Here is a 136,840-nt window from a genome sequence, read left to right as displayed (position 1 = left end):
GTACTTTTTAAAAAATCAATATTAAGAAATTATTGACTTAAAACAAACTCCTTTATCTTGCTGAAGGGTTAATTGTTAGGTAGTTTTGTCTTATTTCAAGTATACTAAGATATTTGCACTAGAAACTATCAATCAAGTTTATATGTATAGGACATTTCAGCAACATGGCAGTTCAAAGTGTTTCACATTGTGAAGACATTAAAAAAACATTAAAAACACAACATATGGTCAACAGTTGTGAAAACCAAGAACAGACATCGAATATGTTGGTTAATTTTCCATTTATTATGGTTCAAAATCAACTCTAACAGGTGGGTATTTAGTCTAGACCAAAAATACTTGGTAAGATTTTGTGTTTTTGCCGTGTGAAAGTATAAAAATGTGCAAAAGATGAATTTTGCATAATAGGTCCCCTTTAAAAATATTCACAGGCGTTCATGTCTGTTTGGAGAACCTAAAGGCAGCAATGTGATCTGATTTAACGAGAAATCCTGCATGTAGTGTGTGTGACATCAGGGAGGGAGTTTTAATTATCCTGCAGTTTGACTTCCAGCCAGCTTTGCTTGCTTTTATTAAATCCTGTCAGTTATTTCCACTAACTCCTGACATTAAATCTTGAAGTCCCTGGCAATAACTTTCTTTTCTTCCCTGATGCTTCCAGAGATTTCCAAGTGGTCTTAATCCTGCCGGACGTTCCCCAGCTATTGATCTGCCTGTCACTGGGCCCAGGCTGATAGGATAATTGGCTCTTTTAATGTCGATGGTTTGTGTGAGTCGTTTGCATGTTTGATGTTGATGGAGTAAGAGAAGAGTTTTATTCTAACTCGCATTTCGACGTCTGTAACAGTTGTTTGATGTGTCAGCTCTGATATTTCTGTCGATGCTTTGTTTTTTATATATGTATAAAAATAAAGCAGATGGTGGCGGTTTAATTAATAAATGACACTATCAGCCTGTTTGTCTAACACAAATCAGTGATGAATTGTTTTAAAAACAACAGTGTTGTGTGGTACCTCTGTATTTTACCAAGCTGCAGGTTTTATCTGTGGTGAATCAGGCTAATGCTAACAATAATAAATAATAATAATAATAATAATAATGGTGTTTATATGTCAATACTTTTGGTGTTTTAACTGTTTTGAATATTTGTTGTTTTGGAAAGTGGGCATGGTTGTTGTTTGTTTCTTTATAAAGCATTTATTTATAAATAACTGGTTGCAAAGTGGCCTCTGTGAATCTCTGCTGTTTATGCGCAGCCCAGTGGCAACTCAATAAAGCTAAATACTGCCACCTAGTGTCCTGGACCTGCAACTGCAGCTTCTTTTCTAACAGGTGAGCAGAACAATGCTTACTTTATAAAAACAAATTAAAAGATTACAAAGAACTACATAGAGAAGCAAGATGCATAATAAGCTCCATGTTTATTGGAAACTGGTAAGGATTTCTAAAAGAAATTAATCTTTTATTTCAAATAGAAAATTCAACCATTTGAATGGGAAACAGTCACTAATTAATAAAGAAATTATTTAAAACAAAAAAAAACATATACCACAATTCCTCCTAAGTAAAAAGTAACAAACTTTATTTTTTTTAAATTTATTACTGCGTTTTATAAAGTTTGGGGTGCAAATGTGTCGCATCACATTTCCAGCATTAGTACATTTAGCAGAAAGTACATGGGTTGATTGACAGCGTTAAGACAAGAAATATATGTAAATATTTGTTACATATTTTAACAAGTATGTAAAAATATTTCATATATTTTTACATCAATTTCTTTATTGAAATTTTGAATATATTACAGAAAAAAACCAAGAAATACATTCCCTTACAATCGTCCTGAACCCATAAGTACAGTGTTGCAGAGGAAGAATACAAAAATAAATTAATTAAAAACATAATTATTAAGGGTGTAAAAAAAAAACTAATAAAAACTAAAATTAAATAAATATAAATTATTTTGTCTATGTTGCGACTGACCAATGATCAGCTATTTCCGCTTAGAAAATATTTTATATTTTTAATAAAAGTTATATACTACATACAACTTTAATGGATCAAGTAAAGGCTGTAAATTCGTATTTTAATGACACTTTGACATTTTTTCAATACTTTATGTCAGTGCCTACTGCACATTTGCAGCTACGTCACTAAATCATTCGAGGCGCCATGATGGACGTCGGAAATGAGGGACGGGAGTTTTGAACAGAGCGACTGAAACTGTTTTCCAAAGTTGTTTTTGCCAGTTTATTCGTGGCTTCTGCTTGTTTAAGTCAAGCTAATTTGTCTGTGAATGTAACACACCTGGTTGGGGCTCATAGACGGCGGTATTTAATTAATTTGGATATAGCTTAGAAACCAACCCATACCTCCTCCCTCCAGACGTGTTAATTACTGACTGTCTGAATTCACACCACATGATTTATATCACTACGTTTCCCTTTACACCGGAGCAGCCTTAAAAACGTACAAAAGACGAGATGCTAACCAGTTTTTCCATACATGCTAGGCTACATGCTAGGCTACATGACGGTGCGGCATTGTCTCTATGGTTACCAATATATTTAGACGCACCTTCTCCGTAATGCAGTGCTTGATTGGTTGTTTTGACGACCCCTCATGGCGGAGTGGGCGGAGTTCTGAAGAGCGTGACGTCATATCCAAACGGTCAATGGAAGAACCAGAGGGGCCGCTTTTCAACGCGGAACAATTTCCGGAACAAATATATTTCATACACAACAAATGGCTTCTACCGCGATAATTATGTGAAATTAAATTAATTATATCCCAACTTCAGAAGATTTGCCTTTACCTTTACAGAGCTCTTTGGTTCCTCCTATCAGTCTGTAGCTTCTCATATTGACGTCATCAAACCAAATGTCAGATCTACCATAACTGACTGACACCTGCTGGCCTCAGGTTTGCAACCAGCTTGTGACTGAGAAACCAGTAACCTCCTCCCAGATGATGACATGAACTTGTTAGTTCCTCTGTCCATTTAGTGGCTGATATATTGTGAAAATCCGGTAGAAATGATGCACTAATCAGTCATGTTTACATAGAAACAAGGCGCCGCGAGGCTTTGTTTGTGAGACTTGCGGTCACGTGGGTCGGTTGTGGGCGGAGCTTGGTAAGGTCCATTCTGTTAAATACATTTACTGTAATAATTTCTAACTCTGACATGAAATCATGTAAAGTTTTACTTTGCGGCTCACCTTCCATGAACTCAGTGCATCACAGTGTTTATGTAAAAATACAGCCGGTCACTAGCAGAGCTGACTGACCGGATCAGGAGCCGAGTCAGGCCGGGGGAGATGCAGCCCCTCTGCAGCTGCACAGTTTGTGATTATTGTGCGTTTTCTTCTTCCCGCTGGGAGGGAAAGATGCTCGATGCGAAATAAGAGAAGGCTGCTGATGTTTCATCACTGTCACCGTTTATTTCCGGACGACTACATCGCAGACGATCTGTCCTTTCCAGATGCTGTCACTCGGAAACACAGTCAATGTTCAAAATGTGGGATTAATTATATTAAAATGCATAATTAGAGAAATACATTAACACTATGCCGGAGAAAAAAAGTGTGGTGCAACTTGATAAAAATGTTTAATGCGAGTTAATTACAGGGTCTGTAAATAATTGCAATTAATCACTATATAATAAAAACTTAGGTTGTAACTACATTTATTTGAGTAACTTTGGAAAGAATTGACTTTTAGGAGTAGTTTTACTACACTGCGCTTTTAACATGATTAATATTTTATAAAGTATCTCAACTTTTACTTGAGTAAAATTTCTGGATAAGTAAGACTTTGTGCACAATGTTTGTTTGTCTTTTTCTGGAAGTACTTCACCCTGTTCTACCATAGAGTCCATCTGCATTACAGAGTTTCATTAGTTTAATAGCAATTAGGGCTGGATGAGAACATTTGAAAATAAGTCATTTTTTATTTTACTTTTTTGAGAATTTATAGATCATGTCACACGTTCGCTTTAAATAAACCGTTAAATAGGTCAAAAAAATGGTTACATTTGGGTTTCATATGAAAATATTAACAATGAATCTGCTTCTTTACCGCATTAATATGAAGTTACACCATGCTGCTGATGTTTTCATCTTCTTCCAGTCTGTGATCTCCATCAGGTACGTGAATCAGCTTTATGACCTCAGTCTCTTTCACTTACAGTAAATAGACGGCGCACACAGAATAAATTAGGTCAGCTCTTCATCAGCATATTGATGTCATCCTCAGTAACTGCGCTGTCTGCGCTTTTACATGCGGAGCAAATGTGACGCTCAACTAAAAACCTGATAAACACATAGCTTGTGCTGCCCCCTGTTGGGCGCCTACAGGTTAGACACTTGTTTTTGAATGAGAAAACTAAATTAGTTTTTAGTTATTGCCTTGTAAAATTAGTTGGAAGCAAAACTAATTTACAAAGTTGTTCCCCTTTGATGTTTTGCAATGATTTCTAATTAGATCTGCAGGGAAATTACAAATTATGCTTGAAAGTATGACAATACATGTCATTTTGTTTTAATTAGCGCAGCATGAAAAGTTATATAATGAGTACGTTTAATTAAGATGGTTCAGTTTTTTGTTATTGTAATCAGTCTTTGCAATGGTTGTGATGTTATTTAGGAAACCCATAATAATGCTGAAAAATACATTATTTTGCACTTTGAGTTTGTTTTTTGTCTTATTTTTATAATAAACAGCAAACTGTCTCTTTGGAAAGCTAATAATAATTAAGTCAAAACGAGTTAATCAGTTACCAGGCTTTTCCTTGGTAATCTCTAATTTCATGAAAAGTACTTTATAGGTTCCTGGAAAATTATTTGGTAATTTCCATAAAAGTTCCAAAGCTGATGAATTAATTTAGCCGATTGTACAAAAATATTGACCTACGTAAATATTACTATTGACGTTAGTATCCAGATATTTCACTAAAATACGAGTAATACTTCATAATAAAATTAACCAAGTAAAAGTAAAAAGTACAATAGTCTTAAAAGTACATAACCCTTCCATAAACAAGCTACAAGCAATAACTCCCAATGAGCAGCTAACAGCAGTTAGCAGGGGCTAACAGTTGTAAAAGTAAACATAGCTAAAATGGACATTAATAATGATAATAGTCAAAACTGCATACAAAGCTTAGAAAATATTTCTCATGAAATACTGTATGTGATTAAATTTGACTAAAGTATATGTTATAATATCATATTTGTAAAGTAAACACAGAGCTGCTCCTGAGCCGCACCACGGTTACCAACGGCAACAGAAAAAGGGGGCGGAGCTGTCAATTACTGGTTGCTAGGGTAACCGCCAGCCGTCAAGAGCAGCGTAACAGAACTTAATACACCAATAAATGTCTGGAGAAACAACTTCTCTAAATGAAATAAATACAAAGGATAAATAAACAAATTTTGACAAACTTCACATCTATAATATTGTTAAAATAAAACCATGTTACACATATTTTCCAAAAAGTTACTTAAGTAAATGTAACTAGTTTACTACACAACTCTGCTGTATTATGCACTAACTAAACAACAAAGTTACTAAACAACTGGTCTAAATGAAGTGATTAATTCTGGCTGGATTACTATTTTTTCTTAATCTAGAATAATTACACCTCCTCTGGATAAATTCACAATAAAAATTCAGATTTGTTCCTCCCTGCAAAGGCAAAGGAAGTAAGTAGCACATAAAGTTTTTTTTTCCTCACCAGACTGACAACGGAGCATCCAAAAAAATGCCAAGCTGAATCAAGCATCTGTGTTTATTTACGACCCAGCTGGATAATCTCTGACCCACTTTCTGCATCTGGATGCAGCCGTGTTGGGTGTACTGATCTCCCTCTGAGCCTCACCCTATTGTAAACAAAATATAAAATTAGCTGAGCACAAAAACAATGACTTTAAGTGTCAAAAAGTTAAAAATGGTTGATGGAGGAATTGTTGTTGTCAGATGTTAGCAGAGCGGTTTTATTTCTGTCAGTCTTGTTCGGATTTTTTGCTATTTGTCAGCTGTTTTTTTCTTGATGTGTGACACAAATTCACTCTGTGTGTTTATTTTTTAACCAATAAAAATGCAAAACATCATTTTATCTCCAGAGGTCACTGGGGCGAGAGAACAGGTCGCAACACAGAAAACAAATGCTTTTTCTGTATATCTTTGGGTTAGCTTTTTTTTTTTTCAATCTATGAATCAGTTTGTGTTTTTTATCTGCAAAAGGTGGTATAAAAATTTCATTTTACTTTCTTACATAGAGAGAACCAGGCATGACAGAGAGAAAATGCAAATTCCATGTAGAAAGAATCCAAATCAGTTTTACGTAGTTTTGATTCATAAATAATTTTTTGCTTTGTTAAGCCACTTCTCCACATGATTGTTTTTATCTTATTATATTATATTATTAATCTTCTTTTAGCTTATATATTGCAAACAAGGAAACTTCAAGTATTATCAGCATCGAATTGGTTAGCTTTATTTTCCCCCTTTAATGCAAACTTGCTATGTATATTTGTGGATGCATATAAAAAAATTTATTGTACATTTACAATTCTCTGTCAGAATCCACAATAAATAGCTTAGTATTTTATGCTAATTAGCAAATGTTACCCTACGTGTTACTTCCAAGTTAGCTTCTTTAATTAGCAAAGCAGTAATACAGACGTCTTAGCAAAGTAACTTTTGTTCCCCTCCCAAAAGGTAAGATCTAAAAGAGAAAACATATTTGTCATTTTCAGTTTTCTATCTATCCTATTTTGGAGATATACTATGATATTTATAGTGACAGTTATTGACACCAGACACTCTTTTTAGGCAAATATTAGCATGCTAATATAAAAGCGATTAACTGCTAGAGCTAGGAAATAAATTCAGAACCAGCATCTTCTTAAAATGAGAACATTTCTTGCCATAAAACAAGTTTTACATCTCATTAAAACCAAAATATATTGTAATTTAAACAAGAAAGGTAATAAAAACTGACAACCCTCGTCTAGAAGAAACTACAACAAAATAATGGTGTTTTAACAAGGTATTTATTTCCCAGCTATGACAGGTTCTGTATGCTAACATGAGTTGTCTTGCATTAGCATGTAACTCAAAGCAGCAACATGTTTGTGTTCGCAAGGTTTTATCATTTTAAGCTTTACTCATAAATATATAATTTTACCAAACGAAAGTGTATTTTTAACTATCTGCTTTGACTATAAATGAGGGAAATTGTGCAATATTTTTGCATTAGCATTGCAATCCAGTTATTTTCTTAAATTATTAGCATCCAGGAGGTTAGCCCTATGTTTCCTCTGTAATGTTAAGATGTTTAAATTCATGGTTGAGAACGAAATATGATAAATACTCACATATTTTACAGAAAACGTCTGTAAAATATAAATTCTAAAAGCTTTCGCTAGAATTTCGTGCTAATTAGCAGTGGCTAGCATGCCATTCCTTCTGTGTTAGCTTCATTTATTAGGATTGACAACAGGGAGCGTTTTCCCTCGGTGGGTTGACAGTCCAGCACAGAACAATTAAGTGCATAATTGGCCTCTTACTCACGCTTAAAGGCACTTTGGAATGACCAGTTAACCAAACAATTATTTTTAGACTGCAGGTGGAAGGTGAGGTACCTGAGAGAATAAGCAAACTCCACGCAGAAAGTTCCACAGCTGAGGATTGAACCAGGACCTTCTGCTCCACTGTGCAGCCCAGTGTTGATTTAGTAAATATTTACCGCAAAAAATACAAATATTACCAAGTAATTTGGTCTAGTTTCTAGTGCAAATATCTTAATACACTTGAAATGAAACAAAAACTAACTTACAAGTTACTTTTCAGTAAATAATTCCTTAATGTTGATTAAAAACAGTTCTAGTTTACTGGGAGATTATTTGACATATAAAAAGACATTTTTCCATCTTATAAGAGAAATAATCTGGCAGTTAAATATGATAAAGAACCGACCAATGTTTTTAAGTAGCTCTAATAACAAAGGCAGGTTTTTGCATTGCATTGAATTCCCAAGACAAAAGATATTTTCAGATAAAATAAATAATAATAATAATAATAATAATAATAATAATAATAATAATAATAATAATAAATGATTTCTTAATATTAATGAAAAGTACTAGTTTCACCGGCAGATTATTTCACTTATAACTAGACATTTTAATAATTTGTCAGTGGAACTGGCACTTTTTCATCAATATTAAGGAGTTATTGACTTAAACAAGCTCCCACATCTTTCTGAAAAGTTACTTGTAAGTTTTATTTCAAGTGAACTAATACATTTAGACCAACAATACTTGGTAATTTCCAAACATGTACGCTCAGCAATAGACTTGTTAAAGTAATGAGAGAGGAATGTTTCAGGTTTCACTTGCAGTGGCTTCGTTAAGGGTTTTAAAACCCTCTGAGAAAATAATGAGAGCTGGTTTAGCTTTGATTTCTGCTGAAGTCATCCGAGAGTCCAGTTCTCATTACAGTCCATCATCTGGCTCTGAGCTGCTCCCTTCAGCGGTTCCTTCTCCCTGCCTGCTGCATCCAGCAGCAGCAGCAGCAGGCGCTTTGCATCACTGCAGCTTAAACACTGTCACAGCACAGAGACAGAGACACTAATACTTCACCCACTTTCCTTAGTCTGGTGTGCATAATTGCAAAAGACAATCTGCTCTTCGCTTGCTAAGCTCTCTGGAAATGTCCCACATTTACTGTGACATTTTTTGTGTTTGTTCAATTTTCTTTTTGCACTGCATGGGCTTTAACAGAATCTAATTTGAACAGGTTGAGTGTCTTTGAAGAACTTTTTCTTGTGTTTTAATGGCTGCGAGGAATCGCTGCGTTTTCATTACAAATGTAAAACTTTGTTTCTATTCTATAAAACAAATAATTTAGCAATTGCGGTGTTTCCATTAAAGAAACACAATTTGAATCACACGTGAATACGTTTGTTCACGCGATAAGTCATTAAAAAAACATGCCATCGTTTTCGTCTTCTTCGTCTCTTTCCGTCGGTTGTTGATCACGTGACTCTTGTGACGTAAAAAAAATTGTTTCCATTGCAGTTTTGTAAAGTACACTAATTTAGACACAGTTGAAAAACCGAAATTTTCGTGTTTCCATTAAGTAAATTTATTTTTTAAATTCAAATTTGCACAGTCAGTGGAAACACAGATGCATAGTGCCGTTGAAATTTAATTCACTGCCAAATAAAAATAAAAGTCAAAATACCAGAATAAAAATTATAATATTCCAGCAATGAAGTCGTAATATTAGCAGGGTACGTGTTTCTTCTTGCAATTTTATGTCATTTTAATTTTTATTAGGATGGCCTCTAACACTCTGTTGTAAAACAAAAAATAATATCAAAAGAGAAATTTTAAAAATTATCTGTGCCAGACTTTAAAAATTGTTTACAGGAGCAGTAACCAGATTCCCAAAGATCTTTTATGTTTTTCTATTAAATGCATGTTTTACAAACACTATACCTTAAAAAACTCAGGTTTATATGATATGTTTTAATACAGTTACAGTGTTATTAATATAAATGATGCTCAAATGTTTGAAAATTCAGACTTTATAGTAAACTTTATTTGAGCCAAATCACATGGGATGCAGACTGTACTTTCTAAAATGTAGGACTAAATTATAAAGTCCTGCGAAGTGTATGAGTTAAATATATATAATTCTTGATAAGGCACCACAATTAAAACTAGCCAGGGAACAACTAACAAGTAAAAATTTTTGAAAATACACATATCCTAAGGATTAAACATATTAATTTCCTTTCTAAAAGAAGATGGAATAAATGGCGATCTTTAAACGAGCATCATTTGATGTGTAAGGGACACAGGTGGAGCACAAAATGAAGAAATCCCCAAGGCTCAAAGCAAAAAATCTCTTCCATCTGCGCTGTTGCTGCTCTTTATCTTGTCAAAACAACACTGAAAAGGCGTCACATGCATTGTGTCTTTATTATGAACGTGTTGCAGAAGTATAATGTTCCAGGTGCCAGCTTTTCTTTGTAGGTTACCATCATCATACATGAATAAAAATCCATAACATGCTAATAGCCACAAAGATTATAGAAGCCAGCTGGGAAGACAATGACTTCCAGCAGCCTGGCTACACAATGCTAACTCATTTAACTAGAGAAATATCACACTATTTAGATTTATATCTACAGAATACATACAGTTGATTACAATTAAACTTACAATATAAGACAGAAAATATTAATAGTACATAAAATTTAGTACACAGCAAAAGAAAAGAAAAAAAGCCTGGTTTTAATAAAACCCGGTTGTTGGAATCACAGTGCGGGATCACAGGTAGATAAAGGTTAGAGGTCAATTAAAAACATACAATATGGCAAAAAAGGTTCTACAGCTAAAGTTCTCACCCACAGAAACATTTCTGAACAAACATTTTACAAATTAGCCTTTAAAAGGGGGGCTATACACGTAAAAGCAACACATCCAGGGTAATAATAAAAAAAAGAAAATCAGCCGTAAGGGAGTTTATTAAAGGACGAAAACGCTACAGTAGGTCTGGTTTTAAAGCACCTGTGGGTAGAAACTGAGGTTACTGCTGCATCTCTGGCGACAAAACTGCAAAAATAATAAATCTTAGAGTATTTTCTGTATAGTTTCTAGTGCAAAGACTTAGTATACTTGAAATAAAACAAAACTAACTCACAAGTAACTTTTCAGCAAGATATAGAAGCTTGTTTTAAGTCAATAATTCCTTAATATTGATTAAAAAAAATTACTAGTTCCACTGGTAGATCATTTCATTCTAACCAAAACATTTTTCCCAAGTTGTAGTGAAATAATCTGCCAGTGGAGCTGATGCTTTTTCAGCAGTATTACAAAATTATTCACTTAAAAACACCTCATGTATCTTGCTGAAAAGTTACCTGGAAGTCAGTTATATCTAATTTCAAATGTTTGCACTATAAACTAGACTGAAAATACTTGGTGAGATTTTGTGTTTTTGCAGCAAATAGCAAGCGATCAGATTGGTAATCAAATGGTTGCTGCATTTCCATTACAAATATGCCCAAAACTTTGTCAATATTCTGCTAACGTTGGAAAAATGACTAAATTTCGCAATTGTGGTGTTTCCATTAAATAAAAAACGCACTTAAAATAACACGTGAATAAGTATAATCCACGATAAGTCATTTAAAAACATGCAGCGCCCGACTCTTCCTGCCACTTCCTGTTGTCTCCTTCCTGGTTGGCAGCAGCGGCAGCGACATCCGGTTGTTGGTCATGTGACTTGTGTGACGCGGAAAAAAGTGTTTTCGTTGCAGTTTTGTAAATTAAACAAATTGTAATTTAAAAATATAATAGCAGCAAAGTGTTTTATCAAAAACATGAGTTCAAATTTCAAAAATAAATGTCCTTACTGGAAACATGCTAATTAAAAAAAACCTCACTTTTCAATAAAGAGGTGTTTTTTTGTTTGTTTGTTTTTTGTCCACATCAAAATGAGTTTATTTCAAAAAACTGAAACGGAAACACTTTTTTCGTCACACGAGTCACATCGACAACCGGATGTTGACACTGGCGCAAACCACGAAGAAGAAGACGACAGGAAGCGGTAGGAGGATGGTATGCAGCATGTTTTTAATAACTTATGCAGGATGTGATTTAAGTTACGTTTCTTATTTAATAGAAACACCACAATTGCGAAATTGTGGTTGTTTTTTTTTACATTAGCAGAATATTGATAAACTTAACGGACATTTGCAGCTCCTAAAACACAGTTCAGAGTTCATTAACGGGTTCACGATTCTGTCTGAAAAGGATTGTTTACAAACTTTATAAAAAGGTGAGTTGATGGACGATGCACTTTAACCAACCGGACTGGATTTTGCTACAGCAGTGTTTCGCTCCCAGCTCACAGTGGTGTAGAGTAAAAACACATTTCATGTTCCTGTCAGGAGAGAAAGCAAGCAGATTCCCCACTGAATTTCTTTTTTATTTGGCACGTATTTTCCTTGCAGCGTGCCTTCTGTGCGAGATTTTCCATAATCCTAGTCCGAGTTAAACCCTTCCCTTCTCTCTTTCATCCGCTTTAACCACTGAAAATGCTGGGGCTCAAACACAAGATGTGGGGCGTTTTGAAGTGCTGAAAGTCACAGAGGACAGTCTGGAACAAAAAGGGCGCAGTGTGGTTCAAAGTGTTTCTTCCACTGCATTGTAAATCCTGCAGCTTCTTCCGCGTTTGAGGGGATTTAGCAGGCAAACTGGTGCAGAGGAGGGCCGACTTGGCAGCCATTTTGTCGCGATTGATGCTGTAGAGCCAGTAAACACTTCCCTGTTATCAGTTGCAGGTAGAGCTTAAAAATACTTTTCTGTCCTCCGACTCGACACGGAAAGCAGCAGCATTTCGGATTATTCTCATTTCTTCCACAACAATTACGGGGGCTGTATAGAGATTACAGGAATCTAAGTAAAGCGCTGTGAATCAGGAGTTGGTCACACATCCGGGTAATGACTAGGCGGTGGTGCAGGTGATGGCCAGACGTTCATTTCCCTTATCCGGTTTCATTCTGGGATGAAACTCAAGTTTTCACATTTACTAAAAAAAAAAAGGAAAAAGGAGGCGTATTAGTCAGAGCTGTAATCTGCAACGTAATCTACAGACTACAGTTACACAATGAGGGGAAAAAGCAAGAGTCTGCCGAGTCCCAGAGGTTCTGAAATGGAGCCAATTAGGATGCAGGTGTAATGAGACCCAAAAGGCTGAGCGAATACGCAGGGAAAGATAAAACTCAGCTTAAACTCAACTAATATAGACGGAAAAAATACATTTTCATTTACTTTCCCTTTCAGGTTCCCCTCACTGTTTCCAAACCTCTGGTATAGATGTGTAAAAACCATTTAAATAAACTTTACATTAACGTTAAAGTAATATAAAATTTGGTGGTGAATTATAAAATTTTATTTTTATAAAATCACTGATGGCATAAATTAACACTTTGCAACCAGAAATATTAATGCAGTCATATTCAGTAAATTAGAATATTCTACGTCTTTGTCAAATTAAAATGAAAATAACCTGTAAGAAGGTGCTAAACATGTTTTTTATTAAAAATATTCATCTAATGTCATAGATAACCGTTATTATTTTATATAATATAATGTAATATAATATAATGGTAAGTGTCATGTTTTCATTGGTTGGAAGCAGAAAATTAACATAATTTATAGAAAAAGGCTTGAAAACATCAGAAATCTACAAAATTGTTACAATTTACTGAAATAAAATACATTTTTAATAATATTCTAATTTATTGCAATATAAGTATGGAGAAGCTTTTAATTAAAAAAAAGAAAAGAAAATCTGTGACTTTTCCTAGTGTCTAAATATTTAGCTACTCTTCAAAATTGAAAACACAAGAGAACATATGATTGAAATACAACATAATATAATTATGTTCCAATCGTACCCGGAAATCTCTTTAGTTTTTGTACATTTATTCAGTAAAATAAATAATTTTATTCAATAAAATCAGTGTTGATGCAATTATTGTCCAAATATTTAAATATTTTTTGTGTATTTTAATATTTTGAAATAAACCAACATCTATGAACTTCTAAATTAGAAATTAAAGAGTTCCTCTTCCCATAACAATATTCAAAATGGGAAAGAAGAACAAACATATTTTTGAAAAAGTATCATAAATCAGAAAATGGAAACAAGAAAATAGATAGTTTGCTAAATCTAAAGCAAAAAAAAAAAAATTGTAGGCGTAACAGAAATATGGCCGGACTTCATAGATAGTAAAACATTTAAATGGTGGGTTCGCTGCTCTTTCCCATTTTGAAGAGTGAATCAGACAAACTGGTTTCTGTCGCATCATATTTACGTCTCAGGCCATCAGGAGCTTCTTCGATTAACTTTAAAAGGCTTGATTTAAAATGCTTTAGTTACAGAATTAGCTTACTTTGTCACTAACAGCTCATTTAAAAAAAAACAAAAAAACATATATTTATTATAGTTTAAGCATTTAATAAATTTCAAACTAAAGGTTGGGATTTTTCGAAACATTTATTTCAATGTTTTTTCCACATCTTTACCAAGAGGTTAAGGTCCAAACACGGATCGCTAATCTGTTCTCAGAATCTTTTTATTTAAAATAAAAAACACAATAAATGAACACAGTCGTTCATGTTGTGAGCCGTTTACATACAGGAACAAGACTTCACAGTTGGTACAAGCAACAGGACGAGGAACAGACGGCGCCGATCGGACCACAGCATGCAGGCGGCCGCAGCTGCAACGCTACAGATTAGGGCCAGATTAAGCTCTATATGGTGGGATGACATGATGGTATATTAAAGTGGAACAAACAGGAGAGTTCAGCTCAGCTGGGCACAGATACACAGAGGGTAAAGAGGTGTAGTTAGGGGTTAAAGGTCAGATTTGGGACACTCACTGGCCAGGTTGACAATGCAGGCGATGATAATGACCGTCCCTCCTACTAGAGACACAACGGAGAGCATCTTGGCCACGCGACCCAGACGCACGGCGCCGTCCAGGTTCCCCTGCTCCAGGCTGTTCTTCGACTGAAAAGACAAAACATGAATAAATAAAAGTTTGTTAGCTGCTGATGGCGCCAGCATTCGTTTATCAACAACTTTTCCCCAGAGACGTGCGGCGAAGAACCGGAGCGGCACAGACGAGTCAAAAATCCAAAATGGAGGATTTTAATTATGCTTTGAAAAGCTAAATATAATTCTGTATAACAGATTGTTAGGGCCACACTGAGAAGATAAAAAAGGAAATTACAAGAATAAAGTCATAAAATTACAAGCTCACAATAATATGAGAGTAAAGTCATAGTATTATGACTTTAACCTTGTATTATTTCAATGTTATTCTCATCTGACTTTATTCTTAAAACAGGACGACTTTATTCAGTTGTAATATTACAACTTCATGCTCAAAATATTATGACTTTATTTACTTGTAATGTTACGACTTTATTCTCATAACACTGCGACTATTTTCAAAATACTATGAATTTATTCATGTGTTATTTCAACTATTCACTTGTAATATTACAACTTCATGCTCAAAATACTACGACTTTATTCAGTCAGAATATTATTACTTTATTCATATATGACTTTACTCTCGCAGCGTTACGACTTTATTTTTGACTTTAAAGAAAAAATATTCGACTTTTGAAACTCAGAAATTGTTCTCTCTGGTGCCCCCTGGTGGCCACACCCCTAACCGCATGCCGCTGCTTTTCTCCACCAGCTTTTACCATGATGGAGTAGACGAAGCCGACGATGTTGATGGGCCAGACGGGGCAGAAGCAGGCCAGCACGGACAGCAGGAGGTAGTCTTTGACCTTGGTTCGGTCCAGTGGAGGGTTAGTGGCGATGCTGGAGTGCCGGGACAGCGACGGCCGGGGCGAGAAGGCGGTGTAGCCGATGGAGCCCGCCCGGCTGCCCTTCCTGGTTTTGGCGTGGTGAGGGTAGGAGATGGAGTGCTGCCTTCTGGGAGGGGAGGAAATCACTGGAGAGGTGCTCTCTGTGGGGCCGGGGTGGATCCCGTTACCTGCACGTGAAACGTGACAAGGACAAAAAGTCAGCATGTTCAGTGTGTGTGTGTGTGTGTGTTCTCTTGGGAGCGACTCCATGCAGAGGGATTTGACTTTCCCGGAGCTTGCTGAGTAAGCAGCTGCATGCGACCCAACCTCCACCCACCCACTGCCTCAGTTCGAGGTCAAACACTGCAAAAACACAAAATCTCACCAAGTATTTTTGGTTTAGTTTTTAGTGAAAACATTTTAGTACACTTAAAATAAGACAAAACTATTTTTTATATATATATTTAAATAAAAATATTTAAATTATTAAATATTGAGAAAGTACTGGGCAGATCTTTTTCAATTTTAATATGAAAAATGTTTTTGTTTTTTACAGTGTGCATCCTGAGTATTCAGCTACTCTGCTGTCAAACAAGATAATCATAATTTAAAAGAAAATCCTGAGTGTACATATTACTGTATGTACATATATAGTTCTTTTAAATCTAATTAAACACTGCAAAAACAAAATGTTACCAAGTATTTTTTTGTGGTTTCTAGTGTAAATATCTCAGTACACTTGAAATAAGATAAAGCTCAGAACTTTTCAGTAAAGTATAAGTGCTTATTTTAAGTAAATAATTATTCATTAATACTGATAAAGCTCTACTTCCATTGGCAGATTATTTCACTTATATGTTGGGAAAAATGTTTTGCTATAAGTGAACTAATTTGCAACTTAAGCTACTTTTTCATCAATAAGAAGGAATTATTGTCTTAAAATAAGCTCCTAATCTTGCTGAAAACTTAAATGTAAGTTAATTTTGTCTTATTTCAAGTGTGCGGAAATATTTGCATTTGAGACTAGACAAAAATACTTGGTGAGGTTTTGTGTTTTTGCAGTGAACTCACCGTTCTTCAGTTTCTCGTTGATGACGATCACCAGTTCTCCTTTGGACTTGCTGCGGGGCGGCCTGGTGTCGGTCGGGCTGCCGCAGCTGTGCAGGAGCTCTTCGCCCCCCGGCGAGCCGCACGGCATGGGGATGACGGCTGCCTGACTGGAAACCGGGTCGTCGTGATCCATGAGCGATGGCTGTTCTTCCCCCGGCCAAACGGCAGGAGATGGATTCATGTTAACGGCCATGACGACGCCAAAGTTAAGCCTCTGATTCCGGTCCAATCCTGTCTGTAGTTAAACCTGAAGAGGCATAACAGTTTAACTTAGTTACAAATCACAACTTTTGAAGCTGATTGGAGTTTTAGACCACGGCTCTTCTAGCTTCCTATGGAGCATAGCTGTGCTACAGTGACAACACCAAAAATAGATCCAGTTTTGCTTAAAAATGGTAGATAAAAAATGTCAAAAATCAGCAAATGGATCAGAAACAACCCCACAATATTTGGAGGCATGGCTGAGTTTAAGTTTTCTAGCTTCCTGGGAGATCTACCTGTACTGCAATGCTACAAATTAAGCTGAAGATGTCTTGTTATTAGAAATGGCTGCCATGTGAATAAAACGGTACTACAGCCTTTGAAGCAATGGGTGCTTGGAGTTCAGGTACAAAGCTTTTCTAGCTTTCTGTAAGACCTAGCTGTGCTGCAGTGCCAACACCAAAGATAGTTTGTTATACTTAAGAATGGTGAGTACATGATAAAAAAAAGTAATACAATTTAATAGAATCCCAAACAATCCCCCAATTATTGAAGTAATGCTAGTTTCAAATTGCAGCTTTTCTAGCTTCCTGTAAAATCTAGCTGTGCTGCAGTGCTAAAAAAATAAACCTGAGGCAGCTGGTAATGTCGGTAAGTTACAGCTAGAAATGGTTGACGTGAATAAACTACAAAAGTTGGAGTTAATTAATGGAGTTATTTTATATCTTCACCGTTTTGAATAATAAATTTGAGATTTCAGTCGGTAATTGATTTTTCACAATTACAAATCTGAAAAAGTTGTCTTGTTTTCTTGTACGTTAGTTGGTATACAACAAAACAAGACAATGTTTTTTGACTTTACACTCCCTACCAACCATCACCACATGAGAAAAATCCATAAACAGACTATAAAGAACCATTTTCTCCCTCCCACTGTTTAAAGATATTTTTGTTATTCGAGCTCAGAACTGGGAATAAATGCCAAACTCTAGTTAATTTACTATTCATTTTGGATAGGAAAACATTTGTATTGTATAACATAATCCTCATCTCTATTTAGTGTTAAAAACACAAAGGATCATGGTAGCAAACAGAGGTCACAGAAATAAAAAATAAAGTAAATTAAAGCTGCAAGCAGCCTCGGGCGGCCCTCGCAGCAAGCGCCGCTCCGGCCTATTGGCCACCGCGGGGGTTCCGGCCACCGCAGAAGCTCTCGCGCGTTTTCCAGAGCCGCAGCCCGCTCCCCACCGCAGAAGCTCTGCCGCAGTTTCCAGCACTGCCGCCCGCTAGCCGCCGCAGAAGCTGTCGCGCATTTTCCCCAAATTACATCTCAAACCCGTTGGGCTCTTTAGAGCAGAACAAAGGTCATACATATCCAGTTTGGCGCCAATCGGATGATCCATGTGTGAATTAGAGCCAAACGTATGTATATGGCGAGGGACTGATATTCGCCATTTGGCCACGCCCACACGGTTCAGCCAGCAGTGAGCATTGACAGAGTTTATCATCCGAATCATCTTGATTAGGTCAAGAGAGCCATAAACAGAGCTTTCCAAGGAAAAAAACGGCACTTCCTGTTCCGAGGGGGCGGGGCTTAGATGACGTCATAATATGATGACGTAGGATCGACGGGCAAGCCTCCAGGATCACTCAGGCCAAGTTTGATGCAGCTCGGTCAAAATATGTGGAATGTAGAGGCAAACGTATACGAACGGCGTTGCCGCCATTGAAAACTCTTGGCACTTTAAAGCAAGCGAGACCAACTTCCTATCTGTCATCCAACACAGAATCACCTTGATTAGGTCAAGAGAGCCATAAACAGAGCTTTCCAAGGAAAAAAAGGCACTTCCGGTTCCGAGGGGGCGGGGCTTAGATGACGTCACAATGTGATGACGTAGGATCGACGGGCAAGCCTCCAGGATCACTCAGGCCAAGTTTGATGCAGCTCGGTCAAAATATGTGGAATGTAGAGGCAAACGTATACGAACGGCGTTGCCGCCATTGAAAACTCTTGGCACTTTAAAGCAAGCGAGACCAACTTCCTATCTGTCATCCAACACAGAATCACCTTGATTAGGTCAAGAGAGCCATAGATGAAAGTTTCCAAGGAAAAAAATAGCACTTCCTGTTCTGAGGGGGCGGGGCTTAGATGACGTCATAATCTGATGACATAGAATTTTCAGACATCACACCAGCATCACTCAAGCCAAGTTTGGTGCAGCTCGGTCGAAACATGTGGAATCTAGAAGCAAAAGTATGGCATCGGCGTTACAGGTCACTTCGCCACGCCGCCACGCCCAGCTGCTATCTCAAAGCCGGTCAGGGTTGGAAACCTCAACACACCAACATGTCTTCTGTCTCTGGACACAGGTTCATGTTGATTAGGTCAAAGGGCTAAGAGAGCGACCGTTCACAGTAAAACATGACACTTCCTGTTCTCAGGGGGCGTGGCCTACGTGATGTCATCATTTGACCATATGGTATTGTAGGCCACCTGATGACGATCAATCACTGAAAGTTTGGAGTCTCTGTGACTTTTTGTGTTAGAAATACCAATTTTTCAATTTTCCTGTGTATTACAAAATCGAAGAATTTCATCTGCAGGGCAATGCTGCCCTCTGGTGTCGAATTACTGAAATAATGAAACTATTTCAGTGGCCAGCAGAGGGCAGCATTGCCCTACAAACGACGAACATGTACTGTTTATTATGTAATTACACAGAAGATCTCTCTAATTCATTCTGAGGGGGCGGGGCTTAGATGACGTCATAATATGATGACATAGCATTGTCAGGCATCACAACAGCATCACTGAGGCCAAGTTTGGTGCAGCTCGGTCGAAACATGTGGAATCTAGAAGCAAACGTATGGCATCGGCGTTACAGGTCACTTCGCCACGCCGCCACACCCAGCTGCTTCATCGCAGCCGGTCAGGGCTTGAATCCACAACACACCAACATGTCTTCTGTCTCTGGACACAGTTTCATGTTGATTAGGTCAAAGGGCTAAGATAGCGACCGTTCACAGTAAAACATGACACTTCCTGTTCTCAGGGGGCGTGGCCTACGTAAAAAAATAATTTCACGACAGGGTATTTTAGGACACCCGATGACGATCAATCCCAGAAAGTTTGGTCCCTCTATGTGTTTTTGTATAGGAAATATAAGAGTTTCGTGTTTCATGGCGAGTAGGTGAACTTTGACCCCTGGTAACCCCCCTTCAGCAAGATCATACAGTCACCAATTTGATAACTTTAAATCAGACATGCCTTATGATCAGACTGACCGAGTTTGAAGCCGATCAATCGAAATCCCTAGGAGGAGTTCGATCAAATGCAAAGGCTGTAAACGTCACACTCGAGGTCCAAAATGGACCTTCAATACAAAATGGCCGACTTCCTGTTGGGTTTAGAGCATGGCTCCAAGAGACTTTTTTGTACGTCCTGACAAGATACACATGTGTACCAAGTTTCGTAATTCTAGGATAAAGCATGGCATGGGGCTGTTCATTTAAAATACTCTAGGGGTCGCTATAGAGAAATTAGGCCACGCCCACCAAATTTTGTTATGAATTCCTGTCGGTGGGTGGATAAGGATCCATCCTAGTGAGTTTGGAGCAGCTGGGCCCGAAATTGTGGAATTCAGAGCCAAACGAAATTCGACGGCGTTCGCAACGCCGCCACGCCCACCTGCTTCATCGCAGCCGGTCGGGGTTGGAATCCACAACACACCAACATGTCTTCTGTCTCTGGACACAGTTTCATGTTGATTAGGTCAAAGGGCTAAGATAGCGACCGTTCACAGTAAAACATGACACTTCCTGTTCTCAGGGGGCGTGGCCTAAGTGATGTCATCATTTGACCATAGGGTATTGTAGGGCACCCGATGACGATCAATCACTGAAAGTTTGGTCCCTCTATGTGTTTTTATATAGGAAATATAAGAGTTTCGTGTTTCATGGCGAGTAGGTGAACTTTGACCCCTGCTAACCCCCCTTCAACATGCTCCAAAACTCACCAATTTGATAACTTTAAATCAAACATGCCTTATGATCAGACTGACCGAGTTTGAAGTCGATCAATCGAAATCCCTAGGAGGAGTTCGATCAAATACGAAGGCTGTAAACGTCAAAATCGAGGAAAAAAATGGACGTTCAAGACAAAATGGCTGACTTCCTGTGATAGTTGGCTAATAACATTAAATGTAAGTTCTGAGTCTTTTGGTGAGCTCTACAAGTGTGCCAAATTTCATGTCTCTACGATGAAGTACGTTCATACCATTGTGTTAACAGAAAATTGCTAGTTGCCGCCGTTGAGCAATTTTTTTTGCGATTTTTGCAACAACCTTAAAATTCAAAATTTTTAATTTTTCTAGTTGCGACCGCCAAGTTTGGTGAGTTTTTGAATATGATAAAGCCCCCAAAAAGGCACACGAAGAGGTGGGAAGAATAATAATAATAAACAGTACAGATACAATAGGCCTTCGCAGCGCTTTGCTGCTCGGGCCTAAAAATGACTTCCTAATAACAGAACCCACACTGAAACTCTTGCTTTTCTGAAATGTAGCTACTAGCTACATGCTGCAATGCTAATGCTAGCTTGTATGTAACAAATGAGGGGAAAAAAGCGGATAGTTTGATTTAACAGAGTTAATTTAATTTCTAATCTCTACTTTAAGACGAAATGAATTGTTTACAGTGTTGTAAATTTACCGAGGAGTTCCTGTTTATTGGTCTTAACGGAGCTTCCAGGCTTCCCGCCTTTAGCTTTCCGCCATGACACACAAACTCAAACTGCAGTACAAACCCAAACTACTGTTACTAAACAAACAAACGCCTATTTGTCACTTAAAACACAATATTGACATATTCTTCCGTTGAAAACAATGGGTCTGCGCTGATAGTTTGAGTGTATTTACAACAACAGGTGGCTTTCAGCTCTGTTTGCACATGGGGATCGTTCAGAAGTGGCGGCCGCTATTTATTTACGTGTCTTTGTTTTGTCCTCTCTGCTCTCTGCTCGGATCAGCATCGATTCCACTCAGCTGCTGCTGTCACGATGTGGGTCAGGAATGACAGGAAAAGGCACAGAACCGCGCGGCTCTGGCCATATTTTAATTAGGATGTGGTGATTTATTATTATTATTTTTTAAATCAGTCAGTTAACTGTATTGGCTGCAGAGTGAAGGATGGCTTATAGGTTTTGTTGTTTCTAACGATTTAGGTTAGTTTTTCTCAAATATGACATTTATTTGCTTTAAACAAATCGCCCTTAAATAAAATCTGTAAAAAGTTAAATTAAAAATTCCAGTGGTATTCAATACACAGAAGGATCCGTGTCAAGCTTTCTGTTGCATTTAATAATTTAGATGTGCATTTCTGAAATGTCATGTTTAATCTGCTTTTAGATGTTTTATTTTTTACATATCTATCCAAAAGAATAATTTAGTCAAAATAAGTACAGTGCGCTTATTTTACAAGCTTTACGTCTATTTACAGTCTGATTAAATGCAACCCCATCAAAGCAGATCTTACAGTCAAGGGGAAAAACAAAAGAAATCCCATTTAGATTTTTTCCACTATTTAAATCCATCCTCCGTCAGCATATTTACAGTTTTAAAAGGCAGACTCAGAATTACGAGGATCCTGTTTGACATTCATCCTCCTTTATAATCACTTCCTGTATCGCTGATGCTTTGTAAACATTAAAAATGCACCAGATTCATTATAAATGGGGCCTGAAATGTGACTTCAGTGAAGCAAGAGGAGAAAGAAAAGCGGGTCACGGTGACATGAGGTGGGGATACAAAGGCAGGTTTCTTTGATTTCGCCCTGGCAGCCATTAGTCTCTGTGCAGGTGTGCACACAACACACCATATGGTTGCTTCTACAAAAGCGACTTGCAAAAAAAATGAAACAAAAAGGACAAAAGGAAAATAGTGATGGACGAGGGAGGAAGGAATCGAGGCTGCGCGTTAATTAGCTCCGCTGCTGCTCATTTGTATTCAGCTGATGGTTATAGTGCTAAAAAAAAAAAAAAAAAGCCGACGTATTAACATATTAATTTAATGTAAGCAAAGTTTCCTCTTTCAACAGAAAAATCCAACGTACCGTTTTATTGCAACGCCTTGTTACAGCCGGGTTGTCCCTGGATTTGGCATCGTGGGGAGCGAAATTCTCCCCCCAAAAATAAAACAAGTAAAAATCACACGCAGTCAAACATGATGTTGAACGAACAGAAAAATAAATAAATCTAGTAGTAAATGTTGCACTGAAAGCTTGTTGGTGAATCCTGGCGATGCAGTGAGCAGCGGTGGATGGAGACTCCTGGATGGGAGGGCAGATCCGGGAGGAGGGGTGTGTGTGTGTGTGTGTGTGAGAAATGAGAAGTGAAATCCACCAGGCTACGTGCAGAAGGAGAAAGATGAGGAAGGTGGGGGTTGGATGATAGCATCATGCTACCAGATAAAAATAACTAAAAAATCTAAATGTTTGACATTTATCCACTGATAAAGAAACAAGGCAGAAATAATAAACATGTGATCACATTTCTGAAATAAGACACGAAATGCGTTCAGGTGAGGTTTATTCAAAAATGCACGCGAGTGCCACCACCAGGCAAAAAGATGTTACTACAAAAATATTACAAAAGGCAACAAAAAAGAAAAAAAAAAGTCTTTGTCACAGGAATTATATATATTTAAGAGGTGAGTACATAAAAGCTCATTTTCCCATGGCACTCAGGATGTTTGCCTGCAAAAAACAGAGAAAGATCAATGAGCATCAAAAATTTAAGCATTTTTATATTTTAATTCAAGTAAACATCCAACAAATAAAAAAAAAATCATAGAAGTACAGAGTGGCTGATTAAATTTGAGTAAGTAAGTTTAAAGGAATAAAAATTACAATATAGCGAATTGAAAGTTAGAGTTAAACTGAAGCTGATGAGCGGACAAGATGGCCGACTGCCTTTCCACAGCATAAAAGGGCTCCATGTTTCACAACGCACCAAATTCAAAAAAATATTTTAGCATTTTGTGTCAGCTGTGTTAACAGAAAGAAAATTGTGGTTGTCACATTATTAAACTTGGACGTATTTAGAAAATAAAAAAGCAGGAACCTTTTAGGTTGCAGAATAAAAAAATTTTAAAAAGTGAAGCGATTCTTCAAACAGAAACAAAGCATGTTGTTCCTCTTGGAGGCAATTTAGATTCATGAAGAGCTTTAATTCATGACAGTTCCCAAAAAAAAAACTTTGCTTATTGGCGTCACCTTTTATGTCATGTTATGATTTGTTTTATCTTTTATGCTCTCAGTATAATTTCTGCAGCATGACTGGGTTTTATCACATGATGAAGTCAGAGCGGGAATCCGTCAAGTCATGCAGAATGTAAACACGCTCCACCTGCCGGCTGGTGCAACCAGTCAGGTTCTTATATTTAGTTAAAAAAAGAAGCTAGAAATAGTCTGGATGAATCGTCTGGAAGACGTAAAGCAAACAATCGATGAGGCCCAATCAGCAGAAAGGAGCTGCCAGTAACGGAGAGCTTCATCCCAACTTGTACGGTTTTTACTCAGGCGGCAACGGGCAATTTCCCCCGCAGCGTCTGGATGTAAACAAAGGCAACAGCAATGAAACCGACAACTGAGAGAAAATCCCGTTTCCACATGGAAAAAGAATTTAGCTTCAAAAGAACTCTGGAATATTTGGATTCCAAAATAAACAGATTCGTTTTAATTAAAGTCTCTTGATTTAGTTGCCGTGTCTGAATTTATTCATTCATGACCCCATTCCTACAACAACAACAATAAAAAAGCTTAAAATGGTTCGTGTTTAGTTGATTGTTGAGTAGTTTTAAAAAAAACAACAAAAAAAAAAACATTTTAATATTTTTGGGTATTTTTAAGCATAACAGCAACAACTGACTAATCTTTTTATGAGAAAATTGAGCTGCATCTGATTACAAGATTTACCAATTTACCTTCATGAAGGAAGAAAATCTCTTCTGAGTCATGCTCTCCACGTTTGTCAAATCTTCCAACTGCAATAAACAAAAATAAATGGAAGTGACTGAGAGTCATTTGAGGTTCAGGTTGTTTAATAAAACATTTTTCCTCCTTCTACCTTTGTGAAGTGGCCGTGGATTTCCCTCCAGCCCAGGATGAGTTTGGCCTTTTTGTCTCCGATCTGCTGCAGGCCTTTCAGCTCTTTGAGGCAGCCCGTATTCAGGATGTGCAGGATTTTCTGTTTGGACTCATCCAGAACCGACGTGTCCAGCTGGGACTCCCAGGAGCTCTCCTTCATGTTTTCTTTACCACCTGGAGGCTGCCATAGAAAAAAATAATAACCAGATTATAATGTGACCGGCTAATTTCAACCGTAAACATGTGTTCATCTGTAACGGCACTAGAAGACGAGGGCAGACAGTTGACCCATAAATCTGACATCCTGCAGAGTGTGTGTGTGTGTGTGTGTTCAACAGAAAATGCCCTGCATCAGCTTGTATCTGATGGATGCAACTCTGCAGATGTGCCAAGCCAGAGCGTCGGCTGCTGACCTCGACTATCTCTGAAAGCTTCTTCTCCTTCTTGGTGACGCAGACCGACTGTTTCCTGACGACGGCGAGGTGCTGAAGAGGCTGGAGCTGAGACACTGCAGGAGGGGAGAAGGCTATAATTTAATACTTTAAATGTGACCCATTCTGCTTCCCTCAACAGGTTAGGACAGTTTTCGGCCTACACAAAACATGTTTATTACATTTTCTTTGCATAAAATGAATTTTTTTTCTGAATCAATTGTTTCAGGGCATCCTGTCTCTTTAAATCCAAATAATCTGCTGCTGACCACACACACCCAACATTTACACTCACGAGAAAATGTATACAGCTGTACATCTATGAAAAGCAGAAGTGGAGCCTTCTGTACAACCAACAAAGAGGCAGTAAGTGGTTTCTGGATGGCAAGTCAACAAAACATTTTTCTTTTCCAGCAGCCATTGTAGAGCACACAGCAGTAAAACCAGCTGATAAAACACGATGGAGTTCCGCTTGGGTTGCTAGGTAACGGGCAGAACTCACTGAGGTTGCTAGGTAACAGCAGTGCTCAAATATACAGCTAAAAAAAAGGGATGGGTTATTTTTTAAAACTTGGGCTGTTTTTAGAAACAGAGACCCAAACAGAACAAAAAGAGTGTATGCATCTTAGTACAGTTGAAATAAGACAAAGCTAGCTTACAAGCAACTATACAAGAGTTTGTAAATTATTTCTCAATATTGATAAAAAGGTGCTAGTTTCAGTGGCAGATCGTCGTTTTTGAAATGGCTCATCTTACAGACACCAAAAAACGGGCGTTTTTGTTTTTTTTAGTAATTGATTAGGCTTTTAAAATGTTTTGTTGAACAAAAACGGTGCAGGTATCTGTGTACACCTGAAATAAGACAAAACTGACTTACAAGTAACTTTATAAAAGTTTGTTTTGAGTAAATAACTCCTATTGATGAATATTTATGATAAAAGTGCTAGTTTCACTGGCAGGTTATTGTTTCTGAAACGACTTATTTCCTAGACATAAAAAAACCAGATGGGTGTTTTTATTTTAAATAAGCAGTTGAAAACAAAATGGAAAAACAAAAACATGCTAAATTTTCTTATAATCGTTTTCCTCCGTCTCCCTGAGAGCTTTAAGCGCTACAGTGATGATGAACCGTTTTAAACAGAGGAATGAAAACGGTGGCGGGTTTTCTGGGCTTCACGCCACGATGCTGAGGAGGGGAAACACTACTCCCCTCCTCATCGTCATCTGACCCGTTACTGGCTGCAGAACCGTAGATGGGTTCTTGGATCATTTCGCATCTCATCGATGAACAAAAATCAGAGCCAAACAAACTTTATGGAAGCAAACTGTGGAGCTCTGTGCCACATTTATCACATTTAGCTCCGTCTGATTCAAAGACGTTTAAAAGGACAGAAGAGGCCGAATTAATTTAAATGAGTTTGTCGTTAATTAAAAATTTAACTTCTTAATAGGGCTGAGCGATACAGCTTAAAAAAAATCATAGGTTTTTTTAAAATCAGATTTGATTTCAATACATTTTTGTTCTCATTTTTCTATTAAAAAAAATCCAAATGACAATTTTTTTTCTGAGTTGCAATATAGCATCAGAGCCAGACTACAGGATTTATTTAATTATGAAAATATAGTCAATTTTATCAGAACAACAATTCAATTTTACTAGAACGTCTTAAAATTACGAGGAAAAAGTTGTTTTAACAAGAGAAAAATCATCATTAGTTATTTTTGGGTTGAAAATTGCCACTTTATTCTCTTAATGTTCCAAGTTTATTCTGGTAACATTATTCTCATATTACTATGTCTTTATTCTTGTAATAAAAAAACAAAAATGTAGCCCGAGTTTTATATTATGTGAGAGATTTGACGCAAATTCAAATAGAAGCTGTAAACCGCACTTGTCAAACAAAATGGTAGACATTGGTTGAATAAAAGGAAGAAAAAAAAAAAATCCAGATTTTCCAATAATTAAATCTTCAAAAACCAAAAATTGGATAAAAATGGATTCACCGCCCAGCCCTCCTCCGTGATAAAACGGTTTCCTTCATTCTGACCTTGTAGTGGTTGGACCACAGCCTGCTGCTTGTTGGGTTTTGTAACGTTTGGCTGTTTCCTCTGCAGGGGAGCCAGAGTGTTCTTGAACGCAGCTTCGTCTTTCGAACTCGACTTTTCCTTCGCCAGCTGGCTGAGCAACATCGCCTTTCTTTCAAACTCCCTCTGCTTCTCTTTCAGCTCCTGCAGCAACAAAAACCGGAAATCTGAATCACAGCGGCACCAGAGTGGGAAGTTTTACTTTGTTAGGGTTTTAACGTCCAGATTCACCAGCAAACACAACAAATTAAAGAAACTAAATGGGCTGAGGAGCGATTGAACAAAAACATTTCAGATGACCCAGCCGTACTTTAATCCCTCCTGGACTACCCAAATCTAATTTAGTTTTTCTCAGCAATCAACAATTTCAACACTGTTATTAAAATAAAGCACACTCTTGGGGGAGACTCCAAGTGTCACAGTAGCTGTGATGGTTTCAGGAAAATGTGGATGAACATAAAATAATTTGGCTGTTTTGTAAATCTGCAGAATTTTCTTTTGCATTATATAGTATAAAAATCTTTTAGAAATATGAACTAAGGCTACAAACACTTAGGAACCATAGATCCACCTGTAGACATTACCTGTGCAAAGATTGATGCAGCTGAGGTAAACTAAAGCAAATTTAGAGAAGTTATAGTAAAAAAAAACATAAAAGACAAAATGTGTAGATGTTTCGCATTTGGCACAATCTACAAAACTGGGGATTTCATGTGTTTTCAGTTAAATTTCTGAAAAGAAAAAAGTATATTTTACTGAAGAACAATCAAAATGACCAAAATATACACTTTGTCACTACCAGAGTTTCATACAATATATTTAGCTAAAACTTAAAACTTTCGCTGTCCTAACATAAGATAGATAATCTCTGAAAATAATCGAGCCCCTCTGCCTCCTCCTGTGTTCTGCAGAATCACTCGGTCAGAAACAACCAATCAGAACAAAACAGCCAAGTTCTCAGGACGCTTTGATTTAGAAACTCAGGATTGTTTATTTTAATGCAACCTGTGTTTAACGTTGAATGAATGTTTCCTTTATTACTTGACATTATTTGATATTATTAGCAATGTTGTGAGATTTATTTGACTAAATTTATGGGACTGAGAACTTTACTGTTAAATGTTTTACTGATTGCAGGTTTTTCAGTTGTCCTTTTGACTGAACAGCCGATGCAAGTGTTTCACATGTTTTATGTCTAAATTAGGTGAATTTATTGCCAGATCAGTTTTCCATTTTGGAAGATCACTTAGTATCATTCATACCCAACGCGAAAAATTAACAGCCAGTCCAGGCGATCGGCAAAGATCGACCTAATGGGTGATCAGTATCGGCAGCAAAAAACCTGATCGGAGCATCCCTAACACATTTCGAAGCTTCAGTCATATTGAATATTTTCTAATGCAAAAAATGGAGCGCGTCACAACCTGCTAGTTGTATTGCTATATGTTTATTCTAAGTTCTGTATATTCCCACCAAGTTAAAGCTGTTTTGGTTACATGCACAAGGTTGGACGTTGTTTTTCCCCAGCTGCATGGGAACCAGTCTGATTCCCAGGCTTTGGATCCCTTATCCCTTTGTACAAAACTCATGTGTTGTCTCTGCCTGGCAGAGCTTTCCGTTTCAGACTTGCTTCATTATTGATTGTCCTGTGAGCTCTCTGAGTTGTGCACAATTCATGAATAAACCTGATTGAGTGATTTTACCTGAACAGTGCTTGGAAATAGGTTTTTTCCACGACAAACCACTAAGCAGAACCATTAGCCACGCAGCCCAACGATTCCTAGTAAGTGAACTACTAAGAACTGGTTCTGGATTCTCATCCCCAGTCAAATTTCTTCATGTTCATCTCAGGCGTTATGTGGGTCTTATGCACATTCTGTCAAATAAAGTGTTGCAGAAATCTGAAACATTTGTACGGGAGCTCAGAGAGACGCAGGTCGGTGTGTCACCTGGATCTCTTTGCGTGACTGGGCCACGTCCTTCAGGACGCTCTGCCGGTCTTTGTCCTGGCAGCTCATCATCAGCTTCTCCAGCGCTATCAACCGCTCCATCACCGACGGTTCTGACAAACTGAAACAGAACCAAGCCCAGAGAAGGGGAGTAAATACTGAGACAGGGGTCAAAGTTCAGGACTAAAGCGCCACACAAGATGGGCTCCAGAGCATTAAGGGTTTCCACTCATCGTAACCTTGAGTATTGACATTTCAGAGCAAATCGAGTTTGTGAGAAGTGAAAACTGGCCGATCAGATGTTAAACTGGGATCTTTAACCTGTGGTAATGCGCTGAGGGGGAGGAGCCGTCCTGCTCAGATTTCTTCTCGTCTTTCTGCTTCTTCTTGTGTGGCTCGGCGCCAGAACCCCCCGCTTCGTGCTCCTCTCTGGACCGCTTCACTGGAGCCAGAGGGAAAATTAACAGCTTAGTATTCAGGGCACTCTTACATGGGCTTTAGGATTCTCCAGGGTAAAAATGGCTGCACTGCAGAGGATAAATTAAAGAAAACGGCAGCTTATTCCTGCATGAAGCATCCAGAGGGCGAGGAAAATAATAAATGAGGCATGTGATGAAAGAAAATCTAAAGATTAGAGAAAACTGCTCACTGTCATCTCCTGTCTTGTAGCATGTCTGCCCTCTAGTGGCCACTTAGCCAAAGTGAGGTTTCTCTATCAGATTGTGCCTCTTATTCCATTTAACCTACATTTATCTGCGCTCCAACAGTTTTAGCGGTGGACATTTATTGTATCATTTGTTGTGCTAAATTTCTTATTGTGATAAACATTTATTTATTCTTGTTACGATAAATTCAAACTAATGATGTTAAAAAAAACAAAGCTGTCCTTATTGTCAGGATTGATAGTTTTACCATTTTCTGTTCTGTTTGTTCAATGAAAGCGTCAATTTGAAAATAGAGCTACTGTGTGCAGATTAGTGATGCACTAATGTGTGTATCACTACATCACTGTCCAGTGTGAACAAAGCTATAATATCTTCTTCAGCAGCATCTTGTGCATTTCCATAACAACGATTCTGGTTCCTTTTAAGTCAAATTAAGCGCCTCCGACTCACCTGGCACCACAGGCACAGCCACGGTTTCTCTCGTGAACGGCTTGTTCACTATGAGCTTCGATTTGGCTGCAAAGTTCAGCGCGCTGAAGGTGTCAAAGTAATATCTGTACTCTGGAGCGATGTTGGTGATCATGACGGAGTGAGCCGAGCCGCCCAGAGAGTCCTGCAGCAGCCGGGTCAGTTTGCTGTCTCTGTACGGGATGCGGGCGGCCGTGCCGGAGTTGAGCGCGTCCACCACTTTGCTGAGCGTGAAGAGGGACAGGTTGATGGCGCCGCTTTCCTTCAGGCGGATGCCCTGGTTGCCGGTGCGACGGTTGTCCTCGGAGCCAGCCAGGTCCACCAAGTACAGCTTCCCCGTCTGCTGTCGGTGGGGCAAGGCCCGCTGAGTCCGGACCACCTGGATGGATTGAAAAACAAAAACATGAAGGTTGGGCAGGAACAAAAATAAAAGATTTCCCTTTTAAAAGGTTAAAGAATCCTGCAGGATTCCAGAAAACATCTCAAAATGGAAGCAGCAGAAACGCTCCTGAGTAAAAATCCAAAGAGAAAATCTAAACCGGGGTGCCCAAAGTGTGGTCTGGGGGCCATTTATGGCCCTCTGAATGATTCTGGGCGGCTCTTGATCAGAGTCAATGCAGATTTAAAAAGGATGTTGGAGTGAAGTTTTTACTTCATGTTTTGCTTTTAATTTATTGGTATTGGGGACCAAAAATATTCAGAGGTCTCAACTAAAATGCACACCTATTAAATAAACTTCAAAATAAAGCCAGAGGGAGCCATATTATGTTCCTGTTGCAAAGGGGGAAAAAAAATTCAGAAAAAGATGAAAAATTTACTACGTGTTTTCCTGAAAAAACCTGCAGGACACTTTTTTTGTTTTAAGTTTATAATTTACAAATCCCGTCTACGGAAGCCCAACTGTTTCACTTATTTCATTAAAATGTTATGTGTTCAGTTTAGTCTTTATTTAGCAAGTAAAAATAATTTAAAAAACGAAACAGTTTTTGCTATTAAAATTGTGAACCCCAGAGTTTTTTCCACTTGACATTTTCTGCAGTGAGATGTTGATATTGGTGAAAAATTATCAAAGTAAAACAGTTTTCAACTTAATAAAAATAGATAAAACTATTTCTGCCTTTGTGTCAGTTTGTTTAAATCCAATGTATATCTTTTTTTAATCATTTATCATTTTTAGTTAAGCCACTTTGAAAGGTCCAAAGAGCCTCAGGTTGGAGACGTCTGCTCTAATTCAACGAAAACGTGGAAACAAACATTTAGAAACATCCAATATCTGGTATTGGTATCTGGAATCACGTACTTCATATTAAAAGCTAGGAAATACAGAAGGAAACACATTAAACAACAGAAACGAGGAGTTTGTAACTCTCTGGTTTTTGTCCCAAGAAGCACAGGAGTTGCTAATGGGAGTGTTGCAGGAGAGAATTGATTTTAGCACCAGCTACCAAATCCTGATCTACTGCTCAGAGACCACGACCTGTTAAGATGCTGTCAGACCGCTGACTTCATGTAATTATGAACATCGTTGGAATATTGATGTCAGACCTTGATGAGCAGAATAGCGTGACTTCGACTGGACCGCTGGTTTAACTTGGTAGAAGCTGTGGTCCGGTTCAGGGTTGCAGGGATAAAATGTTTGTCGAAATCAGAGAAAGAGGAGAAAACCGTGTAGGTGAGGCCAGGAATGAGAATGTTCTTGTCCTTATTCTCTCTGATCGGCAAATCCTGGGAGTTTGGTGATAGAAGGTCGAGAACCTGAGAGGACAAATGGTTGTGATGGATTACACAAAGTTAAAATGCTTAGCTTTTAAAATGATACAGACTGAAAAAAGAGCAATTAAGAAATGTGGGCCAATCACAATCCAGCTTGATTAAGTACTTGTTAAAAAAAATGGCACAACTTTAGGCAGTTTCAATATCCATCAAGTATGACCTTAAAGAAGTTTTAGACACTTTAATCTAAAGACTCCAAGTTGTTCGACTTCAAAGTGGTGAAAGCAGTAGTAATTTTAACAGAAAATGGTTGAATCAAAGCAAAAAATATATAAATAAATAAAATTAACTTCCAAATCTAATGATTAGCTAAATAATTCAGATTAAACTTTTCCATAAACGCCTCTAGAATCCAGGTACTTCAAAAACTGTTTTCTCATTCTAAAAGCTCACATTAAAATTGTAAATTTATAAGCAAAATAAAAGCTACTGAAACATATAATGTTTAAACAAACTGAGTGCTTTGAATTTTAACTAATTGGTAGAATTTCAACTAACTTGGAATTATGGGAGTTTTGTCAATATAAAGTCAGTTTTAACAATATAAATTACAGCTAGTGGTGTGTTTCTGTTTAAAAAGCCATACTTTTTCATTATAAATTTCCAGATATGACATGCCGATGCTGTAGTCCCATCCTTCATCCTCATCTTTGGCGCTGACCAGATTAAAAACCTCACGCACCGCTCGGGGGATCACACCTGGCTGCTCTGCAGTTCCCAACATGGTGTGGGTTTTGCCTGTTAAAATTTTTAAAGAGTTAGGAGAAAAACAAATATACGCTGCACAAAAAAGCTCAACGAGACAGAACAAAGAAAAATGTTCAGGCTCAAAGTGAATCTCCTGATTCCAAGCACTTAAAACTAAAAATATTTACCATAATAAGACAGGTTTAACATACCAGCTCCTGTCGGTCCATAAGCAAACACACTTGCATTTTGTCCGTTTAAAATGTGTGGCAAAATGGGTTTCACTGAGGAAAGGAAAACCTCTTGCTGCGTAGTCTGTTCTCCGTGGAAAACATCAAAACTAAAGATACAAATAAAAAAATAACACATTTAGTGCCAATTTATTATATTATGATTAAAGTTCATGATCCAAACATGTCCCACTTCATTTTTATTCAATTCAACTTCCTATATTTTTGTTTTTCCCACCAATGCTGTAAATGACATTTTTGTATAAATATACAAATATATTTAAAGAGCATACACATAAAAAAAAAACCTGAAAATGATCATTTTACTTCGATTAGCTTTCACCAGTGAGCCTCAGGTGAAAAAGTGACAAATTAAGAGTTTCTTTTGTTCATCAATTGCATCAAAACTAAGAACTAGAATTCGGGTAGGAACACTTACTGGTACTTCACGGTCTCCGTTGCATTCCTCCAATTAATTATCTCCAGGTTCTGGGAGTCCAGGCCTCTAACACAAGGCCCTTCGCCTTTTTCATCTTGTCTGCTCATGTAAGGCCGCAGACGGACTGCTACACGGACCCTGGAGGTTTTCTTGCTTACCCCATCTGCTCCAGTCAGACGCTGCGCCATCTTTGAAATTTCCCCAAAACAAAGGCCTGGGCAACACCAAGAAGTCAGCTGACTTTAAAATGTTAAAAACAACCAACACACAAATATATTAAAACTTATTTAGGTGCTGTAAAGGTAGAATACATTTTATTTAAATAATGACTAACATCACATATGTTAGCGACAGAAGAGGAGTGTAACGTTAGCTCTCAAGGTAGCTTCAAGTTTATTCACCGTTTACGTTCCATTAAACTAAAGTTTACCGGTATGTAAAGGACGAAATGACGTTTTTAAGTTTGCGGCTCAAGTCTTACCGATATTAGCGCAGAACTTCTTTAGATAAATAATTTGTTATCGACTAAACTCCAAATTCAGCAACATTGTTGGGGCCTCCTTTTAACTGTAACGGTCTGGCCACCGTCTGCGAAAAACACTTTTCAAACTAACAGACCGGAAGTGTTCAACAGCCAATCAGAATTCACAAGCGCTTTCGCTTTATTTCATCCTTACTCCTCGTATTGTAAAAAAATAAATTGTGAAAAAATATATAGTTTTCAACGTATCACAATAAGAATTTAATTATATTCGTATTTGCTGAAAAAAAAATACACGTAAAAATATATGTATAAATACCCGCGCTGCTTTATGCGTACGGTACAGGAAGTGACGTCAAGCCTAGATCTCAACATAGTTCACAATAGCAATTTTTTATGTGCGTGAACCATCCAGGTACTGTTAGATCTGCGGGATTTCTGTCATCCAACAGAACGAAGAAACTCGTCATTGACGGTTCCTCCAGCCAAAATGGCGCTATGTTTACGTCTCAGTTTAATCTTTTATTGCACTTAATAAAATTCATGGCGAGATGCGGTGATTTTATCGCTTAGAAAATAACCCGATGACCACTTTAGGTATAATTTAAGCGATCCACGAAAGAAACCGAAATTAGATTTTCAGGTTTGTATCTTATTTGATTGTTTTATGTTGAAACAGACCTAGTGGACAGGCCTGATTGTAGCTAGCATGGGAAGTGTAGGATGAAAGTAAGTTTTGTGCTGAGTGTGTATGTTAAAACAAGAAGAAAACTTAAAGATGCACAAGCTGTTGAAAGCGAAAATTCAACTCTTACTATCTGACTGTTTTCTTGGTACCTTCCGTTTAAATGCTGTGCCAATAACGCAGATCTGTTGTCATAAACGTCCCCCAGCAGCATAAAGGATGCAAGCTGAAGCCACAGATTCTGCCCTCAGAGAGGGCATCGAGTCCTTGGGAGTGAAGGACTCCGAGAAACCGGCTGCAGACAAAGAGGAGGAGAGCACAGCTGAGCAACAAGACACAGAGACGACAGCTGCCACTGAGGAGGAAGACTCTGCTGCTAAGGATGAAGCAGGTAAAACTCATTTAGAAACAAAATATTCAGCATCTACACGTGATAGACTAACAAAAAATAAGATCAAGATCTTAAAAGTATGGTGTGTATTTTACCTTAGACCCTACTGCCCTGTAACAGGATTTACATCCATCCATCCATTTTCTTCCACTTTATCCGGGGTCGGGTCGCGGGGGTAGCAGCTTCAGAAGGGAGGCCCAGACTTCCCTCTCCCCAGCCACTTGTTCCAGCTCCTCAGGGGGAATCCCAAGGTGTTCCCAGGCCAGCTGAGAAACATAGTCTCTCCAGCGTGTCCTGGGTCTTTCCCGGGGCCTCCTCTCGGTGGAACGTGCCCAGAGCACCTCACCAGGGAGGCGTCCAGGAAGCATCCTGACCAGATGCCCGAGCCACCTCAACTGGCTCCTCACGATGTGAAGGAGCAGCGGCTCTACTCTGAGTCCCTCTCGGATGACTGAGCTTCTCACCCTATCTCTAAGGGAGAGCCCAGACACCCTGCGGAGAAAAGTCATTTTAAACATAGGTTGAAGGAGTATGAGCCTTCGCCAAAGTATAGACAGCATTTTAATAACAATTGAAGTCAACATAGTTACTTGACTGTGATATAATGTGACACTGGGTGCCTGGAAAATACACAATACTGCCCATTAAAGACAACAGGAGAAATAAGGATTTATATGAATATTATAAAAGTAATGTGTTGTATTTATTCCATCTCTGATTTTCTCAGATGAGAACACAGATGCAGCGGAAGAGGAGATGCAGAAAGCTGAAAGTCAAGCGGTCACCATAGGGGTTGCTGAGGACGGGAAGCAGGCTGCGGTGGCGGGCGACGACGACTGGGAACTTCCGTACAGCGACGAGGAAATGGAGGACCCCAAAAACTGGATGCCTGCGCCGACTGAGATTAAAAGACTCTATGAGGTCCTAGCTAAAGGGGAGATGTTGGAGCTGAACTTTGTGCCCCTCCCCAGACGGCCTCCAACACCGGAACGCACCCCGACCCCTGAGAGGAACGACGAAGAAGAAGCAGAAAGGGAAAGGGAGAGGCTGGAGAGAGAGCGGAAGTTAGTACTACCTCTGCTTCCTGTTACATCAGATGGGTTACTTCTTGTGGGGATGCAATCAATCAATTGTTGAGTAACGGTTTGTTAAATCAAAATTAGTAAAGATCAAGTAACTAATAACGGCCGCTTAGCTCATCTTTCAGTGTTGTAGTTTGGCCGCCATCCATAATAAAACGGTCCCAAAAAAGAGTCCGGTGTGGGATGCAAAATGCACTTTATGCGATTCTGTTTTGAAATATAACATCTTAAGAAGTTACTTAAGTTGTTTTAAAATATAAATATTCGACAAGCTGCTGAAACTATCACTTTAGTAGCGCTAATTTAGTTGAGCTGTATGGCGGAAGAAGTACTGGAAGTAAACTACTGATTCGATGACAGAAAAGCGAAGAGTATAACAGAAAAATTAAAACGGACACCAATAAATAGTTGATTTTGAGGGCTGTTGTGAGTTAAAGCACTTAGTGAAGCGAAGTTTTAACATTCCTTCAAGAGTAATCACAGAAGTACTCCTGTATAAATATCTCTGTTCATGGGGAATTAAGTGTTTCTCTCTTTCTTTTTCTATTCTACATCCTAGGGGTTCCTGTTTTATCATATTGTATAAACATGTCAAAGTTTAATAATGTGAGAAAACCTCAACTTTGTTTATTCAATCAGTGTTTAATACAGCTAGCACAAAATAATATAAAATGTAGTTATGGTGTTTTTAAATTCAGCATTAGTTAAAATTTTGTCTTGAATGTTATGGAAAGATGGTCAGCAAGAGAATACTCAAGTTTTTAAGAAAATGGACGTTTATCAATTAAATGTTTTACATTTTTTTTAGGCCTCCAACTCCAACTGAGTTCGACTTTGATGAGGAACAAATGCAAAGCACACCGAAAAACTCGTTCCTCAGCAGACGCAGAACACCAGGTGAAATAAAAAAATCCATAGCAAAAATGAGAAAAACAAAGTCATTTGAGAAAATAACCAGTTTTACCCTTTTTTCTCCTGTAGGATCTTCCGGCCGCTCCTCCGTAAAGCGAGAAGCTCGCCTGGACAAAGTGCTGTCGGACATGAAGCGTCACCGGAAAATCGAGGAGCACATTTTGCGCACGGGCCGAGACCTGTTCAAGAGCGAGAAGAAGCTGGAGGAGGCGCTCTCCCCGAACAGCCAGAAGGAGCGAGAGAAGGAGAGGGAAAGAGACAGCAACCCCAACACCATCTTCTCCCCGAGACAGAGGAGATACTGACCGATTCACAGAGGAAGACTTGACCAAGAGCTTCTCCAGGCTCTCAGGAAACTGAATAATTTCTAATGTATAAATTTTTGTATGGGTTTTTTTTTGTGTATTTTGTATGACAATAATAAACATTTTAAACAGTTTTCTGACTTATTGCAACCAGAATGAAGAATTCAGATGAATATTATTTGTATTTTCCAGATGATTAAAATAATCTGGACAGCCTGATTTGTAAAACCTGTGGGCCAACATAAATGGTCTTTGATTTGGGGTCATTTTCTTTTTGGTCAATCTGCAAATGAAAAGCAGCTCAGTAGAGTTACTAAGTAGCCATCTTTTTGTTTTATTCCAGCCAAAATTGCGCCTGTTCCCTTCACCTCGCCTGTACATCACACATATATAGCTGTAAAAAAAAATGTAATGACGAAAGACCTTTTAGTGTTGTAGTTTGGCCGCCATCCAGCAGAGGGCGCTACTAGTCATCAGCTGGAGCCGTTGATATAGAAGTAAAGATGGCGGCGATATTCGGCAACCGGAGAGAGTTACAGTCCAAACAGAGTCCGGTGTGGGATGAAAAATGAAATTTATGCTGTTCTGTCTTGAAACAAACACTCGGAAATCTCCCTAGGTTATTACATTAATAGTGTTCATTCAGCATCAAATCCTCATTCAGAAATTACTGATGTGTTACGAAAGATCAGAAAAATTAATTACGAAAACAATAGCTAGTCGCAGTCCTAGATTACACACATTTGAAACCTTATTTTAAGTTATTTGTTAGCATATTTTTATGTAATTCTAACATTGTATAAACAAGCTTAAGAGTTTAAGCTTTCTTATACAATGTGCCAATATTTTGTATCAGTTTAATCAACTGTCAGAATTGGTTACTAAAATAATCGCTAGTTGCAGCCGTAAATTACATAAATTTGAAACCTTATCTAAAAAAGTAATTTCAATCAAGATTGATAAAAAAATAATAATAATTTAATTGTTTGCATGTTGATGTATTTCTAATATTGTATTAAGAGATTAAATGAAACATTTGCAGAATGTGGCAATTGTTTTTTACAAATTAATCATCTAAAAAATCGTTAGTTACAGCCCTACTAATGATCATCATACAGTATCTTAGGGGAGATTTACGGGATGTGTCAAAACAAAAGAAGAAGAAACGACTCCAGACAGGCTCAGGACAGAAAGAAGTATATTTTAGCTAAGTTTGAGTAACAATACAGCCTTCACATAAGGCTCAGAAGCATAGAGTATATGTATGCATAAATATGCATTCAAATCCACAAACCAAATAAATAAATAAATAATTACTTACAAATAAATAACAAGCATTTCTGGAATATACAGTACAGCAGTTGAAATGTTCCAATATTGAAGCAGTACCTTTATGGATCCATGGAACAGGGGGAATGGATATTCAGTGTTCGACATGCCAACAGGGGTCCCAACGCTTCGGCACAGCCCATCGTTTCACGCTTTGATTTGTGTGTTGTTTTTTTTCCTTTTTTTCTTAAAACCAATTCCCAGGACTCTGTAGCTGCATTACAGCAACATAAAGTGATAAAAGAAGCCAGTTTGTTCATAGGTGGTTCATGGAACCAGATGCTCAATGATCGGGGGGCATTCCACAAAGTCTGAAAAGATTTTAAAAAAACAAAAAAACCCAAAACAAACAGAAGAAAATAAGGACAGATGTGCTGCGTGTCAGTCCCCGCGAGGTAACTCTCCATTCTTGTTTCCCTTCACACATAAAGTCTCCTGACTAAGATTTAAAAATACTGAAATCTCGTGAATCCCTTTGTGAAATAGTCCTGCCAAGCAAACGGATAATTTAAGATCAACAGCAGCACCGAACTTATAAAGACAAAAAAAAGAAGAAGAAGCAGGAAGTGTGTATCTGTTTGTGGCAAAATGGGATTTAAATGTGACACCAGTGAATGGAATGACATTAAAACTACACGGAAACAAGAAGCACAGCTAAAACCTTCTGAGACATTTGCACACATTAAACTGTAAACCCAACTGCTTCAAGCTTACTGTTCAATACTGTGTAATAATAATAATAATAATAACTGTGTAATAATAATAATAATAATAATCAGGTGCTAAAATATGTGAGAACATATTAGGCCTGGTATAGTTAAACACGGAATTAGGACTATTACTCAGGTTTTGGAATAAAACAGATAAAAATTAAATAATTTTTTCTGATGAAAGTGATAAATTGATGCCAAGCATCAAACAAAACTGAACGGGGCCCAAAGCCGAACTTGATTTGGGGGCCCCGTTCCAGCCGAGCTCATCACCCACCAGCCAGCACTAATTTCACATCCCGAGTTTTAACAATTAAATTAATGTTTTCATGTTTGGCTCTAATATTTATCCTTTATCGCTTTTCGACATTTAAATAATTAACAGTAAATTAGTAGTGGTGATATTTGTAACTATTTTAAAGATGTCAATAACAATATATTCATTCTTGGTCAACAACACTGCAAATCTAAAGTTTTGACATCTATATTCAAGCACTCTTTGGGGCCCCCTGGTGGTTTGGAGGCACACTACCCTGCAGCTTCAAACCATTTAGATCAGGGTAAATCTAAAGTATATTGGATGCATTATGTTTTAACATTATGGCCATTGTAGACAGAAAAAAGGAGTACATTGCTGACAAAAAAATACAAAATTTTGAGATTAATTAGTCAGAAATTTTCAAATTTTGGAAATGTTTTGAGTTTTAAAAGTAAAAAAAAATTAACTTTATTGTTTGTTCTAGCAAATTATTAACTTTGGCGGGTCAGAAATTTCCTTCATTTCTCTAGAAAATTAAGAAAAGGAAATTAATCTCAAAATTTTAATTGTTTCTGGCAGAAATTTGCCTACTGTTGTTTTGTCATCTACAACAGTCGTAATAGACCGTCGTAAAAATATGTAAGGACTAAAAATGGACGCCGATGCTATAATGAAATAGATTCATTCCCTTTTCTTTGCAAATAAATTTCATGGTTGTAAAACTCCCAACAATTTTTATCCAAAACTTCCCATATTTTTTAAATACACAAAAAAAACTTTGTTTTAATTGTAAACTTTTATATTTTAAGGTTAAGATGTTTTAGGTTGTTTGTTTGGTTTTTTTTTGTGCTAATATTAACTTAAGTTAATTTTCAGTGCGTTTAAAAAAAACTTTAAATTCCAGAGTTCTACTTCTTTCCTCAGGATTTTGTGAAAATTTCCAAGAAAAAGAAATGTCTTTTTAATAGATGCAAAAACCTTCCATATTTTAAATTGGTCAATGGTTTTCTTTAAAAGTCTTTAAGTCATAATCTTTCTTCAGAATTTTCAAAGTGGGGACTTTATCAAATTTAGAAATTACAGTAAAAGTTTGTATTTCCTTGTTAAGTGATAAATTTTCTTTGATCTGGTTGAAAATGTAGAAATTTCTTTTTTAAAATAAATAATTTTCTTTAAAATGCCTGATTTGATTTTGGATTTTAAATGATAAGTTTATTTTTTTTATTTATTTTGGGGATAAGGATTTTTGTTTTTTAACATTTTGTTTGAATATTAAAGATGAATATTTCATAGCCATTACGACTTTATTGATGAATTAGTTTTAAACTTTATCTGAGCAGAGTTCCCATTCCATTTTTTCTCACTACAGCAGCGCTAACGTGCAGCCAAATAAAAATAAATAAATAAAATGTAATATTTTCCTCCTTCACATAATACTGACATGGAAAAGACCGTTTTGCATCTGCTATGTACAACCGTCACATTTTGGTGTCTGACGGAAGCCTTTTTTCCATCTCAAAGACTAAACTAAAATTGCAAATGAACCTGGAAGAGTGTGGGGAGGTAAGGCAGCAGAATACAGTATAATGACGTATCTCCCTTTAAAGATGAGTCAGTCTGCAGGTTGGTTACATTTTGTTAGAGTGACAGTGACTACATAGAGGATACAGATAAACACTAACAAGTCAAAATACTGCTTAGCTGGGTTTTTTTTTTCCTTTTTTGTTATTTTTTTGAAGATCTTCTTCGTTACTAAACTGAATCGGGCCTTTCATCTACAGCAAACATACTAACATACAATATAATACATTCCTATTTTCCTGCTCTTCCTATAATACGAGGCAGCGAGGACTGTATTTGATCTACATGAGGGGAAATGGCCACCTACACTTGCTAAATATCCAGGCAGGTTCCTCCCGGGTCAGTGCATGTTCCTATCCGTCACAGTGCTTGATGACATCTTAAATACTAAGGTGCCCTAAAGCTCCATTTGGTTCCTACAAACTACCAAGCTGAAGTACTTGAAGGTCAGCCACCACTTCGTTTTAGCCGTTTGCTGGCTCTGAAACACTTCAGCGTGATTTTAGAAGTTTTACATTTTGCTCTCCTTCCTGTTTACATACTCATTGGTACATTCGCCTTCCTCCCCCCCACGCCGCCGCCGCCGCCGCTCCTCCTCCTGCCTCCTCCTCTCAGTGGGTGGTCAGCTCTGGCTCTGTCGAGCGCGCGCTGTAGCCGTTAGCGGGCTGAGGCAGCGCGTTGCCGTCCGCCGGGTGATCCTTGGCGTCGGCGGAAGGCGCGCGCGGCCGCTGGGAGCGCGACGCTCCGGTGAATAATCGCAGAGCGCCTCGGCAGATGAGGGAGAACCAGTAGAGCTGGGGCGCCATGAGCAGGGCGGCGCCGACATTACAGTGCCAGGGTACCGTCAGGGGAACCATGTGGAAGGGGATCGACGCATACCTGAACCCAAACGAGACAGACAGAAGCAGATCCTTAGCGTTCTGTTTTATTTTAAGATGCAAAACGCGGTCAGAAGAGCCTGAGATGAACTCATCATGGGCATGAACGGTCAGAAAGACTTTTGGCTTTTAATGTTTAGTCTTTATTATTCATTCACCAATTAGTGCACACAAACAAACACTACAGACTAAAACACAGAGGTATTGATTGACAAAAACACAAATTCAATTCTGATTTGAAGAGTTTGACCCTGCTATGTATTGTTCCTCCAAGCCACAAGAGGGCGCCGAAGAGTTCTTACATGTAGAGGTAAAAACTTTAGATTTGCAGTGTTGTTGACCATAAACGAAAATACTCTAAAGGTTTGTGAAGGGAACAAACAGTCACAAAACTAAAAATAAACAAACAAAAACAAATAGGCACACATTAAAATGGATACATTTAAGACCAAATAGAAAAAACAAGTGATGACAGAACAAAAATTGAGCCGTTTGGATTAGACATATTTTTACTTTTTAAAAAATCTTGACAGTTATTTTCTGATTTGCATCATTATTTTTCCTTTCTCTAATATTCCTTGTTTTGATTAATCCAACATATAATTTTTTTACTCAAAATTCTGACTTTAATCTTATGAGACCAAAAGTCATAATTCTGAGGGGGGGGAAATCCCAATCCTGTGATTCTGATTAAAGTCTGACTTCTGAAATTCAAATAATTTTTCTGAATTCTTAAAAAAAAAAAAGAGTCAGAATTCTAAGATTAAAGTCAGAATCAGAGAAAAATGTCAAAACTCTGAGATGAAAAGTCAGAATTTTTATTTTGTTTTCAGAGACCATAATCCTCTTCTGTGGTTGTATGGCCTTGAAAATTGCTGGTCTAAATAAATGACTAGAATCTCCAGATCAGTGACCTTCATGCCAATGATGAGCCCGGTAAATTTCTGACTGCGATTTCAGATCAGGTAGCTGTGCAGGTTGGTGACCGCCAGCTCAGACGACAGAACGGAGAAGGAAAAAGAGAGACATACCTTCCATAGACGTAGTAGAGGTAAGGGAAGAGTAGGACTCGAAAGATGAAAAAAGTGACCAGCATAAGAGCCCCATTCACTTTGTGCAGCAGAGTGTGTTGCTGTTTGTACTGAGAGTGGGGAAAAAACACAGAGGGAGAAAGGAAATGCAAGAGGTACAAGCCGACAAGGTTAATAATCTGAATGTTATATCCGTCATTCTAACACTGTTAGGTTTTACTCTATTTGCTCAGAGAGATTATGGGATGGCAGGAGAGCACAAGGATATATATTTCTGGTCAGAAGCTGATTGGTTTCTAAAGGAGGAAAGTGGATTTTTTTAGTTTTTATAATTTTCTCACTTTAGCTGAATTTAGGTGTTTTCAAACCAAACATTTCTGTTTTGTTGTTTAGTGATAAAAAGAATCGCCTGATGTAATATGGCGCTTTTAATACCAAATCTTTTTTCTGTGGTTTGATTTTGCACTTCCAGGGGGCGCTGTGGTTCTGCTACTGCAGGTTTTACTAACGTACCGTTGACCTAAACTACTGTGTTTTCGTTACGTCTGTAAGATTAAAGCAAAAATAATTTGTGTTTTTTACAGTTTCTATCAATTTTTTAGTGAAACTTGCAGACAATTTTTTTTGTTCTTCACCTTTCTAGTCTATTTGTAAAGTAAATATACAAAAGGTTGAAACAGAAAACATTTACAGCCCAAATGAGGAAGAAAAGACATTAATACCATTAATCCTAATAATGCCTCTTCAACAAAATGTTAAATGCCCTGCAATGTTTAGCACTTTAACTCCTTCTATGATTTTGTTTGATGTAAAGCTTTTTGTTTGTAGTTTTGCTTGATTTCTGTAAAACATTTTCAACCGTATTTATGATCTTAAATGTCCTTAAAAGGGCCTTTTGTAGCAAAATGTATTGATAAAACGATGCATTAATCAGTTAAAATGTTAAAATCTGATTAAATATCTCTGCATTTGATGAGTACTTTTTAAAATGTAATTAACACCCAAATCAACTTTTTTATTGTTAAACTGTCCAAATAGGTTATTTAGGGTTCTGTATTTATGCTTCTGTGCGAATTTTGACAGTTTTGTGTGAATTTGTTTAGCTTGACAATATTTTGCCTAAAACAATCTCAGTATTTGATTGAATTGGAAGGCTTATTAAAGTATCGACTCTCGATCAGAAAATTAAAACAAAATAAAAGCCATTTTGTAAACTCAGAATGACAAAACCTCCAGCAGTGCAAAAACAAAAGAAAATAAAGACACAAATTAAATTTAATTAATCAAATGTATTGATTTTGCAAAATATTAAAAACAGCAACATGGTCCGAAAGCACCTAAAACATAAGCTTAATGCTTGGGTCTAATACCTCCGCTGGGCTATCCTCCAAACAGACACTGAAACATTGCAAACACATAAACACAAACCTGAACAGATGCAGATGTGTTGCAATTCATACAATGTGTATCCAAGCACACTGTCAGCAATTAAAGAGTGACATTTAACAGTCTGTTTGTAAACAGCATGAACAAGCTGCATGCTGGGAATGACCGGAAATATACGCTCTCCAATTAATTAAAAAAGGGAAATAAAAGTGTAAATTAAGATCTTTAATCAGTCCCATGCACATGCGATGATGATCTGAATTTGTCTCAACATCAACACTCACCTGGATGAGTATTTTTCCTAAGCAGACGGATGGAGTGCTGAGCTCAGCCATGAACATTATGCCCTGGAAATAGTCGCCCTTTCCTTGTCGCCAAAACTGGAAAAACAAAACATTCAATACTTCAACAACAAATTCAATTACATTTAGAATATGTTGTTACTTGTTTTAGAGTAACGACAGTGGATGCAAAATTAATTAATAGTTAATTAGATTGAAATTAGTTCCGATCGATTAACTAATAATGTCCTCTTGAACCTTCTTTTAATGTTGTAGTTTGGCCGTCATCCAGCAGAGGGCGCCGCTGGTCATCCTGAAGCGGAGCCGTTGATACAAGATTAAAGATGGCGGCCAAATACGGACAGAAAGAAAAACGGTCCAAATAGAGTTCGGATCGAGACGCAAAATGCACTTTATGCGGTTCTGTTTTGAAATATAAACACTCGACAAGCTGAATTTTGACCTTAATAGCGCTTTATTCAGCCGAGTTACATGACGGAGCAGCGTCAACTTCTCATTAAGAGGTTACTGATGTGCTACAAAAGCAGAAAGGTTTTATATACGTGTTTCATTAATGTCATCTTTTATTTCTCTATTCAGACACGTGAGCGGTTCCTCTTTTGTTATATTTTATAAATGTCTCTAGGTTTAATAATGTGAGAAAACCGCAGCCTGTATTTAATACAGCTGAAACAATGATAAAATATCATGATATTTTTTACATTTAGAAACATTTAGCCTTCTATTTTGTGGAAAGACTTGATACAAGAGAAAACTCAGATTTTTAAGAAAATGGCTGCTCAATTAATCATTAGTCGATTGATAATTTGAATCAACCTTAGATTAACTCATTAATAACTTGCATCCCTAGAAACAACATACATAAGAAAACTTAACTAAGAAAATGGCTGCTCAATTGATAGTAAGTCGATCAATGTGATCAACTTTGTATTAACTCATTCATCAATAACTTGCATCCCTGCCAGTACTGAAGTACTGAGTAACTGTAAATTACCAGTCATTTAATATTTAAAAAATACATCATCAGATGGACCAAAATATAAAGCTAAGTGGAAATGTTGGTATTTTAAGGATGAAAATGACAATAATTTATATAAGTAACATATCAGGCAAAATACATTTTTGCAAATCAGCTTTTTTCATTTCAATACATTTTAACAAAGACTCCAGGTGTGTCTCTGTCTCTGGTGAAATTTAGGTTAAAACATGTTTGTTTTTCATTCAGTGGGTAGAAAATCCAGTAAGAGCAGAGAAACTTCATAATAAAATTACTAAAGTACAAGTAAAATTACTCCTAAAAGTACATTAAAAAAAAGTTATTAAAGTAAATGTAACTAGTTACTACCCATCTCTGTAGCTACAGTTTTCCCCTGCGCAACATAAAGAGCGACATGTGACAGTTACCACAGACACGGGGAAGCAGACGGTGACCATGACAACGTGGTGCAGCACCATGAGGAACTCGCGACGCAGGTAACTCCTCACTGCTGAGCGCATGTGTTGGGGGGCCGCCAAGGCCTCCTCATGACCTTTCACCCGCAGCTTGTACCAGTAGCACATGAACATGGCGTAGATGTCGTAGACGAAGTAGGGGACAGCAAACATGATGTAGGTGCTTGTGAGCCAGTGCCTGCGCAGACAGGAAGAGATTATGGTTTTTAAATCAAGGCAGTGATTTTATTTAAAGTTGATGATATGATATTATTATTATTATCAGCAGTACAACTTACTGGTCCTCAATTATGTCCTTACAGGAAGATGCAATGATGTAGCCAGCTGAAGAAGCCATGACTGCCTGAACTGATGATACCAACCTGAGTGTGAGAACGGAAAAACAAAAAATTAATCAGAAAAGCTGTTTATTCCCCCCCCATTTCTTTATGTTGTAACCAGGGCTGTAATAGTTTAGAGCACATGTCAAACTTGAGGTCCAGGGGCCAAATCTGGCCCGCCGTAGGTTTTTATCTGGCCCTCAAGACTCCAGATTACATCGATAAGTCTCCAGTTCTTCACAAATTCGCAAAATTCATCCAAAGTCAACAGATCCCCGCATTTTGTCTGATTTTACTATTCATTTTTTCTCAAAATTGGCCCAAAACATTGAGTTTAAGTGACTGCTGCCTCAGCCTTACTTGATGTCAAGTTATAGTCTGTGATCGATGCGGCGATTAATAAAAAAATAAAATAAAAATCACATTTAGCATCATACATACATTAGCACAAATATAAAACTTTCTTACAAATATATCTAAATTAGCACCACAAAATCTGTTATTTTGATTGCAAAAAAAACATTTAAAAAAATCACCAAAATCTGGAGGGACTGACCAGGGTGAAAAGACGTTCAATATTATTTAATTTTAAGAAACACTTATTGAATGCTCAATACATTCTGGCACAACCGACCCTTTAAAAACATTCAGATTTTTGATTTGGCCCAAAATGAAAATGTGTTCAACAGCCTTGGTTTAAGGGTTTTTACTTTCGTTTTATTCTGTTGTGACCTTTTGTCTCATTCAGTTAGTTTTATTTAGTTTGCTATGTTAGTATTCGTCAAGTATTGTTTAGCTTTCGTTGTAGCGTTAGTTTTTCAATACTTTGGTTAATTACTAGGTGCAGAATTAAAAAAACTTAAAGTATTAGATTGGGTTGGGTGCTGAATATTTAGCAGAAGATACCACTTTCAAATAATGTATTCAATTATTGTTGAACAGCAGCTGACTGGCATTATGGAGCGCCATAATTTGCTTTGAAACGATTGAGCAAACAATTTAGTCAATTTCAAAGAAAGAATCACATCAGATCTTGATAACTCTAGAAACTTTATTCTTATTAAAATGACTTTTTTCCTCTGAATTTTAAGACATTCTGGAAAAATTACATTTCTATTCTGACTGAATTCTCTTAGTTAAATAAAAAACCCAATAGCCTGGCCCTAATTCTCACAGAAAGGGATGATTGAAATAAAATCCACTTTTTAAAAATATTTTATCATTTGGAATAGTTTTTGGTTTTTTTTGGTTTTAAAAAACAATTCAACTTGGATCTGCAATGGAAAAATATATTTTATTTTTAAGCAGGCGCTAAGTGAAAGTAACAAACGTTCAGGAAGAACACTGTTACCACGTTACATATAAACGTGTTGGAAAGTTTTGCGGAAGTCCAACCTGGCCGATACGATGACCGCATCTCCTTCGCTCCATCTCAGTGCTGGGATGGACTTCAGGCATTGTTTGGACAGAAGGAAAAGGCCTGGAAAAAACACAGAGCCAGCAGCCAAGATGGTCAGCATGGTCCCTGGCGATCTGTCTTAGGAGGCAAGAAGTTCGGCAGACAATCTGGTCCTTGAGATCTGTCACTCTCTGTCCTCTCTGAAAAACACACAGAGAAAATGAGAATTAACACCAATGGCTCACAAAAAAAACAAGTGTTTACAATTGGCTGCGCTCAAAAGATAAGAGAAAGGAACACGCTATCATAGTCCAACACACGTGGCTGTACGTTAAGCTAACCTCACTGATGAGACGTTCAGGGACACACAGAAATATAGGACTGCCTTATATTACCAAAAATGATCATTTAATGGTTAAAAACATCAATATTCTGCAAGCGTTTTATATTTTTGGAGTAAATTGTGGCTACAACCAGGAGAAATCAGTGCTGCTGGTTTTCAGACAAGCCTAATTTACAGGGTTTTTTTCTTAGTTTAAATATTAAAGCATAATAAAACAGGTCCTGACTTAAGTGGGTTCATACAAACAGACAAAACTTCCAATTTGTGGGAAATAGACAAATCCTAAGTACTGACAGTTTGTTAAAACATCTAAAAATATTGTTTTAAAAAAATACTGATTTTGAAATTGTGAAACATACTGAGCTAAGGGAATGTTAATCCTAAAGTCAGATTATAAATTATTCAGATACATGTTAGCATATTGCAAGTTAGCATTAGCCCAATACAACAGGAATAAAACTGAAGAACGGTTAACTTGGAATTCTGTTTCACCTGAAAACAGCAAAACAGAACAACAGCTTGCAAGGTTACAAAATGAGAGTAAAGATGTAAAATTGGCAAAAAAGAACAGTTAGACAAGAATTTTAAAAAATGTCACATTAGGAGCGTTTTTACAACTGGAAGCAGCTGATTACATCTCAAAAGCTCAAAGAACATCTGAACTACGACCCCAGAGTAGCTGAAAAGGAGGTGTCGTGGATGCAGAACCATAAAATAATAATCATATAAAATAATAATCATACTCCAACATCTCTCTGCCCGGCTTTCTGACCAAAAACCTAATAAAGAGAAAAAGTAAATGAGGTGGATTAGCAGAGCTTGCCAACAACCTTGGTGTCATCCAGGGCAAGTTACTGAGGAATATCGTCTCGGCTGTGTAGATATTGAACTGTTAACTCTCATGAGACTGTCACACAGAAACAATCTTCAGTCAGAGGCCTCTTCAGATTGGTGACAAGACTGACTGCTACTGGAGATCCTTCTTGCCCACATCACCATCCAAAAAGATACTTTGAAGAAACTTGGATGAGTTTGTCCCTTTGGGATAAATAAAGTATTTTTAGACTCAATCCCAAACTAGATGGTTTAAAAATGGACAAAATTATGTATTTTGACATAATCCCAAACGTATCTAAACTGGTTTTCAGTTAAACAGGATATTACACGGCTTCTTGAATGGGTCTCACCTTACGAGTACTGAAAACTTGTGGACTGTGCTTATAAAAATCAGAATATGCATTATTGGCCAAGATAGTGAGTACAAACAGGGAATGTGCTTGTGCTTATTTTGCCAGGTCACTGCCAAAAACCCAATCGAGTTGAATAAACTCTACCCTGTGTGCCAAGAAGAGAGGCAGAATATTATACCAGACGCTTGCTGGTTGCTGTAAAAGGCATGTGGGTGAGGTCCAACTTGTTAAAAGTCTTAGAACCAAATAACAGAGTTGAATGTATGTAAACCAGAGAAGAAGAAAAAGGTATGGAGGACTATCAGCCCAGCATTAGCATTCTGTAAACTGCCACTGGTTTTCCTGACGAGATTAAACAAAAGCATGAAGTAAGATTTTCATATCAAGACAATAGAGCAAAGATGTTCTGCAAAAAACAGTATCGAACAAAAGTTATCACATCTCTCAAGATTTAGAAAACAATAAAGAGCTGCAAAAAAATTTTTTTTTTCTGATGCAAAAATTTTTCCTTCAGTTTTTTCCTCCCTCTAATTGAAGAAAACTTTCAGCTTTTAATGTTAGTAAAAATGTTCTACAGTTAAACAAAATATATACATTCAAATACATAAATTAATGTCAACAATGATTAATTTATGTTGAATCCTGACCTAAACTTTAGTATGCTTAAATGCTTTTTTCTTTTTATTGACCAAAAATCAACAGAATTTGAAGTAAAAACAGTAGTTTCACCTATAAGAATAATAATACAGTGGCTCAGTGACATGGATGTAAAATAATAAAGTCTCTGCGTCTTCCTCCATCGTCCGCCTGATACCATGGGGAGCATTTACCAGCTTCCTATCCACCCCATTACAAATATTGCAGTTTGCTTACACTACACTGGCTGACTCATTAAAAAAGAAAAAGTTCAAGTCCATTAGCAAAATGCGCAATGCGCTATTTTTTTTTTTTTTTTAAATCGTCGAAAAATATTGACATTAGATGAGAGCTGGAGCTCATTGTTCCTGCAGGAAAAACGTTAGTTAGTGTCACCTGTCTGTCTGGGAGGTGAAGCTTTATCACAAACTAAAAATGGTATCACGTTAACGTGCGTCGGGAATAACTAGATTTTTATTTTAATATATTTTATGGGTGGGGGAGCTAATGAAGTAAACTGGGAGAATAAAAAAGGCGGATAAAAACTCATGGAGTTGCGCTAACTTAGCTGAGCGCTGCTTGTTCTTTTTAAACCCATTGACCAGCTAGTGAGGCTAACCTGCGCCAGCAGGATACAAACAAGTCAGCAACAAATTAATTCAATAAGAAACATTGACATTTTATTGACCATGTCAGAAAGCATGCTCCCTCATCAACATAACGAACCGGTTAACGTTAAAATGACCGACTGTCTGCGCTGTTGAATCAGCTGCTAACAATGACGATGCTACGACCGTTAGCGATTAGCCGAGTTAGCAATGATGTTTTTGGGGGACACATTATTAATGCAAGCACAGCGGAGGTTGCTTTAATAAAAATAACTCATAAATCCAATTTAATCTCTTTTAATGTTTGTGGCCATTTAATTACAGATTATATCCTGGCGTTTAAATGTTCTTTATTAGCTTGTTTGTTTGTAGCAGCCAGCTGCCGCAGTTAAGCCAATAACCCTAGCTAGCACATCGGGAGTTTTGAGCATGTTCTGAATAAATATGAAACATTTACACAGTGGCTCTGCAGAGTCCAGTCAGCGTCCAGCCGAAGGTCGTGTCCTGCGGGAAGCGTTTAAAGATATCCCAGGGGTCTCGGCCTCGATGCTCCGCATGTTTTATGTGGCCGCTTGAATGTTTGAAGGGTAGCGGCGAGCTAACGCGAGCTAGCAGCAACTTTGATGAAAAATCTCCGTGAGGTTGGCCCGATGGCAACTGATGCGGGAACCAGGCGGCGCAAACACTCAGCGTTATCTAACGGAAACGCGTTAAACCCGACTTAAAGAGGAAGCTGCGCTCTGTATGGTTAGCGGATGCTGTCGCTATGTCATCCCCTCTCTGTCTCGCCACATCACACCAGAGATGCTGCTGCTGCCTCAGCCTCCCAGATGCAGCGTTGACTCAACACTGCTGCGCCAGCAGCCAGTTCCTACAGGTCTATGACGAGAAACGTGCACCAGGCACACATATGCGTTTTTATGTAGGAACCAAGAGACATGTTGAATGGACTGGAGGCATAATCTGTTTACAAAATTCAATTTGTTCCCAGAGAACATCTGTTTACAAAGGAAGCAGTTAGGCATTATATTCGGCCACAAATAACCCTGTTATTGGTTTATTTTTTTTATTATGTAAGCATGTGTTTAACAGGAAGTTTTACACAATTTCTTGTGCTTGAAGCGTTTATAAACGCTACAGTGCTTTCCACTCCCTGAACTACAGCTGTGCCTGTGATTATTCAGACGATTAGTCGAGTAACTGGTTTAGAAAAAATGCTTTTCATTTAACCATTTAAGCCTTTTTGTACAATATTTGAAAATTAATTAAAATGTGCATATGAAAAAATAATTCAGCTCTTTTTTTAAATGAAAAAAAAACCAAACATTTTAATGCAAGAATACATAGTTCTCATGTGACGTTACACTTATGAGAACTTTGTAGCTTACAGCCATCTTGGTAGGTATCTGTACCTGTCATGACAGTTGCTATGGAATTGCTATGACAAGAATAAACAAGCCAAAAGCTTAGAACTAGCTCTCAACTCATTCCTATCTAATTAATAAACAACATAAGTACATCATAACTACTCAATCACAGTTTCTGAGTACTCTAGATTCTTTTTGTTGGTCTCAAAGCTTTGAGCTGCGCTTGCCTACCAAGATGGCGGTTCAGTGGCACAGATCACTTCCAGTTCAGACTTGTGGGAACTATAGCCCTTTTTGCACTGCAGGGTCCGGCCTGGCCCAGCCCGGCTCCGTTCGACCCGGTCCTATTGGCGCTAAGGCCCTGGTAGTTTTGCATTGAGCAGAATACGTCACGTAAATCCAATTCTTGCTAAAGCTACCAGGTGATCTCCCCAGCGACTGCAGGCAGTTTCCTTCTTGGGTCTCCCGTCCCATTTTTTCTGTAAGTCGTCATGAGCGAGGAAGCTGAGGGAAACATTTACCACAGCTTTACATTTAACGAAGAAAAAAAATTTCATCTGAATGTACCGCTGCGGCAGGCGGGATTCCCGGCTGGACCAAGGGCAGATGCGGAAATCCCGACTTCTGATCGGTTCAATTGGAGAAATGTTATTTACATTTAACATTAAAATCTTTGGCTGAAGATGCGATTGCAATCCCAGTGCAGGGTAAGAATAGATTATGACGGGAATTTATTGCTGCAGCATATTGAAATGACAGCCATCAAGAAAGTCTAGTGCTCCTCTGATCCAGAGATCTGGTCTTTGTCCCGCCCCCGCAACCAATGAACCAATCAGCAGCCACAGCTCCAGGGAGCGGGGTGGTACCGGCAGGAAGTGCTCATGCAAAAACGATTAAGTATATTATTCCTTAAGTGTACACTTGTCTGGAACAAACTTCCAGAAAACTGCAAAACAGCTGAAACACTGAGTTAAATCTAGACTAAATCCCACCTGTCTAAGAGTTGTTTTTTAACCATAATAAATGAAACACTGACCAACATTTTGATGCTTAATGATGAAACTTGGTAAAATCTAATATTTACTCATTTTCTCAATTGTTTGTTATGACTTTGAATTTTTGTGTTTTTATGATGTAAAGTACTTTGAACTGCCTTGTTGCTCAAATGTGCTATACAAATAAACATTATTGGTTGATTGATCATTTGTAGCAAAGCTTGCATGTTCAGCTAAAAAGCACTTCTATTATCTGCCAACAACGGACCTGAAACTGTTTGAAGCTCAACCATTTCTGCTCAGCTTGACATTAATACTGTTGCAGGCTGATCGGTTGGTTATTATTTCAAATAACCGATCAATAACAGGATGGCAAACGGTACATAATGGTTTATTTTTATCTTTTATCAAAATTTGAGCCAAATAAAGCTAAATCTATCCCACTCAAAGACTTTTGGGTACAACAAGTTAACAGACACGTTTTGTTTTTCATTCTAAATTAAGACTCTTTATATTATTTGTACAGTTTTGAGTCTGTACACTCCAGTTAATTGATTAGTAAAGTAGTTGTTTCAATTATCAATTCATCACACTCAATCCTAATTGCTTTATTCTCGCTATATAAAGCGATGTTTGAAATTGATGGACAATTTTTGATGTTTTCCCTGTAAAGGTAGTTTGTGTTTCTTATTAAAATCACCTTTGGGTCACTGCATCTAACCAACAACACAGGGGAAAAAACTGTTCAAACAGTAATTCTTGTTTAATATTTTTACTTTAAACTGTCCAAATTATAAAATAACATGATCTCTACTTGATCTACAAAAAAAAACAAAAAAACAATGACTGTAATAAGTATCGATTTTTTTTGCTCTAACAACTTTTTAGACATGCATACTGTTGAGAAATATAAAAATATAAATATAAATACATCCCCTTAATATTCTTAATGAATCCATGACTAAGATTTGAAATATTTTGTCATAAAAGAATTAAAATGCAGTTGAGTACGATAAGGCATTAAAGATGTATCACAAGAGCTGTACAGAAGCCTAAAGTAGAGGTATCATCATTATTATTTTTTTTAGTGTAATGGAGAAAAACTAAAATTAATTTGCAATAAATCACTATGTTTCTCAACAGGTAAAACACATTTTCAAAGAAAGAAACAACTACAGATTTCAAGGTAAGAAATGAACACAAAACAAACTGCACTCATCGACTGTTAAAGTCCTTTTTTCCCTCGACTTAAAGTGACTTTTTAAGCCCTTTCCACGCAACATGACAACTGACCGTTCATTACACGACTGACGCAGAAAACAAGTGCTATGCAGAAAGTTAAAAGACTAAATCTAAAAAAAAAAAAAGTTTCACCCATTGGACTGGAACACAGAGAAAAAATAAAATAAAAAAGGACTATGGCAATGACAGCTGCAATCAAATGAATGGCAATCTATGTGAAAAATTCAGAGTAAAATCAACTTTTTCATAAATATTATCGTCTACGGCTAACTAACTTAGTGGAACTGCTAAATTTTATTCTCGTCATGACAGTTTTCTAACAATAAACATGGCCGAGCTTGCTTGGTTTATTTTGTTTTCATGCAAAAAGGTAGTTCAGAAGCCGTAGTGCTGATTAGCAGTTTGTTTTTTTTTCCTGTGAAGGCCAGACCCAGAGAGGAAGACTCAGAGCAAAACAATCCGAGAAAACTCAAACCTCCGTCCTTACCGAGTCCGACAGCTTTAAGGTGCTTGATGCTCCTGAATAACAACTATATATTTTTTTTATTATTTCTGTACCTTTAGGAAACAGAAGACTCATCCCCTGCAGATGAATCTTCTTTCCTGATAACCTCCACAAAAGACATTTAGCTAACGTTAAAACCTAATTTTCATCTCCATCTTGTGAAATAAAACTACAAACATGCGAGAGGAGCTCAAACTTACACACACGCAAACGCACAACTTCCTTTCTAACGTTTCTCTTGTTTCCTCCCCACCGAAACGTCTCGACACAAACCGTTTTGGATTTTCAGTATTCTCGGTAGTTGCTAACATGGAGGTAAGATCAGAGCTGGTGTGAGATTTACAGTACTTGGTACAGTAGACAGCAGCCAATGCCAAAAAAAGAAGGGGGTTTAAGGGTGGAGAGGGAGAACCACGCTTTCATTAGAGTCTTCATTCAGAAATATTTGGACAGCAAATCCATGTTTGTCATTAGTGTCGGTGAACGTGCTGCAGCTGCATCCAAGATGTCTTCTTTGATGCTCCAGCTCTGCAGCAAAACTTTTTAGATGTTTTTTCTCTCAAAGATTTCACCTCTAACCCTTAAGTGCTAATAAAAAGAGAGGGGGGATTCTCTGCAGACTCAAAGCAGGCGTTTCTAAAGAAATAGGTGTTTCTACAGAGCAAACACTGATTGGCTTGGTCCAGTAACAGAAGTCTTTCAGATCCATGCTGAAATAATTCATCTGTGGTGACTGCTTTAAAAGTTGAACAAGAAGATAAGAAGGTGAAGAAGGTCTCAAGGCCAGTTTAAGTAACATTATTTTTTGAATGATAATTTTATTTTTATTTATTTGTTTTTAGCTACTTATGTCAGTTTCACATTATTTCAGTAACAAAAACTATTTAGATTTTTAATGTAAAGGCAAATTTTGCATTTAGTCAACATTTAGCCCTCCTAACTGATATCTCTTTAAAAAAAATCAAAGTCGTTTTGTTATTAAAACGTGATTTATGTTGATGCTTTTATTTTGAAATGTAACCGGAGGTTCACAGGTAAAAGAAGGCTGGAGGAGAAGTTATGGAGACGCCGCTAATGTCCGACCGGCTAACACCATCACCATGTAAGTGCTTAATAAGTCTTCTACCTCGGTTACAACAGCAAGGTCGTGAAACTGACTAAATAAATGACAATCCGATACGGGACAAGTTAGCTAACGATTTTAATAAAAATGTCGAATGACGGGCGTTAATTTCGTCTTGGTTCTTGAAAAACGGCTACTTTGACATGCGTGACCAATCATTTTTGGCTTGATTTTGTTCATCCAATCAGGCGTGGTCCTTATTTTTTGCTTGTCTAATCAGGTGTGGCTCTTGTGAAACGTCATTCTTTGGAAACGCCAACTTCTTCTGCAGACATACCTATTTGAATAAAAACGGAAAATAAAACATTAAACCGGATCAGAATCAACAAGTAACCGTCCTGGGACTCGCTTCAGACCAATCCTGCTAACTGTGGGACTGCGGCGCGGCGATGCTAGAGCAGTCCGTGACGAGCAGGTCCACCACCGTGTTCCCGGTGACGTACACGGTGGGCGCCGCCGTCACCATGTTGCTAAGGGAGACGGAGCTGCTGGCGGCCAGGTTGGAGGTGACGGGGGTCGGTGCGGCCTGGCTGGTGCTGTGGGTTCCCATGTGGCCCTGGAGCTGGGTAGGTGTCTTACACTGGACGCCGCACAGGTGGCAGACGAGGACGCCGCCCGAAGCCGTGCCGCCGAAGCCGCCGGGGCTCTCCTTCCACTCCTGGCCGTGGTGCTTCTGGGCGTGGACGCGGAGATACGTCAGCGTGGTGAAGCCTGGTGGAGAGCAGGTGTTTTATCAGATCATCATACGCTGTCAGAATAGCACACATGCAGTGAGTACGCATGTCTGCACATGCGCATTAAGAAGTCCAACCTTCAGAGGAGGAACTGACAACTCAAATAAGTCAATAAATTATTTTCAATGATAACTAGATAGATATACATGCATTGTTGTGGTTTCAAAGTGTTTTTAAAGCAGGGTATAGCTGCAGCTGCAGTGAACTACAACACACTCCCGTGTAAAACTCACCTTCCTGTTGCTTGATGACGGTCTGACTAGTTAACCGCTGACTCAGGATGTCATACGGCCGTTAATAACAAAGTGTATGACAATCTACTTCATGATTCTATGTTGCGGATTAAATAAAATCATGTGGTAATGACAGCGTTTACTTGTCTGACAGATACAGCCATCAGTTTGTGCTAAGCGCATGACGATCTGACAGAACACAGGTACTTTTCTAAACTAACTGTTTACAGAAATGGTGTATTAGTGCCAAAGTACATAGAAAAAGAGAGTACATTTTCACACACCCAGAAAAAAAAATAAAAATTTTTTAGATCAATTTGAGGTCAGAATTTTACGACGGTGTATTAGGACCATTGCAGATGGTGGAAAAAGGGAGAATATTTTCTAGAAAAAAAATCTAAACTTTGCTAGAAAAAAAACTCAGAAGTTTTCTAGAAAAAAACAAGGCAATTTCTTAGCTTGAAAAGTTTAACATTTGCTGTGAAAAAAAACCTGAGAAGTTTTGAAATTCAGAAAATTTCTAGAAAAAACCTGGACATTTTTGACGTTTAAAATTTTTTAAATGTTTCTAAAATTGCCAACTTTTAGAGTTTCAAAGGTCAAAAACGTTCAACCTTTGAAAGTCAGAAATTTCCAAGAGTTCTTTTGATGGAAATTTACTTCTCCTTTTGTCCATCAACTGACCAGCATCATTACTTGTCTTGCTGTCCTAATAATCCAGCCCCAAAAAACTAGGAAATTTCTGAGTTTCAAAAGAAATTTTTAGATTAATCTTAGAAATTATCAGTTTCAAAAGTCAAAATTTGTCAAGTTTTGAAACTCAGAAATTTCCACTTTAGATTGATGAACTTTAAAGTTTATGCCTTCATCAGACACTTTTAATAAAACTCATGGTAAAAAGCGTGTGCACTCACTGCGGTTACAGAGGTGGCAGACGTGGTGCTGCGACTGGTTGTGCACCCTCATGTGATCGGTGATGTACGCGGCGGACAGGAGCTTCCCGCAGATGTGGCACGGCACTTTCTCCTCGTGGCGGATCATGTGGGCTCGCAGGCGATCCTTGGTGGCAAAACACGACTCACAGGTCTGCAGACAGATGAGGGAAGAAGCATCGTTGGTAAAAATCAGAACACCTTGGCATTTTAGGCTCCATTCACACCTGATAGATTTGGTTTGATTGGAGACCAAAATTGAACATTTATTACATTTTCAGCTCTTCTGGTTCTCTAACTGCAATGTGTCAAATTAACCAAACTCTTTGAAAATCCTGTTCCCCTCCTCGCCTATGGTGTCGCTGCACCAAGAACCACTGAAGGAAACAACATAAAAACATCCAAAGACATGAGAGCAACGCTCTTCTTTGAAAAATGTAAATGGATTAGCATCAGATTTTAGGAGTTGTAGGATTTATTTTCTATTTCTCCTGCTAGGCTAGCGCTACACCTGCGCATTTGTTTTGGTTGCATTTACCCAGAATTCCCTGCACTGTAGTCCGCTTCTTGCTTTTTGAGCAGTCTCTAGTCCGCTTGGTGTTCATATATATATATATATATGCCTGTCACAATAACTAAATTTACAGGAAGATATACTGTCCCAAAAATGATTGTGATAACTAATAATATTGTCATTTTGAGAAATGTTAAAGTAATATATTGATATGACATAATAATGCTATAATTCGCCCTCTCACACAGTGTACACAGCACTTAACACTTTAAATACCTAAAATAAAACAAAACAACCAAAAACAAAAAGAAAACCAAACGGCAACATAAAAAAATGGATTATGAAGTATCTGTAAACAAAATTACCCATCAAAAAATCTTAATAATCAGGGGCCTCATACATAAGAGTGCGCAGTTTTCACACTAAAACTTGGCGTATGGTAAAATTTAGAAAAGTGCAGCGCACAAAAAAAATCGGATGCATAAAGCCGTGTGCACACAGCTGCACACATTTCCTTTATAAATCCCAATTTGCGGGAAATAGAGCAGCTGCTGGTCCCTGTCGCCTCCATAAATACATATGTAAATTAGTATAAATACCCGGAAGTCTGCCACAACGTGAAGCAGTAACCATGGCAACGTCCTTGTTCGAAGCAGTATAAGTATTTATAATAATAATAATTATATATTTTATTTAAAAGGTGCCTTGAGGACACATAAGGTCATCTCACAAAAATAAAAATACATTTTAGAGAAAAAAAAAATCCAAATAAATAAAGAGATCCTGCAAATAAATGCCTGTTTGAACAGCAGCAGGATTTAAAGACAGTGTGTCAGAGAGTCCTTTCAGTGGGAATGTGGACGTTTGTTCTAAATACTAGATGCTTTATGTCCATAAGGCGCATTCACAAAGCGGGCGGCTGGACTGAAGGATGATTGCAGCTGGACCGGTACCGGTACCGCACGGCTCTATAAGTTCTGCTCAGAGCTCCAGGATGATCCGTCTGAGCAATCTAAACGTTCATAAACCATCATCAACATTTCCCAGCTGATCAATATGATCTCTGAATAAACGCTCCATCAGAGCCAAAGCTCCACACTTACGCGGCTCACCTTCGCGCAGCTACTTATATACGTGTGACTGCATACACACCTTGATCACCTTAAAAATAATCAAACCTGTTGATTATTTTTAATCAGCAGGTTTGATTTAATCTGCTGATCCAATTTTAGTGAGAATGAAATGACCCCACAGATGCATTTCATGCGCTTCGACGCACGGACCAATGCGTTACATCTTTATGAGACAAACATTTAGAAAAAGTACTATTTACATACGAGTGAGGTTTTCACATCCTTTTATTTTAAATTTCTTTATTTTGTGTGCGTGTTAGCTTATTGTCTGAGGAAAAATGTGGTTCAGTTTCATCGTTTACGTTTAAAAAATAAAATATTAAAATCATGAAAAACATCGGGTTTAATGCTTCTTGGTCTAAATAACTGAATGTCGTCACATTTCAGTGTATTTAGAGTATTTTGTATTTTGTAGCTTTGTAGTTTGATATTGTCCACAGATAAAGTTTGCGTGGCTGCCGCATATTTTCACGCCAGCGAAAAAGTGTGCGTTTATTTACACAAACTTTGACGCAGAGTAAATTTTTATACATGCCGACTTGTGCGTAAAATATGGAGCTGCACATTTTTTGTGCGCAGCACGCTTTATGCATGAGGCCCCAGAAAAGAAATTGAGTTGTTTTGTCTGCATCAAAGTTCGACTGTGCATTTACATCTCCCCAAACGAACCGGACTTTCTAGTCAAGCAAGCTGGAGTTGGACTAAACAGGACTGGTGTGTGAATGCACCTTAAGAATAAAAAAAAAACTGCGAAAAAGAAAAAAATTATACATACCGGACACTTGAAGGGTCTTTCTGAGGAGTGCACCTGCCTGACGTGACTGTTGAGATGGTCAGGCCTGCAGAAGGACATAAGAGAGACAAGTTAGAGCAGGAAAGGGGCGTGGCCACGGCGTGTGGCTGCAGCGCAGCATCACCTGGAGAAAGCCTTGCCGCAGTGAGGGCAGATGTAGGGTTTCTCCACGCCGCCCTGGTGGGAGCGCACATGGTGGCTCATGCGGTCCTTCCTCTTGAAGCGCTGCTGGCAGATGGGGCAGGAGAAGGGCTTCTCGTCCGAGTGGGACAGCCGGTGCCGGTTGAGGTGATAGACGTCCCGGAAGGCCTTCCCGCACGTCTCGCAGGCGTGGTTCTTCTTCACGGGGTTGGGGTTGGGATTGGCGGGCCGCTGAGAGAAAAACAAACAAGCTACAGAGTTTAGGTCTGAAGTCTTTTCTCCACAAACTGGAAGAGAATTTGTAATATTTGATGATGAAACCATGCAAACACAGATAATCAGCCAGTTAGATAAATGATCTGATGATCGCAGTTGCAAAGAATTACTTCTGGCTCGTCTTTAATTCTGGTTTGTGTTACAGAGAACATGCAGGGGAGCGTGGGGGAGTGGGGCTTCGAGCTAAGGCTGGGCGATCCATCAATTTTTATTTTTCTGAAAATTAAATTTTTAAAAAATCTGGATTTTTTTTCTCATCAATGCACTTGTATATGTTTAGACTTTGAATTCAGGTCAACTCTAAAATGGAATATTAGGGCCAGGCTAAGTTTTTTTGTTTTTTTTAATCACAGGAATAAAGTCAGTGATATGAGAATAAAATTGTACGACAATAAAGTTGAAACCTCACAATATTAGGAGAATAAAGTCTTAATATTAGGAGAATAAAGTAGTAATTTTATGAGAACTCCAACACAAAATAAAATGAGGAATATTGAGCATCTTGTAGAGTTATAATTTGTAACATTTGATGGATATACTTAACATAAATCATTTTGGTTGGCAGAACTTTGACAGGTTTGAGCAAACAACTGTGCCTGTTTTAAAGAAAACGATATGAACTGACCAGCTTACATCAGATCTTGATTACTAGAAGAGTTTTCTCAAAATGACTTATAGTAATTTTAAAATGTTTTTTTTTTTCTGGTAAAATTGCATCTTTATTTTGATATTATGACTACATTCTTGTAATTAAAGGTGACCCATTTGCTGAGATGATGAGATTTAAGTCAGGTCAGGTCTGCCAAACTTAACGTTTACACTGGTGCATGAAAATGCTGCAAACAGATGCGCAATTATGCAAGCATACATGTTTGAAAAGCAGAAGTGGAGCCTCCTGCACAACCAACAAAAATGCAGCAAGTGGTTTCTGAATGCTAAGTCAACAACAGAACACGTGTTTTTTCCAGCAGCCATTATACAGCCAATACAGCGGTAAAACCAGCTGAACAAACTTGCTGGAGTGCCGCTCGGGTTGCTAGGTAACAGGCGCAGTGCCAGTCAAATGTTTTTGAAACGGCTCATTTTCCAGACATCAAGAAAACTTTAACTTTTTGCCAAAAGACAACTGGGTATTCTTTTTTTAAATGCTTTTAGAAGAAGTATGAAAACATGCAAAAGGTGAATTTTGTAAAATAGGTCACCTTTAAACAAACATTTTTGTAGCCTGGCCCTGATGCTCCTTAATACAACTTACAGAAGGGATGACTGAAATAAAAGCCACCTTTTGAAAATATTTTCTATTTTCCACTTAAGTTTTTAGAAAAGAAAAGTTAAAATCGTCTCTGGCATGAAAACAAATCTTACTTTTCTTCCATTCTTTAGGAGGTTTTATTTGTAAGCCATATCGCCCAGCCCTACTTCGAGCGAACTGTTTCTTAAACAGGGGACTGAAATCGCCCCTCAACCAATCAGCGCTCAGGGATTTCTCCCGAAATCAAACACAGGAGACGAATTCAAAGATCGTCGTGACGAAGGCAGCTTAAGAAACAACACTCTCGAAGGCTCGGGGGTTGACGACAACCGTCTCTCACAAGGCCCTGACCCACCTGTACTGTCGCCCCTGTGGCCATGACGACAGCAGCAGGAGGCGGAGCATGAGGGTTAACAGTAGCCATGACGTTTGGCATGGCAACCCCTTCGCCATCCTGACCGCCCAGGGGAGGCTGCTGGACGCCCGCCAGCACGCCGGGAGGGGCGAGAGGGGGAGGCACGGAGAGGTGCAGCAGGGAGAGGGGAACAGTGGGCCTCTCCGCCCTCCCTCCGGCCCCCACCGCCATGGCCGGCGGGGCCGCTGCCGCCGCCACCACCTGGCCGGCGGCTCCCTCCTTTGCTCCCTCCGCCTGCACTCTGGCCCTGTCCTTCATGCGTACCCCAGTGTGGACCGACTGGTGCCGCCGCAGGTTGTAGTTGTTCTTGAACTGCTTGTTGCAGATGGCACAGATGTGTTGCACGCGAGCCGGCCGAGGCGCTGGCTTCACCGGCTCTGGTGGAACCAGGGGGAAGAGAAGAAGAAGAAGAGAAACTCAGGGTCTGTCGCAGCCTTTCAGGTGAAGTTCACCACTGAAAGACCTAATTCTGAATTTTGTGTAATTTTTGAAGCAATGCTGCTGCATTTTCTACCTGAAACAGAAAACTACAACGGAGTATTGGGGACATACTAAGAAAAAATAAATAAATTTGTGAGAATAAATTACAAGATAAAATTACAAGAATAAGCTCGTACAAGGATAAAGTCTAAATAATATGAGAATAGTCATATTTCAAGAACCAAACTGTATTACAACCCAACGTACTCAGAGCAGTAAATAAACCAAAACTCTACAAAAACTATATGCATTTTGCTTTTAAGATAAAAATGGCCTAAACTACTCACGTGGCTTGTTTTAGTTTCACCCGGTTCAGATGTTTAATTTAAGTTACTTTAGAAAATAAAATAAATTTGAATTATTGTGAAAAAATGCTTAAGTGGTTAAATGAAAAATCCATGGCATGTGCCATTTTAAATCAATTAATTGTCAGAATAATTAATTGATTACTAAAATAATTGTTATCATCCCTAAATAAACCATTTAATGCCACACCACAGACTGAACTGCAATTAAAATAAGATTCTATAAAAATGCACAAGTGGTTAATTAAATATCTATAGAATGCGCCATTTTTAATCGATTAATCGCCTGAATAAACGATTAATCAATTCCTAAAATAATCATTAATTACAGTCCCAATTACATCTTCACATTTCTATCATAATAAAAGGCACCCAGCTCAAATTGTCAAAGTGTTTTGAGCAACCCTCCCTCCCTCCCTCTCCGGCTGTCTTCAGGTTGTTTATCCGCCTGAACCCACTCAGGTGTGGCTGAGCTGCCGTGTCTCTCACCAGGCAGGGGTTCCTCACTCAGAGCCGTGGTGTCCACAGTGGAAGGAGGCTGCGCTATGTGCTCTGTGGGTGGGGTCTGGGGAGAACTCGTATGCACTTGCATGAGCTCTGATTGGAGGCTCCCCTCCACTTGGTTTTGGGTGGGAGTACTCTGGAGGAGCAAGGAGAAGGCCATCACCAAATGTAAACACAAGTCACATCATTTATCTTGCAGAGGTAGTAACAAAAAGATGTGAGCGAGGCTGGGATGACACAGACAGGGCCTGCGTGTGTGGCGTGGAAGCAGCAGGGGGAGAAAACGCAACACAGGCCCGCAAAAAGCCTACCTGGAAGAGAAAATTGCTCCAAGCGGTATCCATTTTGCGCCAGACAGCGGTGGAGATTATGAAGTCAGCTCTTGGTTGAGGTTGAGGTCGTGGGGAGCCGCCTTTGCATGGCTCGGATCGGCCCCTCCGGTGGCGATCGGGACGCGGACGGAGGCCCGGCCCGCAGCGGGAGCGATGGGCTCCCCGGTTCTGTCGTAAAGCGCGAACAAAGCCAAAGCCGTGTGCTGAAATCTGGTTTTCTCATTGAGGTAGAGCTGTGGGTTGAGACGCACGCAGCTGTTGGGACTAACGCAGGCTGCAGAGGTGGAGCAGGCCCAGTCCAGTAACGGCCTGCTTGCCTCCTGTTTTAAACTTTAATAGTTAACAAACACAAAAATGACCCCAAACCTCGATAAACACGCAGAAATCAGCCCACAGGAGTTGCCTTAAAACAACCAAAAATAGTAATAATACTGATAACCGAGCCGTTGCAGTTTTACTCTTTAGCGCCGCGCACAAAACAGTGAAATAAATGCTGTTTTTCACGCAAGAGGACGAATATGAGTTGTAATATCTGTCAAAACAGCAGGTCATGCTTTGCTTTTTTTTCTGATTTATGAGTCTATTTTTTTCCGATTTCCGAAGCCGCGGTAGGCCGGTCGGGTGTCTGTCGAAGCCTCGCTGCTGGATTCAAGCCCTGACCCCGGCGAGCGGCGCTCTCGCCGGGCCGCAGCCTACCGCTCCACCTCGGCCGTTCAGCTGCGAGGATGTCATCTTTCTTTTTTTATCGCCCGCTCTCCCTCCGCCCTCCCTGTCTCTTTCTTCCTTTTCTTTTTTAATTCCTCTTTCTTCTCCCCCTCCTCTCCTTTTTCTCGCACCGCTATGTCCCACTTGCTCTTAAAGGGGTAGAGTTTCCTTTTTGGACACCCCCTCCTCCTCCCCGCGCATGTTATTTCCGTCCTCGTTGTCCTCTCCTCTTCCTTCCTGGATTGTCGGCCGACGGAAAAGGCTCTCTCCTCCCCCCACCTCTCTGGCTAGCTAGACCGAGCAAATCTGCAACGGGGAAAACAAGCAGAGTGACTTTCCATTAGCCGAGGGATGACGGACACATTTTAAAGGGCAGTGCGCACAGATCCTCCCAGTTGCTCTGTAATAATGATGTCAGACTCTTGTTGCAGCACAATAGCAGCTCAGGAGAGAAAACACAACAAAAATATCTATAATGGAAAATAATAAGAGCACAGGGGTTAAAAACTGTAGTTTTACAGCTAAAAACCCCCAGAAAGTATTAACAGAATGTCATTTTTATATTACCAACGGTTTAAACTCGGCTCTCCACCCAGAGGGGCAACCCGTATGGAGTGCCTCGAAAGAAAATCGCTGCACAATCTGGCGGTGCAATGCTACATATTTTGGTATCAATCTGATACCATGTAAATGCAGGGTTAATGTCGCAGATAATAAATACTTTTATTATTGAATTCCTGACCTTTAGGTGTTTCTGTGTTTTTTCCGTTCAATTATTTTGTTAAAACCTAGAACATAATTTGGATTAAGTTTGTAGGTGTCTACAAAATACTTTAATATCTTAACATAATAAACTAGAGGTGTGTGATACTGCATATTTTGGTATCAATCCAATGCTAAGTAAATACAAAGCCAATATCGATGGTTATTATTATTTAAGTTTGATATATCATCAGATTTCTGACCTTTTGGTGCCGTTGTGGGTTTTTCTTTGAATTATTTTGTTAAAACATAGGACACAATTTGGATAAAGTTTATAGGTGTCTACAAAATATTTTAACATATTAGCATAATGTTAAAAATAAATAAATAAACTGGAGGTGTGCGATACAAAATACAGGGCCCCTATCACACATACCCATATGTTTTTATATTTTAAACTTCAGACATTTAGATGTTTTTTGCTTTTACTTTTGCATTATATTGCTAAAACCGCAGAATCCAAACAAGGTTCATAGCTATCCGCAAAATACTTTAACAACATTAACATCATAAACAAACAGAATTTAACAAATTTGTGTGTTTTTTCCTAAATAAAGTCTTATTTCAGAAAATTAAAACAAAATCTTGTTTGAGGTAGAGTTGAAACTACGACAAAATAAGATCAAATTTTATAAGGGAATCTGAAACTAAAGTATCAATCTTACCATGTTATCAATCCGATACAGATTTGGTATCGATATTATTGAACAGAACAAATTTATGTTCTTTTTTTCCTCCGTGTAAAAAAAATAATTTGAGCACAAATCAAAGTAAAATTTGTGAGTTAGTTAAGACACTACAATACAAAAATGAAATATTTTAATAGGTAATCTAAAACAAAAATATAAATCTTACCATGATGGTAGTATCAATCCAATACTGATACCAACTTGGAATATTATCAAAACTTTAAATCGATATAAAAATTTTGGATTAATCCGCACACCTTCGCCCAGGATCCAAACCAAAATGTGCAAAAAGAAAATGTTTCTCTCACTGTTAAAATGTAAATCTACAAAGCTTAACATATTGATATTAATTCAAATATTACTTGCTATAAAATGAGCTATTTTCTGAATAGCTGTCATAATTTAGTTTGAAGATTCTTTACTTCAAACTAAATACTTAAGTAGAAAACTGCAGACTAACTGGACTGTAACATGTTTGTGTGGTCAGCGGTGGCTCATCTCTCTTATTGGACTGTTCAAAACTGCTTCCCATGTGTTGATGGAAAACAAATTTATTACTCCATCTTACGATTATATTGCACAAATATTTACTGAAGCAACTTTCTGAAACTAAAGCAGACTCGCGTACCACGTTTTACGGATGTTGTAGATAGAAAAAAAAAAGTAAATTTCTGCCTAAACAAATTTTGAGATTGTCAGAAATTTCCAAAACCAGCTGACCAAACGTGCTGGAGTTCCACTGGGGCTGCTCGGTAAGGGGCTGGGGTTGCTAGGTAACGGGGTGGGGTTGCTAGGTAACGATGGAATGCCCGTCAAATGTCACTCAACAATCGGGAAGTTTTTGACACAGCTCATTTTCCAGACACCAAAAAAACCATTAAGTTATTGACCAAAAGTACATATAAAAACATGTGAAAAGTGTATTTTAAATGAAAAACATAAAACCAAGTTATTGTGTTAATATCAATTTATTGTCTTTTTTTTTAAATCATTTTTTAAATCCACCCCTTGTTTCCCATTTCCAACAACACACATCAACCCATCTTGTGTTCCCTCCTCAAGCTTATGTCCAGTGATTAATCTCAGCCCTTCCCCACCCAATAAAACCCCCAACGCCCCCAAAATAACCTCGACTCCATGAGCCCGCGTTGTCCTTTTCCGAAGCTGGAGGCTAACAAGCAACCACACCAACGTCCACGCCGTCCCAAAGCCCGCAGAGTCTTCGTTTTCACAAGGAGTTTATGCATGCACTGAGATTCCAACCGAGCATAAAGTATTAGTGTTACACAGAGGGGCGTTGTCTTGAGCTGGTGTTGCTGAGTCTTACAAACTGCAGGGTGATTATCTTCCTCCTCCTCCTTCTTCTTCTTTTCAAACCAGAAAAAAAAGAGCATCATGCCCACAGTAGTAAATAAAACCCTTTGCGTGAACACTGATTGCTTCAGACGGGCTGCTGTGAAGGGCTCCTGGGGGCCACAGCAGCTCAGTCGGGGGCCCGTCCCGTCATCCCTCCGTCTTTCTGTCCACTGCCTGCATGCTGCATCCTTCGGCAGTTTGATCCTCGCAAAACACAAATAAACCAAAACGAAAAGTAAACCGGTGTTTACATTCCAGTGGCCTATGTATATATAGTTTTTTTTTTTTTTTTATTGTCGTTTTTCTCCAAAGAGAGTCCAAAGGAAGGGGGTCAGAGGTCAGGCGGGGTGGCTTGCTTGGAGTGTCCTTTTATCTTAAATAGTCGTTAGTCTTATTTTTTTATAAAAAGAAAGTGGCATTATAACTAGACTTTACCGCTCGACACACGTACATAAATCATTAACAGTTATTAACGATCTCCTTATTAATAGTCATTGATTTCTTAGACACACCACACCTGACAATGCAACAGATTCATCAGCTATTGTTATAGTTCTATGTTTTTACAGTAAACAGTGGGCCCCCTTTTTGCTTCTCGCAAGAAAAAACGTGAACATGATCACGACAACGATTACACCAGGATTAGTTATGGTAATATCGACACCTATAGAAAAAAAATGCAGCTGGAGTTCAACTTTGGAGTATATAAAAAAATTACTATCATTGTCTTTGTTCAGCTATAAAACCAAATGATTTCTGTTCTTAATATTCCCATAAATATCTACAGTAAAAGGTTAAAAAAAAAAAAAAAACTGAGACAAGTGATTCTAAATGCAGTAAACTGGGACGGATACAGTACTGTTCAATGTGTTTGTTCATTTTTTTTCTATTTTATGTACATCTATGTCATGCACTGGAGTGACACTTATATCGAGATATTCAGTATGTCATCGATGTCAGAAAGCTTTGTTTTATACAAGTTCCTCGTCCACGGAAGAGTCTTTTTACAAACATTCTGTGTTTTCAGTTCAGTCATGAAATAAATTTATATTAATAATAATAATAACAACAATAAAAAGTGGATGGCACAACATCCCTTTAAGAACCCCTTGAAGGCATTGGTGACGTTCCAAGCAAATTGTTTTTGTGTTTTTACAGAGTTTAAAAAAAATAAATAAATAACAGCAGTTCAAAAATGTTTTCTGAATTTCATCTTTGACTTTTGTTTCAGCCTCTGGACACAAAACAAAAACATCTTCCTTTTTTCCCTCCCGTGTCTTCTTTCTTTCTCCATTCCAGAGCAGAACATCATAGAAGAAGACGGCAGGGTTTCTACACAGCTTCAAGCTTAAACCCAACGCAGGTTCTAGAGTCCTCGGTCCGGTTTGACCCGTTTTAAAAGTACAAACAGAAATTAATAAACGAAAGCAAGGAATTTAGAAGAAGGAAGGAAAGCAAGAAGAAAAACTATTAAATGAAGAAGGGAAGGAAGGAGTAATGGAAGGAAGAAAAATTAACAAAAGAAGGAAGGATGGACAAAAATGGAAAGAAGGGAAATGAATGAACAGAAGAAGGAAGGAATAATGGAAAGAAGAATGGAAAAGAAATGGAAGGAATAATGGAAAGAAGGATGAAAGACCAATAGAAGGAAGGGAAACAAAAGGAAGAAAAAAAAAAGATGGAAGGAAGGATGGAAAACGAATGAACAGAGGAAAGAAGAACAAAAGGAAGAAAGGAAAACAAATGGTTGAAAGAACGGATGAAAACAAATGAAAGAAATGGAAGATGATTGTATGATGCAACCTTGATTCAATAATGGGATATGGAATAAATACAAATATCTTTCCATATTCTCTTATTTCTTCATATGTTCCCAAAACTTTCCATCGCTAATCTCCATAAAAATAATTTGCAGGCTGTGTAGGAACCCTGAGACACGGCCGCTGTCTCTGCAGCCGCAGGAGGAAACAAAGGCCAAACGTTCCCCCGGTCACTCGTCCTGCCTTACATTTTCATACAGTAACAGAGATAAAAACGCTGAACAGAATCGTCTAGCACCACCGTCATCCAGTGGTGACACAGGTGGTTACATTCCTCCCCTTGTTATATCCGTGAGAATGGGAGAAACCCTCTCTGCCCACCCTGAGTCTAAAGAGGCAGGATGCAGCTCGGTAACCCCGGTTCGCCCCTTCCTCATGACCGCTGGGACTTTTTGTGCACAAAGTTCTGCATCTCAACGGTTCCAGGAGTTGAAATCTGTTCAGAAGACAGAGAAAGGCGGTAAAGGGAGTATAGATAGTTCCCGCATGACGTCACACCTCCTACAGCCAGGTGCTATGCCGCCATTTTGATAGTACGGGAAGCAGCTTTCCAATTCAGTGACGGCACACAAGAGAACGGCGATGCTTGTGGTTTGATTCAAGGGTGTAAAAACAAAGGCGATAAGACAGTAAACGACCTGTGCATGGGAGCAAACTTCGCTGCTAAGCATGAATGAGAGCTGCTGGCTAATATCCAGAGGAAACTGAAAGCTTCGGCATGGATTTGCTCTCATCACTTTATTAGCGGTAGGGATATCTTCAAACGTTTCTAAAATTAAGCAAACTGTGACAATGTCAGTCAATAACCGTAATTATGGAAGAGGATTAGAGCCAACTAAAAAAATGAAATGAAGTTATAAGACGGCATTGGCCATCGTAGATAGGGGAATAAATACATTTATGCCAAAAAAAGAAAATTTGGTGTCTATCTTTGTCAAAATCTAAATAAATAAATGTTCTTAGGTGTATATCAATTATGTAGTTAGTATATGAAAATAATTCCTAAATGTTTCTTTCTTGTTACAGGATTTGTAAACCGGCGCTTTAGCCCGTCCCAAATTTATCTGGTAGATTAGAATTTTAAGACTAGATTTCCCTGATGGTGCATAAGAAATTTAAACATTTCTGATTCTTCTGAGAAGAAGTTATAATTCAGACAAAAAAAGTCAGAATTCGCACACAAACATGATTGACAACGCTAAGATCCACCTCTTAGCTCTGATTGGTTGTTTCTAGAAACACGTTTTAAAATAAGATTTTTGAGCATTCTCAATAGACTCAGTATTCAGGACTAGGAATTGTGATTCTTTATACAATTGATTTTTTTTTTCTTCCTGAATCTTGACCAAAATGGCATTTTGAGAACATTTTTAATACGACAGTATTATTGTTTATCGCAATAATTTCCTGGACACTTTATTGTCCAGGAACATTTATTATCGTAACAGGCCTGCTGCTGCTTCTGTAGCTGCATTTCCAGTGACCATAAAATTGCCCAAATTGGAATTTTGAAAATAAACTCATTAATGGAAACACAACAAAATGTTTTTTGATAAAGTTTTGCACTAGGATGAGGTGTTTTTTGGTGGCCGTATTGAAATAGATGCATTTCGAAAACTGCAATGAAAATACTTTGTGCATCACACGACTTTTGTGATGAATATTGGATGTTATTACTGGCGGAAACGTTGAAGACAACGACAGCAAGTGGTAGGCGGATGATTTATTTTTGTTTTTTTTGCATCGCTCAGTTCATAAAAAGCTGTGTCATTAGAACGTGTTTGAACCCATAGCAGTTCTGTAAAATCATAGACTCCAATTTCCCCCAAACGCCACACAGTTAGCTGCTCCCAACTGTAAGGAGTTTGTCGCTCCAACGCCTGACTAGCACGCCAACATCTCCTTTGATTGGCTGATAAATGAGCGTTAGTCCCATGGATGAATTATGAATATATCTCATGTAACTGTTGACATCATAACAGTTACTTATCGCGTCATAAGTAATAACTTATCGTGTGAACAAGCTTCTATTTTAATTTAATTTCTTATTTACTAGAAACACCGCTATCGTGAAACTGTGTTTTTTTTATATATCAACAGAATATCGACAAATTTGTACCCACATTTGTAATGGACAGACAGCTACTGTTCACCGGTTGCCTACCAATATGGCGGCTTTCCGGGGTAACTTTCTTCCGGTCGGGTCTTGTGGGAACTATCTATAGAGACGCAGCCTGTGATAGCTACCTTCACCTTCATTGCTGCCGCGCCTCTGAAGGCTCCTAAGAGTAGGAGAGGTGGGAGCCGTTGGAGATGTGCGAAGTGACCGAGGTGCTTCGGCTCAGGACGCCGTCGCTGCCGCCGGCGCCTCCAGGCCCGCCGCCGGACGCCGTCCTCCTCAGCGGCTGGGGGCTGTTCCTCAGGGCCATCAGGTTGGGTGTACCGCGAACCGCCAGCCCTCCGCCTCCGTATATCCCGCCTTGCGATGAGGAGGAGGAAGACGAGGAGGATGAAGGGCCGGAGATGGAGGGTGGAGCCGGTGGAGGAGGAGGAAGCATGGCCAGGGACTGGGAGGAGGAGCGAGAGGGTAGCTGATGGGAGAAGGGCAGGGGGTGTGGGTGGGCCAGGTCACCGCCGGAGCCTCGCACTCCGGCCCACTCCCGCTCCCTCTCCCGCTCTCTCTCCCGCTCCCGGTAGAGCTGCGGCGTGCTCTGGTGGTGGTAGTGCTGCGGCAGGTGGTGGCGCTGGTGGTGGGAGGAAGACGAGGAGGAGGAGGAGGAAGAGGAGGCAGAGGAGCGGGATGAGTGGTGCATGTCCCTGCCGTCCCGCCCGTGCCCCAGAACCATCCCCAAACCGTGGGAGGAAGAGGAGGACGACTCGCTCCTCCGGTCGCTGGCGCCGCTGCCGATGCCGCTGCTGCTGCTGCTGTTGTGGCTGCGGCGGGACAGCTGCTGCGACGACATGTTCTGCTGGTGCACGCCGTGGCTCCAGTGCCCGGCGGAGCGGGAGCCGGACGGCTGGGCGTTGGAGTAGCCCTGCTTGGCGTAGGCGTCGCCGGGCACGCCGGTCAGCGCCATGTTGCTGAAGCCCAGGCGGAGGCTCTCCGAGTCGAAGGCCTCGATCTCGCTGGCCTGCCGCTCCAACAAGGTGCGGATGCGTTCAGAGCGCTCGTTCTGCAGGGACAACATCTCCTCCTCGATCTGCAAAAACAAAAACATGTTTTACATTTTGGGTTTTAGGCTCCTGTCAAGGTTTGCAAAGAGGGCAGGGTTGCCAGGTCTGACAGTTAGAACCCAAAAACAAAGCAAAACCCACCCAACTCCAAAAAAACCATCCCAAATCCCAACCGCTAATGAAATTCATGTTGATGGCGCCAGTTATATTCAGAATTTTGTGTCTCATAAGTCATCAACTGCATTCGGACTTGTGACAATTTCCATTTTTGTTTATCTATTATATTCTGACCAGAACCAGATCCAGTTGGAACTGCAAAGGACTCGACTCTTTGAGCTCAATGAAATTTTAGTTTATTGTATTGATATGTCCTTTTAAATCATGATGTATGTTTTAAAACTATGTAGTGGCATTTAGCCAACGTTTAATCATTGAGTCTGGAGATTTCAAAGTAAATTAACTAATAGGAAAAGTGCAATAACACAACATTTTATTAAGTTTTCTACTTTTCTGACACACAATGGCAACGTTGTAAAAGCATGTTCCATAGGCTTTGCTAATGTTTAAGGCTGACCCTCTGCTCCAGCAGGGCGCGGCGGATGGACACCCTCTGCTCCAGGTCCTTCACCTCCCTCTCGTGCTGCGTGTCGGTGTGGATCTTGATTTTGCTCTGATAGGCGTTGAGCAGCTCCAGCTCCTGCTGCAGCTGCATCCGCAGTACCTTGTACTCCGCCTCCTGGGTCTCGTCCAACCGCAACTAACAGGGAAAAGACGGAGAAAGTCGGGTTAAAAGCGCAAAATTTATTCTGATGAATAAAACAGAAAAACAAATGGAGGAAAAAAAAGGGCAAAACTTTAAACTTGGTTAAGATTCAACTGCAGAATTCAAAATTCCCGTCAGATTAGAAGATAAATGCCCACAATACTTTGCATTTTTTCATATTTACAGGCAAACATGTTATATCTGCAGTCAGCTATTTGAGCTTGTAACACAAACAAATTAGAACTTTTTTGCTTATGCAACTTAAAGGTATGGACTGGAAAATAAAACTGTAGAATGACAGTTTGCAGTTCTTTATAATCCATAAAATGTTTAGAAAATCTGCTGTGCATAATAATTTGGAACAGTGCATTTTGAGTTTTTTGTTTCTGAAAAAAATACTGTTCACATGGGGAGCTTTGTTCAGTAAAATTTTATTTATTCTGTAACAGTTCATGACTTGAAAATTATACTGACCATCATTTGCAATGACCATTTAGAAAAATCTGAGAAAATATCACTTGCATAATAATTTGGAACACAAGTTACGTCTTCTTGCAGCGTTGCAGTAAATAAAAATATGTTTTTGACCTCAGAGGTTATTCATATTTCTGACTGGAGGCACAAACAAGGGCAGCAGGGATTTGGCTTACTGAGCTTAAATGGCGCCCTGCCATGTGAGGTAATTACAGTTTCCTCCCCCTCTTCATTCCTCTCACAATAAATTATTCAAGAAAAAACCCAAAGCTCTGTCTCTGCATGACGACGAAGTTGAAGGTGGGAGCGCTCCTGAAAGATCCAGGGCGGAGAAAATGTCAAACAAAATAAATTTCTGACTTTTACTGTTGAATTGTGATTTAAATCAGATTAAAATGTTTAGATTACAATGTGGGGCATTTAATCCCAACTGATGCCCTAAACTGGAATCGAACGGGATCCATCTATTCCACTTTAAACTGCCTTGAACAGGGCTGGTGCAAGATTATACGGGGCCCTGGGCAGAACTTAATTTGGGGTCCATAAATACAGATTTAGTGGATCCCAATCATAATTGGTTGATTTTTTCTTTCTTGAAAAAGATAGAAAATCAAACTCTTAACAATAGATTAGGTTGTTACTATGGTAACGCAACAAACAATGAGGATTATTTGTTGCACTTTTTCAAGGTAAACTTGCAAATTCCTTTAAATCTAAAATAAAAATAATTTTAAACTATTAAAATCTTTAAATTTATCTAAGTAAACAAATGTAAGCATTTTAGATCTATAGTATGTGAGAAGCATTCGAGACCCAAATGGAAGAATAAAAATGTAAAAAAAAGAAGTTAATAGAAAAGGCTAACTCGCATTATAGCCGTGCTACATATGAAACGTTACATGAAGTTTTAGTGAAACTGTGCTGCTAAATTGAAATATGAAGCTCGACTCCAGACCCCTGCTGCCTCTGAACTTTACTTTAAACCAGGCTTGTCAAACACATTTTCATTCTGGGCCACATCAAAATCACAAAGGTCCTCAGAGGGACTATAAAATATTCATAAAACTACCCATTAAACTGTTGAAATGTTAATAAATAATGTCTTCTGTATTCAATGAGAACTCCTTGAAATTAAATAATGTGGTACAGTTCTGGTGTAATTTGCCAGTGAACTACGACGACATGTACGGAGTACATTTCCAACAAAAAACACAGAAATACTAATCTAAGAAGTTTTCTATAAAAACAAGAAAACTTCCCAGCTCCAAAAGTCAGACAAAAAAAGAAAAAAAAGAATCTGGGAGAAATATTTGACTTCTGAAACTCATATTTTTCCTAATTATTTTGGAAAATATGTGGGATTTTTTAATAGCAAATATTTTTTAAATTTGCTAAAATAAAAAACAAACAACCCTCAAATTTGAAATTAATCTCAGATATTTAAAAAATAAAATAATGGGAATTTCAGAGTTGAAACTCAGAAAACCTCCTAAAAGTAAAGAAAAATCTTACTTTTGAAATGCTGAAATAAATAAAAAACATCCTAGAAAAACTTCTGAGATGAATTTTTTCTAGAATAGCTTCTAGCTGTTTCTAATAATTTGTCAACTTCTCAAGCTCAGAAATGTTCAAGAAATTTTCTAAAATCTCAGAATTTCTGAGTTTTTGGTGGAAACCTGCGGCTGACTTGTGTCTTTCTGGATTTGGCCCCTGGGCCGTGTTCTAAACCCAAAGTACCGGCTCTGGTCGGGTTCTGTGGGAAGGGAAGCGACTCACAGCCTGAGTGGACAGCATGTCGTTGATGGAGTGGTCGTACTGCTCGGCCAGGATGGCCAGCTTCCGGGTCTGCTCGTCCTTCAGCCGCTTCAGAACCGCCTTGTGCTCCGACTTGGGCGTGTTCTCCAGCAGGTGGTTCCGCAGGGCCTTGTACTGCCGGGTCTGGATCTTACAGGTGTCCTGGAACTGGCGCTTTATCTGGAGCTCTTTGGACTGAAGGAGAGACGAGAGAAACCGGGCTGAAAAAACCCAAAAAGCTCTGGTGGTTCAGAAAACACAGGAATGAATAAACTTTACTTTTAATATTAATAAAAGTGATTTGGAAAAGAAGATCCAGTCTGTAATGCAGAACCGGATCACTCCAGAACCTTTAACTTGATTAATGATATTAATACTAAGTGGATTTTTCATTAGCAACTTCATTATGAAGGTTATCACACTTCAAAAACACAAAATCTTACTGAATATTTTTGGTTTAATTTCTAGTGCAAATATCTTGGTCCACTTTAAATAAGACAAAACTAACAACTTACAGTAACTTCAGTAAGAAATAGGAGCTTATTTAATTCCTTAATATGGATGAAAAAGTGCTAGTTGGACTGTGCCGTTACCTAGCAACCTCAGCCAAGCCCAGCCCGTTACCTAGCAACAGCTCTATTTCCACTGGCAGATTATTTGACTAATAACATGGGAAAAATGTCTTATGAATAATCTGCCAGTGGAATTAGCATTTTTTACAATCAATATTAAGGAATTATTGTCTTAAAATAAGCACATATCTTGCTGAAAAGTTACTTATAAGTTAACATTTTTAAATTTCAAGTGCGTTAAAATATTTGGATTATAAACCAGGCAAATACTTTGTAAACCTTTGTGTTTTTGCAGTGCGTTAAAACGATTCAGGAGGCAGTTTTGCGTCCAGACTCAGTAGAAATTTGGTGACTTGTGGTTTAGGTGTTTGATGTAATTCAAGGCTCCAACATATTTTACATTTAAAAGTTTCTGAGTATTATTTTTCCACACATACAGACAAAAACAGTTTCCATCCACAACCAAATTCTTCTGTTGTCAGCAATCAAATGTTAATACAGAAAATCAAACTGGATACAAAACAGAATTTATAAATGATTATTAAAGAGTAAAAATTATCCAAACCTACCCAAAGTAATCACTTCCCCTTCTTAAATCATGAATTGAAATTTCGGAGTTTTTCTGATTACTTTCTGAAATGTTCACTACAGAAGACACTTAATCTGAACCTGTATTACAACACGAAGTAGGCTACAAATCAGTCTGCAGAGGTGGATTGTGACTAGTTACATTTAGTTGAGTAACTTTTTGGATAAAAAATCTGAGTAGTTTTACTGCACAGTATTTTTTTGAGTAAAATCTTTGGCTCCTTTACTCACATTTATGTTTGAGTGAGACCTCTTGTTTGTAGACAAGCTTTGTTCTAAAATAAGACTGTGGATATCGTCACTGGGATAACTTTACCTTATTATAGAAATTACCTGCAGTAAGTTTTGGTTTGATCAGTTTAATTTCCTTTTTGCCTGAATTTATGGTTCTGTAATCACAGGGCCGGTCCAAAGTCATATGGGGCCTTAAGCAGAACTTGATTTGGGGCCCGTTCTCATGTTCAGACCTCAACAGGTTTTTCTATTATTATTTGCAGAGGAGTGTTATAAAGCTCAAACACAAAGAAAAGGTTAGCCATGTGACGCTGGATTGTAACCATAGCAACAAGAATCACACCATGATGCTAATCTTACAAAGTAAACTTTACAATCCAACTTCATTGATGCGAAAAACATCAAATTAATCAGAATTTTCTCGTCTCTATAAACGAATTTTTAGACCTGTGTTTAAATCCAAGCATTTATGGAAGGATAAGTGAACTGATCGCTGCTTTTACTCATTACTGCAGGGTGTTGATGTGCAAATTAAGTCCAAAAAGTTATAAAATCATAGCATATCAAAAAAACACCAAAAAAAGCAGCAAAAGTATCGTTTTAAATATGGAATTCTGGTGATTTTTGACGGTAATTTTACAATATTTACCTTCTTATTTTGCACGTCAACAACTTGCCATAATGCGAGTTGATGGGTTGCCGTACCTGTGCAGGTGTGTGATTACCCACCTGTCTGTGGCCTCAGTCAGTCCCTCAAAAACCAAAACTGCTCTGCTGAAAATAGAAAGCTGATAATTTGATGGGTAAACGAACCAAAACAGAAAACATTACGATTAGTTTTGTAGAAAATTAATTAAATGATTGTTTTAAATAATGGTTTTATTTTTATTTGAGAAAAAGTAAAACCCATCTCTGATTCTCTATGTCATATATTTTAACTTAAATTTGTATCTGATAGAAACTTGGAAAGCTTCACCATTTCCTGTTTTTCTGTTCTTATTCAGATCTGGAAAACACAAAACATCATCAACATGTTCAGTTTGGAGAAAATGTTCAGTTTTAATACATTTCTTCTAGCTGGAGGTAATATTACTGTTTCTGAGGAGCCTAGTCAAAGTTCAGGCTTGGAGCTCGAAGTTATCAAAAATAAAAATAAAATTTTTTTAATTTAAAAAGCAATTCAGTAATTAAAATACAAGCTTGACAGCTGGGATGCCAATAAATGTAACTCCTCTGATAATTGCAAAGTATTTTTGACGGAGTTTTGGGGCCATGTTGAAAAATAATATTACTAGAATAAAGTCATAATATTATCAGAATAAGATCAGCATTATTGGAAAAAAATCTATTTTGAGAATAAAGCCAATATTGCAACTTTATTCTGTTAAGAGTATTCTGGTAATATTATTGAATATATATATATATATATATATATATATATATATATATATATATATATATTTCTTAGGATGGCCCTAATAATTTGTCGTAATTTTTGACTAAAATGTAAAAAAAAATAATTTTTTTCTTCCAACATCTTTACACCTTTCACATCTTTTCAGAGATTTCTGCCACATTTCTGGAACTCATAGTAACCAGGATTATGTAAAAATTGATTTCCTGAACTTTGTTTTCTAGAATCATAACTGGTTTATTTCTCAGTGATTTTTACGCCGCTTGGCCTCACCTTTCACAAGATCAATACATCTGAATGGATTTCACTTTAACTGTGTTTTCCATAACACTTTCATAACATTGAGCAACTTTTTTGAAAAAAAAAAACCCAAAAAACTAATACACTAACAAATGCTGTTTACTTGAGTAAAACTTTGTTGTATTTCTCAACTCTGGTTGCTTAACTAAATGGAATAAAAATACAAGAACAATAATGTGGCACATTTATCAGTTTAGAAGTATCTTTAAAGAATAAGATCAAAGCATAATTTTAATTTCTGCATTAAAAACTTTTTTTATTTGCTTGATGTCAAAAAACAGGCTGAAAATCATCATAATTAATAAATAAGGCTTGTAAATACTGTTTTATTTAGTGAACTGAGTTTCTGAAATAAACTTTTCAATAATATTAAAATATATTCGAATTTATAGCCATATAACTAGTTTTAGTTTTTTCAAATTAATTTGTTAAGATCAAACAGTTCTTGAGTAGCAATTTTGCCAAATACATTAAATACTTTGTTGAAAAATTTTTCTTCACCAAAAAAATATTTATATTGTGGAATATATTTATGCTAATATATACCACAAATTAAAGCTGTAAAACATTTTTTTCATATAAATATACTGCGCAAATCTAAATATGTTTATATGTGAATTTTAAGAGACGTCACCGATATTGAATATGGCGAATTATTGATAGTTTCTCTGACAAATGGACAGAAAACGTGTGATGATGCAGGAGGAAGTGAACGAGGATTCTGGGTAATAAAAACAAAAAAAGGAGAATAGAAAACAAATGAGGTGACAAAGACGAAGAGGGAAAAAAAAAATCATAAAAACAGACAAAGACAATGATTTCAAAACAAAAGAATTTATTTCTGTGCAAATAAAAATCTAAGTATAACAAATAAAATGTTTTTTAGAGCACACAGCCGTACAGAACGCAGCAGTACTCTTTAAAATACTGCATAACTTAAAACAAACAGGGTGATAAAACTGGGAAAAACACAATGCAACATGTAAACAGAAAAACAGGTGAAAACTGAGCGAGTTACAATCCAACAAACTGATAAAACTCGACTTTTTCATATCTAAACGTTTTTATTTTATAATCCTCCATGTAAAAGTTTAAATGTTTTTCCTTCATTTTTATCCCTAATGATCTAAAACTTCCTGTTTTTACTGAAGCACTTTGGTGTTTCTGTTAAAAGATAAAATGTTTTTGCCGTTTTTAAGCAAAATGTGTAAAAAAAAATCCTACATATTTTTTTAGTTTTAGCTTCTTAAAACAGTTTTGGTCGGTCGCTGAATATCTTTGGTTTCTGATACCAATAAAATAAAATTAAATTAAAGTCACTTAAGGTGAAGAGTAGCTGCACTGTTTTTGAAAAATGTAAAGATTTTAATTGAAAAAAAATATGAATTTTGTTCCTTTAATCTGGATATTTTTGGTCGTTTGGTAATGAGATGCTCCGTTTCTCACATTCGTATTTCATCAATCTAGCCCTGCATTTCGCAGAAGATTGTCAACAAAATATGGCTTCAATAAAGTTCTATATCATGCTGATATATTAAATATAATTTTATTATATTATGCTTTAAGTACTATGAGATATCTTCGTTTTCTACTCTACTTCGTCTCTTCACAACAGACTAAGACTTGTGCAAACAGTTGAAAGTAGGCACTTTTCTTTAAAAAAGGGAAATGTTTACACGGTAAATCATATCAAGACTATTGCATCGAGCGCAATAAGGTAGCAAAACTAAATGCGACTGAAAAGACGGCTGATTTCAGCAGCTTTATGCATGAAATGATTTGAAAAACTAAAACCAGAATGTCTAGAAAAATCAACAACCTTAAACGATTTAACATTCTGGTTTTTAACAGACCGTTTTATTGGCACTACTGGTTTATATTCATGACTTTAAATTAATCTGTTATGGCTGCAGAGAGAAATCCAACCTTTAATTTAAAGGCATTTAATTGTGATTTCACTGTTAAGAAATTTTTACAAAATTCACAGAAAACAAAATTATAAATCACGTTTTTAATTGTGCATCTGGGAATGTTTGATAATTAATCCCTGATTCTTGAATAACTGCAGCTACTTCCCTTAATCACTCTTCAAAATGGGAAAAACAAGAGAAAATAGCAATAAAATATGCCATAAGCGTGTTTGTCTTCATAATTGAAAAAGCAGCTACTTTCACCCAACTTGTCCATTTCCACAAATAAAGCACATTTTAAAGCATGGTAGAGGATCTGTGATGCTGTGGGATCGTTTCTCTAGTATTCCCTAAAACAAAAAATCCACCAAACAAATTTTTGACTCCTTTACCGATTCCTAAAAATAGAAACTTTAATTCAACAATGAAATTCTGACAGCCACTTTTCAAAAATGGGAAAGACAAGAAAACATGTAATTCCAGTAAGGGCAGTTTGTGTTGGTCTTGATAAATCAGGAAGTAGCTTGTGGAAAACAGCCATATTTAGATTAGGGGTGATATGTAGGAAAGCATGGAGGAGGACCAGTGATGCTTTGGGCCTGTTTCTGTTTTCCCCATAAAAAAAAACTAATTAAAATTCAAATTAAAGGTTGGATTTTTGTTTCTTTCCATCAATAACAGACGGATTTGATTGGAAGCGACGGTAAATATGGCCGCCGCCGTTTATTGCACTTCGATTATCGCCGACCGCTAGCTAGTGTTGAGGGAAACGTTGGTGAAACCCTTCTGAAATCATAAAACCTTTTTTTTTTAATTTAAATTATTTTTCACAGCTTTTTAATTTTTTTTAGCATAACGGAGTTTCATTCACGGAGCGTCGTTAACACTGAAGTATTTGTTCTTGGCACAATGAGACGACTATAGAGAAAAAAAATCAAAATAAAAAAAGACTAAAAGATAAAAACAAAACGGTCTTAAAATAACCATAAAAAGATTCTTCTTAGAAATTAAGAACAAAGTAATAAAACTGATGGAGGTTTAAGGAACTTTTACAAAAAGCACAATGAGGAAATGGGGGATAATCTCTGGGTTAGCCGGGTATACGCTGCAAAAACACAACAGTTATAAAGTCTTTTTAGTATTTTGGTCTAGTTTCCAGTGTAAATATCTGCGAACATTTGAAATAAGACAAAAAATATTCACAAGTAACTTTTCATCAACATTGTTCACAGATTTTAAGCCAAAATGGCCGATCATTTCACTTAAAATAATTTTAATAAATTATTAACTAAACCCAGCTCCTATTTCTTGCTGAAAAGTTATTTTTGAAGTGTACTAAGATATTTGCACTAGAAACTAAAATAATGATCCTTGTTAAGTTGTTGTGTATTTGCAGGAACCAGAACCGGGTCACTTCCTGTTATCTCCACGGTCGGAGTTTCCCTCTCTCAAACCTTCCGGATGCGGTTCGCCTCAACCCGCACTCCCATCTCGTTTCTTCGCGATACATCCTCATCCTCTCCTCCCTCATCTTCCTCCTGCTCCGCTCCCTCTGCCTCCTCTCTCGGACCTCCCGCGGCAGTAACCGTGGCAACCGGCTGGGTAGCTCCTTCCTCAGGAGCCCCAGGGTTCGGAGTTTGACCCGGACGCGCAACGGGAGGTTCGTAACGACCCGCCTGGCGAGTTTCAAGATCACAGTGTTGGCAAAGTCTGTGAGGACCCCTAGCGGCCGCCTTCCGAATCGCCCGACCCAAAGCAGCAGCTTCGCCAGGCGTGAGTTGCTGTGGCAACGGCGGCGGGCGTGATGCTCGGAGGGTAAGCTCTTCAAAGGGACGGGGATCCGCGATTGGCGGACGCCCCAGTTGCGCCCGGCTTTGGGGAACATTTCGTAAAGGTTCCGCTCTGCCACGCCGCCCAGAACCGACTGCAGCATGGCGAAAAGGGGGCGGGGCAAGCGGAACAGCACGCGCATGCACAAGCGGTTGAGCTTCCGCGGCGCCCGCTGGAGGAAGCTCCGCGCCGGCCGAACGGCGAGCGCGACGAGCAGAAAGAGAGAAAGGAAGATGGCCGGGGAGCTGAGGAAGGAGGCGGAGACGAGAATGAAGGGGATGTAGTAGAGCCCCAGGCTGACGGCGAGCGCCAGGCTGAAGACGCCGCCACCCCACAGGCTGAGCCACAGGAAGGAGGAGAGGGAGAGCGCGCAGCAGTAGCGCAGCAGCAGGTAGGAGAAGAAGAGCGCCAGGAAGACGAGCTCGGCCGACAGCACGACGGACGCCAGTGAAGGCAGCGGCGGCGAGCGGCGCAGCGACAGCAGGAAGACAGAGAGCAGCAGCAGCGTGAGGTTGGACGGCTGCGCGGCAGCGGAGAGCGAGAGCAGCAGGCAGACGGCGTGGGAGAACAGGGAGGGGAGGGAGGACTGCGGCGGGGGAGGCGGGGCCGCGGCGGCGACCGTGTTCAGTTCCTCCGGCGCGTCGGGGAAGTAGAACTCTGACAAGTCGTCGAGCTCAGACGGACATCCGTCGGCCACGCCGCGGCCCTCCTCTTCCTCTTCATCAGACTCAACGTGACACACCTCGCTTTGATCGCCCTCGTACGCCCACTGCACCCCCTCTACCTCTCTCACTTCACTTCCTTTCCCTTCCTCTCTAACCGCCTCGTCGTCTCGGAGCTCTGCGGCTCCGTCCGGATCTTCCTCACACTCCTCCACGTCGTCTGGCTCTAAGCCCCGCCCCCCCGGCGCCGCCTCGCCGTCCCGGCCCTCACTCACTTTGAGGCTTTTGGGCTGCTGGCGGACCTCCACGGCGTGTTTCTGCCGCAGCTCCTGCTCGCGCCGCTTGTTGTACTCCATCTGGTTGGTGAGCTCGGTCTGGTGCTGCGTGCGGATCAGGTCGGCGCGCGTCCGCTGCACCACGCCCAGCTGCCGGAACTCCAGCTCCTGCGTCGACTCGTGGTGCCGCAGCAGCATGGCGCACTCCAGGTCCTTCAGGGTCTGCTTCTTGTTCAGGTCCTGCAGACAGAGACGGCACGGTCAAGAGGAGCAACGCTGGTGATTCAAGAGTCAACATTTGGAAAATCAGGATGGTTTTTCACCAATGCGGTACTTGGGTTTCCATGGAGCCACAAGCCACCATCTTGTTTGATAAGAGTGTTTTACAGCTTTTATTTATTTGGACTTCAGCTCAACACTACAACCAAATCGTAGGGCTAAACTACAATAATATTACAACAAAACAGCCGTATGACAATAAAGTCGTAATAATATTAGAACAAAGTTCAAATATTACAAATATTGCGAGACTAAAGCCATAACATTACAAAAAAAATTAAATACTAGAGTAAAGGAACATTATGAGAAAACAGTTGTAAGATAATAAAGTTGTAATATTACAGGAATAAAGTTCAAATATTACAAGATTAAAATAGTACGAGAATAAAAACATAAAATTACCAAAACATTAAAAAAAATTGAAGTACGAGAATAAAATAATAATATAACAAGAAAGCAGTCTGAAGACAATAAAGTTGAGATACGACAAATCATAATACTACAAGAATCTTAATTTTAGGAGAATAAAGTCACACAAACATTTTAAGTATCTAAATTTTTGTTTTTGTAAAAACTGTTGACATTAAGTACGGCTGAATTAGCAGTGAGTTAGTAGAAATACCGCCACCTGTAGGTGGGAGTTAGCATTACTTAAACACAATCATTTTAACATTTTGTGGAAAATTTGAAATAAACTCACAATTTTATATTTGGGAGTTTATTGCACACAAATATATATATTTATATATATATGTTCATTTGTTAAAATTGTTTTTGGCATTCGTGCACCAACCAATCTGAATCAAATCATCAATCAATCATCAAATCATCAGCAGTGATGGTATCCATTCACTGGACTCAGGATTTATAAAAAAGTACCAGGATTACATTCAGGCTCCCAGTCAGGGATGATACCTCTCTGAGCAGATCCTGCTCCAGGTTGTGGCGTCCGAGCAGCATCTTCCTCTTGTACTGGCGGCTCTGCAGCTCATAATACTGCCGCTGCCTCCGCAGCAGGCCGGCTTCTTCCTCCGCCTGCAGCTGCTGCATGCACTCCTTCTGGTGCACCAGCCATTCCTGCTTCTCTCGCTTCGGCGTCGACTGGTTCTCGTTCAGTTCCTACGGAGAAATTACAAAAGAAATAGAGAGGGAACCAGGTCAGCTTCGCTAGCTTGGCTTTGACAACCTTAACATGTAGATGTGCTGCAGAATTTGGTGTTTTGGTTGAGTAGAAAAATAATAATAAGGCGACCCATACAGCAACTCTCTGACAGATCATCAGTAGTGCAGATGTTTAAATTAGCTAATCAACCACAGCTAAAGTTCAGATGATCACTTATTAATAAACGTAAAATGAACACCAAACCTGAAGATGTAAAACTTAAATGGACCCAATATTCTGTTCCTTTGTGTGGGAAATGTTTTTGTTTTTTATGTGTTGAGTCCTGATACATCTGAACCCAATATCTGCTCTATCAGCTAGCGGGGTGCTGTCTGTCGGTTGCTATGACAACAGGTCTGTGTCTAGCGTAAAATAGACACGGACCGCCATAATAAAAAAAAGAAAAAAGAATGCGATGAATGGTTTTGAGTTGTTCTTCATTGGTTTTTCTGCGTTATTTTTGGCACACTGCAATGCGTCGTTCATTTGTAACAGTCATAAAATAGAATAAAATATGTATTAAACTATGTCTCACACTCAGCCAAGTATGTAAAATTAATTAATTGTCCAATATAAGGAGAGATTTGCATAGTCCTCACCAGGAGTGGGCAATGTTGCCAAAATATATTACAATATATATATTTAAATACCTCAATAATAATATCACAGACGATATTCCATATTTCCTGATTCTTTTTGTTATTATTGGATTCGGCCAAACTTCAAAACAGAGTTTTTTTTAACTTTACGTTATAAAGATTCAGCAAAATAAAAAAATGTATTTATATTTTCATATAAATAAAGGAGTTGTTCTAATGCAGCATAATACCTGGCAAGTAAACGAATCGTCTTTTTCATAAAGTTACCAGATAAGTAAAAAACTTTCTCAAAAAGTGACCATCTGGGTTTTTTTTGCTCGTGTTGAAGCATTTTCGGCTCGGCCTGTTACGATAAAAATTTTTTGCAATTAACAATAATATTGTTGTTTTGAAACCGTTTGTAAGTAACATAATGCTAATGGAATAATAATCCAAGAACACATCAACAATCAATAAACTTTAAATTCTAATGAACATTTAACACTAGAACTGGAAGACATTTTAAATATCTAAAACAAATAAACAGAAGCAACAAATAAAATGAATCATGAAGTCTCTCTACACAAAATTATTCTTCAAATAAAGTGGCCAGTTGAGACCAAAACACCAAACCGAAGACTTTTGTCATTCGGTTTTAGATGGAAAGAGAGAAAGATGACAAATTTTGCAAACAGATTGATTGGTTGTTGCGACAGGCTAATCTGCGGCACCTCTTTCAGTTGCTCTTTGCGCTGTCGGTACTGTCGCTTCTGGGAATCCAGCAGGCTGGTCAGCTCCTTCTTCTGCTGACCCAGAATGTGCTGCTGGAACTTCTTCTCCTCTGTCAGGACCGCCTTCGTCTAAACAAACCAAAACATCTCCATCAGAAGCACTGCAGTTTGTGTCGCGTGACTCGGCTCCTCTAAGCTCACCTCCTTCTCCAGGACAGCCTGGTGCTTCTTCGACAGTTTTTCCAGCTCCATGGAGAAATTGTTCCTCTGGTTCTCCAGCTCCTTATCAAGCCTCAATTGGTGCTCGTCCATCTCTGATTTCAGCTTGTTCTCCAGACCCATCAGCTGCTTCTGATGCTGTCGCCGCATCCGTTTGTACCTGTGATGAGACGCAGTGCATCAAAATCATTCGGCAGGAAGAAGTTTAGCTTTTTCTTTTTCTCCCACTCTGATGTAATTAAAGTCTTAACAGGGTTTTTGTTTTTGAGACTTTCAGACTTTTAAAATTAATTTTGAAGGCAATTTAAAACCTATATCACCAAAGAAATGTACAAACTTCATCAAACCAACTGGTGATGGAAAAATGATAGCTAGCAAGCTAGCAAAGGAGTGTTAGCAGTGAGTCACAGAACCAAAGGAAGATGAAACTCAAACTTTGACAGAAAAGTCCCACGAGGAAAAAATACGTAGAATATATGAGATTAGTTCTGCCATGACGAAATTTAGGAAGTTTGATGAAAATATTTAAGGCCAACTTACTTTTTTAAAACTGGATTTAAGACATTTTAAGGCCTTGATTTTAGATACAGAAATTTTATACTTTTAGCGAGGGCATATTAGCAGCTAGTTAGCAGTAGCCGCAACCACTTAACTTTAAATGAACCAGACTTTTCAAGGCCTTAATTTTTGCGTATAAATCAAAGGTTTTTAAGGCCTTGATTTTGGGCGAGTGAATTTAAGACTTTTTTAAGGATGTGCAGACACCCTGTCTTAAGTATTCAGCATTCCCAAAACAATAAAACAGGACATTTTCTCGCAATGTAAAGCATTTCATGGTCTCACCCAGACATCTGCTCCCTAAGAGCCGAGCCCTGCTCATGTTCCTGGATCTGACGGGTCACCAGCGAGGCGGTCCTGATGGTGGCAAAGTGGTCTCGCCGTCGACGTCTGCCACCGCCTTCCCCTCCTCCCCCGCCGCCGCCAGATGAAGCTTCTCGTTGAGAGTCGACCTCTGGCTGATAGGGATCATCGTAGATGTTGTCGTGGCTCTACAAAGCAGAGAGAAAAATTTTTTAAAACTACTTTATTTATTTAGGATTAAAAATAAAACATCTAGGTTTTTCTGTTGTTAGCAGGTAAAGTTTGAGTCATGTAATGTTTCTGAATCAGCCATAAATGTCAGACTAGACGTCAATTTTCTCTTGAACTCCAAATTATTTATACATTTTTTGTGGAGCCTTCTAAAATATTTTAATGAAAATGCAGCTGGGGAAGATTAAACACTATTGGCAGCCAATCCAGAAGAGTAATTTCTTTTCCTTGGTGCTGATTGGCTGAAGCTGAAGCACTGAGATAATCTAAGGTTGTGGATGTTAGCTTCTGCGCTAGTGCTAAGGCAGTTCCCACTGTTCATATTAATGTATATTAAGGTACATTTGTCGTTTGAACTGTTAAAATAGTAAGTTTTAAGCATTTTTACAGATTATAGGGGTTCTCAAGTGTTAATGGATTTTAGCTATTCGCTCCCTAATTCTGTGAATATTGGTAAATTTATATTGAATTTAAAGACACCAATTAAAAAGATGAATTCTTACTTATATTATTTTAAACTTTAATAAATACAGACAAGATGATGCCAAATGATCCCACTTACTGACTTTTACTGTTTTTTTAATCCTATGCTAACTTTTGCTGTCATATCTACCTAACAACCCATGTGTGAGCAGATTAAGTAATGTAAACCCAAATGTGGAAATTGAAATAAATTTCTTCACATAAAAGCCTCATTGATGTCCAAACTGGCTCTTCTGATCCATCTTCTTCAGCTCAGAGAGTGCCTCAAATCATTGTGTTTTTGCTGAATAACAGTTTATTTTGTTGCTGCTTCATTTTGCATATCTGCAGCATAATAACTCTACTTTGAAGGTAGAAACAATAACATTTGCTCCCTTGCAAGTAGAAGTGTAACTCTCTGTTGCTATTACTTCACATTTCCTTTAGGGGGTGCAGTTTCTCCAAAGTCAAAATTAACCAAAACTGTTCGATTTTAGTTTTTAACAGACGCTTAAATGTACAAAAAACCCTAAATATTATATTATGACTAAAGGATGTTGCACCAAATAACTGGTTAAAAACAATGATCATAAGATGATACTCTATTGAAGGTAGTATTTTTGGGCTTTGTGGTCTTATTTAGTGATTTATATTGTTAAATAAAGAGTGACGTGTCTGACCAGAGGTTTGTGCAGGACGGAGCTGTTGGAGGTGACGGTGTGCTCGCCCTCCTGCATCATGGCCATCTCGCCGCTGTCGTCCGAGCCGTCGGCCAGGCTGTTGACGGAGCTGCTCTGGGAGCTGGCGCTGATCGACATGGACGGCAGGGAGTGGGAGCTCTCCATGCTGTTCACTGTGCCGGTGCGCAGCATGTACCCTTCCACATCCTGGAGGAAGCAAAGAAAAACACTGGTTTGAAACATTTGAGCTTCAGGGATGAAGGTAATAAAGATACCAGGCTATAATATTATATTTTCCAGCAGATTGCAATGGTTGATTTGAGAAACGTTGGACCTCCTGTTCCTGAAACAACAAATCAAAAGAACTTTTCAAGGGTTAATGTTTATCATTTAGCGCCGTTAGCTTCCTGCTCCTCCTACAGGATTTTATTATGTCAAAAATCCAAAACATAATTTCAAGTTCTATTATTTCAGTTAACATTTTTAAAATTATAAGTACAAACTTTCACTTTAAAATGAATTCATATTTCTATACTTAAAACTTTAGAAATAGGTTATAGGTGACATGAGTGGATGAAAAAGAAATTGATTATATTTTTCTGATAAAATAAAATTGTGATAAATTATTCCATAAATTATCCCAATAAATGAAAATTTAGAAACCATTTTCTACTAACATATTAATGGTTTATTAATGCAAGTACACAAAGGTCAGAAAACTTCAATTTCTAAAGAACATTTAACACAGGCGTATTTTAAATGGAAAACATTTAAAATATTAAAAATAAAACAGCAATAATTGAAATAGATCATAAAGTCTCAGAAAACAAAATTGGATTTCAAAAAATAATAATAGACAGGGAAAACGGGCAAAAGAGGCAGGCACCATCTACTTTGTGCTTAATGTCAAATGTTTGCATAATTTCTCAAAATGGCCGCTCTTCAACAATATTAAAAGGGTTAGTGATAACCTCCAAATGGTGATTGCCGCTTACTTTAATTTGTCATGCGATTGATTAATTGGTTTACTGATTTATTGCGTATTGCGGCAGGCTTAGCTGAATGGACACTAAACAGATGAAGGGATGAATGAACGCAGCCTCACCTCTTCCTCATCCCCTCCTTCCGGTGCCGGACCGTTGTGGGCCTCGTGAAACAGGATTTTCTTCATCTTGCGGTACTGCAGGTTGTCGAGCTCGCGGACGGCGTCCTTGGTTCGAGCGATCAGATCCATCACCACCGTCATGGGGCGCTCCCTGCATAGGAAATGGTGCTGGGTGGCGGGACAACGCAGAGGACGGAAACAGACGGGATAAAACAACAGCTTTACGTTTCCAACCGGAGAATCCACATTTTATGATAGAATTTGGAAAATTTCAAGATTTTACTGTTTATGATCCAGAGCTCAGCGACAAAATCATGTACAAATAACTGAATTAAATTACTCTTTAGGACAACGTTTTTATGAATTTTATAAATTCATAAAAATATTAATTTAGGGCTGCAACTATTTTAGTAATTTATCTTTTTTTTCTTTTTACAAATAATCGGTTAAAAAATTGCATATTTTTTATTTAACCACTTAAACTTTCTTTTATTCAATATTAGAAAAACAGTAAAATAAGCAAACAAACAATTCAGTTCCTTTTTTAAATAAGAAAATAAACATTTTATTGTCTAAAATGCAATAACCTAGCTTTCCATTTACTGAATCTGAACCAAGTGAAGATAAAACATATTCACAAACAAATGTTTATACCTTAAATGCAAAATGTTTACATCTTGTACAGTTTTGGCTTAATGGCTGCTCTAAATATGTTCTTTTTGTCACCAAATGGCCTTTTTTGAGTCTGTACACTGCAGTTAACGATTAATCAATTTCTAAATTATTTGACAATTATTTTAACAATCGAATAATCGTTTCCAACCTGGATGTATTAAAATAAAATATCCTACAATTAAAGGCATTTTCTGTCAAATCTTCTAATTTTCCCGTTAGAAAAACAATCTGAAGACTCTGCCTGCCTTAATCGTCCAACCTCTTTCCTCTGACTGTCCGTACCTTCAGCAGCACGTCAGAGGTAGGTCTGTCCTGGGCCAGCTTTTGCAAACAGGACTCCACAAAATTGCGGAAATAATCCGACCTGGAATAGAAAACAAAAAAATCGTAATTTAATAGCAGTTCAAAAAGGTTTAAAGATGCTGTCGAGTATCAGATTTATTTTCCACTGAACACTGGTAACTTCTACGTCCAGTCTCTCTTTGACGGATTTGCCAAGTCAAGAAATTATGTTATTTATTATCATAGCAGGATACAAAAGCTAGAATTATGATTCATCCTGAAAATGCCAAAACTCTTTAGGGAAACCCAAATGTTTTAACTACTGTTTTCCCATCAAAAAATAATTTAACCTTGAGTCTTGATTGCTTTAATGCACTTCACTTCTTTTAGGGAATGGTCTTCAATTTCAAAGGTTATTCCAAAGGTATAACGCATCATTGCTCAATTTTTACCCAGAGCCAGCGAACAAGAGGGCGATTATCCCAGTTTGGTTTCAGTTAATCGGCTCCAAGTCCAGTTCTGAATTAATTTCAATGTTCTTCCTCTCAATAAGACTAAGATCAATAATACTAAGGGGCTCAAAAATTGTTTATTGTTCGATGTTAACCTGCTCTATAAATAAAGCTCTAAAACAAAATAAAGTTATCCTATCTTGGTATAAAGGATGAAAAGGGCTTATAAGTTTTCTCTAAATCAAATATAACAACCTATAAAACAATCTCAAACAGTTTCCTCTGAACAGAAGAGGCCCATGAGAAAACAATGAATCAAGTAGAAAAATATGGAAGCAAAGAATTAATTAACTCTGGGATATTCTAACCACATTTTACGTGTTTTATTCATCTAAAACTTTGCAAACTGTTAAGGTTTATGGTTGTGAAATCTTCAGTTCAAGCAGTAATAAAAAATAGTTTTTTACTCATTTCTCACCAGTGATTCGACTGCAGCATGGGGCTCTCATTCTGGGCGATGTGGTATAAGGCACTCATAGCATTCATGTTGAACAGCGGCGGCTTCCTCTCCGCTGCGAAGTGACGAAGCAGGGAGCGACAAGAAAGAGGAAATGGTTTCAGCTTCGTGGACTTCAGTCCTCAACACACTAATGGGAGTTTTTTTCTCTTACCCAGCTCTATGCAGGTAATGCCAAGTGACCACACATCCACCTTCCCGTCGTACTGTCCCTCGTCCATGGCGAGGATCACCTCAGGAGCCATCCTGCACAGAGAAAACATTTCCATCTTTTTCTGTTTCCATTTGATCGTGGAACAGCAGAGAGCTGCACCTCCAGACAAATCCGTTTCCAGAGTCTGAACAACATCGACTGATAATATCCAAACTCAAAAATATTTTATTCAATTCAGAGGGAAATGAAATGATTCAACTTATATTCTACAATTTTCTTCAGAGTTGTAGATAGTGATAAACAAAGGCAGGGAGAATCTCCTCTAGCAGTCAGTGTTACAGCGGCTCTGACTGACACAAAAAGTCTCATGAAAAGGAAACCAAGGATTGTAAATGTTCTTGATTTAATGAAGCACACATCTAGAGCAGGGCTGAAATGATTAATGAAATTCATTACGATTAATCGATTATACAAATAATTGTAAACTAATTTAGTAATAGATTAACCATTAACTGATGATCGTTAAATGATAAAGCAGTTACTAAAGGAGCGCTGTGTTGTTACATTTCAGACATTAAGTATTTATTTTGTTATTTAAAAGAGGAATTTATTTGTTTATTTGCCTTTCCCTCCAGGAAGTTGCAGTGTTTTATTTGTGATTATTGTTGCCAAAAATGACAGATTTCACAACACCTTTTTCAAATGGTTGTGAATTTTTTTAAGCTTTATTTTTGCCACAGCATGTTCTTGCATAAAAAGTTGGAATTTATGCTGATAACCTCCCCCACCCCCAAAAAGACATGATTCTAACATAGTTAATATTGAAAGTACAAATAAAATTTTCCAGTTCCTTCTTAAAAGAACACACTGCAAAAACACAAAATCTTACCAAGTATTTTTGGTCTAGTTTCTAGTGCAAATATCTTAGTACATATGAAATAAGACAAAACTAACTTAAAGGTAACTTATTAGCAAGATGTACGAGCTTATTAGAGTCAAGGAATGGTGTGTTGTTGCATTTCAGACATTAAATGTTTATTTTGTTATTTAAAAGAGAATTTCATTTGTTTATTTGCATTTTTAATGCATTTCTAATATTGCATAAAAAAAGTTTAAATAAAAAATATGCAGAATGTGACCATTTTTTTATTTGATTAATCGATTAATCATCAGGATAATCAATCAATTAATCAAAAATAATTGTCACTTGCAACCTTACTGCATACTAACTTTTTGCACAGGTGCAAGTTTTCGACTGCAGGTTAGACTTAAGTCATACAGTTTATCCCTGATACCAACCAAAAGTATGTAAACTTCTGAATTCAAAGAAAATTATTTAAAAAACAAAAACATTTTCTTGCCACATTTTCTGGCATTTGGCGAATTGAAATAACTTTGGTAATTCTAATTTATGTAAAACAAGAGAAATTTGTGTCTTTTTATTCTGTATACATAAACGATTAATTGATTACTAACTTAGTTGATTATTTCAATGATTGATTAATCATGACTAATCGTTTCAACCCTAGTGTGTATGAAACATTTAAATAAATATGCCATGGTTGTTTTACCAGTAAGGTGTTCCCACGAAGGAGTTGGCCGGAGCAACAATAGAAGCAGAGCCGAAGTCTCCCAGTTTGACCTGACCCGGTTCTGTTAGCAAGATGTTTCCTGCTTTCACATCCCTGACAGGCAGAAAGCATCAGATGGAAGAAAAACAGAAAAACCGAGGAAGAGATGAGATGTCGTTGCAGCGTAAACAGTGTTGCATAAGCTTTGTTATCAGAACCGCTTATGCCTCTCGTCAAAGCGTGGGCGCGGAGAGCGGGTTGGCTGAAGAGAAGTGAGGTTCACCTGTGAATCATGTTGTGAGAGTGAAGGTAGACCAGTCCCTGCAAAGCACCGTGGGTAATGGCAGCTATTTCCACCTCTTGGAGGGGTTTCTTGTGGACTGTGGAGAGAATTGTTACATTTGCAAAAATGATAAGACTGAAAATGCAGCGAAATCTCGATAAATGTTTTGTTTCCTCGTACCTTCTAGCAGGTCGGAGGCGGAACCCAAACAGTACTCCATCACCAGCTGGAAAAGAGCAAACAGGAAGAGTGTTGTTGTTTGGAAACATCCAACCACACAGTGACCATTTTGTTTTGCTCCAGCGCTGAAGTAAACCTGCATAAATCTAGCTACTTATCGATGTTTTTATTGCTTTTTAACCTCATTAGCTTTTGCAAATATGTTAAAGGTTTTCAGTGAATCATCTTTGGGAATAAAACTCTTATTAAGCCCAGAAGGAACCAGGAGCTAAACCTGAAATCTAATCTCACTTCCTGCCGTTTCAATAAGTTGTGGAGCCAAGTTGGATTAGTCAAACACAGACGCTGCGATGACTACGACATGCAAACAGCAGCGGAAGTGGAACAATGAAGTGACATTACTGAAATAATACCGGCGGTTTAGAGTTCCTGCTTTTTTAGTGATGAATTACAAATAGAAATTAATTTTTTTTGTCATCGGATCAAAAAATTAGACATGAAAGAGAAATATTGACTTTATATCGTCTCTTTCTCCAAAAGACATTTTTTAATGGGTTTTTTATTTGATTTTTAAATATGCACTCTTTATTAAGCATTTGTAGCATTATGCAGAGGTGGGCAGAGAAATATTAAAACTGTACATTTACCAATTAGAAAGAAATCTAATCACAAAGTTTAAATGTTTTTTTGTGATTGTTGCCAAAAATTCCTGATTTTGCAAAAACTTTTTTCAAAACGTTGTGAATTTTTTAAGCTTTATTTTTATACTTATGAAAAATTTTAATTTCTACACATGACCTTCCCAAAGCAAACAAGATTCTAATTTAGTTCATATTTAAAGTGCAAATAAAATTTTCCAGGACCTTCTTTAAAAGAACGCACTGCAAAACACAAAATCTTACCTTGTATTTTGATTTAGTTTTTGGTGCAAATATCTTAGTACATTTGAAATAACACAAAGCTAACTTATAGCTATCTTTTCAGCAAGACACAAGAGCTTGTTTAGAGTCAATAATTCCTCAATATTATGAACAATTACTAGTTCCATAGGCAGATTATTTCACTTATAATAAGACATGTAATAATCTGCCAATGGAACTTGTATTTTTTTCATCAATATGAAATAATTATTTACTTAAAACAATCCCATATAGTTTGCTGAAAAGATACTTGTAAATTAGCACACTTAAAATAAAACTAAGATTTTTGCACTTGAAACTAGACCAAAAATACTTGCTAGGATTTTGTGTTTTTGCAGTGCACTCTTAATCCAAATCAAGTCCTGAGGAGTTGTCAAAATGAAAAAAAAATTCAAGTTAACATGAACTGTTTACACAGAATAAGTACATTTCAGAAGATCTCAAAATAGCATTTGCAAAGAAAAAAAGCAAATGTTACCACTTATCGTCACATTTTCGTCTTACAAGTTTGGCTTTCAAGAGCCGTTTTGAAACAGGAAGTTAAATTAGAAGCGGGCCAAAGGGAAATGGTCAAAATTCAGACGCGTTGGCCAGAAAAGGAGGACATGCAGAAAATGTTAAGGTGGCCAGAGAATATTTTAAAATGTTATAGAAATTTTATATCAGATAGTGAGAAAAGTTGTATTTTTTAATTCAATGTTTGTAAATGTGTTGTATTTGCTGTGCAGCGCCTCACCCAGGCGGTGTGCTCTCTCAGGTAGCAGCCTCGGTACTCCACCGTGTTCGGGTGGCGCAGCTTCTGGAGAAACTTCACTTCCTTGATGATGTCCTGCCATTTCTGGAGCAGAAACAGAACCACTGTCACCGACCAGCTGACTGATCGTTCGGTTCGGTTCGTATGGTAAAACTCAAACACTTTTTAAGTATTTTCAGTACCACACTTTTGAGATAGAAACAATGCAAATAAACTAAAAAAAGACAGTTTTAATTTACTGTTATGTGAAATAATTTTTAATAGTATACTACATTCCACAGCAGAGACAAGATAAACTAATATTTAACAAAACATTTTGTTTTAAAAAGTCTCACTAACACTCTCTCTATATCTGACTGGTCAGAGAAATATAAACACTAATTTAATAAAAAAATAAAATAATAATGAAAATCCTTACATTTGAATTAAGTTATTAGTGTGTAAAATATAAGCCAAGCTTTGTTTTAATTAACGCTCTGTAGGCACCACAATCCACTGGCCGTTAAAAAAATAAAAATAAATCTTTAGCCAGATTTTCTTAGATATTGGTTTTAATCTCTTTCTTATTTATATTCCTTACAGTGGCTTTTGTTTTTTGCACTTTGAGATCTAAAGATATAAAGAATATTATAAATAAAATATATTTTTATTATTAACAGTAATAATAACACAGAGATCAATAAATCATTGAGCAATTACAAATAATAAATATGCATTACATTAAAATAATCTAAACAAATCCTGGGTAAATGAAATTCCTGCTCAAATTAAGTGCTTGAATACAAAATACAAAGAAAGTTAAAAGAAATCTCTACAAGAATTAAGTTTTCCTGCTTTAAGTTAATAAAAATAACTTTACCAATTTTAAATGATGTAAAACAAAAAAAGTTTAGTCTGATTTAACTTCAGGCGGCAAGAAAAAAAGGTATTTTTTTGATAATCTATTGCTTTTAATCAGATGTTAGACTGAATTTTATTACTAAACTGTGCAGTTTTAATATCAAGAATATTAAAGGATTTTATCCAGAAATGAACCCTGGAAACACCTGATTTAAATTATTTTTGTCTCGTACCTCATTGGACTGTTTGCCGCTGTAGGACATCTTCTTGATCGCCACCACCTCATTGGTGCGGATGTCGTGGGCCTGGAGTGGGGAGGAGGAATGAGTTTCAGGTTTAACTTGAATTAAAGTTTTATTTCTGTAAAAGAAACTGATTCATCTTCTTTGACAGGACATGTCAAAGCAATCAGGATTACACCAACAGTTCCTGCCTTCACCATCCATCTTTAGGAGGATAATGTTCACAGAGACTTTATAATTCATTTTATTTATCGTTTCTGTTGTTTTGTATATTGGTTTGCCTTATTAAAAAAAGAATCGCAAATTTTCAATGTGTCAACTGGAAAAATACAGAACAAAATCTAGTTTATGATCAATAAAATAAGGGTTTTGGTCACTTATTCATAAATAAAAACAGATTTAGGTAATTTTTTTATCATTTATGAATTAAATTAATTCAGCCAAATATGTTGTCAACGACACATTTTCACAAGCCAACGTTGCGGTGCCGTAACTCCCCAATACTTTGCACCATCTAAAAAATTCCAATGGTTTCTAAACGGGGAGACGATGCGCTTCCCAGAAAATATCTGGATATTACGGTAATTTCACTCCCGTTGCTACAGGAAGCAGGATTTTCTTCATTTTAATCTGATGAAACACTCTTAACAGACTGTAAGTTTTGGAGAAATTGGGCAAATAATAATCACATGACATTTAAAGAACTTCATACAGAGATTTGAGACTTAAAGGGTTAAACTGCAAGCTATCATAATGCAGCCTTCAAACTGAAATCTTTTTGCACATTCTTTGAATTGGTTTATTTGCAAAAGTAGGGCAACCTGCAGCAAACACAGCGTTTCATCTGACTCAGATTTTAGACAGATTCTTTAGTAAATAAACATCAGACCAGCTTTCATGTGACAGATTTGGCACAGATAGACACAGGAGACATCAAGACATCCAAACACACAGCAACAAACTCACAAAGTAGACGGCGCCAAAGCTCCCATGGCCGATCTCCCTGAGGTCGGTGAAGAGCTTCTCGGGGTCCTCCCTGCAGAACAGCTCCGCCACCTCCGGGTCCTTCAGGCTCCCGGCCCGCACACTCAACGGCATGGCCAGCGCCTGGTGGGGAGCGCAGGACACACGCGGCGTGAGCGTCTGCTGTTTGAACGCACTGCTAACACCTCTGATGGAAACACGGCTTACAAAATCATTTAAAAAGGTCTGCTACGCGTTTAAACGGAGCAAAACATGGAAAACTGAAGCAGTTATAACAAATTAGAGGATTGAAGTTTAAGAAATGAACTTAGTAATAAACAATCATATGATGAATTAAAATAACTTCCGATTTGAAGGGCAACTTTATTCATAAAGACATCATGATTCATGTTTTATTTATGGTTTTGGTTGTGTGTAATCCTGTTGAAATAAGCAACAAATCAATTAATCGCATAAAAAATTAAAACAAGCTCAATAATTTCCATTTGCATGATTTATAGTTTTTCTCTTTCTACCAAAAACTGGATGATAAAAATCTTCAGTCTGCTGCTTCGGTCTCAACTAGCCGTTTTTACTGAAAGACAGTTTTATTTACAAAGACTTCATAATTCATTTTATTTGTTGTTGTTTTTATTTATGTTGGATATTTTAAATGTCTTCCATTTCCAGTGTTAAATGTTCATTAGAATTTAAAGTTAATTGATCTTTGAGAATGTGTTCTTGCATTATTATTATGACATTACTATTATATTACTTGAAAATGGTCTAAAAAAACAAACAATATTATCATTTACCACAATAATTTCTGGGACAATTTAAGACCCAGTCAGTACTAGTTCCAGGTTTGTGTCAGTAAATCACATAAAATTACCACAAAATTAATTGAAATCTGTTGCTGTAAAGTGATAAAATGTGGGAAAAGTGAAGGAGAATGAATTCTTCCACAATAAAACTGAAACCAGGATAAAACGCAGCAGTAAATTATTTAGACAAAGTCTTTCCTTGCTGTATTCTGATTAGGATAAAACTGTAAAAGCTGGAGGATTTTCCTACAGAGCAGAGCAGTTGGGCCACAGGATTTCCCTGAACCAAATGAAACTGTAGCCAACAACCACTCTGTAAAGGTAACCAGAGGTTAAAGTGGCACAGTTCACCACATTTAAATTACGACTGATTTATTATCCTGATAGGATAAGGTGTAATACACCATGAATGGTTTTATTGTAATGTCACCAACTCCTAAAACGTTTTATTAAAACTTAGAGATAAGTTTTAAAACATGTTCCTGGCTCTGAGAGACTAGATAACAGCATTTAGTTTCAGTCACTGTTCAAACTTTATATGATACTTTTAACTTGGCAAAAGAAAAACATTGTTAGAAAAGGTTACAGTTTCAGACGTATTTATAACATAACAAATATGATATTTAATCAAAATATTTTAAAGAATCATAAATGCAGAGATGAAATGTGCAAAATGTATCAAATAATTGCTATCCTCAAATCCTGACTGGTTTGATGAAACATGGTTGGCTATCATATGATCAGTTATTAATACCAATAATCAATCTATATCTGTGCAGAAACATTCACACCCCTGATGCTTTTAGTCAAGTTACAACCACAGACATGCATTATGTGAGTACATAATTTCCTATGATGGACTCACAAACTGTTAAGAAATTTTAAAAACATCTGAAAAGTGTGGCATGCTGTTTTTTAATCCAACACTTTGTAGCGGCACCATGCTCTCTATGTTAGCACCTTTGCCCATTCTTAGCAGCTTAGAGCAGCTCCAGCTCAGTCAAACTGGATAAAAAGCATCTATGAACACACATTTTCTCCACTGGACTTTGACTAGGACATTCTAACACATAAATATGCTTTAATGTGAAGCACTTTATTGTTGCTCTGTCTTTATGTAAGCAAGTGTTTTGCTGCATCCAACAGATTTCCTTCTGATTCATTTAGCTTCATTCACATTCCCATTTCAATCTTCCCAACAACAACAACAAAAGCATTCCCACAGCATGATTCTTCCTCCACCATGTTTCATTGATGGAATTTTGTTTATGGTAGTCAATTACATAAAATCCTAATGACATACATTGAAGTTTAGGGTGGTAACAATGCTACTTGACATACTAATAGCTGGAGTTACAAAGCAGCCAATCCCGGAGCTGTATTTACTTTCCTTGGTGCTCATTGGCTGAATCACCAAAACCGGAGCTAAGGAAGTCTGTAGACTGTCTGAAGTAGACAGATTTCACTGCATATTAAAGCATATTTGGTGTTTGAACTAATAAAATCAGAAGCTAATGCCAGAAAATGTCTTATGTCCATTGGAATAAAGAGCTAAAAAAAATTGTTATTTATTCGGAAGGGAGTAGACAAAAATTGTACTCAAGTAAAAAGTAGCCGTCCAAGAAATTACTCAAAAAAAGAAAAAAGAAAAAATATATTTGGTAAAAAGTCTTCTCAGGTACTGAGTAACAGATCAAATTATCAATCATTTAATATTTAAAATTACATAATCAAACAGACAAAAATATAAAGATTTTGGTATCCTAGGGACAGAAATGACAATAATTCATATAACTAACAAAAAACAACAAAATCAGGCAAAAGAACCTTTTTCCAAATCAGTTTCTTTCAATAAAAAATGTATGAAACTTTTAACAAAAACTGCAGGTGTGTGTCTGTGTCTGGTGAATTTTTGGTTAAAATGTGTTTTTTTGTCATTCAGTGGATAGAAAATTCAGAAATTTTACTTCCCAACTCTGAAGTTATTCCAAATGATATAATGGTCTCAGCATTTGATACATATATATCCTAATATCATGCAGCTCTAATTGCAATTGCATAATCCTACTGGAAAATCATGCAATCCTCTCTTTCTCATCTGTGCTTCATGTAGTTTTAGCATCTCGGACACTGTTGTCCATGACAGGCGTGAGCATCTACTGAAGTGAGACTCCATCAGACAGGCTGATTATTGCGTTAGCATGCCAAAGGTGGAGTATAATTACAATAATTATTGATTCTGTGAGTCCATTTCTGCTTTATTCCAACAGGACAATAGCTCTAAAGCCCAGTGGCTTTGAATGCAAACTTCAAAACGAAGCCACATCTGATGCTATTCTGTGGTTGTTTTGTTGCCGTCAAAGAGGAACTGCTTGGTTCCCTGTAGAAATGAGAAGCTGTTTAAATATTGCAACCAACGCCGAGCCGTCTTGATCTATTTTTTAAGAGCCTGGTGGCAGGCAACAAAAAAAAGAGACGAGTTATGTTGCACTGATGTGGTTTCTGTAAAAGCTTATTTCTTATATTTCTAACTGCATGTAAAACATGGGTGGGTTTAATAAAACAAGATGCATACCAGCAAGCCAATCAGAATAAGAAAGAAATTAAATGAGTGATAAATTAAAATGAGCGCAATAATTTTCATTTGGATAATAATCGTTAAAGAGATGCTAATATCATTGAAAACCCAGTCAGGTTTTCCCTGTCTAAATTCAAAAGTCCAATTTAAATTATTGCTGTATCAGTTGTTCTGCTTGTTTATTTTGGGTATTACAATATGTTCCAGATCCAGTTAAATTAGAAATGTAATTTTTTTTACCTTTACCTGGACATACTTACATTAATAAGTCATTATTATTATTATGTTAATTGAAAATGGCCTCAAAATTACAATATTACCGTAAAGCACAATAATTTGTTCTTGTGACAAGCCTACATACTAGTAGGCCTATGTCAAGGAGTAAATCAATTAATCACATGATAAATTAAAACAAACTCAATCATTTCCATTTGCATGATTTATTGTTTTTCTCTTTCCACCAAAAACTGGATGTCAGAAGTCTTCAGTTTGGTGTTTCCGTCTCAACTAGCCATTTTGAAGGATAATTTTGTTTACAAAGACTTTATAATTCATTTTATTTGTTTCTGTTGTTTTGTTTATGTATTTTGGATATTTAAATTTCTTTCAGTTCCAGTGTTAAATGTTCATTAGAATTTAAAGTTTATTAATATTTTAGAATATATTATTGCAAACCATATTCCTTGAAAATGGTCTCAAAACCGCAATATTATCGTATATCGCAATAATGTCTAAGACAATTTATCGTCTAGCAAAATTTGTTATCGTGACACGCTAAATATGGTTGCAAAAAAGCCTGTAAAATATTGGTTAAACTGTAAATATCCTAAGAAGTGTCCGTTCTTAACATTCAATAGACAATGATTCAGAAAGGCAACATTTGTTTTGTTTTACAGCAGTTTAAATGATTTATATCAAATCTTACCGTGATTGTTGGGATCCACTGTAGCTAGCCCTGGAGCTAGCTGACTGGCCTGGCAGGAAAATCTTGGTTTCTCCCTCCCCTGTCCTCCCTTCTCCTCCTCGGCTCTGGTGACTATTCAACACGAACAGCCCACATTCCGTCTGCCCGTCGCGGTTGTAGCTAAACCCCCGGCCATCCCGGTGCTCCCAGCAGCTTTCTGCTACTTGACATGAGTGGAGCCAGCTGACTGCCAGCTAACCCACGAGCGCAGCTGCCCTGCCGGAGAAAATGGGGAGAAAAATCAGGGCCAAGGCTCCGGTGCTGCTGTTAGCACAGCGGCTAACCGAATAACGTCAACGGCCGGAGCTGATAGAGGACGTCGTTCAGCGGGAGACCGGCTCATTAAAACCCGCCACTCCGCTCCCTACTCCGATTCGCAGTGACATTTTAGCTAACGCTGTCGGTGAGCTGCCTCTCCGCTCCGTTTTATCCCCATTTTTACTCGGCTCTCATCCGTTTTTTTGTTCAGGACTTCATGATGGCGGAGCGGGGCGGGAGCCGAGAGGAAACCGGAAGTGCTCTTCTTCTCGGGTTGAGAAGCAGGCGGGTGTCCAATAACAGTATCCCCATGTGGCCGAGGCGAAATCATCAAAACACCAGGGAAATATGAGATCATTCAGCGAAAAAGTATAAAAAACATTAAATTAATTGAATTCATTCACTCTAATCATTATTTTTAAATCTAGCATGTTATATTTTGTACATAACATAGTTAATAAAAGCATAACTATAAATTATATTACAAACCAATTATTAGTTTATTATTAATTTACAGAGTTGAGTAGTAACTAGTTTTTTAAAACAATATTTGTATTGAGTTTTGCATATGTGAAACAGGAAACATACATACGCTGAACATTCCCATTCACAATCAACAATAAGAGCATAAAATAAAATAAGATTTAGCTAAAAAAAATTTGTATAACTAACAATAAAAAATACATTAAAAATAAAGGGATAAAAAGTACGCATAGCTAAATAAGCATATGAATATACAGACAAGTAAAATAAAGTTTCAATCATCCAGCTATCATGCCTAAATAAGGTATCACTGTCTTGTTAATAAATATAAGTTATATTTATATTAATATTATTAGGTGTTTCTTTTATTTTGTTCCACTCTACTCTTTCATTTCAGCTTGGTTACTTTCCAACAATTGCATGAAGGTGTCCCATATTTCCTTAAATTTATAGGTCTTTGCTCTGACCAGATATCTTAATTTATCAAAAGCGATTTCCTGACTACAATTATTGGGTACTCTACCCACCTCTGAATATATGTTTTTTTATTATAATAATTGTATAATTGATTCTAATTAAATAATACGCTCATAATTATTCTATAATATAGTTAATTTAAATGTAATGCACATAAATTATTTTAAACTAACCATTTTAAATGAAAACATGCATACAGTGGGGTTTTTGATATGGGCGGTTGCCCAGGGCTGCATCAGAAGGGGGTGAGGCACCCAAGAACTAGAAAATTAAATATATCTTATCTGTCAGTTGTTCCCAGAACAAGTTGTTTGCATGTGTAGTGGCGTAAGTTTCCCTTAGAGACTACATTACTGGATTTTTTTCAAGTATGTTCAAGTTTATTTGTATTGCACATTTCAGCGAGTTTAAAGTTCTTAACATTGTAAAACATTTTTTAAAAATCAATCTACTTAATTTCTTTAGCACATTTCAAAAACCACTAGGAGAGCCAAAGTGCTTTACATTGAAACAGAAATAAGTAAGAAACGTGCAAACATACAAAACGCATAAACAACAGAATAACAGATATTTCATTTTGAGAAGAACCACATGTAACCATGTAACTTTTTTTTTTAACCAATATAAGTGACCAAAAACGTTGGTCAAAGTTATATTTATTATGGTTTAAAAGCACCTCTGGGGTTTTAGCCTTGAATAAAAGGAACTGAGTGTTTCATCTGTTTTGCAGTTTTCTTTAATTTTGTTCCAGATTTGTGGTGGATAGAAGCTGAATTCTGCTTCTCCATGGTTGGTTCTGGTTCTGCAGATAAATGGCCTGGATGGCACACCATTTATTTAAATAATATATTATAATAAAATATATCTACGCTGCTCCTGATGTTTCCACCCATCTATTTTTCAAAACCTGTATTTTGGATGAACAGATTATTACGTAACCGATACCCAGAAGGAATAAAGACGCTATACCATGATGCTGTTGCATAATGAGAAACGTCACAATTTATTAATTTCCTGTAAATGACTCTTTGGATTACCTTTGTGACTAGTTAGGGGGATTTAAAGGTAATTCCTGTCGCGTTGACAGACGCTGAGTTTTCCCATCTGTCAGACTGATTTGATGGGAAATTATCTCAGCGCAATAACACATGACTTCTCTGGATTAGAGCTTGTTTATGTAATCCACAAGGTGTAATCTGCATGTTTTTCCATTTCAGCAGACAGGATATGCAGGATATGCACACAAAACAAGCGAGCCCCAGATTACCTCCACCAAAAAATCCAAGCAGATTCCAATATTTTTTAGATTATAAGTTTTTTTTTTAAAGTGATTAAACGTTATCCACCCAATGATACAATCCTTTCTGACCTGTCACTGCTTCCCTCATAAGAATTAAACTTAAACTCACAGGTAAATTGTACTCAAGTAAAAGTAGCACTGCTTCAATATGTTTTTGTAGTAAAAAGTAGTCGTCCAAGAAAAAGTCCACTCAAGTACTGAGTAACTGATCAAATTATCAATCATTTAATATTTAAAAATTACATAATCAGACCAAATTCTAAAGTTAAGTGGACATTTTGCCGTTTTAAGGACGAAAATGACAATAATTTATATAAGTAACAAAAATAACAAAATCAGGCAAAGGAACATTTTTCCAAAAAACTTATGGAACTTTAACAAAAACTGCAGGTGTGTGTCTGTGTCTGGTGAATGTTTTGGTTAAAATGTGTTTGTTTTTCATTCAGTGGGTAGAAAATACAGAAATTTTACTCAAGTTAGTGGCCCTAATCTTCCTCTATCTACTGTATAAATATAACATGGATAGTTAAGTCACATTTCATGCCCTGTTACTTAGCAACCCCACCTGAGCCCAGCCCCGTTACCTAGCAACTATTGCGTTAAAAGTAAACTCAAACATTTCACCACATGAAAGTCAAAGGTTTTATTTTAAAAAATACAGCAAGACAGAAAAATCCTCTGAAACTAAAATAAATACTTGTAGATAACATCACAAGGACAGAAAGACGATTCTGTCTGATGGAAATATTCCAAATGTGCTGCAGCTGTAATTCTCTGGATTCCAGAGCAGTCAGTGAAGGCATCCCTACAGCTTCATCTAAAGTTTATTTCTGTCACAGCTGGCAGTGAAGGCATCACCGCAAATGTTGCTTCAGTTTCAGTTTATTTAGGGCGTTAGTGGAGGCACCGCCAGAGCTTTACTTTCACTTTCATTTCTTTAGAAGCGAACATTGAGCTTTAGCATTAGTTTAATCTCTGTCGGACCGATCAGTGAAACGGTTCCCAGCGCGATCTTAAATTTGATTTCAGATAATTCAGTTTCTGAAGAGGAGTGAAGGGTCTGTCCTGGAGACTGAACTCATCATCATCATGAGGTGTGTGTGTCTCCTAGGGTCGAATTTCATTAAGACTCAAATGAATCAGACATTAGTATTTATAATTGTGCGTAATCTGTGACGAATTGATGAACGATCAGTCCCACAGTTCAATCTCACTAACAGGGGCGGAGGTGATGGAGAACAGGTGTTATGCCGAGAAACCAGAACAGTAAACGATGTTTTACTTTAATATAAATACATAAACAAACCTTTCACATAAAATAACCACGTTTATTAGTGCAAAATAAACAATAAGGATGTAAACAGTGTATAAAATGCTGAGTTGTTCAAATTTGCATAAACATTAGCTCATGTATTAAAGCTAACGTTAAGAATCTAATGTTTCCAATCTCTGAAGTTTATTTCTTTAAATGCAGAATGAATCTGCGTAGCAATTATAATATTACTCAAGTAAACAAAAAGAGTACAGTGCAGTAAAACTACTCACACAAGTACCTTTTCCCCTAAAAAAGTTACTCAAGTGAATGTAACCAGTACTACCCACTTTTGAACATGTCATCAGTAATAAGCTTAACGTGATATATTGGTGTTAGCTAGTCATCATTTAGCTAACATTACCTTCATCCAACAGCATTACTCAGATCACTCGGTAGCTTGTGGGAAAAACTGTTCAAAGTTCTTTGAATTTTGTTATTCTTGACATTCTTGATAGCTTTTATTAATTCAAAAGTTTGGTCAGTATCAGGGATGCTGAGCTGTACGACTTGGACTTGGATTAAACTTTTTGGACAAACCTCTGATAGATTAACTGACACACTTTAGTTAATTGGAGGAACACTTGTGGATGTATTTTAAGGCTACACCTTAAACAAAATCTTTCTGGTAGAAGTGAACAAACCTAATCTCAGTAAATAAATTCAGTCTGTGTTCAGATGTGCCGAAACACCATCAGTACTAACTCTGCCTCTGACACGCCCACAGTGACAGCAGCAGCAGTGTCCTGTTCTCCAGGCTCCAGCAACTGCAGAGTCATTTTACCTGGGATCTGAAGAAGGAAGACATGGAACTTGACAACCTGAGCACTCGACTGGAAGAGCACATAACTCTTGAGCTGGGTCGTCCCGGTGCTGTGGCTCTCTCATACAGCCTTCTGGCTTACGTCAGGTATGTTAGACGTCTTCCTCCAGATTCAGTCTCTTACCGATTGCAGTTTTCTGGCCAATTGCTAATTACGATCTTTAAAAAGCCTGAACTGCCAATTCAGATACCAATTTTTTTTGTCTGAAATGTCACTAAATATAGCAGGAAAGTCACTAAGTTGGTAACAGTGGAGTGACTATCGTTAACATCTCTCACGAGACAGCAGAAGAGGACAGAGGCATATTTTTTTAAACCTTTGCTGAGGTAGTTAAGATGATTCACATGTAAGGGTCGGCTGCTCACCGATCTCCAAACAATTCAGGAAATCGCTAAATCAGGTGTAAACAGTAACGTAAACAGCACTGTCAGAAATGCAAGAAGTTTATAGCAAGTGTGTGGATGACCTAATCATCTGACTTTTGACTGCAGCAATCCAAATCATTAGCAGAAATGGACGGCCCCAAAACCCAATTTTGCTTTGGGCCCCATGGAGACTTGGGCCGGCTCTGCCACCAGGTGTTTGCTAATTGCTGCTGGCTAGTCTGAAGGAGTTCAGTGGGGAAGAGATGGGAGAGGGCTGCTATGGGAAGCAGAATCTCAGAAGCATGAAAACTGCTAGGTCTGCTCTGGCTTTGGCATGGAAGATTAAAGGATTTCTAAAACATGCATGAAAGAATCAAGGCAACACTTAGAGTATTTTTTTTTGCTGAGGGAATATTGGCCAAAGTCTATACACAGCGTCATTAAGTAGGTTTGTAAATGTCATTTAGTTTCATAATTATGGACAATTATTATTATTATTATTATTAACCTTTATGTTACCAGAAAAATCCCACTGAGACTAAGAATGTCTTACAAGATTACACAGAAATACTTAGTCAAGTCAATCCTGTCAGATTGGGATTTTCTTGGTTTTCTTTGTTCCTCTTGCAGAATCACAGCAATAGGCCAGAAACTTTCTTTAAATAGACCCTAAATATATACTTTTTTGATCACATCGTTTGTTTTCAGATACCTTCAGAACCGGCCAGATGAGGCCTTGAAACAACTCCTCAAATCACAGCAGACGACCGAGGAGGTCTATGGAGAAGACAGTGAAAGGCGGCTTATCGTGACCTATGGAGATCTGGCCTGGCTGAATTACCACACGGGGAACTTCACAAAGTCCCAGACCTACTACCAAAGAGCCCAGGACATCTTGGTATGTCATCCCCATGACAGCGGTATACACTCCCCCACCCTGCTCAGGCCTGGCATAACTCTCTGTCCCATTGAGATCAGCAGCAGAAGTAATGTTCTGGATCAGACTGGTTCTGAGTCCGGTCCAGAAATGCTGCCTCAGTCTCCTTTTTCATGCTGTTCTATTGAAGTATAAATACAAAAAGCAACATTAAACATTAAGAGCACTCAGTGTGAAAGTTTGGTTTGGTGTTATTCAAACAAAGACGCCCTGGTTCTTACCAAATTTAGAAGAATAACAAAATGTGTTCAACTAATGTGAGCATTTTCATTAGGATTGTGAATGGATTGTGAAAGACACAGATTTTTGTGTTAAAGTCAAACGTTAGAAAAAAAGAGAGGCATATGAAGATATGGCCAGACATGGAGAGTGTGAAATGTTGAGATCAATTCAAAGAAAGCATCCTGAAGATTTGAGCTCATTTGGATGAACCTGTGATTTTTGTTAAGATTTTGAGGTCAGGTGATTTTTGAGGTTTTTGTGCAACAAATTTCACAATTTTACAGCGCCACCGAGTGGTGGACAAAAACTAATTAGACATGATTGATATCGTGTTTGCAGTTGGCTATACTAAGGAAATATTTTACAGTTTCAAACGCATAGCCCTTTGAATTGTGCAGCTACGTGCAATGCGATGTTTAATTAGTTATTAAGTTCTAGTAGGGCAAAAATTCAAAAATCCACCACTCTAACTTTTTTTTTTTGCTTCTTGCATAGAGTATATTGTGCTTGGTTTTATTTGGATCAGACATTATCCTAGGGGGTAAGATTGGTTTTGACAAATGCAATGTTTGTGGCTCTCTGGTGAGAAATATTCAAGACCAAAAACTTTTGCACAGTGGCTTATCTGTTGGACTGTTTTGATCAATTTTGACAATGGGACTTGCAGTTTTGCCTAGTATTGGCTGTCCGATTGCTTCCGTGGCTCAGAACCCTATTTAAAGCTGCAAGCAGCCTCGTACGGACATTGCAGCTCAGCACTGGTGAATCTACAAACAGCCTTCAGGCCTGTACAATGCAGGTTCAACAGCATATCTTAAAAGTCTGGCTGTAACCAAGTGGTTCCCAAAGATTTTCTGGGCCTCCCTATGGATTACAATAAAATCCCCCCCAAAAAAGAAAAAAAAATCAACTGGACACACACATCGTTCAACCAGACATAAACCTAAACACACATTTTGTTTTCAAACTCCACTGAAGTTTATTTCATACTTCAGGTTGCAACAAAACAAACTACAAACCATCTTTACAGTGAAACACTTTTGTGCAACTGTTTTTTTTGTCTTTATTCATCCTTACTGTTTCCAGCGCCCCCCCTGCAATGGCACTGCGCCCCCCCACACTTTGGGAACCACTGCTGTACCTCAACCTTCCAGGAAGCAGTTTGAGAGATGTTTGACATTTGCAGTTAACAATATTGTGCTAAAGTGGATTCTGTTTTATACAAAATGTGATAAAAATTGTTTTTAAAGGCATCAGGTTTGATGCAATTGAATTAAATAACACTGGATGGAATCAATGTGTTTCTGTTGGTGCTATGTAGGTTGTTATTGTCGACTAAATAAGTTTGCCCTGCTGACACACATGGTCACAATAGGTCAAAAGTTTGCATGGAAGACTGCACACTTTCACACAACAATCATTTTTGTACATTTCAAGTTGTGTGTAAAATATGTTGTGTATACACAAACTATATGAGATCCCTGGTTGTTGCTGCTGAGTTCATCTGCAGCTGGAAACCTTGAATTTTCATTGCTTCTTCTGTCTTCGCAGAAAAAATATCCCAACAGCTCCTCCGAGGTTCTCCATCCAGAGGTGTATGGAGAGAAAGCCTGGACCTACCTCAAGTTATCTAAGTCTCACTACCCCAAAGCTATTAAGTGTTTCGAAAGGGCCCTGGAGGTCCAGAAAGATGACAGTGAGTGGAACGCCGGTTATGCCATTGCCCTCTTCCGAACAGAAACGGTTAGTGGTTGAGCCAAAATGCTGACAGGAAACATGGCTGTTTTAAGGCCGTATCAGCATGGGACCTACATTTGAGAATCTTTCGTTTTATTATCCATGTGAAATATGAGTGTAACCTTCAAACTGATCTGCTTGTAGAATACTCCAGAAGCATCTGAGAAAGCCACGGAGTCTGCTGCCATCACACAGCTTCGGCGAGCCCTGGAGCTCAGCCCTGATGACGGGGTTCTGCTGTCCATGCTGGCTGTGAAGTTGGGTGTCGAGAAAAAATATGAAGAGGCTAAAAGTCTTGTGGAGAAGACACTGAAAGTTGCCCCAGATAACCCTCATGCAATGCGCTACATCAGCAAATACCTCCGTTACCAGGTTGGTGTGGCAGACTGCTCTTATAACAACAGTACATCTGCACTCCCTAGTCAAACTTTTGAGTGCAGTTGTGAATAATAAAACATAATTTAACGAAGCTTCGAGGCAGATACATTTTCCTTGAGGAATTTAAATAATTGAGGTACTCAACTCATTCGAGGAATCGTTACAGCCCTAGTCGCCACAGCGGCCCACAGATAGGAAGAAATGGACGACAGACAATGGCAGGGTGGTAATAAACACCAAATGGCCCAGAAATCGGAGAGCAGTGGGAGATGCGATAAGCCTAAGCTTTTTGGTTCCAAGCTTGAGCACAAAATGACTGGCAAACGGAGATTTGATCCGGGCAGAGACACGTGTTGAGCACAAGGAGAAAGGTTTGAAAAATCACTGTGAATATTTGAAAGAGAGCAAAAGTTTTGAGTACAAGCATTACAAGTTTTGAGAAGAAAGACATGAAGTCCTGCTTTTAAATTGAAAAATTTCCCCACACACTTCAAGTTTTCATGGTGTGTAAAAATAAAAAAAAGCTCATTCAGACAGTCCATCTCTCCCGTCTACTACAGGGAAATATTGAACAGTCAATTGTGCTGCTGGAGCGAGCGCTGGAGAGGAGCAACACATCAGCATTCATCTACCATCAGCTGGGCCTGTGCTACAAAAGGAAGAAGATTAATGAGCAGAAATCACAGCATTTCGATAAGCAAAGTATTCATGAGTTCAAAGTAAAGATCTGTGTGAGTGTGTTTTTTAAATTCATGGCCTATTACTGATGTTCTGCCCTCCAACAGAGGTGCAACAGTTACGACGTCAGTGCATTCTTTACCTGGAAAAGGCAGTGAAGATTAGACCTTCCTTTTTGTTTGCACGGCTAGACCTGGCTCTAATGTATGGAGAAGAGAAAGACCTCAGCAGGTGAGATAAACACAAAGCTACACAATATGTGCCTCAGTCTTTACCGATATGTGGATTTCTTAATTCTCTGTCTATCAGGGCTGAGGAAATGTTCCAGCATTGCTTCAAGAATTCATCAGACAAACTCGATAGTCTGCCTGTTCACAATCGTCAGCTTATTCACCAGCGATACGCTGAATTTCATCTCTATCACACCAAGAAGCAGGATGAAGCAATTACTCACTACACAGAGGTCAGTTCTGAGCTGAAGCTGTTCTAGTTGGTTTCTTCTGCCTGATGTTAGGAGGTGGTACAAAGCTGACCGTAAATTAAGTGCTGGGGACCGTCACTATCAAAACCTTAAAATGAGCTCCTCTCTCAGCTCATCTTTGACTCATTTGTGACCCTTTTCTGACTCCCCTCCTCTTCACTTCCTGTCTGAGTTCCCTGTGAATCCTTTCAAACTCTTGTTATAACTCTGACTGGTTTGTAATGCCTCTTTGACTCCTCTGTAAATCCTCAGGGTCTACAACTGGTACAAAACACATGGGAATGGAAGCAGTGTATTCAGGTGAGCATCTGGTGCTACAAACATCACTAAGACAGCAAATTTCCATCAAAGCTTCTGAACAAGATCAGATGTCTGGAAAGTTTGAAGAACATAGGTTGGTCTAAGTTCTGAACATGAGCTTTCCGGGACACTTCAGGTAAACCAGAACACTGTAGATCTGCATTAGAACATATAATAGCTAACTCTAACATAGACCTGTACCTGAACGTATCAACCCAGTACGTTCTGCTCTGGGTATGATGATGGGTAGCAGTTCCTTATTGAGGATTTCTGATGCAGTTCAGTTTAAAAATACATTAAAGCAACCTCTCCATTGCCAGCTGACAAGCTAAAGTCCTTCAGATAATCAAATACAGGGTTTCCCCCAGTGTATTATAAGCCTGGCGGGCCACCAGGCTTTACTTGGGTCCCACCAAGCTAATTTATTTTAGTTTTTTTTTATGTTTGCATTTTTAAGACTTTATAGTCGGTATTCAAGCATCAATCTTCCAGTAACACATAATTAACAAGCGATATTTTCAAATAAAAGTTTGGAAAAATACGATCCAGTTAAAAGTATGGGGGAATTTTTCTGCCATAATCCAAGAGCACACACTTTCAGTCTGAAAGCAGGATTTCATGTCTTTTGTTCTGAAAAGTTGTAACGCTTGTCCTCAAATCTTCTCCTCGCGCTCAGACTTAGTCTCTGCTCGGACTATCGGCTCGCTTACGAAACATTTTCTGCTTGCTTCTGGAACAAAAACGCACCGTCGCCTGGCAACCTCTCAGCCAATAGAATGAAAGTCTGCCTGTGTGGCTACTAGTGATCGTAGCAACCGGCGCCGCCCACTGGATGAAACGCATCCAGATTCAGTCTGTTTAGAAAAGCAGCTAGAGAACTGACTTTCAAATATTCATTCACCTTCAGAAGGATTTCCTAGCACAAGAGTTTAACCATTCTTAATTAAAGCTCATCTTTGAGTCTTCCTTTGCTTCTGCACAATGAGTTGATATTTTCATGACCTTTTCCTGCAGAAGCTGAAGCAGATTGCAGAAAGTCGCCTTTCTGAAGACAAGGATGACAGCTTGGCTTATTCTGTTTTGGCCCAAGTGGCCAAAGCTGAAGGAGACAAAGAAAAAGCTGCAGAGCTTTATGAGAAAGCTCTGGACTGTGATGAAAACAACAGCAAGTACCTGTATGCTCTGTGGGAATTGCGAATGGAGCTGCACTGATTTATCACCACTTATTTAAAATAATCATTTATTTAAATGTGAAATTCACATGTTGAATTGAGACATGTCATATGACTCTAAAGAAATTGTTTTTTAAATTAAATCATCGTAGTTGTGTCTTTTCTGAAGTGTTACTTGAGTAAACTAGTTACATTTACTCAAGTAACTAAATGAGTAAATGTAACTCATTTAGTTACATTTACTAGTTAGTTTAGTTACATTAACTAGCCCACTAGTTAGTTTTGGATACTGTGACGTTTGGCAACATTTTTCAGGGAGCAGCTGATTAAGACCTTACCACCCAGTTCTGTTTCGGGACCTGACCAAAACCCCAGTGTCCTTAAAAATGAGGTTTAATTAAGTAAACAACAGGCTTTCATGTCAAAAATTATCAAATGTTGCAAGTCATACACTCTTACATTTGACAAATTGACTTTACTTAAAAAAACAGTGCTGGACGGTGAATGTCACTCTGTATCTGCTCCATTTGTGTGACTTGCATGGCTTGAAACATTTGATCATTGTTCGGCATTAACAGCCTGTTTTATACCTAACCAAATCTCATTGTTTCTCAAGGTAATGGCACTGAGGGATTCTGGTCGGGTTCTGAAACTGGTAAACGGGCCAGGGTGGTCCACAAAGGGGGAAAATGAACAAACTACAACAACTGGGGGCTCATCCAGTTACTCAGGTAAAAGTAAAAAGTAATCGGTCAAGAAATTACTTGAGTAAAAAGTCTAGTCAAGTACTGAGTAACTGATCAAATTATCAATCATTTAATATTTAAAAAATACATAATTAGACAGAGCAAGTGAAAATTTTTTGTAACAAAAATAACAAAATCAGGCAAAAGCAATTTTTTTTTCCAAATCAGTTTCTTTCAATAAAAAATAAATAAAATGTTAACAAAAATTGCAGGTGTGTGTCTGTCTGGTCAATTTTTGGTGAAAATATATTTGTTTTTCATTCAGTGGGTAGAAAATCCAGAAATTTGTACAGGGTAGTAAAAATACTTCTTTTTCAAAAAAAAATTACTAAAGTAACTAATTGAGTAAATGTAACTAGTTACTCCCAACTCTGCTCATGCTAAACCTTTTACCACCCAGACGCTTCCTCACCTACATACCTCCAGCCCTCTTTTCCACAGACATCCTTTCCCAGCTGCGGATTACGCCTTGCATAACCTCCTCAACTGGCCCACTGCACAAAAAAAAAAAAAAGAAGAAGATAATAAACCGTTATTAGTCCCTGTTCGCATGACGGAGCGCATTAAGCTTCTTATGCAAACAGATTTCAGACAGATTTACATAATAGAAGAAGAAGCAGACAGACAAGGGAAGACGACTTGGAGTCCGATTCACCTCAGACAGGTGGGTGTGAACGTCTTCGCTCCACGATGTGACCTTTGACCCTGCAGGGTTATGAGTCTGGAATAAAAACAGTCAACCTCATAAACACTGCAGCAGATTACCGCGCAATAGGATAAAAAATAAAAAAAGATGTCAGGGCCTGTGACCCTTTAATACATCCAAGATCTGGTTTACATTATTGTCTGTGAAAGGAGGAAGAGCCTCATAAGCTTTTGTTGATTTATAGTGACACATATCAGCTGCAGCATGAAAAGTCTGAGGCTTTAGACATTTAAGCTTCTTTAGTTGTTGCTTATTTTAGTCAAATGCGTAAAAACTCTAAACAATCAACATAATACCTAACAGCATGTTTGTAGTAATTATGTAGTTTAGTTTGATGGTGGATTTACAGCTGTCGTAATCTGTTGGAGTATTTTTGGTTTGACGTTAGGTTAATTAAAACGGGATATTATAAAAAAGGAATTAATTAAATAAAAATCAAAAAATATCTGCAAAGAAGAAAATAAAAAAGTATCTTAACTCACATATGTTCAGAGTTAGGTAGTAACTACTCAATATAATTTTTGGTTAAAGCAAGTTTTTTTTTTTCATTCAGTTGGGGGAGAATCCAGAAATTTTACTCAAGTAGGAGTAGAAATACTTCATAATAAAATTACTCAAGTAAAACTAAAAATACAGTGTAGTAGAAATACCCCTAAAAGTACTTCTTTTTTTTTAAATAAAAAAATAGTTATGGCATTTTCCCCATGTTATCAGTGAAATAATCTACCAGGGTAACTAGTCCTTTTTTAAAATAGATATCAGAGAATTATTTACTTGAAACAAACAAACCTGTATCTTGTTAAAAAGTTACTTTTAAGTTAGATTTGTCTTGTTTCTAGTGTACTAAAATATTTGCACTAGAAGTTAGACAAAAATACTTGGTAAGATTTTATGTTTTTGCAGCGTAATTCTGATATACTTTGCAAATTTAGGATGAATCTTACCAAGTATTTTTGTCTAGTTTTTAGGGAAAATATCTTAGTTCACTTGAAATAAGACAAAGCTAACTCAGAAATACTTTTTCACGAAATAGGAGCTAGATTTAAGTAAATAGTTACTTAATATTGATAAAAGTAAATAAATAAATAAAGTACTAGTTCCACTGGCAGATAATTTTATTATAACATGGAAAAATGTTTTGTTACAAATGAAATAATCTGCCAATGGAACTAGAACTGGGTTGCTAGGTAACGGCTGGGCTTGGCAGATGTTGCTAGGTAACGCTGCCAGTTGAACTAGAACATTTTTCATCAATATTAAGGAATTATTGACAAAACAAGCTCCTATATCTTCCTGAAAAGTCACTTGTGAGTTAGTTTTGTCTTATTTAAATTGATATTTGCAGTAGAAACTAAACCAAAAATATTTGGTAAGATTTTGTGTTTTTGCAGTGTGATGATCTTACTAATATTACTAAAGAAACAAAATAATTTAAATGTTATTTCCATGTTATTACCTGATAGTGTTACCTATAACAAACATTTTCTATTAATATTAAAGAATTATTAACTTAAAACAAACTCCTATATCTTGATAAAAAGCTGCTTGTAAGTTAGTTTTCTCTTATTTCAAGTGTACTAAGATATTTGCACTAGAAACTAGACAAGAATTACTTGGTAATATTTTGTGTTTTTGCATATTTTCTCACATCTCAGACTGCAGTAATGTTAATAAACTGAGAAAGCAGAGAATCATGTTTGCTGCTGCCGACCTCCAGACACACCACTGACTGACTCCTCCCACTCCGCCTCACATTCAAACATCCGCGGCTCACACGGACTCCGGCTCACACTGACTCCGGCTCACACTGACTCCCGAGCAGCATCATCATCATCAGCAGCAGGCGGGCCACACCAGGTCGGGTCGCTGCACGCTGAGAGGCAAAGCTGTCTTGGCTGAAGAGGGACGGCTCACAGTCCAGGAGGAAGAGCGGGAAGCAGAGGAAGACTCCCGCCGCTCTGCAGGTGTCAACCCAGGCCGAGGCTTCATGTGGGACGCATTTAACTGACGAGCAGAAATCACCAGAAGGTGAGACACTTTCTACACTGCAAAAACGCACAATCATACCAAGTATTTTAGTCTGGCTTAAAGTGAAAATGTCTTAGAACAGCTGAGATAAGACAAAACTAACTTACAAGTAACTTTTTAACAAGAAATAAGAGCTTGTTTTCACTAAATTATTCCTTAATATTGATGAAAAAAGTACTAGCTCACTCTTTAAAACAACATTTTTTCCCACATTATAGATGAACAAATCTGCCACAATTTAAATAGATATTGTTACTTTTTTTTACAATATTCAAAACTTATTCACGTAAAGAAGCTCCTATATCTTGCTTAAAAGTTACTTGTAAGTAATTTTTTTTTTTTGCAGTGCATGATGTATTTCAATCAGTTTTAACATTTTTCTTTTTATTCCATAATCCCTCTCACAGAAATGAGCTTTGGTGCAGCGTGCATTTTCCTGCGAGGAGGGAAAAACATTGTAAGTATGGAGGAATATTTCGTTCTTGCGGTGGTTATTGTTTGCAAACATCAGCTGCAGTCTGGACGGATTAAACAGAGACAGAAAATCTGCGTCTGCTTTCTGCAACCGCATGCCAGTGACGACTCAGGCCATAATCTATGTGTAAATCCACAACATCAGAACATCCATTAATTTTAATCTGGTTCCTGCACTGATTTATTTTTAATTCTGAGCAGCAAATTTTCAGGATTTCCTAAATCAATTTGCATATTTAGTTTTTGTTATCTGAAGTTTCTTTATATTGAATTCAATTTTAGATTTTGTTTCTGTTTTTGTGCAGTCAAGACAGCTGGCTGAGGATGAAATTGATGGTAAGTTCATCACTTTACGCTCCTCATGTTTTTCTTTTGTTTATTTTTTTGTAGAAATGCAGCAATCTGAATTTTACAGCCAATCTCCAGAGTTGAATAGTAACTAGATACATTTACTCAGTTTCTTTACTCAATAACTTGGACTTTTTCAAGTATTTTTACAATATTGTACTTCTCACTGTTACTTGAGTAACTTTTACTATGAAGTATCGCTACTCTTACTTGAATAGCATATCTGGATTCTCTACCAACTGTGAGTAACTTCACTAAATAAAAAACTAATTTGTTTTAACCCAAAATTCACCTGACACACACCTGCAGTTTTTGCTAAAGTGTTTTAAATTTTAGATTGAAAAATGTAGATTTTGCCTCATTTTGTTATTTTGTAATTATGTTATTAATGTAAATTATTTTCATTTTCGTCATTAAAACATAAAAATTTCCACATAAACTAACATTGATGTAATTTTTAAAATCTTAAATTGTCTTTTTACCAAATTCATCTTTACTTTTACTTGAGTAATTTCTTAGATGGCTACTTTTTACTTTTACTTAAATAAAAATATGTTAAAGTAGAGCTGCTTTTACTTGAATACAATTATTGGTTGCTCTGTCCACCTCTGCAGATTTCTAGTTTTTATAAAACTCCATAACTCTTTAGGAACTATGATATTGGAAGATCTGAGGTCCTCATCCAAAATATTATTTAATGAAACATAAACTAAATTATTTGAGAGTTGACATTTTAAAATGTCTTTAGAAATCACAAAAGTTAACTCTTTCCGAATTTTCAAAAGCTGACAACATTTTTAAATTCAGCAAGCTCCAACACAGACAAAGGTTAAAAACACTTTGTTGTACTTTTCTCAGCCTTCCTGTTGTCTGCTGAAAGTCATTTCTCACAACTTGTTTTAAGAGCAGATATTTTTAGGAATGTCAAAGAAAACATAGATACAGGTAAATATTACAAGATTAACATCAAATTATTTTTTTTAAAAAAGCTGGTCCTAGACCAGATACTTTCATCCCAATCTCTGGTTCCAAAACCAGACTGCTAATCTCAAATTAAAGTGTTTTATTAACTGGAAAATTAATCGTTTCAAAAACCTCTTGCCTGTGAAGTTCCATTCCATGTGCCATTACCTAGCAACACTATCCAAGCCCAACCCCGTTACCTAGCAACCCCAGCAGAGCTCCAGCACATCAGCTGTACACCATCCAGAAACCACTTGCTGCATTCTAGTTGGTTGTGCAGGAGGCTCTACTTCTGCTTTTCAAAGATGTGTAGCTGTATATTTGAGCATCTGTTTGCAGCCAGTCCCTTGTGTGAGTGTAAACGTTGAGTTTGGGGGCGTGGCCAGTAGCAGCTTATCTTGATTTAAAGTGACACGACGCCCTAAAACAGCTCAAAACAGGCAGAATTGGCCAAACTGAAATCTCATTACATAAGAATAATTTTGTGCAAAAATGTAATGAAAATGTTTTGTTTAGGCCATCGATCTATGAACTGTAATAGGTCATTTGTAAGATCTCTACAGAGAGATGTCACACATCAGAGTCTCTGCAAAATGTTCCCTTCATTCACAGGAATTACAGCGCATGTATAGCGACAAAAACACATTATATGAATTTAAATATTATTCATCACATTTGTAAATTTTTTAAATATAAGAAGCTATATGTTTTGGGGTTTTTATATGTTGCATTTATTAAGGGGTAATTTAGTTTAATTTGATGTATAAATATAAACCTTCTGCTTGTTCCTTTACAGTCAAGTCAGTTTTTTAGGTATGGAAAACAAATTATTTGATGTCTGACTGCATAAATAAGAAAAACATCAATCAATGAAATTGCACTGTCCCAGCAGAATCTTGCTGCACTTCTCATATTTACATCTTTTTGTGCATTCATTTCTGCAGAGCTGCGAGACGCGTTCAACGAGTTCGACAAAGACAAAGATGGGCTGATCAGCTGCAAAGACCTGGGGAACCTGATGAGGACGATGGGCTACATGCCCACCGAAATGGAGCTGATCGAACTCGGCCAGAACATCAACATGAACCGTGAGTCCCACAGGGTTGCCAGATCTGACAGTTTACAGCCCAAACACAACGCAAGACCTGCCCAACTCCAAAAAAAAAAACAAAAAACAGCTGATATCTCAACATCTAATGTGTCGAAGAGGATTAGAGCCACTGAGAAAGAAATAATTATGACTTTTATATCAGAATTCTGAGGTTAAACTCAGAATTTTTTCATTGGCCCTAATCCTCCTCTTTCTACTGCATAAATACAACATGGATTGTTAAGTCACATGCCCCGTTACCTAGCAACCGCAGCTGAGCACAGCAACGTTACCTAGCAACCAGAGCGGAGTTTTTATATATATTACCAAAAATTTTACTCAAGTAAAAGTAGTACTACTTCAACAAATTTTTACTGAAGTAAAAGTAAAAAGTAGCTTCCAAGAAATTACTTGAGTACAAAAGTATTTGGTAAAAACTCTACTTCAGTACTGAGTAACTAATCAAATTATCAATCATTTAATATTTAAAAATTACATCATCAGACGGAGCAAATTCTAAAGTTGAATGGAAATTTTGGTATTTTAAGAACCAAAATGACAATAATTCTAACAAAAGACAACAAAATTAGGCCTTTTTTTTTTTTTTTTCCGAAATCAGTTTCTTTCGATAAAGTTATGAAATTTCAACAAAAACTGCAGGTGTGCGCCTGCGTCTGGTGAATTTTTGATTAAATTTATTTTCTCTTTTTAACTCAATGAAGACAAAGAATCCAGAATCTTTACTCAAGTAGGAGTAGATATACATCATAATGAAATCTACAGCATAGTAAAAATACTCCATTTTCAAAAAAGTTACCCAAGTAAATGTAATTGAGTAAATGTAATTTGTTACTACCCAACTCTGTATATATATTTACATATAAGACCCTGAATTCATTTATAGACTTGCAATGTCTTTGGTTTTTGGTTGTCCTCTGATTAGAACCAGATCCATTTGGGACTGTAATGGACTCGACTCTTTGAACTTGATAAGATTTGTGTTTTTTGTAGCAATATGAAATTCGCTACAAAAAAAATTCTGTTTTACTGTACTTCTACATAGTGACACTTGATTAACCAATGACTAATCATTAATGATGTCACATTTAAAAGATTCTAGACATTTCAAAATGAATTAACTAATAATTGCAGTCTTTCATTAATTTTTATGTGTTTTCTGCTACACAATAACAGCTATTTTCAAAAGATTTTCCACTGAAAACTTTCTAAAAACCTGTCAAATATCGTAAGAATCAGCCCAGATTTTAACGAACCGCCCACAGCCTTTCGTTCCAGTCCATTGTGTTCAAAAGCAGCCCAACCTGGCAACACTGGAGTTCCCTCTAAATTTCAGCGTGAAGCTAGGGAGTGTGTAATGAAATGCATAAGACTGAAGAAGTACTTGCTGAAAAACAGAACCCGTTTCCTCTGCAGTTGGCGGCAGTGTCGACTTTGAGGACTTTGTAGAACTGATGGCTCCGAAGCTCCTGGCAGAGACGGCTGGGATGATCGGCGTGAAGGAGCTCAAAGACGCTTTCAAAGAGGTGAAACCGGCAGAGACTTACCCAGGAGGGTTAGGGACACTGAAAAAAACAGAAATAATTCTGACTTTAATATGAAAATTCTGACTTTATTTATTTTTTCCAGATTTCTGACTTTAATATCAGAATTCTGACATATTTCCCCCCCAGAAGCTCAGAATTCTGGCTCTAATCTCAGAATTCTGAATCTAATCTGACAGTTCTTACTGTAATCTGAGAATTCACTCCCTGGCAGCCCACACAGAATCTCAGATTTCTGACTATAATCTCAGAATTCTGACTATAATCTCAGAATTCTGACTATAATCTCAGAATTCTGACTTTAATCTCAGAATTCTGACTTTAGTTGCAGAATTTTGACTGTTTCTTGGAATTCCGACTTCGACCTCAAAATTGTGACTTTTTTCCTCTAAATTCAGATTTTTTTTTTGTCAGACGTTTGACCTTAATCTCACAATTCTGACTTTATTCTTGGAATTCTGATATTAGTGATATTATTATTTTTTCGCCTAAACTTGACTTTAGTCTCAGAACTGTGACTTTTTCTAAAAGTCATTTTTTCCAGTGTCCCTAATCCTCCTCTGTAGAAATCACCAGGAGTTATTCTGAACAACTCTCTGAGTTTTTTTTTCTTTTTGTTCCTCTTTTCCGCTCGGCTAGTTCGACATGGACGGAGACGGAGAGATCACGACGGAGGAGCTGCGGGCGGCCATGAACAAGCTGATGGGAGAGCACATGAACCGCAGAGAGATCGACGCCATAGTGAAAGAGGCGGATGATAACGGAGACGGGACAGTAGATTTTGAAGGTACATAAGCATGACTCCACTTTGGGTAAATGTGATCCATGCAGAGCTTTACATGTAAAATAATGAAACCTCTTTTTGCTATTTTCTTGTAGAGTTTGTCAGAATGATGTCCGGCCAGTGAGAATGCAACAAGATTTTTATCGCACCTTTTACGATGATCCTGCACAGGCGGCGTCTTTCTCCGAAGCTGAACCTTCAGCACTCCAGTTAATTCAGCACTGAAAATAAAACCATATCAACTTTTCTCATTAAGGATTCTATGCAAACTAACATTGACAATTTAATGAATGTATCGAATTGAACAGCAGAAAATATATTGTTTTCTATGCAAACTGTAAGTTATTTCAGATTGGTTTAATGAAATAGATTATTTTGGAAATAAAGGCATTACTAATTAAAAACTGCCTTATTGTGTTATTATTACTGTCTTAAACCACAACATGGGGCTCTGTACAATGGATAAATATTGTTTAATACCAACATTTAGAGACCAATTCCTTGGTAAAGTTAAAATCAAAATCCACAGCAACACTGGCATAATGCTAGCTAACTACAAACAACGCTAAAGGTACATTTGGAATGATAAAGCATCTGTTGTTGACATGTTGGTAACGTCGGGGCCCAAATGAAAATCTGTTTTTGTTTGCTGCTCCTGTAAAGTTAAAATCAAAAGCCATAACAAAACTATCCTGATGTAAGCTAACTACAAACAAAGCTAATTATAGTAAGTATGCTACACACATAGATAAAGCATCTGTTGTGGATATGTTGGTAATGGGGGTGGGCCCAAATTAAAATCTGCTCAGGACCCCAAAAAGAGTTGGACCGGCCCTGCTTATTGAAAAGCAAAACTAATCAGAAACATAAAATATGTCTCAAACCTAGAATATTAGATTTAAATTAGATTTTACTATAAATGAAGCTTACCTGAGATATCAGACTTGGTAACTGGTTTACCGTAAATTAATGTTTATCATCTGATGTTGCTTTCAAATAATTAAAATAATATGATACTTGTCTACCACTCTGCATTTTAAAATCCTTTTTTTTGTTTACTTCTCTTCTAAGGTTAAAATAAAAAAGCCATAACAACACTGGCACGATGTAAGATAGTTACAAACAAAGCTGAAGGTACGTTACACATAGATTTGGGATAATAAAGCGTCTGTTGTTGACATGTTGGTAATGAGGGGCCCCAAATGAAAATCTGATTGGGCTTGGACCGGCCCTGCATATTGGTTATATCATTTTATGGATTTTTCCCAAAATAAGGGATTTGTAAGTCAAAAACATCAGAAATATTTTACGATTGAGCAAATACTGTACTGCACAAAATGTAAAAAATGACATATCATACCTCTTGCATAACAGAATTAAGTCCATTGGGGGAAAATGCTTAACATCAAAACCAAAAAAAGCTAAAAAAAATTAAATAAAATGAAAGCTCCATAATCTAATTATCCAATTTTTCCTAGTATATCACTGCATAAACACAGGGTCTTTACTTTCACCGCTGACCTGGGTTCAGAGGTTTCTGGGGCTTTATCTTCTAATACTTTGTCAGAAAGCTCCAAATCCTTTCCAGCGGAGATTAAATGCCTAGTTGGAAATTTGGAAAGTGGACAGGGACGCTCTGTACGTTCCCATGTGGACTCGGCAGACATGTGGACAGATGTTAAAGCAGAGTGACGAACTGTGCTGAGCCTGAAACCGGCGGACAGATGGGGCGCCGGGGGCTTATAGTGCCAATTAACCGGAATAAAGCAGTTCTCTCAGTGAACAGGCCGAACCTAAAACATATCTGTGAATCCCACTAAACAGACTGAACACAAACATTGATATTATTACCAAAAAAAACCCCAAAACTCTTATTGGGATATTTTAAAACTCATGTTTGATTTAATCATTTTTATGTACATTTTGTTTATGTTAATGGAGAAGGAAGAATCAAGATGATGTAATGATGGTTACCATGCCGTTTATCTGATCCTTCCCTCATCCTAACATCGAGCATCAACCTTTTTTTTTTGCTTTAATCCAGACTAATCTCCCTCTTGGTCACTCTCAATCCCGAGGAAGCCAGACTGCCCAGAAGCCTGCTTTCGTGTCAGAGTTGCAGGTTTAACCCTTCAGCAATCTTCATCTGCAGCCATGTTTCATTTGCGTTATTGCCAAACTGGTAATCCTTCTGCGTATATGAAGCTGAACTCTGACCAGATTCACCTTAGCACGGCTCATCATAGTCGTCTTGTCTTTTTATGTCTAGTTTAATGTGGAGGTTTGTTTCATAATCTTGTAAATAACCTGTATTGTGTAATACCGAGGCTAAAGAACGTTGATTAAATTTCCTCCATTAGCCAGATAAACCGCTTTGTTTTAATGATGCAACAAGTTGGTTAAATAATTTAGGATCCTTTTATTTTTAGAATTTAATTACTCTAAAACCAAATCAGTAAGTATAAAGATAATTAATTTCTAAAAGATCTCAGTAAAAAGAACTTCATTTTAAATTACAAAATGTTTCAAAAACATTTTCTCTGCTAATCATTCTCTTACTATAAAAACATAAGATTGTACTTAAGTAACATACTATTTTATCACACAATATTTTTATTATACATTTATTCTTATATGTTTAGTATCTTCTTAAGTCTGACTAGTAAGTGATGTTGCTTGACTTGGATCTGTTTGATTTATTAGAAATTAATCAATCAATTAAATACATCTGGGCTCAGCTGGGATTATGTATTTATTTATTTTTTTCCAAAAGCGTGGAATAAAACTAGTTCATTTTCTTTAATAATTGCAAATTAAAATGCAAAATAAGTTAGGAATTGCTTTCTAAAGACTTGCTATTCTTTATTTCACCATACGGTAAAACCCTAAAGTTATAATCTGTCCCATCCACAAGTAGGGGTTAAAAAAAACAAACTACAACTTGCACCTTGGTATGTTGAACGGAAGCCTAGAAAGGACATTTTGAGATTTCTGCTGAAAGTGTGCTGTTCTGCTTCACTTTTCCGACTTAGATCATTTTAGCAACGTAACTCCTGAAGTCGTGATTTGTTTAAAAAGGCAAACCCGGGTAAGGTGAGTCCATTTATGTTCGCATTTGTATGACGTCGTGCAGAGGTTGACTCTAACCGTTAACTGCAAAGGAAATACTAACCTTAGCTCTGCTGCTAGCGTTAGCTGTGCTGCTAGCGTCTTGCCTATGAGCAGTCAGAGCAGCTAATGCTAATATGAAACTAAGCTTCCGCGCCCTGGAATACCCATAAGTTTGTTTGATGTTTAAAATGGTGACACTGAATAGAAATGCCGTTTTAAAATGTATGCATCTTTGTGACTCAATTTAAAAAAGTGAAACTTGCAGCAGAGTGGTAAAAGTGCGGTCCGAGGGCCATTTGCAGCCCTTGGAGTTAATTTTTGTGGCCCCACAATCAATTTGGCTAAAAGGTTGATGCCGGTAGGTGTAAAAAAAAAAAAAAAAATCAGGGGAATATTTTTACAGACAACTTTATGAATGTGGAAATTTTAGATACAACCTACAGTATTTTTCTTTATTTAACCACACGTTTTGATTTAACTTAATAGTAAAGATGACCCCAATAATTTAGCAACTTTTACTCAAAAGCAGGCTTGAAGACACCCATTTGTTAAACTTTGCTAAATACAGTAAAAGTGACCCACAAGGTTTCAACCAAACACATTTGTATACCAGTAAGATTTGTAAATCACATTCTATAATAAAAAACAATCAGAAAATTTTATTTTCTTTAAAATATGTAAGTTTTTTTGTTGTTGTAGGTAAAATAAACCAAACATTACAACAAATATAGATTTTTAAACTTTTCATATATACATAATTGCACTATATTGTAGTATGAGATTGGAGGCAGCTTGTCTGCATCTGATATATTTTTCTTCTCTGTCTCATTGTGGTCGATCTTGACAGCAGCCATTTTGTTCATGTAGCTTTCTCTCGCACATTTGTGTCCAGATACTTTCTTTTTGTTAGTCTCCAAGTCATGAGTCTGCTAGTTATTGTGTTGCGCTTGCTTACTAAGATAGCGCAGATCACTTCAAGTTCAGACTTGTTGGAACTATGTATTATTAAAATAACAACTGTTTGGTGTTTCTTTTCTTTTTGTCCTGACAGATCTCCACTGATGCTGCCAGGATGGAGAAATCTCTCTTGGACTTTTTACTTTCTGAAAAGCAGACTTTTAATCTGTAAAAGTTCAAACTTTAACACTTCAGCTCTGTTTCCCGCAGCTTCATTCGCCACTCAGACCAGACTGACCTCAGGTCTTCTTCTGCGTTCCTCGTTTCATTCTCCCTCTGTCCGCCGCCTCTCGGTTTCTGCCGGCAAAATGGAGCTGAAGGAGGTTCTGCAGGTTCTGGAGCAGCTCGCTCCTCTGTCTCTGGCTGAATCGTGGGATAACGTCGGCCTGCTGGTGGAGCCCAGCAAATCTCGGCCAATCAAAACCGTCCTGCTGACCAACGACCTGACGGACGGCGTCATGGAGGAGGCGGAGGCCCTGAGCTGTGACCTCATCGTCTCGTATCACCCGCCGTTGTTTCGGCCAATCAAGCAGCTGGTTCAGAAAGACTGGAAGCAGCGGTTAGCCATCCGGGCCGTTGAGGCTGGGATGGCTGTCTTCTCCCCGCATACGTCCTGGGACAGCATGAAGGGAGGGGTGAACGACTGGCTGGTTGGCGGTCTGGGTGAGACGCCACAAAGTTTCTACGTTTTGTTTTTGAGAGTTGTGAAGTAAAATTATAAATCGTTTTCAAACCTTCTTTCCAAAAGAATAATAAAAAAAAGAAACTATTTGACAAACAGCATCAATAAATAGCAATATATTAAAGTCTTACCACAGATTCTTAGATCACTTGAGGTCTGGACTTTGACTAGGCTGTAAGTGGGAAATGCTGTAATCATAGAACATTGAAGTAAAAGCTGACAACCAACAAAAATTGTAATAGAAAACTGATTCAGACACAATTGATGCAACTGCAGACAAAGTACTGAAACCAGTCGAATTGTTGCAGCCACAGGAAAAAAATGCTGCCATCACAGAAAAATTGCTGCAACCACAAAGATGTTGCAATGGCAAAACCATTCTTACAACCAAATTGCTGCAACCATAGAAAAAATAATTGGTGCAACCACAAAAAATTGCTGCGAAGGCAGACAAAATACTGCAACCACAAGAAATAGAAGCAAAAAAAGAAAATTACGCAAACAGGAGAAACAGAAAGTGTGAAATGCTGCAAACCTGCTCCAGACCACTAGGGGGAGTCTAGAGTACCCAATGTTACCTATGTAAATATGACGTTCTATGATATTGTACTGATTTCCCAATTTCTTTCTTCCTCTAACTTTCTTCTGGACATCCAGTTGAATCATGACTGAGGATCAGCTCCCCCTAGAGGTCTGGAGGACGTCCGTCTTGTGACGCGAGTTTACAGCTTTTTATACTCACTTTGCTTTTTGTGGCACTTTTACTTCTATTTTTGCAGTTTGCAGCATTTTTCCCACATTTATTTTTTTTGTTTGTGTTTTTTGGAGTTTACATTATTCATGTTCTTGCAGTTCGTTTCATCATTTGTTGCTCCTGTTCTACACCAAAGAAAATCCCAGTAAAATAATTGAAGCTGTTTTTTTTCCCTCACCTTTGTCTGTCAGGCAGCGGTCAGGTGTCTGTGCTCAGTCAGGCCCTCAGCGGCGCCTCCCACAGTCACAAACTGGAATTCATGGTGAGGAGTCCAGAGGAGCTGAACGCTGTTGTGGAGGAGCTGAAGGCTAATGATGATGGAACAGCGCTGCAGTGTTCAGGCACCAGGTAGCGTCAATATTAAACACTTATCCTGTAATATGCGGGTAAGAATTTGCAGTTTTCATGGTTTACATGACGCAAGATTTAAAAAGTCAGCTCTTTGATTAAGTCTACTGGATACAAATCACACACTTTGTGGGGATTTGGTTATTTGTTCCAACAAAGCTGCAAAAAACAAATTAAAACAAAAAGAAACTATCATTTTTAGACCATTGCATTGAAAATAAAAGACTTTTCTTGCTTCACCACAGACCAGACAGCAGCAGCATCCATGTCAGCTTAACTTGCAGTGCCTCAGCGCTGACCTCTAGTGTCCAGATACTGTTAAAGCACAGTGCTCCCTGCCAGTCCCTCAGCATCCTCAAGTTGGAGAAGGTACAATTTTATAGTTTCCCATTGTAATTAGGTCTGCAGCTAAAGATTATTTTAGCAATCTATTTTTCTGACGATTAATCGGATTTAAAAAATGGCCACATTCTCCATATTTTTTCATTTAACCACTTAAGCCTATTTTGCACACCATTAAAAATGCAAACAAATAATTTGACTCCTTTTTTAACATAAAGAATGAACATTTTATTGCCTAAAATGCAAAAACATAGCATTCTATTAGTGAAACTGTGACCAGTTGTAGCAAAAAATGCATCTGCAGCTTAAATGTGAAAAGTTCAGCAATTTCTGGTCGACTCATGAATACAGAGCAGAGCTGATCATTTGGTTATTTTTTTAATTAACTGATTAATAATTGGACAGAAAAAGGAGATTTAAAAATAAAATTGAACCAGGTGACTTGAGGAGTTCAGGGTAAAACATATTTACAGACAAAAGGTTATTTATTTTTTTTTACCTTAAATGCAAACAATATATTTTTGTACAAAAACAGCCTTAATTACTGCTCTGAATGTGTTGTTCTTTCAGCAAATTAACTTTATTTGAGTCTGTAAACTTCAGTTAACCACTAAACAATTTTTAAGATTATTTCAACAATCAATTAATCACAATTAATTCGATTAATTGTTTTAACCCCAACTGTTTAATTATATATTAAACTGTGAAGTTTAATGCATTTTTCCACAGCAATGAAGTAAAGTTATGATGTCACCTGCAGGCTCCTCTGCCGGGCCACGGCCAAGGACGGCTGAGCGTTTTGGACCAGCCGGTCACCGTGGCAACAGCTATCCAGAAGATGAAATCCCATTTGGGATTAGCTAATCTCCGTTTGGCTCTGGGAGCAGGCAGGACTCTAGGTGAGCAAAACTGGACACAAACACATCACTAAACAGCATTTTTTTCCCTAACATTTAAATCTTTATTAGCTGATTTAAAGGTATAAAGTTTTACTGCACAGAAAGCATAATCTGGATTTTCCTTTTTAGGCACTCACTGTAAAAGAAAAAAAGATGTGAAATAAATAAATGAAGTAATTTAAAATATTAATTTGAAAATTAAAATAAAATATCTACATTTAGATTTAATTAATTTTACAAATCAATATAAAATAAAATAAAAGCTGTTTAGCTGCTCCATCTTCTATAATTTTTGGAAACTTACTAATTGTAGAGATTTTTGGTTTTGGTGGGCATTTATTGTATCGTTTGCCACTTAAGAAAAATTTCTTATAATAAATTTCAGTTAATGTTAAACTGATTAAAATGTTTTCACTATTTTCTTTCCTGTTTATATCAGTACATTTAAAAATATGATTAAAGTTAGTCTCTACATGCAGTTTAGTGATATAAATCACTTTTTAAATTAAGTAGCGTCCTGAAGTGTCAAATAGTTTTTCTAAATGCAGCCTTTATGTTGTGGTGTTATGAATGCTGTGTCTTGCACTTTAGCTTCTGTGAGGAACGTATTTTTAACAATTCAGTCTCTTTAAGACAATAATAATAATGGGTCATTGTTATGCTTTATTTCAGAGTCCTCAGTCAGCACTGCTGCGGTTTGTGCCGGCTCTGGAGCCTCAGTGCTGAGCGGCGTCCAGGCCGACCTCTTCATCACGGGTAAATCTGGAAACAGTCGAACAAACCGGAGCTGTAGATGGCAGCATTTACTGCCACTTCTGGTAAAGATGTGGAAAAAACAAGCTTTAAAATGATCTTTCTATATACAAAATGTTTAAAACAACTGAAACTGTGACAAACGAGGAGAGATGTAGAAAAAAAGTTCATCTCGAAACCACAGATTGAAGCTGCTTTGTCATTACAAATGTCTGCAAATCTTTTAATATTCTGCTAATGTTGGGGGGAAAAAAAGATTGCCGTGTAGCAAATTTATTTTCAATTCCAATTTGCTTAATTTTATGGTTAATGGGAACACCATAATTTAAAAATTTGGACCAATATCAATAACCGATATTTATCCAATTTGTACATATTTTCCTATCCTTTTCATCAAGTGACAACACAAACAGGAACAAGATAGAAATAAACTAAGAATTTAAATAAAACTCATTTATCACAACGGTGTACCAACAAAAACTTAAAAAACTAATTTCCCATTATGGGTCACAGAATCTGAAGTAGCAACCACCCATTTTGCTATTTCTGTTTTTCCATTTGGGTTCTACTGCCTCTAAAACAACCCAAGTGCTTAAAAAAGAAAAGACACCCAGCCAGTTTTTTTTTTTGCAACAACTTATGTTTTTGTTAACTGGAAAACAAGTCGTTTCAACATTAAGTCACATTCGACAGGCACTGCATCGTTACCTAGCAACCCCAGCAGAGCCAAATCTTGTTACCTAGCAACCCAAGCGGAAGTCCAGCAGATTTGGTTTTACCGCGGCATGCTCTGTACAATGACTGCTGGAAAAGACAAGTGTTTTGTTGCTGACTTACCATCCAGAAACCACTCGCTGCTTTCTTTTGGGTTGTGGCTCCACTTCTGCTTTTCAAAGGTTGTATAATTGCGCTACTGTTTTCAGCCATTTTCACGTGGGAGTGTAAACGTTGAGTTGGGGGGCGTGGCCAGCAGCAGCTTATTTGGATTTAAAGTGACTTTAGTAGGCAGAACTTACCAGATTAAAATCTCATTATATAATAATGATTTTATGCAAAAAACATAAAGTCTATGGGCTAATCAGTCTATGATTAGACCATAGACTGACCTGTTCAAGGAATTATACTGGGTCACCTTTAAAGCTTTTTCCACATCTTTACCAGTTGATTCCCTTTGTTAAGCTAAGTTTACTTGATAAGTTCGTGCCTGTGGTGTAGTAAAACCTGATCTTCCAGGTGAGATGTCCCACCATGAGGTGTTGGATGCAGTGGCGAAGGGAACCAGTGTCATCCTGAGCGACCACAGCAACAGCGAGCGCGGTTTCCTGGCCGTGTTCAGGGAGCGGCTCGCCGTGCGGCTGCCCGACGCCGTGACGGTGGTGCTATCCAAGGCTGACAGAGACCCGCTGGAGGTTGTCTGAAGGCTCCGAGTTGTAAATAAATCATAAAACACAGGAAAGTCGTCTACTGAACTTAAAATGGCTGCTTCTTTTTTGTAAAAATGGGCTGTGATGGAAAGTACATTGTTTTGATTAAAGTAGCTTTTATGCATGTTAGAAAAAAACATCTTGCAAGTAAGAGAAGATAAAGGATTTAATTTGTAATTTAGATGTATGGAGTAAGCAGTGGATCTATTTCTGGCTGACACACAGGGAGACATAATCCCAACACCTATGGGCTTTAGCCTCCGTGCACTGCAAAAACACTAAATCTTACCAAGTAGTTTTGTCTAGTTTCTAATGGAAATAAATTGGGACACTAGAAAAAAGTCCAAACTAATTTAAAAGTAATTTTTCAGCAAGAAATATATGCTTGTTCTAGGTCAATAATTCCTTAATATTAATGAAAAAATTTTAGTTCCAGTGGCATCGTTACCTAGCAACCTCAGCCAAGCCCATCCTGTTGCCTAGCAACCCGGCTCTACTGGCAGATTATTTCACTTATAACAAGACATTTTTCTCATGTTATAAGTTTAAAAACCTGCCAGTGAAACTAAGAATTTTTATCAATATTGAGGAATTACTGGCTTAAAATGAGCTCCTAGAACAGGCATGTCAAACTCAGTTTGACTCTGGGGCCGGATCCAGACTTTCTGTTCTCAGGTGGGCCGGATCAGTAAAAGAATGTCAACTCCAAATATTTAGCTTTGTTTTTCAGTACTATGTGTTATCATTCAGCCTACATTTGTGGCCTACCCTACATATTATAATTATAGATGACAAGGGATCTTTTCTGAGCACAACACATTTATTCAACAAACAATGGAAAAAAATGATTTTCATGTTTGGGTATGAAGGTGTTAACTGGTTTATTTTAACAGTTGATTGAATGCAGTTTTACACCTGAACCAACTCACCACAATAACAAACTCAAGTGGGAGCTATGAAAAAAATATTTTCGCCTTAATTGTCATACTGCTTTGAAGTAAATACAAAAAGTGCAGTGCATGGGCAATAAGATTAGACTACGTCAGATCAAACTACTAGGCTGGGCCTACTGAAGCTGAGAACAAACTGAACAATATCAATTGTCTTTAATATGAAATCAGATGAATCTTATTTTTAATTATCTGTATTCACGAGTGCAAACAAATTTTGTGTCATCCCACTTTTTTTTCTCTCTCTCAATGCACTCCTGCAGTCTACTTGCTGCTGCTGGCTCCTGAAACTTGGCATCTTTTTGCCTTCACAAGTGCATCGATATTAGGTGTCAAATCCTGAGTAGCAGCACATTTAACAATGTCATTCAAGTGTTTATTTGTTAACCTTGAGCGCTGCTTTGTTTTATTATTATTCATTACCGAAAACACCTGTTCACAAAGATAAGTAGTCCCAAACATGGATAGAACCTTTGCAGCCATGGCTGTTAATTTGGGGTAACCTGGCACGAGATATTGATAAAACGTATCCAATCCCACTGACCTAAATTTATCCTTCATAGCGGAATCGCACTGCAAGTCAATAAGCTCGAGTTGAATGTCAGCTGGCATATCAGAAGGCTTCGCTGTAAATGGCAAGCGAAAAAAGCCAAATTTGTTTTGAAGTTCACCGAATACCTGAAACCTCTGCTCAAACTCTTGCAGCAAATCTGTTATGTTATCTTTATATTTATCCAAATCATTATCGGGACGGCCCGGTGCCTCCGGACGCACAGCTGTGAGACAAGAGAAATGCGCGGTGTCACCGTTGGATAGCTGCGTCTCCCACAGTGACAGTTTCATCTTGAACGCACTTATGCTGTCGTAATATTGAGTGACAACTCTGTTACGGCCCTGCAATTTAGTGTTAAGTGTATTCAAGTGTTGTGTAATATCAACCATGAACGCAAGATCCTGCACCCATTCCTTGCATTTAAGTTCCTTTACTGGGCATCCCTTCTTCTCCATGAACTGTCCAATTTCCCCTCGTAGCTCAAAGAAGCGCTTAAGTACTGCACCTCTGCTTAACCACCGCACGTCAGTGTGGTATGGTAGGCCAGCATGAATGTCATTATCACTGAGAAATGTGTCAAACTGACGGTGATTTAGCCCGCGCGCTCTGATGAAATTGACAGTTTTCACAACCACACTCATAACATGGTCCATTTGCAGTGTTTTACAACATAACGCCTCCTGATGTAAAATGCAATGAAATATCCAAAACTCTTGTCCTCCATTTGCAGTCTGTACTTTGTCACGGAATTTTGTGGCAACGCCTGCCTTTCTCCCGATCATTGATGGCGCACCGTCGGTAGCCAGGCTCACGGCACGGGACCAGTCCGCTCCCACCTTGTCCAGCGCGCCAACGAGAGCGCTGAAAATGTCATCTGCTGTTGTGGTGTTATTCATAGGCACCATTTCAAGAAGCTCCTCGGTGATGGTCAAAGTTTCATCAACACCTCTAATGAATATGGCCAGTTGAGCAATATCTGTGACATCGGTACTCTCATCTATTGCAATTGAAAATGCGATAAATGACTTGATTTTCTCTTTCAGTTGGCTGCTCAAGTCACTTGAGAGTTCTGTCACCCGATCTGCGACAGTGTTCCTTGTTAGACTAATATTGGCAAAAGCAGGTCGCTTTTCAGGGCACACGACTTCTGCAGCCTTCAGCATGCATGTTTTTACAAACTCCCCATCAGAAAATGGCTTGGATGCCTGCACTAGCTCGTTGGCAATAATGTAGCTGGCTCTTACAGCCTCATCAGAAATATCGCGGCTGCGTGTAAAAGTAGACTGCTGTTTCTTCAGACCAGCGACCAATTTGTTTATCTCGTCTTTCCTTATTTGTCCATTCAAGTGGTCAAACTTTTCTTTATGATGAGTCTCATAGTGGCGCCGAATATTAAACTCTTTGAATACTGCAACTTGCTGATTACATACCAAGCACACTGGTTTTGCGTTCACTTCCGTGAATAAATACTTCTCAGTCCATTTTTCCTGGAACCCTCTGCATTCTGTGTCCACTTTTCTTTTTTTTTGACAGTGCCATTTTGGGAAGGGTGTGTTGACCGATAACTTGTTTAGTAGTGGTGAATGGTGAAGTAAGATTGCCAGTTTATTTTTACTTGGACGCATCACATTGCCGCATGCTGGACGTGAGCGCTTTTACACATTTACTGCCCTCTAGCGGCCGGAGGGAGCATTTGGTTTGTATTTATTTTTAAAAAATCACAATTTTTGATAGAAATGAGCTAGAGACTCGCTTTTTTTTTTGACATACTCAGAAATTTATGCCGGGCCGGATTAAATCATCCAACGGGCCGGGTCCGGCCCGCGGGCCGTATGTTTGACATGCCTGTCCTAGAAGAAAAAGTAAGATATTGTGTTTTTGTAGTGTGTCTTTCATATAATTTAATCTGTATAAAGGAAGATATGAACCTTTGAATTTCAATTTATATCCAGAATAGAAACGTCTGTAATATAACTAATATTCATAAAATTAAAGACAAGCTGTTAAATGCAAAGATCTAGACGTAAAAAATGCCTAATTTGTTCATTTTTAGGTTTGGTCCTTAGGTATAAAGTAAATCTGAAAGCAATATAATTAGATTTTAGAGTAAAGAAGGTTACTGGGTCTGTCTTCACAAAGACGGAAAAAACCTCAGACTCAGCAGTTACTTAGTGCTCACCTTGAGGGAAAATTTATATTTTGCTTCCACATCATAAATATGCATCACTTATTTTAGATCTCACACTGCAAAAACACTGAATCTAGTATTTTGGTCAAGTTACTAGTGAAAATACACTTTAAATAAGACAAAGCTAACTCAGAAGTACTTTTTCAGCACGTTATAAGAGCTGGTTTTAATCCAATAATTCCTTTCTTCAATATTCTTCTCCATTTTTTTAAGAGTTATAACAAGACATTTTTTCCCATAAGTGAAGTGTAAATAATCTGCCAATTAAATTAGTATTTTTTTAATCAATATTCAGGAATAATTTATTTTAAACAAAGTATCTTGCTGAAAAGTTACTTGTTTGCTTTGTCTTATTCTATGCATAATAGAATATTTGCACTAGAAAACTAGACCAAAAATACTTGGTAAGATTTTGTGTTTTTACAGTGTGTGGGGGGTTAAAAGGGAATGCTTGGTTTGACAAATTTTCCCTAAAAGGAAGTAATTACATAGAGCACAGGACCAAAAGTAATCCCGGTCAGATTAAAAAGCTTGTTCAGTGGCAAAGTAGGGAATCAGAAATCTCATTTCTGCATGAAGGGTTCAATCAGCGCTCGACTCAGAGGATTTAGAGCCAAATAACGACAAACAGCGGATTGGGATGTGTCATAAATTCCTCAAAGAATGACCTTTAAACCCCTCAGAGCAAACAGAGGTGGACATCCAACCATTTAACACATCCACGTTAAAGTGTTGGGCTCTTAATCCTGATGTTTCCAGCTGCCCCCAAACAAAACTAACAGTCTTCATCGGCGGCTTCACCTGTCTGTCCGTAAAAACATTAAGAGCCATCGAACGCCTCGCCGCTCCCATCAAGGTGGAACGACCTCGACCTCAGCTTGACGTTCGCACCTCCGCTTCCCCTCGAGCCGCGCTCACTTTCATCCCTGACGACAAACACAAATGGCGAAGGAAAACAGCAACTAGAACAACACGTAGAGCCGGGTGGTGTAAACCGACTCCAGCTGTCGCTGTTTTATGTCGGCAGAGGAGGCTGGAAGCAGCCTGGTATGAGGCCTGTTAGTTTGCTTTCCCCTGCCAGCCAGGAAACAGCATTCTGTTTTAATGTGAACTCCTGGAAAATCTGCTGCAGATAGGGCTGGCAAATATTAGGAGAGGAGTAGGGACACTGAAAAGAGATAAAAACAAAAAAAAAAAGATTAAAATTGGTTATTGGGTATGAAAAATGGAAGATTTTACTTTTAAACCGTATTGAAAAAAATCTGACTTTTTTTCTCAGAACTCTTAAATTTGATTTCAGAAGATTAAAAGGGAGATTAAAGTGAAACTTCTGAGAGAGAAAAAATCAGGACATTGAGAGAAAAGTACGAATTCTAACAAAAAAGTTTCAAATTCTGAGAAAAAAGTCTGAATTTGAGAGAAAAAGTCAGAATTCCTGTAGAGAAAATTACAAATAAAAAAAATCTGATATTATGAGAGAGAAAATTGCAAGGTTTAAGAAAAAAGTCAGAACTCATTCTGAGGAAAAAAATAAAATAAAATTCTGAGACAAAAGTCAGAATTATGAGAGAAAAAATGTAAATTTTTGTTCCAGTGGCTCAAATCCTCTTCCTTGCAATATGGCTTAGAAGTAAAATCAAAAATGTTTTTTAACATTACATTAAATTTCTGATTTTAATAGGTTTTTTTTTTGTTCTTTTTTGCATGCTTCCTTTTTTTCTAAAGAAATTACAAGAATGTTAATTATTAAGAGGTAGTCGTATTATTAGCAGGAAAATGACAATTTTACCAGGAAAAACCCTTGAAGATGCAAAAGAAAGTTGCTATAATGACAAAAAGTTTATCTACCTGTTAGCCTGAAACAGCTGTTGAAACATAATTATCGCCCCACACACAGTGACAGACAGAAAGCTGGTTTTGCAGCTCAATCTGGATGAAAATCAGGATTAAGCTTTGAGATTTTGGTGAGTTTTCTTCTTGAGTTCTAAAATTCTGAGATGAAATTAAAAGAAAAAAACATTCAACATTAGTTAAAAAAATTACATTAGCAGCACTAGATGACAGTGAGCATAGATGCTGAACAGCGAGGACAGGTTTGACATAAAAAAAACTAAATAATTCAGAAACTGGTAGTTGTAAGTACTGTCTTGATCTCCAAATCTAGGAGATGCACCTGAACTCAGACGCATATAAAAACCTGCAGACACTCATGTTTATCTAGAGACCAAACTGCAGCTGTGAGCCAAACTGCATCCAGAGCCTGACCCCCTGCAGGGA

The 136,840-nt window shown here is 37.8% G+C and overlaps 9 protein-coding genes across 16 annotated transcripts; 4 read left to right on the top strand and 5 right to left on the bottom strand.

Annotated features, from left to right (window-relative positions):
- Positions 1–11,725: 11,725 nt before the first annotated feature.
- On the bottom strand, positions 11,726–23,191 carry prrt2 (proline-rich transmembrane protein 2). Its single transcript, XM_032573802.1, has 5 exons — positions 22,832–23,191; positions 16,484–16,769; positions 15,305–15,600; positions 14,468–14,597; positions 11,726–12,606 (listed from the first exon to the last, which is right to left on the bottom strand). The coding sequence occupies exons 2-5, from the start codon at positions 16,713–16,715 to the stop codon at positions 12,590–12,592; spliced, it is 675 nt and encodes a 224-aa protein (XP_032429693.1). The 5' UTR covers positions 16,716–16,769; positions 22,832–23,191; the 3' UTR covers positions 11,726–12,589.
- Positions 23,192–23,289: 98 nt separating this feature from the next.
- Positions 23,290–34,210, bottom strand: kif22 (kinesin family member 22). Of its 2 annotated transcripts, none has more exons than XM_032573794.1 (13): positions 34,074–34,210; positions 33,593–33,806; positions 33,136–33,263; positions 32,823–32,974; positions 32,009–32,218; positions 30,446–30,842; positions 29,652–29,772; positions 29,331–29,451; positions 27,345–27,525; positions 25,279–25,373; positions 24,846–25,046; positions 24,703–24,762; positions 23,290–23,473 (listed from the first exon to the last, which is right to left on the bottom strand). In XM_032573794.1, exons 2-13 carry the CDS (start codon positions 33,778–33,780, stop codon positions 23,444–23,446), a joined length of 1,884 nt encoding a protein of 627 aa, XP_032429685.1. In that variant the 5' UTR covers positions 33,781–33,806; positions 34,074–34,210; the 3' UTR covers positions 23,290–23,443. The 2 variants fall into 2 exon arrangements, with proteins under 2 accessions (XP_032429685.1, XP_032429686.1); XM_032573795.1 differs by having other exon boundaries at positions 33,593–33,832; positions 34,074–34,202.
- Positions 34,211–34,531: 321 nt separating this feature from the next.
- Positions 34,532–37,582, top strand: pagr1 (PAXIP1 associated glutamate-rich protein 1). Of its 2 annotated transcripts, none has more exons than XM_032573801.1 (5): positions 34,532–34,716; positions 34,970–35,149; positions 35,877–36,213; positions 37,040–37,128; positions 37,213–37,582. In XM_032573801.1, exons 2-5 carry the CDS (start codon positions 34,978–34,980, stop codon positions 37,446–37,448), a joined length of 834 nt encoding a protein of 277 aa, XP_032429692.1. In that variant the 5' UTR covers positions 34,532–34,716; positions 34,970–34,977; the 3' UTR covers positions 37,449–37,582. The 2 variants fall into 2 exon arrangements, with proteins under 2 accessions (XP_032429692.1, XP_032429691.1); XM_032573800.1 differs by having other exon boundaries at positions 34,967–35,149.
- A 1,047-nt stretch (positions 37,583–38,629) lies between these two features.
- On the bottom strand, positions 38,630–51,732 carry tlcd3bb (TLC domain containing 3Bb). The gene is made up of 7 exons (XM_032573799.1): positions 51,330–51,732; positions 48,092–48,295; positions 46,655–46,738; positions 46,329–46,554; positions 44,907–45,002; positions 43,237–43,346; positions 38,630–42,206 (listed from the first exon to the last, which is right to left on the bottom strand). Exons 2-7 carry the CDS (start codon positions 48,214–48,216, stop codon positions 41,939–41,941), a joined length of 909 nt encoding a protein of 302 aa, XP_032429690.1. The 5' UTR covers positions 48,217–48,295; positions 51,330–51,732; the 3' UTR covers positions 38,630–41,938.
- Positions 51,733–54,841: 3,109 nt separating this feature from the next.
- mazb (MYC-associated zinc finger protein b (purine-binding transcription factor)) lies at positions 54,842–65,186 on the bottom strand. The gene is made up of 7 exons (XM_032573797.1): positions 64,128–65,186; positions 63,802–63,952; positions 62,468–62,904; positions 60,568–60,815; positions 60,426–60,489; positions 57,986–58,157; positions 54,842–56,815 (listed from the first exon to the last, which is right to left on the bottom strand). Exons 1-7 carry the CDS (start codon positions 64,158–64,160, stop codon positions 56,469–56,471), a joined length of 1,452 nt encoding a protein of 483 aa, XP_032429688.1. The 5' UTR covers positions 64,161–65,186; the 3' UTR covers positions 54,842–56,468.
- A 2,071-nt stretch (positions 65,187–67,257) lies between these two features.
- Positions 67,258–102,500, bottom strand: taok2b (TAO kinase 2b). 3 transcript variants are annotated; one of them, XM_032573793.1, is made up of 21 exons: positions 101,939–102,500; positions 97,615–97,755; positions 96,640–96,711; positions 95,549–95,650; positions 93,893–93,938; positions 93,713–93,809; positions 93,430–93,543; positions 91,859–91,950; positions 91,666–91,759; positions 90,736–90,817; positions 89,779–89,946; positions 88,674–88,880; positions 87,283–87,488; positions 86,422–86,599; positions 86,221–86,349; positions 84,665–84,868; positions 83,471–83,710; positions 75,668–75,880; positions 73,229–73,411; positions 71,728–72,680; positions 67,258–69,916 (listed from the first exon to the last, which is right to left on the bottom strand). In XM_032573793.1, exons 2-20 carry the CDS (start codon positions 97,744–97,746, stop codon positions 71,763–71,765), a joined length of 3,477 nt encoding a protein of 1,158 aa, XP_032429684.1. In that variant the 5' UTR covers positions 97,747–97,755; positions 101,939–102,500; the 3' UTR covers positions 67,258–69,916; positions 71,728–71,762. The 3 variants fall into 3 exon arrangements, with proteins under 3 accessions (XP_032429684.1, XP_032429683.1, XP_032429682.1); XM_032573792.1 differs by lacking the exon at positions 67,258–69,916 and having other exon boundaries at positions 70,406–72,680; XM_032573791.1 differs by lacking the exons at positions 67,258–69,916; positions 71,728–72,680; positions 73,229–73,411; positions 75,668–75,880 and having other exon boundaries at positions 79,612–83,710; positions 101,939–102,499.
- Positions 102,501–105,376: 2,876 nt separating this feature from the next.
- LOC116726871 (interferon-induced protein with tetratricopeptide repeats 5-like) lies at positions 105,377–113,113 on the top strand. The gene is made up of 10 exons (XM_032573796.1): positions 105,377–105,589; positions 106,535–106,717; positions 107,705–107,894; positions 109,707–109,898; positions 110,037–110,264; positions 110,831–110,972; positions 111,056–111,179; positions 111,258–111,411; positions 111,682–111,729; positions 112,744–113,113. The coding sequence occupies exons 1-10, from the start codon at positions 105,585–105,587 to the stop codon at positions 112,939–112,941; spliced, it is 1,464 nt and encodes a 487-aa protein (XP_032429687.1). The 5' UTR covers positions 105,377–105,584; the 3' UTR covers positions 112,942–113,113.
- A 3,051-nt stretch (positions 113,114–116,164) lies between these two features.
- cabp5a (calcium binding protein 5a) lies at positions 116,165–122,006 on the top strand. Its single transcript, XM_032574791.1, has 7 exons — positions 116,165–116,381; positions 116,789–116,838; positions 117,161–117,191; positions 119,111–119,254; positions 120,691–120,800; positions 121,458–121,605; positions 121,698–122,006. The coding sequence occupies exons 2-7, from the start codon at positions 116,791–116,793 to the stop codon at positions 121,724–121,726; spliced, it is 510 nt and encodes a 169-aa protein (XP_032430682.1). The 5' UTR covers positions 116,165–116,381; positions 116,789–116,790; the 3' UTR covers positions 121,727–122,006.
- A 2,528-nt stretch (positions 122,007–124,534) lies between these two features.
- Positions 124,535–130,917, top strand: nif3l1 (NIF3 NGG1 interacting factor 3-like 1 (S. cerevisiae)). Of its 4 annotated transcripts, none has more exons than XM_032574787.1 (7): positions 124,535–124,690; positions 125,765–126,333; positions 127,298–127,454; positions 127,700–127,823; positions 128,557–128,695; positions 129,368–129,451; positions 130,682–130,917. In XM_032574787.1, exons 2-7 carry the CDS (start codon positions 125,775–125,777, stop codon positions 130,864–130,866), a joined length of 1,248 nt encoding a protein of 415 aa, XP_032430678.1. In that variant the 5' UTR covers positions 124,535–124,690; positions 125,765–125,774; the 3' UTR covers positions 130,867–130,917. The 4 variants fall into 4 exon arrangements, with proteins under 4 accessions (XP_032430678.1, XP_032430679.1, XP_032430677.1 ...); XM_032574788.1 differs by having other exon boundaries at positions 124,561–124,690; positions 125,881–126,333; XM_032574786.1 differs by having other exon boundaries at positions 124,561–124,695.
- Positions 130,918–136,840: the final 5,923 nt, after the last annotated feature.

This window comes from Xiphophorus hellerii, chromosome 10, assembly GCF_003331165.1.
Source record: "Xiphophorus hellerii strain 12219 chromosome 10, Xiphophorus_hellerii-4.1, whole genome shotgun sequence".
Classification (NCBI taxonomy): Eukaryota; Metazoa; Chordata; class Actinopteri; order Cyprinodontiformes; family Poeciliidae; genus Xiphophorus; species Xiphophorus hellerii.
Note: the sequence above shows the minus strand (reverse complement) of the source record. Positions and strands in the feature narration are given on the sequence as shown.

Coding starts and splice junctions, on each gene's coding strand:
- prrt2 (XM_032573802.1), bottom strand. CDS start 16,715: ATGGCCGTTAACATGAATCCATCTCCTGCCGTTTGGCCGGGGGAAGAA. Junction 15,601..16,483: donor CAACGAGAAACTGAAGAACG/GTGAGTTCACTG, acceptor TTTCACGTGCAG/GTAACGGGATCCACCCCGGC. Junction 14,598..15,304: donor GCTTCGTCTACTCCATCATG/GTAAAAGCTGGT, acceptor TTGTCTTTTCAG/TCGAAGAACAGCCTGGAGCA.
- kif22 (XM_032573794.1), bottom strand. CDS start 33,780: ATGGCGCAGCGTCTGACTGGAGCAGATGGGGTAAGCAAGAAAACCTCC. Junction 33,264..33,592: donor ACGGAGACCGTGAAGTACCA/GTAAGTGTTCCT, acceptor TTGTATCTTTAG/TTTTGATGTTTTCCACGGAG. Junction 30,843..32,008: donor ACGCTATTCTGCTCATCAAG/GTCTGACATCAA, acceptor CAATCCATCCAG/GTGGTCCGGACTCAGCGGGC.
- pagr1 (XM_032573801.1), top strand. CDS start 34,978: ATGCAAGCTGAAGCCACAGATTCTGCCCTCAGAGAGGGCATCGAGTCC. Junction 35,150..35,876: donor TGCTGCTAAGGATGAAGCAG/GTAAAACTCATT, acceptor TGATTTTCTCAG/ATGAGAACACAGATGCAGCG. Junction 36,214..37,039: donor AGGCTGGAGAGAGAGCGGAA/GTTAGTACTACC, acceptor CATTTTTTTTAG/GCCTCCAACTCCAACTGAGT.
- tlcd3bb (XM_032573799.1), bottom strand. CDS start 48,216: ATGCTGACCATCTTGGCTGCTGGCTCTGTGTTTTTTCCAGGCCTTTTC. Junction 46,555..46,654: donor AAGGACATAATTGAGGACCA/GTAAGTTGTACT, acceptor CTGTCTGCGCAG/GCACTGGCTCACAAGCACCT. Junction 45,003..46,328: donor TCTGCTTCCCCGTGTCTGTG/GTAACTGTCACA, acceptor TTGTTTTTCCAG/TTTTGGCGACAAGGAAAGGG.
- mazb (XM_032573797.1), bottom strand. CDS start 64,160: ATGGATACCGCTTGGAGCAATTTTCTCTTCCAG. Junction 63,953..64,127: donor GGAGCAATTTTCTCTTCCAG/GTAGGCTTTTTG, acceptor TTGCTCCTCCAG/AGTACTCCCACCCAAAACCA. Junction 60,490..60,567: donor TGCGGCAAGGCTTTCTCCAG/GTGATGCTGCGC, acceptor GTCCTTCTGCAG/GCCTGACCATCTCAACAGTC.
- taok2b (XM_032573791.1), bottom strand. CDS start 97,746: ATGCCGTTGAGTGTGCGGGCCGGGAGCCTGAAGGACCCGGAGGTGGCG. Junction 93,939..95,548: donor TGAGAGAGCACACCGCCTGG/GTGAGGCGCTGC, acceptor GCTCTTTTCCAG/CTGGTGATGGAGTACTGTTT. Junction 93,544..93,712: donor TCTCACAACATGATTCACAG/GTGAACCTCACT, acceptor TCTGCCTGTCAG/GGATGTGAAAGCAGGAAACA.
- LOC116726871 (XM_032573796.1), top strand. Junction 111,180..111,257: donor GAAGAGAAAGACCTCAGCAG/GTGAGATAAACA, acceptor TCTGTCTATCAG/GGCTGAGGAAATGTTCCAGC. Junction 111,412..111,681: donor CAATTACTCACTACACAGAG/GTCAGTTCTGAG, acceptor GTAAATCCTCAG/GGTCTACAACTGGTACAAAA.
- cabp5a (XM_032574791.1), top strand. CDS start 116,791: ATGAGCTTTGGTGCAGCGTGCATTTTCCTGCGAGGAGGGAAAAACATT. Junction 116,839..117,160: donor TGCGAGGAGGGAAAAACATT/GTAAGTATGGAG, acceptor GTTTTTGTGCAG/TCAAGACAGCTGGCTGAGGA. Junction 119,255..120,690: donor CCAGAACATCAACATGAACC/GTGAGTCCCACA, acceptor TTTCCTCTGCAG/TTGGCGGCAGTGTCGACTTT.
- nif3l1 (XM_032574787.1), top strand. CDS start 125,775: ATGCTGCCAGGATGGAGAAATCTCTCTTGGACTTTTTACTTTCTGAAA. Junction 128,696..129,367: donor GGGAGCAGGCAGGACTCTAG/GTGAGCAAAACT, acceptor GCTTTATTTCAG/AGTCCTCAGTCAGCACTGCT. Junction 129,452..130,681: donor GGCCGACCTCTTCATCACGG/GTAAATCTGGAA, acceptor CTGATCTTCCAG/GTGAGATGTCCCACCATGAG.